The 144,179-nt window shown below is 44.9% G+C and overlaps 1 protein-coding gene across 1 annotated transcript; it reads left to right on the top strand.

The window, feature by feature from the left end:
* The first annotated feature begins 30,979 nt into the window (after positions 1-30,979).
* Positions 30,980-114,503, top strand: PPP1R14C (protein phosphatase 1 regulatory inhibitor subunit 14C). Its single transcript, XM_046005640.1, has 4 exons — positions 30,980-31,461; positions 88,398-88,481; positions 89,902-89,934; positions 112,934-114,503. Exons 1-4 carry the CDS (start codon positions 31,144-31,146, stop codon positions 113,006-113,008), a joined length of 510 nt encoding a protein of 169 aa, XP_045861596.1. The 5' UTR covers positions 30,980-31,143; the 3' UTR covers positions 113,009-114,503.
* Positions 114,504-144,179: the final 29,676 nt, after the last annotated feature.

Raw genomic sequence — 144,179 nt, 5'->3', positions numbered from 1 at the left:
GTTTTTTAAAGTGTTGTTATGTCACCTAGAATTCTTCACAGAAATTTCCAGAAGTCTGGTGGCACCAAACTGGCATCTATGCATCGTAAGGAAAAGATAAAGCTCATCATCTTTTGATTATTCTTCAGCTATTTCTAAATAGTTCTAACTGATATTTTATGAGCCCGCACCATGTAAGGGAGCCCCTCTCACATTATCCCCTAGTCTCATTTTCCTTTCATGATCTATGTTAACCTGTTTGTTTGCTTCTTGGTTGTCTGTCCCTGTAAGCCTCCAGTGAGCAGGAACTTTCCACCTGGCTCACTGCTGTGTTCGTGCCTGGAGCAGTGAGGGACCTACATTTTACTTCGTTCCAGTTGTTGGGTTAGGCTTTCTGCATGCCCCTCCTTGGGGTCTTACCTCCAGATGCAAACACTCTTTATCATCCCCCTCTGTCCTTCAACTTACGTTGAGCCTTACATAGCATAGAAGCTGGAAGGAGAACCTGCTTAAATAGGTCCTCATTAAGGTTGTTGTTCATAAGTAAAAGCGCTTGCTCATTCATTGATACCCTTTGACATTGGTTTATAATGTAATTACAGAGAAGTCAATCTTTAAAGAAGAATTAATCAACTTATAATGAAATATGTTCATCTTGTTTCCTAAATTTGTTATATTTTGCAGTGGTGGAAAAGGCAAGGCAGGTGGATGATGGTGATGATATTGCTCTTTAGCCAAAGACCACCAGGAATTCACCTGTGGTTGAACAGGTTGGGTTTGTTACTCATTGTGGTGGGGAGGACACACTCCATGGCCACCTTAAGGCGTCTCAGTAAGAGAACATGAGAAAGAATTTTAGCGTCTGGTCTTGCATTCATTGATTTTTTGGGGAGGGTTTGAGGAAGGGTAGCTTTGCTTTGCATTGGATACTGTCACTAAGTTAAAACAATTCTGTGATTGGGTATCTTAATAATTCTCATTGGGAAGGCAAAAAGAACAGAGGAGGCTGGAGCTATGACCAGTAAAGGAGCAATAGTCACTGGCATTACCTGGGACAGGGAGACGGTGGTCATTTTTGTCTAAGCAATGTTCTTATTTTTGTCTGTGCTCAGACATGATTATGAAGGGCTCTTGGTTTTTGTTGTGGTCCATCCTGGTCACGCAATGGCTTTGTCTGGTATTGATGTCCTGTGAAATTGTTTATGTCTAATAGAAGAACGTCCAGGCCTAACTGTACGTGTCAGACCAGCTCCTGGAGGTCAAGAGGCTTCTCTCTTTCCCATCAACAAATCACAGAGAGCTGTGGGGAGGCTTCTGTCATGATATGGACAACCTATGGGAGCCATGTGAATGACATTGGAGCAGCACATGGAAAAGTCTCACCTCAAAACTCTCAGTACTAAAGTGTAGGCTCCATTTTTAATACATACTCTTTCATGAAAGATGAAATTTGCATTTAACATCTTAGTTGGTACTGCCTATATGGGAACATGGAATATTTTTTCTCTAATTTTGTACAAGTAAACAGGTTTACTTAAATGTTGGCAAGAGTGTTGCCTTCTCAAATTCTCTGTTGCTTCTGAATGCATCAATATCTTTGTGGTATATCAAGAGGGATTTTTTTTCTTGAGATCCAAACACAAGAGATCTACTAGGTGACAGTTTGTCTACAGGCTGAAGACCTGGAACTCAACAAACAGGCTCGAGATGGGACACCGTTGTGTGCACTTAAGGAAATTGCTTCCTGTTGAAACTTGATAGAAGAACCTGGAGTGTCCTAATAGAGGTACGAGTATTACTGTTTAAATCCGGACTTTGGGGACACCTAGGTGGCTCAGTCAGTTAAGTGTCTGCTTTTTGCTCAGGTCTTGATCCCAGGGTCCTGGGATCCAAGCCCGGTGTCGGCCTATTACTGATCAAGGAGTTTGCTTCTCCCTCTTTGTCCCCATTCCTCCCCGCCTTGTGCATGCTCTCCCTCTCTCACTCTCAAATAAATAAATAAATAAAACCTCTTAAAAAAAAAACCCCAAAACCCAAAACAAAACTTCCTCGTCCTGTTTGGAAAAATGATTCATTTAAACAAACAAACAAAAACAGGAAAACAAAAAAACAATGAAACTCAGACTTTGAAGTCAGGCAGACCCAGAATTGAATCATCCCAGGCCTCCCATTTACCTGCTGTGACCTTGGGCAGGTTACTGAGTCTCTGTCGATCTCAGTTACTGCCATTGTAAAGTGGTGATAAATATACCCATAAGTTTGTTGAGAGGAGTAAACCAACCATGACAATGGGAAACATTATTTGCATGTAATATGTGTGTAACACATGGTAGCTTTATTTATAGTGTCAACCTTAAAAATAAAATAGCCAGTTAATTTGGCAGCAAAATGCATTTATTCAGGAAAAGCAGACGAATTTGCAAACCAGGTTGGCCAAAGTATGATAACCTTTAAGCAAGTCTGTAGAACAAAAGAGGATCTTGCTTTAGGGGCGCCTGGGTGGCTCAGTGGGTTAAAGCCTCTGCTTTCGGCTCAGGTCATGATCCCTGCGTCCCGGGATTGAGCCGCACATCGGGCTCTCTGCTCGGTGGGGAGCCTGCTTCCTTCTCTCTCTCTGCCTGCCTCTCTGCCTACTTGTGATCTCTCTCCGTCAAATAAATAAATAATATCTTTGGAAAAAAAAAAGAGGATCTTGCTTTTATAGAAGAAAGGAGATAGATGGGAGAGGCCGTTTAGAAGGAAAGTCCATTGGAGGAGAGTAAGGGTTTGGGGTCGTGGCTACTTCTCATTGGCTGGGTTGTTGCTGGGTCAGGAGAAACTCTTCTTTCTTCCCGCTAAGAAACGCAAACTAGGCTTGGTCCTGGCTGGTTCTCGGCAAGTGCATGAAAGCTCCCCACTCAGGGCTTGCAGACTCCACTTTAAATGAGGTTTCCTTTACTCATTTTCAGAGCAGTTACCAGATAATTGCCACTTGCCAGTCATTCCTTTAAGTAAGAAAGGGCGGGGGGGGGGGGGGGGGGAGAGTGAGGGGGTGGGGATCAGAAGGAGATGACAATGAGGGTCTTCCTAGGGTTGTCATTGCATTCTTGGGTGAAAGAAAAATGGCTGATAACTGTGGAGAATTGTTTGATTTGGATTCAGGTGATTGAGGTGTAGTTCTGGTTGGTCCTGAGGCATTGTGTCATTTTAAACAAGCCTTCTCATCTTTTTGAGCCTGAATTTGTTTTTATAATTAGACTGAGAATGCCTGACTTTTTGCACCACGCAGAGATAAAGTGAGGATGGAACGAGCCAGTAACAAGCCACGCATATTCATGGGAGGGGACACAGGCAAAGCATGCTGCAAAGGCACGTGGCATTATGAAGCCTGTGATGTCGTTCATGAAACTTAGGAATTGATCATGTACTCACTCCTAAAGAAGTTATCTTTAAAGTGAATTTCTTTAGAGCATATTCCTTGTGCTTTTTAGTTTTTTTGGGGGGGTGCTATAATATACGAAAGTACATAATTTTGTATATGTTTATCTCCATGTAATTGCTACCCAGATTAAAATCAATGTTTCCAGTGCTTGGGAAGTTATTATGCCTCTTCGGAGCCCATAACCCTCCCCTCCAGAGGCAGCCAGTCTGTCAGCACTGATTTATTTCTGTAACTTCCTATAAATAGGATCATACAGTGTGTTCTCATTCACGTCTGGCTTGCTTTGTTACCATGATGATTATGGCTGTGTGTGCCAGTATTTTTATTTGTTTGTTTGTTTGTTTGTTTTTGAAATGGTGAGGATCATCCCTTTGTTTATCACGATTCTTCCATCTGCACCAGTCATTCTAATATTGATGGACATTTGGCCATTTCCAGTTTTCCACTATTAGGAGTAGAACTGACGTGAACTTTCTTATCTTTTAATATTGGCTTCTACTGTACATTTCAGATGTGTCTCCTGGAAGACACTTTGACCTTGACAAGTCATAGGAAACATCAGACATTTAAATGAAGGCTTCCGCACTTCAAGGGCAATGACCATTTCAAATGCCATCATTCTTGTAAGTAAATCACAACGTCGTAAAGTGAGTCCCTGGCATTATTTTTCTCTTTGGCACGCAAGCAGAATAGTTCCCAGCAGCGTTTTGCATACTACAGATTGGGAACTACCAGTGTGTTGTGAAGGAAGAAAAACACTTTTTTTTTTTCTAGGAAAGAGAATATTCAAACATTTTTAGCTTGGTAAGGACAAAAATCGTTATCTTCAGACTTCTGGTTCAGTGATATAGGCAAGCATTTTCTGGGTTGTAACTATAAAGAGAAAATTGTCCTGGATCCCCAAGTGATGGAATCTACAACTTCTTTCTGGGAAGAAACTAGCATTTCTGTTAGAACATTGAAGATTTTCTGAAGTTAATGGGATTAAGACATGATCAAGGACACTGATTACTTACCCACCCAACTGATTGTCAGTGAGTATCAGTTAAGGATCTAGTGACCTTTATCCAAACATTCCTTTTCTTTTAGTTGTTAGTTTAAGAATAATCATTCTCTTTTCCCACAAAGTGTCCCCACCACAAATAAATCTTTGAGTGGCTTGCTAGAGGCCTTTGGTGTTTTGAACAGCAAGACTGTAAAAATAACTCTGAAATGTGTTCATAAGTAGATTGATAAAAAGTTTTAAACACTATGTAAAATATTTTTTCTTTCTGTGCATCAGGATTAAAAAAAAAAGCCTGGAAGTCACTGATTCCAGGGGACGGGGCAGGTTGCAGCCTGGTGGAACAGAATGCGTGGGACTTGGTGGTTTCCCAGATAGGGATCCCAGAGCTCTGCAGTGAATTACAGAGGCTCTTATTCTCAGTAATACCTTCCAGAGAAAAGACCAAGGGATCCCTGAAAACATAATCTGTGCCAGGACATCATTTTGGGCCAAGACTGCTTCTGTGTGAGTGAGCTGATAGAAGGCTGAGGAGTAACGGGGCTGACTGCTACAGGCAGAGGAAGAATGGAAAGTGTATTGAGAATTTCCTGGGGAGTGTGGTCTCTGGGAAAGAAGGAAGGCTGTGTTACTGCGTTGCCTGCAGCAGTGGTCACTGGTCCCTGGATCATTGGGACCCCTCGAGGAGCCATAGGAAATGGATCTCAAGATTGCCCATCTGGGGAAGGAAAGGGAAGGACTGGCCCCCAGTTTCTGTGGGTTTGCCTGTGAGATGTTAACTCTCCCATCTTCCAGGTTTGAGGGCACCAGGTGGGTTCCGAGGCATCCCGCTCTGCGTCCACAGACAGACACTAGTTTGGGCGGTAAGAGCATTGAGGTGTAGGTGGAACTGACTGGAGTCATCAGTGGGTACCCTAGTGGAGGCTGAAACAAAAGACAGGTGAGGTTGAGGGGGTCCAAAGTGGTAAATAAGATGTCCCATGCAGATGGAGAAGCAGTAACACCATACAAGGTTATTGCATGGGACAATGGTTTGGTCATCAAGATAAAGACTGAAAATATTTAGTTAGATATTGGCTTCAGCCTTGTTTTATTTCTTCCTGGTAGTAGTCTTAGTACAGTAAAATCTTCTTAATATGTCTACTCAGAACTAGAAAAACAACACAATGTTCCAATTGAAGATTTACCAAGACATCACACTTCTGAATGCCATCACCTGGTGGTGCCTCACAAGACACATATTGTCCCCGAAAGCCTGTCCGCAGTCCAGATGTCTGTATGATTCCCATCTCAAAATTTTCATCTCAGTCTCTCTTCTGAGCTGAGGGTCCATTTATTTTATTATCCTTAAGAATCTTCCTATAGGAAGGACACCTGGGTGGCTCAGTTGGTTAGTCCTCTGACTCCTGGTTTCAGCTCAGGTCATGATCTCAGTGTTGTGGGATTGAGCTCTACCTTGGGCTCCATGCTCAGTATGGAGTCTGCTCAGGACTTTTTCCTCCCTTCTCTCTGTGTCCCTCCCCCCCACATGCTTGCTCTCTCTCTCTTTCTCAAATAAATAAATCTTAAAAAAAAAAATCTTAAAAAAAATCTTTTAAAAATCTTTAAAAAAAAATAATCTTTCCACTAGAATTTGCCATGCAACTTACTGGAGACAGAAATCAACACCAACAATCTTGCCCTCTTGCCTGGTCAGAAGCATATGATTGGAACACAGGGCTGGAACCCTTTCCCACCGTCAACCGGCTGTGAAGTCCCAAGTCCACCCCTTCCTATCTGTAAGTCTGTTCTCTCTGTTCTCTTCACTGAGGTGGTTTAGTCCAGGCCCTCATATCCTCTGCTCTGGGTTGCAGCCACAAAGGCCTCCTGACTGTTGCTCTGCTTTTAGTCTCTTCTGCCAATCGTCTTGGGAGGACTCTGGGAGGACGTCACTGATTGTCCAGAGACCCAGAGTAGGGGGGTGAGGGTGGGGCATGAAACAGGAGAAGTCACGTGGTCTGGCAGTCCTCAACCAACAGAAAAGAAGTTGCCTGGATGGGACCTGAGGTTTTTTATGACAATTACCAAAATTGGCTCTTGCTTGTTCACCAAGTCTACCGTAATTGTGATGTGATTCCCTCTCCTTCCTACCACGGCTTATCTACTTGTAACCTTCTGAGAGGTGGGCTCTTAGACACTCAGGACTGCTCTTGGTCCCCCATACACAAGTGTTTATGACATGCTGCACTGTGACTATGTGTATGCATTTAGTGGTGTCTGAAAGTGTGGTGGTGATATTTGACTACAACACAGAACATTCTTCATGAACACCACAGGAAGGCACACCCAAAGAAGACAGTCACTGTCCAGCAGGGCTTTCTTGGCTCTTAGCCTGACCTTAATTTCCTGTTTCACTTGCCGGTTGGGAGGAAAAAAAGATGATTTTGGTCAAACTCCCTTGTAGGGGGGGTTTAACTGAGTGGCTGTTGGAAAGCAGTTAACATGTAAGCTATTGCTAATGTTGCAATAACATAGATTTCCCATGGGCCAGCTATGTTCAGCTTGAGCAGAGGCATTGAGAGACATAAAATGTGGAAGATATAGTCCCCTCAAAATGCAGGGGGCAACCGGACTGGAGTTTCATTGAAGGTTCACAGTGCACCTTTTCTTATAACTCTAGTTATCAGCTACTTTTCTGTGATGTCAAAACATGTGAACGAAAGGAAATTCAGTCACCTTTTTTTCTTGGCTTACTTTGTATGATTGAATTTTTTTATTTTTTTATTTTTATTTATTTTATGGAAGGATAATTGACATAGGATGTTATATTAGCTTCAGTTGTGACAACGTATTAGTTAGGCAATTCTGTACATTACTCAGGACTGAATTTGACACTGTTCTTTCAAGTGTGTGCAGCCTGTAGATTGAGAAAGGACAAATCTCTGGGAGAGAGTCCAGTCAGGGGCTAACAAAAGCCATTAAGGAAGTAAGCATGGACGTGTTGCCTTCTGTCAGTATTTACTGTGTGACATGGAGAATAATTTTATTTTAATTAGAATCATCAGTGTGGCCTCAATTTCTTTAATGAATGCCAGGTTAAATCCATTACTTACTTCCCAGCTGTGAATGAGTTCCATTCTTCACTAACACATGTGTATTCCAGAAGTCAGGTTTTTCTCTCTTTACCTAACAGGAAAACTTACTTTTGTTGCATGGTTAGGGTGTTTAACTTGTTGGTTCTTTTAGAAACTGGACAGAAATAGCATTTATGATCACTGATCCTTAGATTGAATGGACTCATTTGATTTAAGGCAAAACTTCCCAACATCTGACAAAAATGATTTATTCTTAAGGCAACCGTGAGATGATTGCTTCTGTTGGGCCAAACTCAGCACATCTGTTATGGGCTGAATTGTGGCCCCCACCTCGATAATTCATATGTCGAAGCCCCAACTCCTCATTTCTCAGACCATGACTATATTTGTAGATAGAACCTTTAAAGAGGTGGCCGAGTTACAGCGAAGCTGTTGGGTGAGCCTTTAATCCAACTGGACTGGTGTTCCTGTAGGAAGAAGAAATTCGGATGCACATAGAGACACTAGGGATGGGCACAGAAGAAAGACACAGCAAGAAGGAGGCCATCTGTAAGCCAAGAAGAGAGGTCTTAGGGATAAATAAAGCTATTGGCACCTTGACCTTGGTCAACTGAGAAAATAAATTTCCATTGTTTAAGCCATCCAAGCTTTGGCATTTTCTTATGGCAGCCCTAGCGGACTAACACACCATCCAAAACCAAATTTATTCTTTCCTTGTTCAAACTCATTCATTCATTCCATGGCCCTCAGAGGCATTTATTCACTGTTCACTGAATATCCATATAATTTCCCCTGCGGTTAGGTGGGACCAGCAGTGATCTGGTTGGTGAGTGACACCAATCTTATTCCCTGTCACAGTGATCAGGGAGGCTACTCTTCCAGAGCTGGAGCTCCAAGATGGTGGGCATTCCCTCTCCCTGGGTGACTGAGTGGATTGAAACCTCCCACAACCCAGTGCAGGGATGTCTCCCAGGTGAGAAATAATTCATTACTGTATTAAGCCTAGGATTTGGAGGCTTTAATTTGTTTCTTTAGCTTAACTGTGTTCATCATGCATGATCAGTGCAATCTTTATCCTCTCAGTTCATCTGGGAATATAAATTTAACCATCCGTTTGCACTCCTCTCACTTCATAATTCCACATCTGATAGGTCATTAGTCCTTTCCATGCTACTTTTGCAACATTCCACAGATCTGCCCTACTTTCTATTCGCAGAACAAATGATAGTGATGATGATGATGATGAAGAAAAAGAAGAGGAAGATGATGATGACAGCGGCTCGTTGCTCCAGGCACTCCTGTGGCGCATTACATATATGACGTCATTGAATTGCATAACCAATAAGGTAGCTACTATTTTCATCCCCTTTTTTTAGGTGAAGAAGTTGAGGTACAGAGAATTTAGGTAACTTGTTCAAATTCATACAGCTGATAAGTGACAGGGCTGGGATTTAATCTTGCCAATCTGGTTTCCATGGCTTTCCCATAAATTCATGGCATTAAGGTCCCTTCTAATCCCAGTGCACACCCTCACTCTCTTCTCCCATCAAGGGCAACCCTCTATCCTGACTACTTCCAATCTCTTACTCTACTGACAGTCTAGATGGTTTCTCCAAACCAGTCCTGCATTTGCCAATCTCTGTTTCATTGTTTAAGCTCTTCCACTGGAATCACTCTATTTCCCAAACCCTCTCCCCTGTGGTCCTCCCTGTCTACTTCCTGTGTATCCTTCAATGCCTCCCTCCTTTGCTACCTCTTCTGGGAAGGCTTCCTCGGTTCATCTTCATTCAATACTCCCCAAATCCCTTGCCTATACTTTCCTTTGGGGACTCACGGTTTGCTTATGTGTGTATCTTGTTTGTTTATCTCTCTCCCTGAAGTATAAAATCCCTGAACATGGGGACCATGTTTTCTTTGTCTTTAGATCTCCTCTATAGATAATAAGCACCAGTGGATTTCACATAATTGTGATTTATAGATGTCACTTGCAATTAATTGAAACTTTCTTTGAACGCATTACTACTTAACAGAAAATAATAATGTTCCCCCTTCTCACTTTGGCCACCATGGCTTAGAATTCCCAATCACACTGAGTGAAAATGACTTTGTTAACATCAGAACATTTTTTTCTTCATTCCTTTATCTCTTCCATTTCTCTGAGTTTGATGCTATCACTTCTTATCTGTGTTATGTCAGCAAATTTCTCTTTGGCTTTTGTATTAGAACTGAGTTTCAGTGGATTTCAATTATTCCTCAGCTTTGATTCATTGATTAAGAGCAGTCTTTTATCCTGGTGGTATTTTCAAGCATGTGGTGATATACTTCCAGCAAATTGAAAGAAAAGAGAAAGCTGGTGTTCCCGCCTTTTTCCCTGCAATGATCTTTGAGTATTTTATGAAGCCTGAGCCCTCATCTCTCATGGGTGGGCAGGGAGCTAAAAGGAATGTAGAATTTGGTCATTCCTGCCACAAGGGTTTCTGGTTCAAATGCAGGATGGAATTGAAACTTGTACGAATTTTCTGAAGATTTCAGGTGATCATTTTCCTTCAAGAATGTGTGTTAAGTGAATTCTTACCCACACATCCATTTCCCATGGTATGGCAGCCATCCTTCCAAGATGGCCTCCAATAGTCCTTGCATCCTGGTATTTCTGGTTCTTCTCCCATGCCCCACTTAATAAGGGAGCAATCCCATGTTAAACAATGGGATATTGTGGTTTTGATGGGGTATAACTTCCAAGGTTAGATTATAAAAGACATTCTGGTTTCCACCTTGCCCTATTAAATCACTTGCTGTGGGAGAAGCCAACCTCCAGGTTGTGAGGACCTGGAGTAACCCTTTGGAGTGGTCCATGTGCCAATGAATGGAGGCCTGCTGCTAACAGCCAGCACCGACTTGACAGCGATGTTAGTGAACCTTCTTGGAAGTAGATGCTCCATCCTTGGCTAGGACTTCAGATGATTACAGCCTCAACCAACATCTTGTCTTTAATTCAGGAAAGATGGGAGCTAGACCATCTCAGCCAAGTTTTTCTGCAAATCCTGACCTACACCATCTGGGTCAGATGATAAATGCTTATATTTGTTTTCAACCACTAAGTTTTGAGGTAATCTGCTGTGTGGCAGTAGACAACAAATACACATGCCTTGTGCAGTTTGATTTTACTTGTTCTTTGTGAATCCATAGTCTTGTGTTTTCAGTCCTATCAATTTTTAGCGATATGTAGCATATGACTATTCATTTGGTAGAAGTAAAACTCAGCGGTATAAAGGAAAAGTCATCATGGTTTGGTCAAATGCTCAGCATAGAGAGATTGCCTCAGTTTCTTGCTTCACTCGTGCCTGGACCCCTGGCACTGCCTTCTGGCTTGCTTGTCCTACCTGCTCCCCTGACAAGACTCTGTTTGCTCCCTCCCCAGGGCCACCTTGACCCCTCCCTCAGATGCATTATTACTGCCATTAGGGCCCACCAGCCCAGGTCAACCTGGACCTCTGTGCCTCTTATGTCTACCAGCGTGCCTGATTGCTTCGCTGGGGATGGCACGACTTTGAAGAACCTTGTGGAAGACATTCTTCATCAAACCCAGAAGGAGAGAAAATGTGCTGAGAAGCCCATACAAGGGTGAAACAAGATGAGACACTGAATCTCCCCACACCTTGTTTTCCCTTTCTCTACCTTCTTCCTTCTCTACGCTCTCGCACACTGGGCACAGTCATAAGCTGGATCTTTGCGATCCTGACCGGTGCATTTGAATCATTCAGTTAATTAGCGGAAATTCTGCATTGCTTTAGAGGCAAGGATTATGGAAAACACTGCATGAGATTCTGTAAGGATTAATTCTCTTACTTTAGAAAGCTAAAAATTGAAACAAATACTTTAAGGGTACGCGCGTTTCCTTTAAAATGTTTGCTAACACACGCCATCTCTAATTTAAACATTTGCCACGGAGCTATACAATTTAGAGAGAAATGAAAGTTAAAGTCTGTATGGTTAATGTAGTCAGTGTTCAAACCATACTGGGTAATTTAGGCAAGAAAATATACCTCATTTGCTTTGAGTGAATCTGCAAAATGCCATATTGGCAAATTTTCACTCGACCCCATATTGCATGGATAGATTTTTTGGAATGATGTCAATAATTCCAGTATAAGAATACAGACAACCCCTATCACTCGCCCACCTCAAATCAGTTAGGGTTTTAATCTACCAATGCTCACTTAGGACGAGCCGGTCAAACGTCGCTAAACATCAGTTAACAGTGGCCTTAGGCAGTCTGATAACTTATCTGAGCCCTAGGGTGTAAGAGGCCACCGAGGGTTCTAAGTCCTTCCAGTCCTCCTTGGAAGCTCAGATCATCTCTGAGGCTCATGCTCCACTCCAGGCCAGCCCGTACGTGGCCCTAACCTCTCTGTCCTAATAATGTCCTAGGCTCCATGGTCTGGGAGAGAAAGCCGCCAGCCTGAGCCTGTGGGGTAGGGTCAGCTGTTTGCCCCTCTAGCTCCTGCCCCATCTTCCCCAGTCCCCCAGGGCTGGCCTGCTCAGACTGGCTCTTGGTGGCACAGCATGCTTCTGGGACAGAATGGGGCCAACTGCCTTTTCCTATTCCTGGCATCAATCAGGTGCCCTCAAAGCTGTCAACCCCCCCCCCCCCAAAATCCACTCCACCCACACCTCCACAAGAGCTATTGTGTTGTTGAAACTGCCACAGGCACTTCCTGGGAATGCAGAATTAATCAAACAGAAACCCACAGTGAAAGTATGAACAAATCCTAAAGTGTTTGCTCCTCCTGGAGCTGCTGGGGTAGGAGAGCGCTCTGTGCCTCTCACCCGCGCCAAGGCCTTGGAGCCTCCAGCTCACAGCTAGCAATCCGAACTCACAGTCAGGAGTCACGTTCTCACTCCTGGGTAGGAACGTCTGGAAGGGAACACTGTTCTCCAGGTGCACAAACCATCTGCGGGGCAGTGGGGGAGGGCAAAAAGGCTTTTATTGTCTGTCCCCAGTTCTCTGAGGTGGCCTGGACATCTGAGGACGGCCTGGGGTGAAACTCGGAAGTGGGTGGGCTTGTCCTGTTGTTATCCCCCACCCCGCCCCCCCTCCCCACGCGCACGGGTCCCACGTGTTCCCATCCTCTCTCTGGAGCTCTTGTTCCAGGCTCCACCTCTTCTCCCCACTGGCCTCTACTACCCACGCCAGCAAGCTTCCTCCCAGGCCAGCCTCCCCTGGGTCTGTTAGGACACCATGGGCTTCACCTTCTTACCTTCTCCTCCGGGTTCCCCTGACTCATGAGCTGAACAGAGAGACCAGAGCGCCCCCAGGGCCCCTTCTGCTTCTTCAGAGGGAGCCCCGGACATCCTAAGATGCTCCGTAGGCAGGGGGAGCGTCTGCACTTTCTGGAGCCCCCAGCAGCAGTGGGGGAGGCCAGTGCAGCCTGAAGGAGGGGTTTGGGTGTGTGGGGTGTGTGTGTGTGTGTGTGTGTGACCAGAAGCGTCTTTAAGGTGGTGTGGGGTCCTCAGACGAGACAAAGTCGGACAGTTGCAATTTCGGGCTCACAGACATCTTCCGTTCTGCTTGCAGTTTTCCTAAACTTTCATTTAGTCATCAACATTTTAGAATTCAGAGATTTCCTATTTAAAAAATCTGCACTTCTGGTTTCTCCTGAAAACCTGAAGATGTGACCATGTGGGGCCCGAATAGATCTTGGAAGATATGAGGAATATTCTCTGGGTTTAAAACGCCAACAGGCTGGCTGTCCTCCCCTTCTTGGGGCCCTGAGGGCTGGAGACTGAGGAAGGCCTTGCTGGCAGGGGTAAGGAGCCACCGGGCCCCTGGGTGGCTGGTGGCTGGGGCCTCTTAGGAGGAAGTCGGAGTCAGGATTCTCGGCTCAGAACTTGCATGTCTGGAACCAAAAGAAAGGGACAGAAGTAAGCGATGAGCTTGGACCTGATGAAACATGGTTCACAGAGAGGCTGATGTCAACGCTTCTAACCAAATCAGAAGCTGTGTTGCTTGGGAAGTTCCTTAGAAGTCATAGAAAATCAGTTCTGGGGAGGCAGCCGTTTGGGGCAATATGGGTGGCGCTCAGGGCTGACCTTATGCGTGTGTGACCTGAGCAGTCACACAGCAACCACGCTTGGAAGGGCCTCATGCAAGGTTTAACGCTCTTGAAATTATTACTAACCTTTGAACAAGGGCCCCACACTAGGCACCTGCCCCAGATGGTAGAGCCGGTCCTGGCAGAGCTTAACCAAAGTGGGACCCCCACCTCATCAAGATGGTATTTTTGAGACTGGATGCTTTAAGGAGATGTAAACTATTGATGGACGCCCAGTAGCTCTGGTGTTCTGAGCAGAGAGTGAATACTGTGCTATTCAGCGAAATCAGAATTCTGTCGATTGGTGGTAGATCTCCTAGGAGAATGTGGGAACAGCCATGCCAGGCCCCTTGCTAATCACTCCATAATACAGAGTCTAACCCCATGATTTCATTTCATCCTTGTAAGACCTCAATGTGACAGTTACTATTCTTGCACCCATTTTATTGAGGCTAAGAAAATTCAATATCTTTCCCAGATCCAGCAGCTACTGAGAAAGCCCAGATTCTAATCCAGGTTTCTCTGATGCCAGGGCCTAATAGGGTTACTGCAATAATGAAGACTTTTGTCAGTTTTTATTTGTCCAGAAAAGGTCTAAAAATAGAACTTGAAAGTAGCAACTAAAACTCTTCCTATAGCTACATTGTTCAGAATGGAACATCTTTATTGCAAGTGAGACTTAAGGTTCAGGGTTTATTCATAATCTCACAGCTCTATGTAGCAAAGACCCTTAGTGGGGGCTCATCAAAGCCTATGTTCCCCATTTCTCCCTGGAAACTTCATGGCTGATCTCTATTTCCCAGGTGTCCAAGGTGTCCTTGCCTTTTAGGTTCCTGGACCCAACTCCAGCGTGTGTGTGTGTGTGTGTGTGTGTGTGTGTGTGTGTGTGTGTGTGTGTTTCCCACAGAACACCAAGCAATTCTCTCTTACCAGCAGGGTGTCCGAGAATTCAGCTCAAGTCAATTCTTTTTTTTTTAAAATATTTTATTTATTTCTCTCGAATAAATAACCTGTGCTCGAGTAAATAAAATGTTTCTCTGAGTTCCGTGAGCCAGTCTGGCAAATATCAAACCCAAGGAGGTGTGGGAACCTCTGGTTTATAGCTGGTCTGTCGGAAGTGCAGGTGACACCCGGAACTTGCAACTGGCCTCTGAAGGTGGGGTGGGGGAGAGGGGACAATTGTATGTGACTGAACCCTTAACCTGTGAGATCTGATACTATATCCGGGTACTGTCAGAATTGGGTTGAGTGGAGGGCATTAGAGAGCACACAAGAAGAGGGGAGGGCTAGAGGGAGAAGCAGACTCCCCGCAGAGTGGGGAACCCAATGTGGGACTCAGTTTCAGGACCCTAGGATCATGACCTGAGCTGAAGGCAGATACTTACCCAACTGAACCACCCTGGTGCCCTCAACTCAACCCAATTCTGATAGTACCTAGATATAGTACCAGATCTCACAGGTTAAGGGTTCAGTCACATACAATTGACACCCCCCTCAACCTTCAGAGGCCAGTTGCAAGTTCCAGGTGTCACCTGTACTTCTGACAGACCAGCTATAAATCAGAGGTTCCCATATATCCTTGGGTTTGATTTATTTGCTAGGCGGGCTCACGGAACTCAGAGAAACATTTTACTTGAGCACGGGTTTAGTGGAAAAGGGTGTACCTCAGAAACAGACAGATGGGAGAGAGGCGTAGGGCGAGGTGTGGGGAAAGGGTGTGGAGCTTCCATGCACTCCCTGGGGCTTCACCCTTTCCAAATCACCAAGCGTTTATCAACCCGGAAGTTCTCCAAACCCTGCCCTTTGGAGTTTCTATGGAGGTTTCCTTAGCTAGGCGTGGTTGATTCAATCACTGGCCATCCGCAGTTGATTCAACCTCCAGTCCTTTGCCTCTCCCCAGAGGTCAGGGAGTGAGACCCGAAGTTCCAACCTTGTATTCACAGGGCGGACTCCAGGGGCCACCAGTCCCCATCCCCAGGTGAGCTTCCAAAGCCATGTTACTAACATAACAGAAGATACCTTTATCATTCTCAACACTTAAGGCATCGCAAGGGTTTGGAGAGCTTTGAGACAGGAACTGTGGAGGAAACCCAAATACATATAAGAAATATACGCCTGCCTCTCTGTCTACTTGTGATCTCTCTCTGTCAAATAAATAAATAAAATCTTTAAAAAAAAAAAAAAAGAAATATACTCTGGTCATCTAAATGACCCAATAAATATTTCTTACACATCAAATTTCACACCTTGCGTTTAGGAGTGGTGCCTGTGACAAAATCCTACCCAACAGAATGTGACGTGTGTAATCTCCTGGTCTGGTCTGTGGAAACCTACCCCACGCTGTCTTCCAGGCTTTCATTTTCTGGAAAGGCTTGCTTTCCACACCCGGGACTCCCTTGAAAGTCAGAGTTGGAGGTGACAGAATTTTCATAGCCTGAGTCTCTTTTAAGTGACTGCATGGAAAGGGGCTGCTGTGGAGGAGGGCTGTTCATCCAACCAGAGTTAATATGGGAGCCCAGCACAGACTTCTGGAAGGGTGGAACCATTATGTATTTTGGGTCTTGGCCATAGCAGTTAGCTCTTCTCATGAACACACACTGCATTACAGATAGTAAGCAGGTGCATAAGCAGAGCATGTGGCTCATGGCCAGATGGGGACAAGTACCATGTAAAATCCATGCAAGGTATTTATTTCCCAGAAAATGAATATATTGATTACAGTACTTCTGAATAGTTTTAAGATATCATTGAATGTCAGTAAAGGCTCAACCGACTAACTCTAACCTAGCAGGTGTCCTGGGAGCCCATTCCAGGAGTCCATAAATAAACACGCTCCACATATTATCATGGCCCCATCAGGTAAAGCATCCCCATTAGCAAAAACCCCCTCCATCCCATTCTAATTTCTCATTTGTACTAAAAAACATTTACTTAAACTTGCAGGAGGTTTGGCAAAAGGAAGTCGTCACTTCATCGTGCAAATAGAACCATCTCTGCTGTGCCCTCACCTGTCTGTTTAAAATTTAGTTGCAATCTGGCCATTCTAACCATGTCCAGGGGCCATGTGACATCTGCAAAGATAGCCACTTAAGCAGACAAACAGTTCAGCTTTTTAAATAAACTAAATTAATTTATTTGTCATCACTGCCTTTTCTCCTGCAGGAAGACCAAGTCACATCTCCAGGTCCTTTCCAATCACACCATGCTTCATACCTTGTTCATGGTGTGTGATACTGGAGAGGCTCCTCTGTGCTTGCCTTACTCAGTGGGGAGAGAGAATTAAGGAAGTGAAAGCTTGCTGAGTTTGAACATCAGCTTTCTGAAGGTCGTCATAGCATGTCCAAATCTGGCGTTTGCAGGAACGTAGGTGTGTTGTGACCAGGAGTAATTTTCCCTGCAGCGACTCCGTGGTGCTTGTCTCGGTGCAATGGCCAGACTTGCATTGAATGAGTACTCCCGGAGGATTTGCTGGAGGAGGAATGACTCTGATCAGAGGCTGCATAGTATTGGGAGCTACCCTGGCAAGTTACATTGGGGTGAGTACTTGACCTCTCTGTGTTTCCGTTGCCTCATCTACAAATAACGAATTGTGACGATTGCATAGTCAGTAGATGTAGAGAAGCAATCAGGAAAGTAGCTGCCATTTAGGAGCGTACATGAGGATCGCTGTTGTTATTACAGTGGTAGTATTAATATTCTCCTTGAGTATTGACTTTCAGAATGTTGACGTGATTCTCAATGTTCCTCTCTTAATAAGCTTGAGTGAAAGAGTATAGCGAGTTACATCTTATCAAGATGGTATTTTTATGTCCAAGTAGCATTTGGTATTTAAATAAAATTTTTTTAATTAACATATGTAGTCATGTAGTCATTATTAAATCTACTACTTGTCAAATACCATGCTAGATAGTAGGGGTACCAAGTAAGCCAAATCATTCTTTGTTTTTCTTCCGAGATTTATCATCTTAACCCTATTGGTTAGAGACGGTGTTTTTCCAGCCTCACAAATTTTAGGGAACCACTTGACTTTGTGTCTTATCTATTTAAACTTTTACAAGCTGGTCCTCTCTTGCCAGATCTTGTTTCCAGTAATTAAGAAATCAGCTGACATTCAGTCCATTTGTATAAGAATGAATAATTCCACCTTTTCTTACGGATTATATTTGAAAAAGTTAACTTCTAGTTTTAAGTGTGTTATGTTGTATTTATTTCCTTTTTTTCCCTATAAAGTGAAAAACAGAAAACTCTGCAACGTGGTAGGACCATGGATGAGGGATCAGGAATGAGTGGGCTTCGCTGACCAGAAAACATGGGCCGTGAGCCTGGGAAGTGCCACCAGCAGGATGGGCGTGAGCTTTCCCTCTCTCTTTGCAGTCCATGGTGGACGATGCTAGTGCCTGATGTCGTTCTTCCTTGTGGAGCATGGACATGGCCTCCTAGCCCAGCTCCAAGCCTCATGCTAAGTGGCCCGCTGAGCTGACATTGGAGAAGAAACTCATCCCCGCCTCGAGTCTGCAGGAGGCTCTGGCCCGCCACCAGGGACACTTTTGCTTTTATCAACTCTGTATTAGTTCTTAGGGCTAGACTCACCAAGTACTACAAATTGGGTGGCTTCAAACCACAGAAAGTTATTCTTTTCCAGTTCTGGAAGCTCACAGTTAAAAAAAAATTAAGTTGTTGGCAGGGCCATGATCTCTCTGAAGATTCTGGGCAAAGAGACTTCCTTGGTTCTTCTAGCTTCTGGGGGCTCCTGGCAATGCTTGGCATTCCTGGCTCAGAGGTGCGTCACTCCGATCTTTGTCTCTGTCACCCACGGTCTTTTCTGTGGGTGTCTGTGTCCCTGGGTCTCTTTTCCTCTTATAAGGTCTCCAGGCATGTTGGATTAAGGGCCCACCCTACTTCAGGATGGCTTCATCCTGGCTAATTATATCTGCATTTGTGCTGAAAGATGAGAAAGAGGACTGGTGGGGGATGGGGGCTGGGAAGCTGGAGGGCAGAGAGGAGGGGAGGAGCAGAAGGCATGTGGCAGGGGAGAGCCTTGTGAAAATCTCTGCAGGTGAAATGCTGTGATGGAGGGACAGGGCACTTGCAATATGCCCCTGGGGGACCCAGAAATTGGGAAGAAGGACACACATCACCCACTCACAGCTTGACTCACAGCCTGGAACCAACCCACCGCTGCATGCCGGGATTAGCCATGGCAGACGGCCCAGCCTGACCGATTGTATAGGATGGAATAGGGGATAAGGCACAACAGGCGAATTAGATCCTCACCCTCATTGGCGGAAAGACTCCACATTTCTTGGTTCGCCAGGAGCATGAATGTACCAGCATTTTTATTTTCTGAAACGATGGCTATGATTATCATCGCAGTTCTGCGATACATACAGTGACAGCTTTGGAAGTTCCTTAAGGCTTATCTCCGTTCATTATGCTCTGCAGCCTTTCTGGGCTTTTCTATATGAAACCTTCAGAAGGGTTCAGACAGCCAAAGGGGATTTATGTAATTTTTAATAATTTTCTCTGTCGGGGCGCCTGGGTGGCTCAGTGGGTTAAAGCCTCTGCCTTCAGCTCAGGTCATGATCCCAGTGTCCTGGGATCAAGCCCCGCATTGGGCTCTCTGCTCAGCAGGGAGCCCGCTTCCCTTCCTCTCTCTCTGCCTGCCACTCTGCCTACTTGTGATCTCTGTCTGTCAGATAAATAAATAAAATCTTAAAAAATAATAATAATAATTTTCTCTGTCTATGGGTTGGGCAGTTGGGGCAGAGGAAGTTAATGACGTTTATTACTTATTCCACAGTTTACTGCTTGACTGTCTACACTGAGGGCATCAGGCACACCTACTGCTTGGCTCATTTTCTGGGTTGTAGTATTATTGCTGTACCATGACATAGAACGTTATAATTTGGTCTGTTTTCCAAACATTACTTATGCAACACAGCACAATGGATTTTTCTGTTATCTTAAATATGAAAGCCAGAAAGACATGCCATTCTCTACTTTTTCAACATGTTATGATTCCTAGGATCAGTTTGATTTTCTTTTCTCTCTCTCCTTTTTCAAGATTTTATTTATTTATTTGAAAGCACAAGGACGCGGAGTGGCAGGCAGAGGGAGAAGCAGGCTCCCCACCAAGTGGGGACCCCGATGTAGGATTCATTCCCAGGACTGGGATCATGATCTGAGTTGAAGGAGCTTAACAGACTTAACAGTTAAGCTCTTAACAGAACTTAACGGACTGAGTCTCCCAGGTGTCCCTCGATACGATTTTCTACACATGGTTCTGATAGACCATACTCTAGAAGGTTTATGTTTTCCCCTCCTAGCTAGGTAATTAGATTTTTTTGGTGATATGAGGGATTTACTTATTTATACCATCATATAACTCTAATCCCTTTATTATTCTATAATCAAGGTGGGTTTTTTTGTTTTTTTTTAAAGATTTTATTTATTTATTTGACAGAGAGAGATCACAAGTAGGCAGAGAGGCAGGCAGAGATAGAGAGAGGGAAGCAGGCTCCCTGCTGAGCAGAGAGCCCGATGCAGGACTGGATCCCACGACCCTGAGATCATGCCCTGAGCGGAAGACAGCAGCTTAACCCACTGAGCCACCCAGGTGCCCCTATAATCAAGGCGTTTTTTCTATCAATAAATATCTTCGCTTTATATATCAAAACAGTGGGCAAATTGCTTCGCTGGTTTCAGATGGAATGGTGAAATTCACACTGTGACTGAATAGTGCAGTTTTTAGAGAAATTGGCATACTTGATTAAGCACTTTGCAGGGTCAATGATGATGATTCCAAAGTTTTGGTGGAGCAAAACTCCAGAGGAGAGTTAAGAGTGGGAAAGAATGGAGGAAGGCTGAGAAAGTTGTCACACATTGGATTGTCCCCAGATGGTCTGCGGCGGTGGTCCTCAGCCCCAGCTGCACGGGGGAATCACCCGGGAATTCCGAGCAGCACCAGCACCCAGTCCCGGCCTCCGAAGGCTTTGACCTAATTTGTGGGGGGTGGGCCTAGCATCGGGTTTGCCTCCCACGTGGCAGGGAACATGGAACTGGACAGCCAGCAGATGCCATATATAATTGCTGATCTTTTCAGAGGTTATCAGTTTTCAAAGAAGAGAAGGGGACAGGAAAAGTGTCTTCATCAATAAAAACAAAACTTGGCTCCTCTAGATTGGAAGTAGACTAGCAATCTTGGGAGGGGTGGGCTTAGGCTCCTCTGAGGCTGATTGTCCCCTGAGGGTCTCTCACAATGACTCCAGGATCCACGGAACCAAGCCAAAATGGAAGGAAAGGGGATGCTGTGTTCCCATAACACAGTGGCCTTGCCCTAAACATAGCCCTGTCCTAACACCCCTGCACAGAACTGAGGGCAGACAGGGGACATTCAAGTCAGATTTTATTATTAACTAGGCCCGCAGATGCAAAATAAGATCCCAGCTCCACTTCCTATAAAACCTTAGGTTGGAGGTAGGAGTTACTTAGGGGCTGGTAGCTCGATTTCCTTATCTTTCAAATGAACATAGTCATCATTGTTGTAGGTACATAATTATGTGGGATTGTAGGAAGTTTAATGAGATAACATTTATAATAAAATGCCTGACACCTAATAGAGGTCAGTGATGAGTATCTTTTGCTATTGTTAGACTCAAAATATTCTCACCCTGGGTCATCTGCTCCAGATAAGACTAGCTCAGGACCTGCTGACCCTGTTGTGGGTCCACTGACCCATGGAGGACACCGTAAGCAGAACAGAATTAGTTTTAGACATCTTCTCCAGTGTAATCACAAGGCCAAGGAAATACATTTTCTCCTATCCCCCTCTGCAGCAACTAGAGTTCGCTTTACAGAAGAAGGACCTTCCAGATCTTGAGACAATTGACACTGGGAATGTCAAGCCCTTCATGAATAACCAGCCCCCTGTCCACTGGGATGGAGCCCATTGTAACACAAAGCAACGTACACTACAACACAATCAACACAACATGATAATCCCCACAGTCTTGAGAGACTCATATGGGAACAGGGATGCTGATTTCTAAAGCAAGGATTCTCACGCCCTTCTCTACAGCAATGTGCAAAAAGGTGTGCAAATAGATCTATGTCCCATTTTCTTTTACTCTTTATCCATCAGTGGCCACTTAGGGTTGTTGTCATATCTTGGTTATTGTAAATAATGCTGCGATAAACACGTGATGCAGGTATTTTTAGTTAGTGTTTTTATTTTCTTCGGATAAATATCTGGAAGTTAAATTGCCGGATCTTATGGTAGCTCCATTTTTAATTTTTTGAGGAACCTCCACACTGTTTTCCAGACTGGCTGCATCAGTTTGCATTCCCACCAACAATGCATCAGGGCTCTTATTTCTCCGCTTCCTCGTCAACACTTAGTATTTCTTGTATTTCCGATATTTTCATTTTAATAGACGGGAGGTGATATCTTGTGGTTTTGTTGGGCGTTCCTCTGTATTAATGATGTTGAACATCTTTTTAAGTACCAGTTGGCTATCTGTATGTCTTCTTTGGAAAAATGTTCAGCTCTCTGCCCATTTTTTAAATTGGACTTTTTTTTTTTTTGCCCTTGAGTTGTATGAGCTCTTTATATATTTTGGATATTAGTCCCTTGTCAGGTACATGATTTACATATATTTTCTCTCACTCAGCAGATTGTTTTTCATTTTTTTTTCATTTTGTTGATGATTTCCTTTGCTGAGCGGAAGCTTTGTAGTTTGATATGGTCCCACTTATTTACTTATGCTTTTGCTGTCAGATGAAAACACACACACACGTGCACACACACACACACACACACACACAAACACACTCATCACCAAGGCTGATATCAAGAAGTTTGCTACCTATGTTTTCTTCTAGGAGTTTAATGGTGTCAGGTCTTACATTCAAGCATTTTGAATTAATTTTTAATCCATTTGAGTTAATTTTTCTGTATATAATAAGATCCTGGTCTAGTTTCATCCTTTTGCATGTGGCTGTCCAGGTTTCCCAGCACCATTTATTGAAGAGAGAATGCTTTCCTCATTGTGTATTCTTGGTTATTTTGTCATAAATGAATTGGCCATATATATGTGGGTTTATTTCTTTTTTTAAGAATTTATTTATTTATTTGACAGAGAGAGAGATCACAAGTAGGCAGAGAGGCAGGCAGAGAGAGAAGGGGAAGCAGGCTTCCCGCTGAACAGAGAGCCTGACGTGGGGCTTGATCCCAGGACCCTGGGATCATGACCTGAACTGAAAGCAAAGGCTTAACCCACTGAGCCACCCAGGTGCCCTGTTCTGGACTCTCTATTCTGTTCCATGGATCTTTGTGTCTGTCTTTATGCCAATACCATTCCACTTAAATTGCTTATAGCTTTGGACTAAGCTTGAATTTATCAAAGATTTCCAGAGGAGAAAATAAAACCAGTGGCTCTTTCTCTCTAACTAGAGGACAATGCCCAATTATTATTGCTATTATAACTATTGAAGTTTATAAGCCGTTTGTAATTACAAAATGGCACGGTGCTTTGCAGGGCGTGGTTCCTGACCTGGTGCCAACTTGCAAACTGTTAGTGTCTGGTCCTTGCTAAGGTAAGTGCAGAACTCAAGAAATGGTGTCTCAAAAGTTCTAGAGACATTTGACGTTGTCATAGGACCAGTGGTACAGCCCGGGGTCAGAGGGCAGGGGTCAGACTCGGTGTGTTGAAGGCAGTTCAAGCTACAGACCAGCTGTGCCCCACAGGAAAGACCACACCTCCTCCCACAATGCCCTGGAAAGAAACAAAAATGGTGCTGCCTCACAGATGGCCTAAGCTGGTGGCCTTCTGACCAGTCCTCCTTTTACAGCTTGAAAACAATAGCTTGGGGAGACTGCGACCAACTGATGGTGGAGTCTTGATTGGAGTAGAGTTGGAATGACAATTTGATTTTACACCTGATGCCTCAGCCATGTCTCATAACAACCTCCAACCAACCAGGTGCTCCAAAGCCAAGACTAATGCTGGAGGAAAAGGGGACTCCAGCTCAAGCATAAGGTCTTGGGAAATTTGGCTGGCCACCGTTTCCTTTGCTTCCTACAGAAACCTAGTAAGAATCTTAGAAGTGTCTCTGTAGAGGGGAGAAGTATAACTTCCTATGATTTATAAGAACACCCAGCACCAGACTGGGCTTGTACTGAGGAGTGATGAGATCTGCATTTTTGCATATTTTTATTGGATAATCAAGAAAAAAAAATGTGTCAAACCAGAAGTGGAGATAGTCTCACTCACGCACTGTTTGGGGTGCCGACCCTGTTGTAAGCACTGCTGTTGGTCCTGAGAACACACACTCCATTTGGCCACATATTTGTCTTCAGGGGTTTATAATCTGGTGGGAGGGACCGATGACCCAATAGACTCCTTCCGTCATCCTATAATATATACTGTTATGTAATACACATGTAATATATAAAATGTAATATCTTCCACAATTACATATATAATTTTCAAGTGGGTGCTTGCTTCGGCAGCACATATAATAATAATTTTCAAGTGGTCATAAGAGCGAGGAAGAGAAAGAAAGAGAGCAAGGGGCCAGAGGTGCAGAGAGAAGGCCTGTCTGAGGAGCTGACATTTGAGCAGAGACTTGATCACAGAAAGCCTTGATGCGCGATGTGATGGGTGGTGGCCAAGGGGCAGACATGAGAGTGAGACCTTGCTAGGAAAGTGGGAAGGGCTTAGTCAGGGAGGTGACTAACCCCAGCTGGGGGCGTGAGGGGTCAGGCTGGCACCATGGGGAACTGGCATGGGAGGTTGTAGGCACAGACAAAAGCAGGCAGGGAGTATTCTGTATTTGGGAACCCCAGGCTACATAAGGTATTGGGTAGAGTGAGGGGTGTGTGTCTGGGGGTGCAGTGGGGAGTATTTGAACAGTGCTGGGAAACAAAGCAAGAAAAGCCTTATGGGCGATGTGAAGTTGTTTGGACTATAGCCTGACGGGAACAGGGAATATGGAGGGAATTTTAAGCATATGATATGATCACATTTGCTTTTAGAAAGCTCTCTGTGGGAGCAATAGAAAGAACGAGTGGAAGGCAAGGTATGGAGGCAAGTGAGGAGACCATAGGAGAGACCCAGGCAGAGTGTGTGGACAGAGAGGAGGGGGCAGATCGGACCCAGACAAGCATGGGATCATTAGGGTTTGCTTACTCGTGGATTGGACATGGTGGATAAGACCAGGAATTTCTAGGTGTAACAAAGTTGTTAGACAGCCCCTCCAGAAGGGAAACTGGAAGTGAAGCAGGTTCAGCTGGGGAAGATGGTGTTTTGGGTTGAATCTGTTAACTGGGGGTGACAACAAGACATCCAGGTGCAGGTCCCAACCGAGTAAGCCGTTGGAGACACACCTTACCTTTCTTTACTGGGATTTGCCAGTGGGGACAACAACTGAATGACCTGTAGAGTAGGTCGCAACAGGATGCCTATGGAGATGATTTCCAACTGCTTGCTTCACATCTCTGAAGTCAAGATGTGCCTGTGGCCATAATTTCTTGGGGGACATTGTTGGAACAACAGTGTGTCCTCTCCACTATATTTACGGCATGTTTTGTTCACGCATAACAGAGGGCACTGTTTTGTGTGTTTTATTTCCTGTGACTCATTTTCACTCAGACCAACGTGTTAGACAAGCACTGTTGTTCATTTTCTAGATGGAGACATGAAGGCACAGAGAGGTGAAGTGACTTGCCAAGGTCACACAGTGCCTAAGTGGCAGAGGCCAGATTCAATCCAGGCATGTCAGAGGCAAGATTCAGGCTGACAACTACCACGACATACCTGTCCTCAAGCCGGAGGCTCTACCAATCCTTAGTGTCCTCCTGATCTTTACCCTCTGGCCTTCCACCATTCCCTGAGTGGGGAGCGTGGAGGTCCGGCAAAAGGTATACCTTTATGTCCAGAATATTTTTCCTCTTTAGTTCTCTTGTGGCACTTTCGAGAGGATCACACACATGCCCTAGGTCAGCCATTTTGGATAACAGTTGTTTACCAAAACACTTGATAACCTAATCATGGCAGAAAGAGAGTGCCAGGAGAATAAATAACCAGCCTGGAGTGTGCTATGAAGACCAAGGAGAGCCAAGACCTGTTCTCGTAGGCACAGTTCTGGCTGACAGCAGCGCTTTCCAAACTCGGGGCTGCAACCCTTCAGTGGGTTGGGAAATCAGTCAGTAGATCATAACCGGCATTCCTTCCAAATAATGAAAAAGGACAGAAGAGACTAGGCTGTGTAGAGGGTGTATTACATGGAATCTGGGTAAGTTATGTGGGTGCATGTATATCTGGGTCATGACATAAATGTGCTTTTTATCGAATGTCTGGAAAATGCTGAGCCAGAGCACCCTTTACTGGGCAGTCCGTGGCCAAACACACACTCGCTGAACTATGTATTGTAACTCCCCTCCCCCTTACCTGTGGTTTCAGTTACCCATGGTCAAGGGCGCTCCAGAAGTGGATGTTCCTCCTTCTGACAAGTCAGAAGGTCAACAGCAGCACAACGAACGCTACGCCATTCCCCTTGCGTCATCTCAGCACGTGGGCCTTTTATCATCTCACATCATCACGAGAGTGATGTACTGAGTACAGTACAAATAAGATATTTTGAGACAGAGACACCACACCCACACAACTTTTATTACAGTATATTGTTATAATTGTTCTATTTTGTCGTTAATTATTTTATTTATTTTTCTAAAATATTTTATTTATTTATTTGACAGAGAGAGACACAGTGAGAGAGGGAACACAAGTAGGGGGAGTGGGAGAGGGAGAAACAGGCTTCCCACTGATCAGGGAGCCAGACGCAGGGCTTGATCCCACGACTCCTGGATCATGACCTTAGTCGAAGGCAGATGCTTAACCAACTAAGCCACCCAGGAGACCCTCATTGTTAGTTATTGTTGCTAATCTCTTACTATGCCTAATTTATAAATTAAACTTTATCATGAGTATATGTGTAGAATAAAAAACGGCATATATAGGGTTTGGTACTGTCTGTGGTTTCTGGTGTGCATGAGGGGGTATCCTGAGAATATACCCCAGTGGAGAAGGGGGGACTAATGAACTGATATAGGCGTACACCTGTGTACTTTAACTACACACATATATGCTCAGTGCATCGGCAGGAAATACGGTATTCCTGCAGATCTGAAGCTTCAACCAGAAACCTGCTCTAGCTCATGATTTGGGGGGGTGGTGGCACATAGATGGTAGCTTGTCCAAATGGAAGCTTTAGCCGGAGACAAAATCATCTGGAGAAAGTGTGTGAATGAGCAAAGAGAAGAGGGTTGAATCTGGGGAACCATTTACCTTAAAGGCAGGGGTATTGGAAAAGGAGTTCACAAGACACAAAGACATGGGAGGGAAACCAGGAGGGTGTTGGCATGGGAGCCAAGAGAGGAGAGAGTTTGAAAAGCCAGGAGAGGTTCAAGATTGTCAAATGTGGCAGGAAGTCAAGTTAGGTAAGAGCTGGAAGGCACACATTGAATTGAGCAACATGGAGTTCCTTGGTGATTTTGGTTGATGCCTTCAGTCTGTGGTGGCCGCTGGACTGTGGGGGACTGAATGGTGACCGGGGAAGACAGACACAAGGGGGGAATGGGCAGCTCTTCCAAAATGTTTGGCAATGAAATGGGGAGGGCAAGAAGGTATCAGCCAGATGGGCCGAGGTGTCTCCTCTGGAGACAAATTTGGCCCTAGTGTTACAGAAAGACAAAATATAAGGTAGGCTTATAAGAAGGTGTAAGACATTTAGCCTCTGTTAGAAGAGATGAGATGAAGCTCTGGATTCGCACCCCCACCCCATCCTCTCTGAACAGTTGGGTAAGAATTTCTGGTAATTGTGGAGACAAAATTGTAGAATGGCGACAGTGACTGCTGTTGCTCCGGTTATTTATACAAGCAGCGGCTAAGTTTACTTGGGAATTATGATTCCAAATGTAATGCACAATACAATCAGAATCCCAGAGTCTGGAGAAGGAAAAGAAAAAGAGGATGAAACGGTAGCCAAAAGAAAAATGACATTGGTAGGCTATCAACATTAGCGCTCTCACTGCATAAGGAATAATGAAATAATGGACTGTATTCTGAAAACAGAAAATGCCGTGGGTAACAGATAGAATCCAACAGGACAGACTGAATCTCTTCTATTTTTACGATGAAAACCAGACTCGAAATTACTTTGATTTGTCTTTTGGCTTTACCGCACTTTTGCGAGAATTCGGATGTAGGAAGCTTATCGCTGACATTGACTAGTCAAGATAAGATTTCTCTGTTCAGGTTCTTGGACACTGTGGACTATCATCATCACAGCCTCAAGGTAGATTACCAGGTGTTGCACAATTATTGCCACATCTAGTCTGTAAGGAGTAAGGAAATTTGCATCTGAGCATAAATACTTGTATTTAATCTTCGCTTCCCTGGGGGAGTGAAGAAAACTGGGACCCCTGATAAAGTCATCTTATTTAACAAACTTTGGGCATAAAGATCATTTTCAGAGATGAAGGAACTATATATAATTCCTAAAAGAAACTTTCTCCAAATCAGAGAGCAATTTAAGGAAATGTGAAGCTATGAAGAAAAGATATCGATGAATCTTCCTTAGGTTGCTTTCACAGTGGTGAGTAACTGCCTTAAGGAAAAAGCTCATCTCTTGGGCTCTAGAACATTCTCAGACCATTCAAGTCACTAAAAACCATTCATTGTTTTTGATTAACCAGCATGTGAAAAATCTTGTCTAAAAGGTTTAGAAATGAAAGTGCTTGCCTTGAACAAAAATGAATAGTCTTGAAGATGAGAAATATTGTTGGTTTTGCTGAATATAGTCATCTATGTCAAGGGTCTCTGGCCTGTGAATAAACCCCTTACTCCCAAATATTTTGAAACATGGAATTAAAGTGTGCATGTATGTGGTTGTGTGCATGTGTGTGTGTGTGTGTGTGTGTGTGTGTATCTGTCTGTCTGTGTGTGTCTGTGTGGTGGGGAATTCCCTTCAAGTGTATATCGTGTCCTGGGTGGGGCAAGTGGATTTACAGGAAAAGGAACTTTCATGTTAGTTCAACTCCTAATTGTAAGTCAAGGTGACTCATTTGGGCCACTGAAGGTCAATGTACATGAGGGAAAACACTAACTGACTCCTCACTGGCTATTTTCCTACAAGTGAAGATGCCGAAAACCCTAAGTTTCTTCTTACATGTCTCTTAGTACCTGTCATTTTTGAAATCATAAGAGAAAGCTGAGTTTTAAGCACAAAGGAAAAAAGGATCCTACACAGTGAAAAAAAAAATTGACACAAGAATTTCTCAGAAAGAACTTAGTGAATTTTTATAAACTCTTTGAAGTTGTTCTTTAATGACTGAAATCATTGTCCAGAGACTCAAAAGAGCTGGAATTGGTTGGAATTTTCCATTCTTTGCCATACTCCTGGATCACAGGCACAATTTTTCAAAATATTGGTAGAGCCGGGTCCTAGTGCCAGAATGAGGGGCATATTTTATGTAGTTTCTCCTTCGCTAACTATAATTTTAGCTGGTTTTGTTTTGATTGAAATTCTCCTGGTTGGTTCGGCTGGTTAATGCTGGTGCTAGCTAACTTGGACCAGGGCCAGATGGCTGAAGACAGAGAAGCTTATTCTGTCATTGATCACCACTGCCTTCCAACCTTTTCCTCCAGGCCAGCAGCGGTGCTCACCCTCTTGGCTACCCACTCAGAATTTAGAACAACCTCTGATGCCCCAGGCAGGTGGGTGTGGAGGTGACGTGGAAAACAGTCATCAGTCTCTAGGGGCCAATCATGGTAGTTGTCTGTGAAAAGTTGGGTGGGGAACCTAACTTGAGGACAGCTGGCTTCTTCCATGGGGCAGAAAGGTTTCAGCCTTGACCCCTTCTAATGGTGATAGGACTCCAGGCCCCCCACGCCAGCCATCCCATTTCACACAATCCCCCACTAGGTCCTTTCTTTTCACTCTTCAGGGCCTGCCTTGTCTTGATGATGAACTTCAGGCATGGAACTTTTTGGGAAAAATCCCTTCTCAGGCTCTTGGTGAAAACCTTAAAGGAACAGAACAAAGGTGATCATAAATCTGGGTAGAGCAGACCTGCATACCAGTTGACTGCAGAGCCAGACAAGCTGGGGAGAAAATTTCTGGTTACTTCTTTTATTTCCCTTTGCAGCTGTTGGTCTAGAATCCCACAGGGGAATACCCTAGAAAATGCTCAGAAGAAATCAACTTTATCTACTTTTCTTATGAGAAACATTTTTGAGTAGCTGCTGGTAAACCTCACCAGCTTTTTCAAAAAGTTCTTGAAAGCTACTTAACTGTGTTGGAGCACCTTTGTGGTTTCTTTCTGTTGCCTGAACAGAAATGCAATGCACGGGAGACACATAGTAGTGTCTCCCTATAATTTAACACACATACACATGCACTTTTCTGTTTATAACTTCCCTCCCCATCTCTTTGCCCTAAACCTTATAATAAGCTCATTCATTTGTAACTCTACTTGGCAGCCTGATGTTTTCAGAGTAAAATTAGTGCAGTGGCTTTCCCCGGTAAAAAGAGGTAGCTTGGCAGGGGGAGTGAGAGAGAGGAAAGCAAACTAGTCAGGGTTAGAAATGTTAAGCCCAGTGAACGGCACTGACTCCTTTAGAGAAATGTTTGCTGTCTGGATGTCCCCAGCCTCTTAGCCAAGCGATGGATCAAGCCTGCAGTCCTTTAGATACAAAGATATAAGAATGCTCTGTCTCCGAATAATCAGACACTTTGTAAGCAGAGAAAAACTGGTCTGAAGAGAATTTCTCAGGCGCTTTGATCGCCTGATTGCACAAACATCGCCTAGTCAATTTTTCTCACAATCTGAGAGAGGAAGTGGCATGAATAGGAATGTGTTTGGAGCTGGAGGGTGGGGCCAGGAGGGAGAGAGAAGCTTCCCCGCCATCCGAAGAGGGAGAGGCAAGAGAAGCTTCGCTTTCTCCGCGCGTCCCTCTCCCGGCGGCACCCTGCCCCCGGGGCAGCGCGGGGCCAACACCGCAGGAGGCGGCGGGTAGCGTGCGCTCCCGCACCGCTGGGGGCGAAAAGCGCAATTCCGCGTCTCTGTCAGGAGAGGACACGGTCATCCGCGCGGCGGACCATCTCTGGCACCAGACCCAAGACAGCCCTCTCCAGTGTCTACGCACAGGCGGCCGCGCGTGCCTGCGCGCACACATTCCCGCCTCCGCGCGCCGCTCCCACGCCCCGGGCCCAGTGCCTGCGACGCGCGGGATTCGCCTCCCCGGGCTGGAGCGAGAGGGTCCTCCGCGGCGTCTTTAAGGCTGCGGTCCCCGCCCCTCCCTCATCCCCGCCCTCCCCCGCCCGTCCTCCTCGCTGTCGCCTTGGCTCCTCCCGACCTCCCCTGGAGCCGGGCTGCCGGGCGTGCGCTGCGCGCGGAGCAGGTGCGGGCGAGCCCCTCGCATGCCGCTGCCCGGCCGGAGGTGGTAGCGGCGCCGGGCGCGCTCCGCCCGCCCCTCCTCCGGGCAGCACTCGGGCTCTGGCGCGCGCGGGGACATGTCGGTGGCGACGGGCAGCAGCGAGGCGGCCGGTGGGGCCGGCGGCGGCGGTGGCGCGCGGGTTTTCTTCCAGAGTCCCCGGGGCGGCGCCGGCGGCAGCCCGGGCTCGAGCAGTGGCTCAGGCTCCTCCCGAGAGGACTCGGCGCCGGTGGCCACGGCGACCGCGGCGGGGCAGGTTCAGCAGCAGCAGCAGCAGCAGCAGCGACGCCACCAGCAGGGAAAAGTGACAGTGAAATACGATCGCAAGGAGCTTCGGAAGCGGCTCGTGCTGGAGGAGTGGATCGTGGAGCAGCTGGGTCAGCTGTATGGCTGCGAGGTACCTGAGCGCGGGGCCGGTGGGTCGGGGGCCTCCCTAGCCGCACGGTGCCCACACAGGAATTCTCTGTCCCTGGGCCCCTGACTCCCTGGGACCCAGCTCTGGGAGCGAGGCGCAGGGCGTGCTCTCTCCGGGGTGCCCTCTGGCGCCGGGGCACAACAGTTGGGACCCCTCTGCCTGGGTCCAGATGCCCGGTGCCCGCAGAGGTGCGGGCCTCTTGGATGGCAGTAGGGAGGGCTGGGTTTTGCTAAGCACATTGCTTTCTTGGAGCCGGGGGGCGCTTCTAGGCTCCAGCGGCAGCTCCACGCAGCGGGGCTCAGAAGGGCTCACGCCAGCTGCGCCTAACCCCACAAGAACAGTTCTTACTGCTGAGATCCTAGCAATCCCGGTTTCTGTGGAGAGGGCGCAGAGAAGGGACCTGAAAGCTGCTTATCGGAGAGGAGAGGTTCTGGGGATCTCAGAGGACCCCTTGGTTCCTGAAATTCTACATCAAAATCAGGAGATGAACGCTTTCCCTTTTGCAATCAGCCCCGACGCGCGTCCCCATAATTTATCCTTGCATTTCCCCAAGCCGCACACGTTGGGCTTTGTTGAAGCAGATTTTTCCCCTTGGTCGAGCTCGGTTACTCCCATTGATGGAAGCCGAGTGAGAGCCTTTGGCAACCTGGAAAGGTGCCTGGATGAAAGGAAGGTAGCTCTGCGGGTGGTTTGCGAGATGCCAGGAATCCACCAGCTTCCCCTCCGCCATGACCCTGTGACTTCCAGGGTTCAGGGGCTAAGGTTCACACCCGAGTCGACGGCTGCAGAGATGCCTGGTGTTAGGAGGAAGATTTAAAATAAGCTGTAGCAGACGTCTGCTAGAAAAATGCCTGAAGCCAAAATGATTGCCCAGGAGAGTCTTTAATAACAGCGATTCTGAATGAAGTATTGTACTTCTCTTAAGGGCGTGGAGTTTGGGAAGGGTGGGAGAATGGAGGGAATTAATAATTAAGGAGATGGCTTCTCAGTTAAAGCAGGTTTGTGTCCATAGGGCTGTTAACGCTGTTCAGCAAAAAAAAAAAAAAAAAAAAAATGAGAGCCAGATGAACTCATTGGCTTTTCTCCTGGTTTGGGGTATTCTGTTTTTCACACATTTTATGGCCTATTGTGAACACATCCTTTCCTTCATGTTCTCATGGCAGGAGGCAACAGCATCCTCATTAGGGACTACTGATGAATGACTAGCATATAATGAAGCTTGACTATATGACTAATGGGCTTATAAAAATATATTTTTTCTCCAGCCTGGCTCTTACAAAAAGCCATCTTAATTACGTAAAGAAAAACTGGCCAACACAGGAAGTGTTCCTGGGATTGATTTTTTTTTTTTTTTTTGGTAAGAAGTTGGCAAAACTCTTGCAAGAAACACTATTTGATTTAGATGGGATGACTGTTGGGTGGATGGATGTGCTCGGTCTTGCCTCTGTAGAATCCAGTTAATTTTCATTTATTTCATACTGACCTTTATACTCCATTTTGGATTTGGAGAAGATTTAGTAGAAACACTGCTGTTGAAATTCACAGTGCTTGAGCAGCGCTCCTTTTAGGGAAGACTAATTAGGGGTAGTTGGGGGGAAGCTAGAGAGTTCCGGCCCCTTAGCAGATTGGCAAATCAAAAATCTTAAAAATTCTTCAGAATAATTGGGGGGAAATGGTGGATTGGATGTTCACTGTATTGAATGTGTAGGTTAAAAATATATTGGAAAGGGGCACCTGGGTGGCTCAGTGGGTTAAAGCCTCTGCCTTCGGCTCAGGTCATGATCCTAGAGTCCTGGGATCAAGCCCCACATCGGGCTCTCTGCTCTGCAGGGAGCCTGCCTCTTCCTCTCTCTCTGCCTGCCTCTCTACCTAGTTGTGATTCCTCTCTGTCAAATAAATAAAATATAAAAAAAAATATATTGGAAGGGGTAAACATGACCTTGAATCTTTTCCTTGTACATTTCATTTACCGTTTTAGACCTTCTGACCTACAGCGAACTAGAGATTTGGGAGAGGGCTCTGTGTTGTCAGCGTGTCATTACAGTGTGGCAAGTGTTCTCTTCAAGTTGTTTGCTCTGTCACTGTAGGTTGAAGGAATATTGGTCATTGAGAAGGTTGTTGGCAGTTTGTAATTAATTACCAAGCTGACAAGACAGCTTCCCTTAATACAAAAAGCATGTGGGCTCCTAAGTAGACATATAAAGAATTGTTTTCTTCCCTCTATTTCTGCACTGGTGGGGCTCTATTTTTAGCTTAGTTTCTCTGGTCTGGTAGCCTTTCCTGGCTGATGACTTCAAGTATGTCAGCCTCTGCTCTTAATCGAGAGGGACCGTCCCTGGCTAATAGCTCTGAATTTCATGAATACAGAGGGTAGGGACTGTCCCTTTTACACTTAAAGTTAGTAATGTTGTCAAATTTTCATTGCATGCAATTGACACAGAAAGCGAATTTGCCAGACTTCAAACTGGCCGGAGGCCTGAGCTTTCTGCCACGCTAGGGGAGATGATGAACCCATATTTAATTTCAGAAGAACGTCTATCAGGCCGGTCAGCAGTTGGAAGACTTGTCCTTTTCGGAATAGAAAATAGTGATCTTTTGGAGAGGCGTAAAGCACGATATTTAAAATCAGGAGTGGGAAGGAAGAAATATAGACCTTCCTGGTTGTGGTCCTAGTTCGAAGTTTGCAGTGACCAGTCAGTTCTGTGTGGAGAATAATCTAAAGACGGCAAGCGTGAAGTGCTTATTAGGCGCTGTTCTCGACACTGTGTGTTGACTAATTGATTTAGTCTTTACAACAACCCTATGAAGAGGGTGCTGTTATCTGTTTTACCGACTAGGAAGCTGAGACACAGAGTGAGCGGCTCTCCCAAGCTCGCAGAGCTGGTGAATGGCAGGGTATGGGGATGGGAGTATGAACCCACAGGCTAAGCACCAGGCCTGCCTCTTAAGTTTGCAGGGGTCCAGGCAAAGAGAACAGACGGAGGCCCTCATAGCAGAGGTCTGCATGTTTAAAGATAATGCAGTTGTAACAAGAATGATATAAAATTTACTCTGTCTGCCTACCTTGACAGTGATATCTCCATAGTGGCCTGGAAGGCTAAGTTTGAATTTTGAATTCTCAGACTTCCCAGGGCTCACAGCTGGCATGCAGCTGGAGAATCCCCAGGCCTTGGGCCTGCTTTCTTTTCTTCCCGCGGTACAGTCTCACCTGGTGAAGAGCATTGTGTCCACTCCCATACCCACTCTCTGTCTACCCTCTGTCCCTCTTCGTCATACCTTCAGCTCAGACCGGTGGTGGCAAAGGCCCCCTTGGGGGGACAGATCCGGGAGGAGCCTATTCATGTCCTGGAAATGGCTATATGGAAATGGTATTGGATCAGGAAACTCTGGGGAGCTGTGTGGGGCCTAGAACGAGAGGGGCAGCGCTTCTGGGTGGGTAGGTCCAGTGGGTCCTGGAAACTCTGCAGGGGGATGGGTGTGGGGGTATTAGGGCCCAAGACCATGGCCCTTCCTACCCAGTGGAAGGGCAGTATTGCGGCACACCGCATCCAACAGGCTTTTGGATATATAGAGAAGTGTTTTTCTAAATTCTGAAATGCTTAGTTATGTTTATAGTTATTTTCCATTTTATCTTCTTGTACAGATAGTTAAATTTTTCAGCCAGGGATTTGGTTATAATGGAACTGTTAGAGGATGGATCTGTGGCCACATTGAAGGATTTCTGTTTTGAGGCATTTTCATATCTCATCCAAACCCAGATAGTTTTTAAGAACATTTGAAATCTGGCACTGCGTCTCCTTTGACAAGTATTGCAAGATGGGTAAGTCATAATCATTTTTTCTCATCTTGCCCAGCATCCAGATAACATCTGTACTTCCAGTGTTGCAGTTTGGTTTGCTTTGGAAATAAGAGCCTGTTGTTAACCTCACATTATTGCAATTCCCGTAGCAGCTCTCTGTAAACAGACTTGCGCACGAGGGCATTTCCTGGGTTACCCTGAGGGCCCACTTAGGCTTTCCCTTTGCTGCAGCTGTCTGCATTTTATTTTTTTATGTTCAAAGATTTTATTTATTCGTTGGAGAGAGAGACAGCCAGAGAGGGAACACAAGCAGGCGGAGTGGGAGAGGGAGAAGCAGGCTTCCTGCCAAGCAGGGGGCCCGAGGCAGGGCTGGATCCCAGGACCCCAGGATCGTGATCTGAGCCAAGGGCAGACGCGGCACGACCGAGCCACCCGGGCGCCCCAGCTGTCTGCATTTTAAAATGTGGTTTCTGTCATGTTATACCTTTGCCTATTCCCTGACTCCCTGTCATTGTTCATGCTGTAAATCAGTGTTTTTCCAAATGTTTTGATGGTGACCCTGGAAAGAAATACCCTTTAGACTGCTGCCAGACACACGGACACATGGACATATGAAAGACACATGGATTCACAAAGCACAGCTCAGTATTACCGTGGATGCTAGAGAAAAAATGACAAGCGTCATGCAAAATAGGACTTTATTCATGTTTGAATACAATATTCTGTTTTATTTCTTTTTTTCAGAATTGCTGGTTGTGACTCTCTAAGTTTATTTTAGGGGCACCTGGGTACCTCAGTCAGTTAAGTGTCTGACGCCTGATTTTGGCTCAGGTCATGATCTCAGGGTTGTGAGATCGAGCCCCACCTCCCACTCTGCGCAGGGCACGGAGCCTGTTTAAGATTCTCTCTCTCCCTCTCCCTCTCTCTGCCAGCTCATGCTCTTTTTCTCTCTAACAAAATAAGTTAATTTAAAGAATAAATAGATTCTATAACATTTTTGGACAGTGGCATGCAGTTTAAAAAATACTCCTTGAGGGGCACCTGGGTGGCTCAGTCAGTTAAGTGTTCGACTCTTGATTTCAGCTCAGGGCATGATCTCAGGATGGTGAGATCGAGCCCCGCATTGGGCTGCATGCTCAGCAGGGAGTCTGCCTGAGATTCTCTCTCTCTGCCCCTTTGTCCCTCTCCCCCTCTGTCTCTCTAGGATAAATAAATAAATCTTAAAAAAAAAAATACTCCTCCAGAAAGAGAAAAACCTGAACATATGTAATAGAATTAGCTGGTGTTTATTAAATGCTCTCGATGCATCAAGTATGGTTCATGTAGTCCTAGTCACAATTTCCGATATTCTCATTTTGTGGATATAGAAACAGTCATGGAGATGCCAGAAAGTTGCCCCAGGGCCCACGGCTGAAATGTGCCCGTGCAGGTCCACGTTTCCCCATCCCTTCCCCATGCACCGACTGCTCCTAAAGGCAGGACAGCGCTGGGCACCTTCCATGAATTTCTGTGTTCTGTCTACTCCCCGGAAGTGGCTGTTGGAGCTCCTGAGTTGACTGGTCTTGCGTGTACAGGGAAATCACACCATTGGGGAGCTGTTCTTATGCCTAGATGAGGCTTCTAGTTTGAAGTTCAGGTCCTTGTTTTGTATATAGAGTCCCACTCTACGACATCACCTTCTCCTGTTTTGCTGTTTTCTTCGTACCTGAGCCAGAAGGTAGAACCTGTTGCTGAGAACTTTGTTTGTGGATTATTTGGTGAAGCATCATGGATTTGGGTATTGGAGAATGAATAGACTTTTTAAAAAACCTGCTCTTTTTTTTTTTTAAACCTCCATAAACGCAATCTGTAAGGAATCAATGAAACATGTCAGAAGTCTACGAATAAAAGAAGTCTCCATTGCCAAGGGAAGAAAAGTACTTCACATGCTTCCTCTCCGAACAGTAGTTAGGGAAATTTGGGGCAAAGGCGGCGGTTAAGAGAGTCAATGCTTCACCGCTCGAGGAGCCTGAAGTCTCATCATGACCCCAGCCTTCAGTGGTCATGAGAGTGTAGGCAATTTCCATAATCTCTCGGAGCCCCATCTTCCCCTTCTATTTAAGGGGATCACCCTGCCCTCTTGGCTGGGTTGTTGTGTGGACCAGATGGGAAAGGCATGGCACATAGATCTGGAACAGAGTAGGTGCACAGTTGCCCTTGTACCTGGACCCATAACCAGCCACTAACTATCACTTATTCTCTGTCATGTGGGCAGAGGACAGAAGGGAAGAGAAAATAAGGCATTCACATCTGTTTGCTGGTAGAATTTGGAGAAGAGGAGTGGATACTTTGGGGTCAGGGATGTTGGTATCTGTTTGAACTTGAACGTGGGCAAATCGTCTGTCATTCCCTTTTCTCCTAGAATCTTCCTTATTCTGGAAGTTCCAGTGCGTTTTCATGTATGTATGGAGAAATTAAACTTCAGTCTGCGTTAATTTTCTGTGCGCCTGTCCTGATGCAGTAGAGCACCGTTCTTCAGTCATTAAGCATTTACTGAAATGAATGAAAAAGAGTCAATCACCAGAAAACATGTTTTAGCATTGAATGAGTTGGTGGCATTTCTTTGTTAAGAGTCACAGCTAGGAAAAGAAAAAACAGATTTATGGTTTTGTTATAGTAATCCATATCCCACTCTTGCATTATTACTGTTTTATTTCAGCGTTGTTGAAAAGTACACCTACCTTCATTGACTTATTTGCTCCAAACAGGAGTTCACAAATTGTGGTTGCAGTGCATTGACTTTTTTCAGCTTAGATCGAGAGAATTCTTTTGAGAATCTGATGTTCCCCGTGTCTCCCGCCCACCCTCTTTCCCTCTGCTTCTGCTGTGCCCCTGACACACCAGTTCTGCCTCGGGTTTTCGCCTGGGATTCACATTTTTTGCTTCCAGGGTCTTTTGCTTTTCTCCCAGCTCCGGAACCACCTGGCCGCACTTGGCCAACCTTGCCTCATTGACAGCGCTCCTCAGAGGAGTCCCTGTTTGGAGAGGAGGGAAGAGCCAGGTCTGCACTGTTTCTTCCCACTGTGGGCACGATCTCATTTTGCGGTTTACTCCCTAGTCTCCCCAGGCCGTGCTTGATTATTTCACGGCTGTTTCAAACCATCATCTGTCTTTTCCAGGCAACTTTTCCCTGCTCTTCCCTTCCCTGCGGCCCAGTCCTCAGCCCCCTCCTGCACCAGCCAGTGCGGATGCCCAGGGGCCTCTTCCCTTCATCCCTCACCTGCCTGGGATGGATTTGCAGCCCAGCTCCCTGCTAGAAACAGGAACAGCCATTGATTGCCTTCCATGAAAAATGCTTCCCTTCCTCAACCCTGTATCCGCTCTGGTTACTACTCTTACTATCTATTTTTCTGGATCCTTCTCCAGACACTGTTGATGCACCATAGCTTCCACGAGGACTGTGCTGTTCCTCAATCCAGGGGGACCTCCTGAGTCTTTATTTTTCCTGGTCTCCTGCCTCTGTAGGCACCCTTTGCCACTTCCTGGGGAAGCCTTTGGCTCCAGGGGCAGCCTCGCCGGGTCTCCCACTCCGCCAGCCCCCTTCTGGGTGTTCTTTCTCTGTCCATCTCTTTGGTCTGATGTTGCACAGCGTCTGTCTTTGGGCCCCTGCTCTGCCTTCTGTGATGTTTCTCCCCCCGCTCTCGCACACTCTTTCTGGGTGGTAGGAATATTCCCGCGGCTTCAGTTGCTGGCCATATGCTGATAGCTCTTCAATCTGTAGTTTTAGCCCAGATCAGTTTTCTGAGGACCAGGCATACTCAGAGAGTTTTGAAATGGACATCTCCAGGGATGCCTAAGTGGCTCAGTCGGTTAAGCATCTGCCTTCAGCTCAGGTCATGATCCTAAGGTCCAGGGATGGAGCACCACATCCGGCTCCCTGCTCAGCAGAGAGCCTGCTTCTCCCTCTCCCTTGCCTGCTGCTCCCTCTGCTTGTGTTCTCTCTCTCTCTCTCTGTCAAATAAATAAATAAAACCATAAAAAAGAAAGAAAGAAAGAAATGGACAACTGTGCTTAGATGCTCCACGGAAACCTCATGGTTCCCTAGCTGGCAGATGATTTTACCTTCCTCTGCAGACCTCCTCCTCTTCCTCTGCAATTGTGGGGCACCAGAAAAGCTGTGACCTGTCCCTGTCTACGATCATGCTGACCCCAGAGGCACGTAGCTGTGATGCTGCCACTGCACCCAGCAGCTCCATTTATTGAGTTCCTACTGGATACCCCATCCTTGTAGTAACTCTGCAAGGAATAGAGCTATGGAGAGCTTGAGCAATAGGCTCCAGTCAGAGGCCACATCCCTCTGGATGGCAGAGTCAGGAACAGAGAGCGGTCTCTGGCTCCCGGGCTGGGACCTCCCCCTCAGAGCCCTCCCCTCTAGCTGCCCCTCACTGTGACCATTCAGACACATTTCAGAGTGTTTTCTGAAATCCAGACTGGATTCTGTTACTGCCCATGGGGCTTCATGGCAAAAGATGAGCCCTTCAGCTGCAGCCAGGGGTCAGGGGCTCACCCTGTCTGCCACCTCTGTAGCCCCATCTCTTGCCCCCGTCCCCTCGCCCGAGATCCTCATGCAGGGCAGACAGGACCCCTTCAGACTTGCTTCTCCTCCTGCCAGACCATCTCTCCCTACCTCTCCTACCTCACTTGTCCACCTCTTACCTGCTCTTCAGGCTCACCCTTGGGGTATTTTCTCTAGAAGCTTCTCTGGTACGTCCCCTCATGGCAGGCTGGCTGACTGGCCTCCGGGAGCTTGTGCTTCCTTCCCCCTTTCTTGGAACATGTCTGTAATCCTGTCTCTTGCAGCTTCATGAGGGTATGTTCTTGGGGGGTCCCTGAGGCCCCAGCGTCTCTCACACACCTGGGTGCCCTGAGGTGTCTAGCACCTGGCCCTCAAGTGAGTGTGACCGAAACTCGCCCTCCAGACATCTTCTGGAGCTGTGCGTTTCAGAAAGACACACCCCAATTAATTGCACTAATGTCATTCGGCTCTGCCTGGGTTATAAGTCTACTTTTTCATTGTTGACTCAAAGTTTCGGCTTGCTCCCCTGGTTGTGAATTATATCTGTGCAGCCCTGTGAACCCGTGAACGGCAAGGAAGTGTCAATGGAATAAAGCACGGCAGGGGCATGAAAGTCTTCCGAGGACGTAATCACAGGTTACTGCCATTCTTCTCTATAATTTTATATTTTCAGTATGTACAAGAATCCTGTTTTATTTGCACGGTCATTGTTCATTTCTCTGAGAGCGGCTGTGCTTGCTGGGCCAAGAAGAGGGAAGCGCTTTTCCATCAGGAGATAAGATTCAGAGCAACAGGCTCACGCAAGTCTTATTCCGACAGGGAATGAGAGCCAAGATTCCTGCGTCTGCTTCAAAGTTTCGGCCAGTAAAGTCTCACCAGGTTTTTCCGAGTCAGGACTGGTGCTCTGGAAATCCGTTTCACTGTGTAAAACCTGAGGGAAAAAGATGACATCAGAGTGCAGGTTCATCTCTAACACGTGACTTATGGTTGAGGAAAAAAACGATCAAAGAAGGGCTTTTCCTTTTTTGAAGACTCCTTAGGGCCAACCGTGGAAGGAACTTTGGAAGATTAACGGATTGGTGGGTTGGTTGATGGGTTCATTCGTTTCCAGCAGATATTTGCAAAGATGAGGAAAGGGGACTAGGAAGCCTTTGTCCTTTAACATTGTGTAAGGGCAAAAGAAAAAGAAAGGAACTCTTTCTGTTACAGAAAAGAATGGACGTGTCCATGTGATCGAAGGCCTTTGAGGGCAGAGCCCATGTCCTGTTCGTGGTTGTCTTGGTTCAGTACCTTCTTTTACTACATAGTGACTCTGTGCTGCTTCTTTCACTCAAAGCCCTTTTGCAGGAAAGGATATGATAAATTTGTTCACTTGAAAATGTAAATGACTAAACACACTTTAATTATCTATAGGAAGCAGGGTTTTAAGTAAGACAAAGTAATCTCTTAACAAGCGAACTTCAGGAGTCAATGAACAGGAATCAATGAGTATATTATTTGTGGGCTCTGGAACCTTCTTGGCATTTATGAAATCCATGGACTCAAAGCATGTCCATTGTTCCCAGGATGTCATGGAAAGGACCCTGGCCTGTGGGACTTGAACTAGTTGGGCTGCTGCTTAATTAGCTTGATGATCTTGGCAAGTCATATTCATGACACACTTCTGTTTTCAGGTTTTCTTTCCTTATCTAAAAAAATGAGGGTGGTCTAGGGTTTTTAGGCTCTATGCTTTAGAGCTTGTATGATAAGGGTGCCCTGCACTGCAGAAAATGGGGTTTATTGAAGACAGGGTGATACTTAAAGCAGTAATTGAAGGGTCTTGCTCTCTTAAGGCAAACGTGAGACAGGCATTAGGCTAGTTCACCAAAGGAACATCTAATTGCAGAGCTAATTCCAGTATGTTAAGTAAGAGTGTATCCATCCTTCCCTTGGTGTGGTCTCTTGGGTGATGCGGCTTGGATAGGAAGAATCAGATTGAGAAGCCCTCTTAAAACACCCTCTTTCCCTCCTCCAGCACATCCCACTATTAACTTCTAGGTTAAATTTGAAATCTTGACACTGCCGATATCATAGGTATCCTATCTGCCTTTTAAAGAAAAATTTAATTAGCTTAACCTTTAAGAAGAGCTGGCATGTTTGACTTAAAAATTTTTGGTGTCTAACTTATAATATTGGCTCTTGGGAGGTTTTTCCTCTTCCTATTATTTGTCCTTTACCTTGGCCGCTCACAATTAACTAATAGTGGTATTTATTTTTAACTTCCGTTGATATAAAATGAGCATCTGAGAGGGAAAATAGTAGCAGCTTTAGGAAATAAAATTTTTTTTAAAAGATGAAGTGTATAAAGTAGCCTAAAAAAGAGGCTGAATAAATCTGTGTAAACAAATTGATTTTCACTGGGGAATTTATTCCTAGAATGTCATTTTATAGTTAGTTTGAGAATGAGCATGACAGGATAGAAAAAAAATAATTTGAGATTTTTCATGCACAGTTCTGGGGGGAAGAATTTTTTGCTCTTAGTAATATTTGTTTGTTTTGTATAATGATGGAATCCATAAGGCACCACCACATAACCCCTTTCAGTCCATACAAAGACTCTGTCATAGAAGTAGATACCTCATTTTTTTTTTTTAATTATTTATTTGAAAGAGAGAGAGCACATGTACGGAAGGGAGGATCAGAGAGAGAGAGAGAGAGAGAGAGCGAGAATCTTAAGCAAACTCCCAGCCTAGTGAGGGCTCAGTTCCACAACCCTGAGATCATGACCTGAGCTGAAATCACGAGTCAGATGCTTAATGGACTGAGCCACCCAGGTGTCCTAGTAGCTACCTCGTTTTTAAAACAACAGAACTGAGGCTCAAGGGCACCTGAGGGGCTCATTCATTTAAGTGTCTGACTTGGGCTCAGGTTATGATCTCAAGGTCCTGGGATGGAGCCCCGAGTGCTCAGCGGGGAGTCTTCTTGTCCCTCTGCCCCTCCCCCCACTTGAGCTCGCGCGCGCGCTCTCTCTCTCTTTCAAATAAATAAAATCTTAAAAAAAAAAAAATAAAACAACAGAACTGAGGCTCAGAGAAGCTCAGTTCCACGCCCGAGTGTAAATTACCAGGAGGAAAAAGAGGAAGATCCGCACTTAGAAACAGTGACCGCAGGGGTCACCTCCCACCACCCTGGTCATTTCCAGCTATTCTAGAATGTCTGCCCCCATGCCCCGAGCAGAGCTCTTCTGCCTAATCACTGGATACATTTTCAAACATGCTTCATTTTAGTCGAACAGTTTACAGGATTCTATTCTATGTTCGAAATTCATTAGATGAACCATCAACAGGATTCAGTGATTTTTTTGGGGGAAAAATTCAAATCTATCAATTCTCAAGTCTATATCATAGGAAGGGTACTGCGTATTTCTTGGATGGCCAAGTCTGCACAAACAGTATACTGGAGCCCTTTTGCTCTTCAGCTGTCCACACAGATGGAGTTTTGAGGTGAATAGTTGGAAACTCACTTTAAATAAAGCATTGGTTGCAGAGGGTATTTTCTCCTACCTGTATGAAAGCGTCAGCTCTTAACCTGTCACGTGATAGAAGTAAAGAAATGAGGCTTTTAAATAAAATGTATAGACGTCTTAGCAGCTTCCTTCGCTTCTGTTAAAGGATATTTCTGCCCTGAGCTGCTTTTTCAATCATCTGTTAATATCTTTTATATTTTATGTGTCAGTCGTACAAGGGATATAGATGCTCCATTCATTTCTACAGACGTTGAAAGAATCTGATCTGTTTCAAGCCAAAGAGGTAAGGTGTTGAGATTTCAGACTGGTAAAGATGATCTTTCTGTTTGGTTCTTAGGGCCAGTGCTTGACCTAACAATTCTAATTAGTCAGCTGGTTTTTCTTCTGTTGGTGATGGGGTGTGGCAGCTCTCTGACAAGTCAAGAGAAGATGAGTCATTGATTTGGTGCTAAAACAGGATTATGCTTGCCACAAGAAAAGAACCTACAAATATTACAACTAAAAAATAAAATAACATGTACTATCTCTGGTAGACAAGTTCCTTTTGTTAAGCTAGAATATCCCATTTCTGCAGCAAACCCCAGATGGTTCAGCATTCAGGAATCTTCTGCCAGAAGCCGTTTATATGGATGGATGTTTAAATAAAAACGTGTGTATTTAGGTAAACAGAACATCTTCTAAACTAGCCTGGGACTTTAAAAACATTTAGCTGCCATTCGTGTCTCAAACCTCTAGGATATTCGCATGTAAAATTCAGAGAAGGAGAGTGGGCTGCACTTTGTTAAGTGAAATATCCCGAGTTTGAATTAACTCGTTGCTCTAAAGAAGAAGAAAATGAGGAACTGGTCTGTTTGTCATTGACACCTTGCATAAAGCAGTTAAAGACACTGAAGGAGGGCAAAGAATGAGGGGCGCCTGGGTGGCTCAGTGGGTTTAAGCCTCTGCCTTCGACTCAGGTCATGATCTCAGAGTCCTGGGATCGAGCCCTGCATCGGGCTCTCTGCTCGGAGGGGGGGCCTGCTTCCCCCCTCTCTCTCTGCCTATCTCTTTGCCTACCTGTGATGTGTCTGCCAAATAAATAAATAAAATCTTAAAAAAAAAAAAGATACAGGGGCGCCTGGGTGGCTCAGTGGGTTAAGCTTCTGCCTTCGGCTCAGGTCATGATCTCAGGGTCCTGGGATCAAGCCCCGCAAGGGGCTCTCTGCTCAGCAGTGAGCCTGCTTCCTCCTCTCTCTCTGCCTGCCTCTCTCCCTACTTGTGATCTGTCTGTCAAATAAATAAATAAAATCTTAAAAAAAAAAAAGATACAGAGAATACATAGAACATTTAGCAAAGTATTGATTCTCAAGTCAGTCATTATGACGAAGCCATTGCCCCCACCCCCCACCCCGCAGGTGCGAGGCTGGAGGCTCTGAGCAGGTCTGGTGCGTGGGGTGTAGACCAGCCTTCTTTTCAAGGAATGCCGGCTGTCTTTTTCTCTCTGGCCCCCTTTACAAAATCACAACAAATGGGAAAGTTCCTACCTATGGCTTCCTGCTGGTGGTAGGAAATAAGTTGTCTCATTTCAGAGATCCCTTATTAGTTTCGACCTTGGGTTTCTTTTAAATGCTTAATGCCTGGCTTGGGTTGCTCAGTGGGTTAAGCCTTTGGCTCAGGTCATGATCCCAGGGTCCTGGGATGGAGCCCCGACTCGGGTTCCCTGCTCACCGGGAAGCTGGCTTCTCTCTCTCCTTCTGCCTGCTGCCCCATGGTTGTGCGCTCTCTCTTTCTGAAAAATAAATAAATAAAATCTTAAAAAAAATAAACAAATGCCTGGATGCCCGGCCTGGTGCGGGGCATCGCATTATAAGGGAGATGGGGCATCTCCCTGGGGCAGAAATGGGCTTGGTCAGCCCAGAAGGATGAGGCAGACTCCCTGCACTTGCCTTTATTCACAGTCTGGTTCTGAGTCGTCATCCTTGGCTTCCTTTAATTTCCCCTTTTAAATGATCTAGCCCTCTCAGGGATGTTTTGAGTATTAATAATGTTAAAAAAATCATCCAAGAAGCACGTGGTATTTATGAAAGTACCATTAGCAACATCTCTGCTCTTTTTGCCATGATCCATTCAGCTTCTTATTACAAATACTCAAGGTAAAGATACATTCTTTGGCCAAAAACAGAACAGAGGCTTTTGAAGTTTTTGTTTTGGAAAACAAAAACAAAAACAAAAAAACATGTTTTTTGAGGGGGCTTAGGCCATGGTTGAAAATTTTGGTCACACACCAGGATTTATGATTATGGAATAACCTTGCCAGTGTCTCAGGATGAAAAATGTTGCCGGGCTGCTTACCTTTTCAGTTCAAGAGAATTATTGCATGTGAGTTAAGTGATAATATATCTATTATCATATAACATTCATTCTGGATCAAATCCTTTTCATAGGTTATTGTCCATATGTGCCTAGAAAAGGGGCTGCCAAGGTGGGTAATAAATATTAATAGTGTTTTTAGTGTCATTATGGGTAATTTTTATTTTGTTTACAATGTATGTAAACCAATGAATGCATTCCTCTGCTGTGAGAAATCTACGGTTCTTTTAAAAAAGTGGTGGGTGTGGGTATGCCTGTTGTCACTTGTGAGGCAAGGGCTCCCCACCTTCAAGGACACCAGCTCCCCTGTCACAGAGCTTTACCATGTTAAGAGCAGCTTTTCTGGGGCTTTGCCTTCTCCCCTTTTTGAGGCAGCCAAGAGGTTTTTATTTTTAATTGCAAATAATTAAGGAAAAAGTAAGCTAACAATTTTGTTCATATTCTTTTCTTTACCTTTGCCGACTAAGCACTGGTAATGCTTTGGGAAATCAGGGTGTCCTTGGTAAGATTGGTTTGTCACATTCTGCATCCCTTCCTGGGATCCCCCAATCCCCTAAATGATTTTTTTTTTGATGTGCATACGAAAGACTTACTCTTTGCACTGTAGAGTTCTCTGGGTTTCAACAAATGCAGAGTGTTACGTGTACTCTCACAATATCACATAGAATAACAATGGAATACTATGCAGCCATCAAAAGAAATGAAATCTTGCCATTTGCAGCGATGTGGACAGAACTAGAGGGTATTATGCTTAGCAAAATAAGTCAATCGGAGAAAGACAACTATCATATGATCTCCCTGATATGAGGAAGTGGAGATGCAATGTGGGGGTTTGGGGGGTAGGAAAGGAATAAATGAAACAAGATGGGATCAGGAGGGAGACAAACCATAAGAAACTCTTAATCTCAAACAAAACAAACTGAGGGTGGCTGGGGGGAGGGGGTATGGAGAGGGGTGGTTGGGTTATGGACATTGGGGAAGGTATGTGCCATGGTGAGTGCTGTGAAGTGTGTAAACCTGATGATTCAGACCTGTACCCCTGGGGCTAATAATACATTATATGTTAATAAAAAATAAAAACTTTAAAAAATTAAAAATTAAAAACAGTATCACATAGAATAATATCATTGCTGTAAAAAAGTCTCCTGTGCTTCACCCATTCAGCTCTTTCTGCTTCTCCCCAGGCCCCTGAAAACCACCGATCTTTTTAGCATTGCCGCAGTTGCGCCTTTTCTGGAAGGGCATAGAATTGGAACCAGACAGTATAAAGCCTTTTAAGCCTGGCTTCTTTCACTTAGCAATAGGCATTTAATGATCATCTATGTCTTTTTGTTACTTGGTAGCTCAGCTCTTTTTATAACTGAATAATGTCCCATTGTATAAATGTACCACATTTTATTTGTCCATTCGTCTGTTGGAGGACATCTTGGTTGCTTCCGGTTTTGGGCAATTACAACACATTTGCATGCAGGCTGTTCTGTGGATATAAGCTTCAGATCAGTTGGGTAACTATGCCAGACGTCAGGGCCCAGGTGCTGGGGACCCTGCAGTGAACCAAAGAGGCCAAGAGTCTGTGCTCCAAACACAAACACAGTGTGCAAACTGAAGCAGGTCCAGCTCAGGAGAAGTGCTGTGAAGGAAACAGAACAGGCCAAGGGGAAAAAGGGTGCCCTGTGGCCTGTTTGGTGGGACCAAGGAAGGGCCTCCCCAGGCAAGCAGTCACACGGGCACCTGGACCTCCATGATGAGAGATGACTGCAGTGGTGCAAAGGCCATGGGGGCACGTGTCACTGAAGTTTGCTCATTTTAGTTGCCATCCCGTATTCCACGTGTGAGTGTGTCACACTTCTTTTTCATCTGTTCTACTTCTGATGGGCATTTGAAAGGTTTCCAGTTTGGGGCCGTTCCGAATCGAGGTGCTGTGAACGTTACCGCACACGTCTTTTGGTGAACATATGCCTGTGTTTCTGCTGGGTTCTATGCATCGTGGTGAGATTGCTGGCTTAGGAGGAGTGCATATGTTCGGCTTTGCAGACTGTGTATTTCCAGAGGATTGTATATATGTCAGCCAAGAGTAATTAGGCTGACTTACACTCCCACCGAGGTATAGGAGACGACCAGTTGTTTCCCATCCTTGCCAACACTTGGTGCTTTCTCTTTTTCACTTTCACTCTTAGGGAGACCATCACATTGTGGTTTTAGTTGGCATTTACCTGAGGACTTAGAAAGTTCAGCCCCTTTTCATATACTTACTGATACTTTGGGGATCCTCTTTGTGAAGTGCCTGTTCAAATCTTTGGCCCACTGAAAAGTAAAACGTTGAGTGGAGTTGTCTGTCTTACTGATTTTTATGAATCCTGGCTACTAATCGTTATACATCCTAGATAAGCATCCTTGGTCAGAGATAACGTGTTGTTTGAGTATTTTCTCCCACCTTGTGAGCTGCCTTTTTTTTTTTCACTCTTGTAATGTTAAGTGTCTTTTGATGAATAGAAGTTTTTAATAGTAATATTGTTCAGTTTACCAGTTTTCTGCATTTTGCATCCTGTTGGAGAAATCTTTGCTCCAAGGTCATGGAGATGTTCTTGTATGTTACCTTTTGGATGCTTTGCTGTTTTACCTTTTACATTTAGATCTGTAATCTATCTGAAATTGATTTTTATGGCATAAGGTAGGGGTCAAGATTCATTTTTTCCCTTCCAGTTGACCCTGTACCGTTCATTAAGTGTCATCCTCTCTCCAGGGCACGACTGTCACAAATCAGGGGACTGCATCTCGGTGGGTCTGTTACAGATTCTGCTGAGTGTGTTTTAATGTTGGCTTAAGCCTTCCCATCTTGCTCACAATACTTCCATTTTCATTTCCTGGCACGGTGACCCGTGTACTGAAATGGTAAATGGTTAGTAAATATCAACTATTCAAGGGGCAGGTCTGAACTTGCCTTTAGACAAGTGCATTTAAAATCTCTAGGCTCAGACTCAAAGAAAAGATACTCAGATTTCATTTTGGAAAAGACTTTACTTGACTAGTTAATTGTATTTCTTCAACATGCCCCAATATGGTTTTGGACTCATCCTGCTGGTGGAAGTCCTAGGGAAAGTCAGTTAACTTCAGAGCATCCAGTTGGTAGTACTGTATCTATTCAGCCATCCAGCCAGCCACCCAATAAATATTTGTTATGGGTCTACTGTGTACCAGGCATAAAGGAGAACTATTAAATAATGGGATTCCTTCCAGAGTTTCCATTTTTTAATTTTAGAAGTTTCTTTCTTTATAAGCTAAATGCTTCTTTCTTTACAAGTTAAATACTCAGTACAGAAGGGCAATTTTGGGAATTTTGTTCTATTGCTAGGATAGCTTATTCTATTGTAGTTATTTAAAATTTTTTGTGTGTGACAGTCTGGGTAAACAGGCAATAGGCCTAAGCATTAGAACTTTTATGTTGCTATCAGAATATTTTAAAACAAATTGAACCCTACAAAAGAAAAGTGATTAATATTTTTTTTAAAAAAGCACATTATTTATTTTTTAAAAAAGCACACTAGGGGGACACCTGGGTGGCTCAGTGGGTTAAGGCCTCTGCCTTCGGCTCAGGTCATGATCTCAGGGTCCTGGGATCGAGCCCCACGTCGGGCTCTCCGCTCAGCGGGGAGTCTGCTTCCCTTCCTCTCTTTCTCTGCCTGCCTCTCTGCCTGCTTGTGATCTCTGTCAAATAAATAAATAAATAAATAAATAAATAAATAAAGCGCACTAGGGGCGCCTGGGTGGCTCAGTGAGTTAAAGCTCTGCCTTCGGCTTAGGTCATGATCCCAGGGTCTTGGGATCGAGCCCCGCATGGGGCTCTCTGCTCAGCGGGAAGCCTGCTTCCCTCTCTTTCTCTGCCTGCCCCTCTGCCTACTTGTGATCTCTGTCTGTCAAATAAATAAATAAAATCTTTAAAAACAATAAAAAATAAATAATAAAAAAATTAAAAAGCGCACTATTAGTGGATTCAATGAGCAGTTAAATGCTTTCCTTATTTTCAGAATTTAGTGCCAGCCCCAAGATCACATCCAGTGTAATGGAGACGTGTGTTTTCTGGAGGCAGGCATTGTGCCCAGAAGGGGCCAGTCAGTTGTCCTTACATCAGATTGCACTACAAATGGGGGGCATGCTGAGGGCCGCTGTTACTCTGTTACCTGTCCATCAGGGGGTCTGTCTGTTGATGGTGTCTCCACAGCCGCCATCTTGCGCTTGTCCCATTAGAGACAAATGGGAAACTGCACTGTGTTGGGCAGGGGTGGGGGAAGGGAGGAAAAGCAGTTGGGTGGGGGAGGGAGGTGGAGGGACTAGGATAAGGAAGAGTGGGGAGAGGAAGGGGAGAGAGTACAGCAGGAAAGAAAGCAAGAAGAGCAAGACAGGTAGAAGGAGGAGAGAGAGGAAGAGAGATGGAAGACAGAGAGACTGTCTCTCTCAGGTTATGGTAGGGCCCTGGTTCACGTCACAGAACCTCTCTGCTCCTTGCCTCCCTCCAGGGGTGTTCATGAGGTGTGGTGGGGTGGGCAGATGGTCTAAGCTGGGGCCAGCCCTCGGCATTAGCTGCTGGAAGGTGGGGCTGCGCCTGTCAGCTCTTTCTCGCCCACTGCTGCCTCTTTTTGATGGTTTCCAGTTCCACCTGTTCGGAGCCCTGTGTGGACGCTGGAAGAGACAGCCGGGAGCCGGGCCATGGCCGGCTCTGCCCTCTGCCTCAGGCAAAACAGACTGGCAAGAGAACAGGGTGTCTGTGCTATCGACTGTCACTTACATGACGAAACTTTTATTTGGTTTCATATTAGTCAACATCGGCTCTGTTTTGTTTTTAGTTTCTCTCCTTGAACGTGTTGTATATTTAGTGAAACCTCAGCTATCCCGAAGCCACTAATTTTGCGACCTCAGCCATTTGGAACACAGCGAAGAACCCGGAAGAAGGCAGAGGGGGACTTCGAGAACCTGAGGAGCTGCCCTGGAGTTTATGTTCTTTTATTTCTTGGGGAGGGTCTTGGGCTGGGGAGAGTACGTCGACTCTTCCTTGAGCCACCATTCTAACAAGCTTGGCCTCCTGACTTCTTAGCTCACCGGGCTCTAGAAGCCACACACCATGCTGCTCGCTTGAAGTACTGGGAGAAAGTCTCCAAGTGACAGCTGACAGCCTGACAGTGAGGGGTTGACAGAGAATCTATAAAAAGCTCAGAAGATTGGAGCCGTCTCACAGAAGACAGAAAGAGCTGCATGCATGCCAGTGGCCTGGAGGGTAATGTAGCACAAAGGAACGTCTACTCACAGGGCTGACCTGAGTCATTAAGAAAATACTAATTCTGTTGGTTGCCTCTGCTTCAGAAGGCAGACACATGAGTAATACGTTAGAGAGATTTTCAGAAAAAGAGGTCCAGTGTTGTTTATCTAAAATAACTTGCTTGTAGAGAACCATTGTTTCCCTCAGGATCGTAAATATTTTCTCTCTCTCTCTCTGTCTTCCATCTTCTCTCTTCCTCTCTCTCCTCCTTCTACCTGTCTTGCTCTTCTTGCTTTCTTTCCTGCTGTGCTCTCTCCCCTTCCTCTCCCCACTCTTCCTTACCCTGGTCCCTCCACCTCCCTCCCCCGCCCAACTGCTTTTCCTCCCTTCCCCCACCCCTGCCCAACACAGTGCAGTTTCCCATTTGTCTCTAAGGACACAGGTATCCAGTGGGTTGCTGGTAAATGTTCAACAGCTGGTTCTCAGGAAACCAACCAACCCACCCACCCTGCTTTATAGCATTTGTGCCTTTTGTTGGTGTGGATTAGGCCCCCCACCCTATCCCTGTTTGATCGTAGGCTTCCATTTGAAGTCACTGAGTGTGGAGCAGGGACGAATATTTCCTCCATACAGACCCAGTAGATGTAAGCAACCTCCAGAGTGTAGACGGGAGTGAAAGGTAATGAAATCATTAAAAAGTGCTAAATTTTGAGCATTTATTAACTTTATTTTACTTGTCACTAACTTACTTGTATGTTTATATAATTTAATTTTCAAGGGCTGTGCTTGGTAGTTGGCTCATAAAATCCCTGGAAGGTTAACAGTTGTCTCTCATCAGCTATGAACCCTCTCCAGCACATACCCAGCCCCTTCCTTGTAGCTGAGGGAGACGACGCCATCTTATCGGAGCATAACCACAGCCTCACCAGCTCACGAAGAGAATCCCAGAAACCTGTAGTTAAGAGAGACCCCTCATCCATTCTGACCTCTTCACCTGCCATTTTAATTCCATCTACAGCCAGTGAAAGGATAGTCCCAGGCTTCCGCCGCTCGGGTTTCTCATGCCCTAGTACAGAATCCACCGCTGACCTTTGCGCTTGAAGGTAGAGGGACACGGGCTCCTCCCGCCCCAAACCAGCCCTGGAATTCGGTGTCTTTCTCCTGTTGCTCCTCAGTTTCATTCTCATGAAGAGAACACAGTTCCTGATTTCATGATTTAGACAAGACGTGCTTTAATTGAGGGAGAGATTCTTTCAAAGACCACCATGTCATTAAGTAAAATCAGCAAATGTTTATTAGTGCTTGTTATGTGGTAGGTGGTTTTTAGTTCTAATTTTTTTTGATGAAGAGTTTATTTTACTGTTTCAACACCCATCTATAAAGGCTATTTATTATACAGGCTTATTATATATTCATAGGTGTGTATATATATAAAACCTATATATATATATATATATATCCATGTATACTCATTATATGGTATTTCTGACATTCAGAACTAATATTTCAATTTCCTATAGATAGGAAATATTTGATTCTCTTGGGCTAATGATACCAGACAGCTTTCTAGATCTTTCTAACCCTGGGGCACTGGTGCCTTTATGACGTGGTGGAGCTCTTCTGTAAAGCTGTATTTTGGTGTGTGTTTGTTAATGCGACAGACCACACTAGACTTCCCGTATGGGGCCCTGTGGTGTGGTGGGAAGGACACGGCCTGCAGAGCAAGGCAGACCTGAATCTGAAACCCAGCTCTGCTCTGCTCACCAGCTTCTGATTCTTCTTCCTTTGGGCTATTGGGAGTTGGTGTTATGGATATTTCTTCTTTCCTTTAGAAGACTTGGTTTATTATGGGCCTCAAAATAGAAGCTCCTTAGGGGTGCCTGGGTGGCTCAGTGGGCTAAGCCTCTGACTACGGCTCAGGTCATGATCCCAGGGTCCTGGGATAGAGCCCCACATCGGGCTCTCTGCTCTGCGGGGAGCCTGCTTCCTCCTCTCTCTCTGCTGCCTCTCTGCCTAGTTGTGATTTCTCTCTGTCAAATAAATAAAATATTAAAAAAAAATAGAAGCTCCTTAGTCTGAAGATAAAATTCTTTGGAAATCCTATCTGACATCTCTTCTGGTGGGCAAAGTTCTGTAACAGGAAAGCAGTGGGTGTGTGGGTGCTGTGCGTAATGGATGCGGAGATGGGCTCCCAGCAAGGAATGTGAGCATGGTAATCTGAGGGGACCGTCAGGCTGCTCCGTGTCCGTAAAAGGCTAGATTCATCCAGCTTCATCGGGTGGCCAGATGTGGGGGGTGAGGTCAGGTTCTCACATCCCATGCTTGAGTATCTCCTTGGTCTAGCGTCAGCCATATTGCTCTTAGTGTCACTCAGTCAAATCATCTTAAGGCCAAACTGGCACTTGCTATGGCTTGCCTCTTTTTATTGATGGTGTGGTGAATCACCCCAACAGACCTGGGTTGTGTTTGTTTTTGAAGTAATTTTAGATTTACAGAAGAGTTGCAGAGACACTGATGAGTTTTCCCGTTCCCCTGTCACCGGGGTACATCCAATGTTAACATCTTTTCATGTACGTTTATGAAAACCAAGAAGTCAACACTGGTATAATACTATTAGCTAAACTACAGTCTTTATTCCTATTTCCCTGTTGTTGTTGTTTTTTCCCACTAATGTCCTTTTTCTCTAGCAGGGCCTAATCCAGGATCTATCAGATCGCATATGGTGGTGGTTGTCGTTTACTCCTCTCATGTCCCACCCATTCTCAGCCACCTAATCTAGTCCCTTATACCCGCCCTTCTTTTCCATTCTCATGAAAGTGCCTGAGTTTAGCCTCAGCTACTTACTACTTACTCACTTGTGAACCCTGGCATATTATTATTAGATTCCTGTCCCCAGATTCCCTGACCTTCTTGGGAACTGCCCAGAACTGGCAGGGAACCATCGGAAAATGGACCCCTATGATGTAGCTCAGACCTTTCCCTGGCTGAAAGCTGAGCTCCTCAAAGCCTCTTTTCTAACCCTTCCAACATGATTTTGTACCACCTCCCAGATTCTACTTTGGCCCTCTTCTGCAGACAGGGGGATCTCTTGGCAGCCTCCCTAACATTGCTTCCTATCTCACAGTTGCCAACCTTGAGTCCTGCTGTGTGCAGGAACTGTGTTCTTTCATTATTTATCTTACTCAGTCTTTAGGGCAGTACCTATGAGGGAGACCAGTTAGAAACTGAGGCACAGAAATGGGAGTAACTGGCCATGGTCACATAGCCAGTATGTAGTTGAACAAGGATTTGGACTGAGAGAGTCTAACTGTGGACCTTAAGTTCTTGAGCACTGCAGTCTCTTGTCTCAAATTCAAGATGGCCCCATGAGTTTTGCTCATGCCATTCCCACGTTCCTTCACCAAACCCTTCCATTTTTTCAGTGAGGATTCTACTCATCCTCCAAAGCCAAACTGAAATCTCATTTCCAAGAGTTATTTTTTTCATTTTAGACTGAAATCATTTTGTTTACCCAGCCTTCTTAATACTTATAAATCAATTAGAATAAAGGCTTTATCTCTCAGCTGGCACTTACCATATGCTTCCTGTGTGTGTGATTTCTTGTGGGTGTGCATCTAGTCATCCCAATTTGACTGTAAGTTCCTAGAGGGTGGGAAGTTGGTTAATTTTTTATTTTGTTATTATTATTTTTTAACTTAAAAAATTAACATATAATATATTATTGGTTTCAGAAGTACAGATCTGTGACTCATCAGTCTTATATAATACCCAGTGCTCATTACATCACATGTCCTCCCTAATGCCCATCACCCAGTTATCCCATCCCTCTACCCACCTCCCCTCCAGCAAACCTGTTTGTTTCCTATGATTAAGAGCCTCTTATGGTTTGTCTCCCTCTCAGGTTTTGTCTTGTTTTATTTTTTCCTCTCTTGCCCTATGATCCTCTATTTCTTAAATTCCACATATCAGTGAGCCATATGATAATTGTCTTTCTCTGATTGACTTATTTTGCTTGGCATAATACCCTCTAGTTCTGTCCATGTCGTTGCAAATGGCAAGATTTCAGTTTTTTGATGGCTGCATAATATTTTGTTGTGTAGTGTGGGTGTGTGTGTATGTGTATATATATGTGTGTATGTATATATACATTATTATATATAATATTATATATAATATTATAATATATATATTATATATAATATATAATATTATATATAATATTATATATAATAACATTATTATATATAATATTATATATACACATATATATACATATATATAATATATATATAAAATGTGTATATATATATGTGTATATATATATATACACATACACATACCATATCTTCTTTATCCATTCACCTGTTGATGGACACCTGGGCTCTTCCATAGTTTGGCTATTGTGGACATTGCTGCCATAAACACTGGGGTGCACGTGTCCCTTTGGATCACTGCATTTGTATCTTTGGGGTAAATCCCCAGTAGTGCAGTGCTGGGTCATAGGGTAGCTCTATTTTCAGCTTTTTGAGGAACCTCCATACTGTTTTCCAGGGAACTTTGGTTTGTAATATATTATGTCATCCAAAAAGTCCAGTGTACAGTCTCTGTTGAATAAATGTGTTTTAAGTAAGTGTGACTTCCTGGAATATCATTTGATAATAAATAGTGAAGAGTGTCTCATTCTATTTGAAAGATATTATTGATGGCTCGAGCTTTGCTTATGGAGCTGCTGTGGCATTGAATCACTCTTGACCAAATAAAACCCAAACCAACAATAATAGTGGGCATTAGTGTTTATTTAGGTTCTGGGCTCAATTCTAAGGCCCTTCCCACATTAACTCTTTTTTTAAAAAAATATTTTATTTATTTATTTGACAGAGAGAGCACAGGCAGCGGGAGCAGCAGGCGGAGGGAGAGGGAGAAGCAGGGAGCCTAACGCAGGACTTGATCCCAGGACCCTAGGGTCATGACCCAAGTCGAAGGCAGTCGCTTAACCGACTGAGGCCCCCAGGCGCCCCCCCACCCCCGCCACATTAACTCTTCATCCGTCTTAACAAACATTTGAGGTGCATGTTTTCATCAGTCCCATTTTAAAAGGTAGGAACAAGGCACAGAGAGATCAGTAACTCACTGAGAGGCACAGAGGAGCTGGTGGGCAGGAAGGACTGTCCCCTGTAGGCTGGATCTCCTGGGTCTCCTTCAGTGGGGTCACAGTGGACTCAGAACTCACCTCTTCTTTTTGTGAGGTCAGAGGTCATTTACAAAGACTACAGAACTTTGATGTGCTGAGTGTCTTTTTTTTTTTTCTTCTAAGTGAGTTCATTACCAGTGTGAGCCTTTATAAATCTTTAACTTCTTGCTCTTTAGGACTGCTTAGTAACTTCCTTTGTAATACAATACTTTACCAATTAAAAGCCCCAATAAAGGCAAGCTCCCAAGTGTGGAGGATTTCTAAATGCAAGGAAGCTGCTCTGGCATTTTCTGGGTGGGGATTTAGTTCCCCCAGGACCAGGAGTGGGGGGTGGTAGGGCATTATCAGAACTACTTTGTGTGTTTTCTCTGTTCTAATGCTTAATCATTTTACAACATCTAACCGTGTGTTATCGGGTCACCGTAGCACATGGCTTCTCACTCTGCTAGGTTTAAGGCTGGTGTTTTTCTTAGAATCAGTTAAAATAAAACCTGGATGTCATACCTGTGGCCTGTTTTGGGTAATACGGTTTAACCACAAGCATACTTCTGGTATTTGTAACTGATGTTTGGTTTGCTGGTCATGATCGCTCAGGTGGGTCCCGAACATTCCAAGGTTCTCGGTCTTTGGCAGCAGGATTCCCAGAGCTGCCACACCTAAGTCATAAGTTCCTCTGCTAAAGAAGAATTCACAACTCCACTGTGGGTTTTTAGAGTACTGGCCCGACATGCCTCTGCCTTTTTCTCTGTTTTTTCCCCTTTCTTGTAGGTTTATCCTTTTGACTGATTACCTGGTTTTTTGGGGAAGGAGTTCTGATAGCAGTGAACAGGAGGGACCCTGTCGGGCTCTAGGAGGTGAGGGGCTGGGACTGGCGGGGGTTGGGGTTGGGGAGCCCAGGCAGTGTTTTCAGCCACCCTGTTAGCTAATCTGGACAGAACAGTGTGGAGGGATGCCCTTTCTGCAGGCATGCCCCACAGCCTCCTTGAGTAACCAAGTCAGCAATTGCCCCTAAAAACTAAGCTTGAGGCAGGTCACCCTTGGTACAATTTCTGTCTGGCTCCCTTGGCAACCACCTCTTGTCTTGTTTCCGGCTTCGCGGCTTATCATTCAGTTTAACTTGGCCTTTCCCTGTGATTGTAAGTCTTGGTGCCAAAGAGATGACAGAAAAACAACATCCTGTTTCTATCTGTGCAATCTTTTTTTTTTTTAAGATTTTATTTATTTATTTGAGAGAGAGAGAGAGCAGGAACAAGGTGTCGGGGAGAGGCAGAGGGAGAAGCAGACACCCTGCTGAGCAGGGAGCCCGAGGTGGGGCTCCATCCCAGGACCCTGAGACCACGACCTGAGCTGAAGGCAGACACTTAACGTGCTGAGCCCCCCAGATGCCCCACTCTGTGCAGTCTTATTTAAAGTGCTGAGTAGGTAATCGGGCTCAGTAATTGTGACAGCTTCCTTAGTTTGTTTGAAGGACTTGTTGGTCAAATGCATAATCTGTTTCTTCCTGTGATGTTTGGGTGGATCAGTGGATTCATGTCTTGGAGCCGGCAGAGTTTTGTGATCATCTTCAACTCGTTCCCATTCAGACACACTCTTTCATTTCATAGAAATGAGATGTTCTTTTAAGCGTTATTGGGAGTGAGACCCATGGAAGGGCAGGCCCCTGTCATTGCCACAGAGGTCTGTCTGTCTAACAGAGGACTGGAAGGAGGGGCTGAATCAGTAGAATCCTGTGCTGTGGAGGACCCTGTGGGTGAGAAGGTGGGCTTCATACTGACCGATGAGGCCACCCTGGGAAGTGGGAAACTGGATCACTAGGAACAGCCAATTATTTAAGGCAGTCCCACCAGGCAAGTAGCCCACGTTTGCCCTGTGTGTCAGCTAGCCTTTGGCTTCTGGCTTCCTCTGTTCCTGACTCCATGTCCTGTTTGCTGCCTTCTCTGTACCAGAAATTCTAATGTCCGTGTTACCCAGCCTACAACTTAGACCTGCTTCCCAAGATCTCTCTCTGGGTGGTTTTGTTCTAGAAGTTTCTGACTCCACATTGCCCTCCAGACACCAGTAAGCCAGCCTTAACACTTAGTGAAAAGGATGCAGGGCTTTCCCGGATGCTGTGTGACAGCCAGAATGGGAATGAGCTTCTGCTTCAAGAGATGCATCTTGAAAATTCTAGAAGAACTAAGATATACTGCTTCTCTCTCTACCTGTTGTTTCTGTGAAGCGATCTGGGAAGAAGAGATGGAAAATGAAATGATAATTTGGGCCTATATATGGGTCTTAGTGGTGCCTTCAGGCCAGGTTTATATTGGGAAGGGAACTATCTTGGTAGATAAGAAGTGAGAATTCTTGCCAGTGTGACGGAGGACTCGCCTCTGTCTGTTGACAACACAGGGTCATGTGTGGAGTGTCCCAGGCAATAGAGCTTTTGTGAACATGGAATGGTTTCATGCCTAGGCTTCCTTTCTCTTCTCCTTTCTCTGCATTCCTGTCCCTCTCTTCCTGGCAGAGGGAGCTAGAGAGTGGGTGGGGGGAGCAACCTTAATGGGGCTGATCAGACCTACATCAGAACCCCAGAGGCCCGCCTGTCCAGTGACTCTCCCAGTGAGAAGATGGGGACAGACCTCACCACCAAGACCCCATTGCGAACCAAGAAGATGGGCTTCTCTTTGCGGTCTACGTCTTCCCTCTTTTCTGGGCAGTTGTCCAGTTGCTCATCAGTCTAATGTTTTACCTCACTCATGAACATGCTTTCTGCCACAACTTGAGTGCTGTGACCATTATCTCCTAGAGGGCTTTGTGTGTGTGTCTCCTGGCCCCCTGGTGGCCCCTCACCACTCCAGTAGATACTGTGGGGCTTTTGTGTGGAGGTTTTGTGCCTTCCTGTCTGTCTGTGCCCTGTGATCAGGGGGAGGCATAATATTGGAAAGGCTTATAGCGACCAGTCTTGGGCCCACTTGAGATCCTTTTGGGGAGACCTAGATGAAGGAAGCCTCCAGATGGCCTGACTGATAACCCAGCTCATGTAGAAAGCCTGGAGGAAACACCACATGTGGGCAGGGGAGTGTGTTGGGGCCACAGGGTCAATGGGAGTCCTTTGTGGGATGGCAGAGAGGGGCAGGACCAGCTCAAGGATCTCTGGAGACTGGGCAATCCCTGGAGGGAAAAGGAGTTACAGCGGTGGAGACTTGTTACTCTCCTAATATGCATGAGCCTCTTTAATTCTCTCCTTCAACTTAAGTAAAGTCAGTGCAATTCATTCACAAACCTACTGGAAATATCTCAACCAAAGAGATGGCTGTGTGTCTGACCCAGCCATGGGAATAGACGCATCACCTTGATTGCTCTGTGTTTCCTCTCTTGTTTTTTTTTGGAATCATTAAAGATAAGATCATGGCAATACAAAATTCTGTGTCCAGAAATACTACAGAGGATCTTTGTGCCATTGGTTCCCGTGTGACTGCACTGAAGCGGTCAGAGGAGAGTGTGGCTCCTAGCGGTTTCTCTCCAACCCAGACCCAGCTCAGGGAGGTCTGGAGGCATCCACATCTGATATGTGGATTTTCAGATCTTACAGGTGACTCATCATTTACGGAGAAGGAGAAAAATGAGATCCTCTTGGAGGTACCTCCTGGAGGATGGGTTCCAAACAGTGGATGCTGCAGGCAGGGCGAGCTCTCCAGGGAAAGCCAGCCAGCTGCACTTTTTAGCTTTCTAGAGTCTGCTTGTTACTATGAGTGCGGTCCTTTTCAAAGTTCTGTTCTGCTTCCTAAAATACCCTCCCGATTCACTTCCTCTTGCGATGAAGAGAGGCCTGTGGGGTCTGCCTGTCCTGACAAGAATGTGGACACTGATGAATTCTCCTAGTGATGATGCAGAGTGTCACTGTCACTCCTGTTTCACCCGGAGCCCCCCTTACACCTGTGGATGTGGTCCAGGATCACTGTTCAGCAGTAAAAACGCACTGCTCCGGACAGGCTTCCTTCAAATTGAAACCTGCAGTCTGCCCACTCCACACGCCCCTCCCCCAGCCACACTGCTGGTGACAGTCCTAAAAACCTCTGCAATCATCCTCATGTCACTCACATCGAGGAGCTTATTACAAAGACTGTGCTCCCTGTATCACCCACCGAAGGCAGAGGCTTTAACCCACTGAGCCACCCAGGCGCCCCCACAAGGGCCTTTTGAAATGGAAACTAACTCTGTAGCTTTAACATTTGTTAGACTCTGAATCTGAGATGTATGTCTCATGTTAAGTCTTGTTGCTTTTCAGACTGATACAAATAATTGGTTCTATCCATGGTGACTCTTACATCCGTGAGATGAAACAAGCTTACTAGTATTTTTAGAATAGGCATGATGAAACCCAAGAATAATGCCAAGCATCGTGTGAGGAAGATGCGGGTTTGAGTCACACACTGACTGTGCAATTGGGGAAATCACTTGGCCTCTCTGTTCTTTGGTTTCTCCACTTGTCAAATAGTGGGTAATGAGATGTTATGAGAGTGAACCGAGGTGTTCTATGTAATAAAGCATTTATCACAGTGTCTCATTGATGGTAAGCGCTCAGGAAATGTCAGCTATTTCTAGAGTTGGAGCAGAGGAGTACCAACGGAGAAAGGTCTGGGCTGCCCCTCTACCTGTGTTACTGTGGACATATGATGGAACCTGGCCAAGTCTCAGTTTCTCCATCTGTCAAAAGGAGTCATTTTAGTTCTCCCTCCATGAAAGTGTAGTCACGAGAGCTACACCAGGTCATGTTTGGGGAGAGTGCTTTAGTGAAATGCAAGCCCTTTGGGGTGTAAGGTGTGGGGTAGTTTTGTATCTTCTCCGGGGCTGCGTACGGTGCTCTACATTTGCAGATAAACCTCACGAGCTCCCAAGTTTGCCTTTGGTTGGTTTCTCTGCTGCAAATGTTGTCCCAGCCACACAAGTCCTTCTTGGAGTGGTTGTTTTGAGTGTGTGTCTTGAGGACCTCCCTGGGGTCCCTTCGGTGGGTGATACAGGGAGCACAGTCTTTGTAATAAGCTCCTCGATGTGAGTGACATGAGGATGATTGCAGAGGTTTTTAGGACTGTCACCAGCAGTGTGGCTGGGGGAGGGGCGTGTGGAGTGGGCAGACTGCAGGTTTCAATTTGAAGGAAGCCTGTCCGGAGCAGTGCGTTTTTACTGCTGAACAGTGATCCTGGACCACATCCACAGGTGTAAGGGGGGCTCCGGGTGAAACAGGAGTGACAGTGACACTCTGCATCATCACTAGGAGAATTCATCAGTGTCCACATTCTTGTCACCGTGCATCTGAAATAAGGACAGAATGTCAAAGTTTAGGTTGATTGGGGTGAAAGGATGGTAGAGAAACCACAGCTTCTCCCTTCGGAAGTAATGGTCAGATTGAAATTTAGAAGATGTGTGTGTGTGTGTGTGTGTGTGTGTGTTTTAGGTGAAATCAAGTGGCTCTTCAGAATCGCAACTCTTTTACTTTTTTTTTTTTTTTTTTTTGAGAGCGAGAGAGAGAAAGAGCTCCTGCAGGATGGGGAGGGGCAGAGGGAGAGAGAGAACATTAAGCAGGTTCCACACCCAGTGCAGACCCGAGACAGGGCTCGATCTCATGACCTTGAGATCATGACTTGTTCCGAAATCAAAAGAGTCTGGCGCTTAACAGACTGAGCCACCCAGGCATCCCCAGAATTGAAATTTTTATTCCCTCTATTTTTATCTATTTGCCAGGAAGTGGCCGGCTGCTTCCAGCAAGGCTGCGTTTTTAGGAGAGATTCTGGGTGTGCATTGCCTAGCCTGCTGTGCACCCAAGCTCCTCCTTGGCACAAGGGTTATTCGTGCTTTTTCGGGGTGCGGGGTGGGGTTGCCAGTGGGCTTTTTCCTTCCTTTCTGCTCTGAGATTCAGGTTGTTCTGAGAGGAGGCATTTTAAAAGTATGGCAGAACATTTGAAAAATCTTGTCTTGAATACTTAACCGTGAATGAACATCGTTCTTTTCCGTCGTCCTAGCTCTTCCCTTTTCGTCCGGTTCCTGTTCCCCCAGGTAGCCCACTTCCCAAGTTACAAAATGGTTTCTGGCACGTAATGGTTTTCTTGCTTATACCTTAATTAGGAAAAATGTCACATATGAACCTCGCTGTCTTGTTTCTGGATATAATACGATGCTCTGTCCTTCGCCTTAGTTGTAGCATGCTGGAGAGCTGAGCCACTGAGGTTGGCTTGGAGTCTGTGTGAGCCATCTTTCTGACAAACAGAGCACACTTGGAGTGTATCTTTGTTAAGATCTTTCATTAATGTGACTTGATTTATTTTGGATTTGGAGCTATGACAGGTTTTCTTTTTCATTGCTTCTCTAATTTAAGACTTGAAATAAAATTGCTCTGTGCAGTAAATGGTTTGCAATATGTTTACCCCTTTCTTCTTCTTCTCCCATAGCAGTTGCTAGATAAAGTGAGAAATACGTTGCTGGGGCAGAATATGAATTAGTTTTTTAGAAGTGCTATGTCTGATCTGGGTTGTACCACTAACTAGCCTGGGTGCAAATGATATTAAAGAAAAAGAAAGCTTGGTTTTGTTACTTGACTGAATTCAGCCACTTTCACCAAATCAGTTGGTATGTATAGATCTTTAGGTTATGGTCAACAACAGAATAATCTTAGAATGGTGGCCGGAGGTGCACACTGTCCTTCCAGACCTGCTGGGTTTGAATCTGGTTCTATCAACTCCAAGCTGGGTACCTTGCTCCAACTATAAAATGGAAATAATACAGGTGTGTACCTACCTTGCAGGGTCACTGTGATGAGTAAATGAGATGATATGGTATGAATATTGTGCAGAGTATAGTACCTTTCACTAAGTAAGCACAATATAATTGTAGAACTCCATAAATACCCACTTAAAGCTTAAATATTTGGCTGGTTTGTGGATTATAGCTTTCCTGATTACTGTGGTACCTTACACTTTTCACTTTTGAAAGGGAGTGATTTTTTTTTTTTTTTAATATGAGTTATCTTGGACTGTTAGCAAGCCACTGTGGCTAATGTTAGTTATAAATTTCAGTTGACTTTTCTAGAGTACAGTTAGCCTGAAAATTATAAAAAGGAAAATGAGTTGGGGAAAATGGGTTTATAAATCCAACTGTAGCTCTCTACCTTGACAGAAAAGAAATTGAATGGAAAATAAAATTTTGTATTTTGTTTTAAGAATTCAGGCAAGTTCAATGTTCAGAAAAGTACTTCCACATGTCGTGATGTAGAGTCGTTACAGACCTAACTGTCTAACTCTCTGAGTGGGGGTTTCTACCTGAATCATCAGACTGGGGAATTTCTTGAAATGAGTAAGTACAGCATAGAAAAGTTTCAGTGGTTTATATCAAATTCATATTGAGGCAGACATTTATAAGCCTCTCAATTTAATTCAATTCAACTTTATTTTTTAAGCCTATTTATTGTCAACATCTTAGCCAAGGTGAAGCGATGTGCCGTGGTGTGATGCTCACCTTTTGACTCGTCACACATTTCTCTCATTTTGGGTGGTCCTTTTTGACGTCAGGGGAGTGATTCTTCGAGCTTTTGAAGAAGAGGAGTTGTCAGAATTTGACAAGCTAAATCGGGTAGGTTAAATATAATTTTCCCTTTTGATCTAGATGGACTCAGAAGTTAATACCTGTGCTCTCCAGGAACTAATTTGCAGGGGTGGTGTCATGTCAGAGTGTTGTGAACGCCGCACCTGGTAAACAGGTGTCCCAGGTAGCATGTGGTATGTGACGCTCATCGTTGGGGCTGTTACGATGTCGAGTTGTGGTGGCTCATACATGGTGTGTGGGAGCTGTCTCACTCACAGACTCCGCCTCTTGCTCAGGGGCAAGTCTGACTTCTGTTGGGGGAGCACTTCCTGTCACCTTCCGGTGAATATGGATGCCTGGCCCTTTGTCCCCTCTCCTGCCTCATTCCCCTTGTGACCACAGGGTGTGATTTACCACATCTTGCATTTGGGTGACGTCCGCTTGACCCGTGTTTTCTTTTTGTTGTTTTTTTTCTTTTTCTTTACTATTTTGAGGAAACCTTTTTTTTTTTAAGATTTTATTTATTTATTTGATATTTATTTATTTGATAGAGACTTATTTGATAGAGATTTATTTATTTATTTGATAGAGACACAGCGAGAGAGGGAACACCAGCAGGGAGAGTGGGAGAGGGAGAAGCAGGCTTCCTACTTCACTAAGTAGGATATAGGGCTCGACCCTAGGACTCTAGGATCATGACCCGAGCCGAAGGCAGATGCTTAACGATTGAGCCACCCAGGCACCTCTTGACCCATGTTTTGAGCTTTTTTTCTGCCCGAGATGTGGCTAAGAGACCCCCGTTTTGTGTGGGACCCCCCACTTCTGGTTTAGGTCTGTTTTCTCCACTGGAAAGAAGGGCCCCTTCAGAGCAGCCACGGCCCTGGTTTCTTCACCGTTGTGTCTTGGAGTGCACACAGTGACTCGCACGTGGCAGGTGCCCCAGAGGATGGGTGACTGAGTTAATGGATGGATGACTTTCTGCCTTTGGCCCAGCTGAGAGACCGGTGAGCAGGAAGTCATGGTCCTGACTCCCCCACCAGAGCTGGAATGGCCGCTTCCGCTTTCATACACTTGATTCCTTGTCTGGGCAGCCAGCAGCTTCTCTCAGCTGACCGTGCCACCTGTGGTTGGGTCTCGGCTGTCACCCCGTGCTGGAGGCCTTTCCCCTTTCCATTCCAGCTTATTATTACCCTTCCTAATTTCTAATGTGTGTGTTTTTCACGCCCCTGCCTCTCAGTGCAGCTGGGGTGTTATTTAATGTAACTGGTTTTTTTTTTTAATGTAGCTTCTTTCTGTGTCACTTTCTTTGTGTAGGAAATGACAGCAGTGATGCCTCCTGTCGCATAGGCTCTGGGAGATGCAGGGAGTGGCTGCCTGGGAAAGGGCCTGCAGTGGTCTGTTCTGATCCCCGAGTCACCCACCCTGTCCCATGCACCTGCGCAGCTACCCCTCCCCCATACTCTTGGCCTTGCCAGCCACCTCATGCTTTCCCGACTTTGTTCAGCTTGCCAGGGGGACCCTCCTCACGCGTCCATTGGAATCTTCTAGCGACAGTCCACTGTCTCCCTAGCACTCAGCTCAGCATCTGACGAAAAACGCACACTTGTGAACACACAAGTGAACGCACCCAGTGAACACTTGTTAGTTGGAAGGTAGTGAGCTGGCCTCGCCCTGTACTGGGGGCTCCAGGCTGCTGCATGGTGGCTTTCCAGTCTCCTGCCTGTGACAGGAACTGAAAGATCTTTTATCATTCTGGCAGCTGGAGATAAGTCAGCTCGCTGTGTCAGTCCACATAGGCTAGGAGTGACCCCAAATTTTCCCGGCTAAAAATACTAACATTATATTTCCCACTCAAGCTGTGTAGCCAGTGTTGACCTGATGTGGGGGTTCTTCTCCTCAGTGTCACTCGGGGACCCAGACCCATGAGGCTGCATCTAGAAACATGCTTCTATAATTAGCAGGCCAGGGCGAGGCCCTGAGAGACACCCACTGGCTCCAAAAGCTTCCACCGGGAAGGGCACCCGTTGCTCCCACCACCTAGTTCATTGGCCAAAGCCAGTCTCACTCCACATCTAACCTTACAGGGACCAGCCAAGCCTGAAGGAGCCACTAGGATACTTGTGACCAAAGAGAGAGATTTTGCTGACAAAGAGAGTGTTTCCTAATTGTTTCTGTCACTCTTCAAAAGGACCGTTCCATGCCACATCTCCATCTTCATTCAAAATAATTTAGTCTGTGAGAAAAGGCATGAATCCCAGGAAGCTTCACAAATGGAGTTTTCCTTCAGGGTTGTCTTCCAAAGCTCTGAGGAACAAGGAACTCGTCCACTTTGAAGGAATTAACTCTCTGTCTGAAGAGAAAATATCCTAAGTAATCTAGAGCTAGGCCTCCAAGGAGAGTGATTTACACGAAAAGCCCCTCAGTTGACTCATTATTTTATTGGTCTTTTGCTAAGACCTTTCATGTGGTCAGGGTTTATATGGCCTTTAATCCACCGTAAGAAGCATAAACAAGCCTCTGGGGACTGGCCCCTCTGGGCTCAGCCCTGAGCTGGGAACTGGGGTTCTAAGGTTATGTGGTAGAACGGCTAATAAAATGACGGCAGCCTGAGGGAAGAAGCAAAGGGAAGCGTGTCAGAGAACAAGCGAAGGAGAGAGCAGGTAGGGGAGAGCCTCCCCCAGAAGAGTCTCCAAGACTGACAAATCAGCTCGCCTGAGGTGAAGAGGAGGGGCGTGGTCCAGAGCTGGTTCCAGGCCATAGGGCAGCAGAAGCGGGAGACAGGGAGGGTTCATACCGTGAGAACTTTGCGGACCAAGTAAGGGAGTCATAATTTTAAGTTTAGTTAGAAGCCACAGACACAGAGGAATGAGGTGGTCAGTTCGGAATTTTATTTTTTTACTATTACCAAAGTGTATGCAACAGAAAAGTTCAATATGAGAATGTGCACAACCTGAGTTTTATATCCTAGAAAAAAAGGTGCTGTGGAGGGGGACACGCAGAAAGAGTGGTTGTCGCTGGGTGAACATGGCTGTCGCCTGTGCTCCCGCCAAGGCTCTTTCCTCCCATCCCCATCATCCCCACATAGTTCCGTCGCCTCATCCGCACAAGGCCATCTGTCAAAAGAATCAGAAAGGGACCAGATCCCCTTGGTACTCCTTGGCCGCATCTGCCACCGTTTAATTGTGACCATAACTTCTGGCCCATAATTTTTTCAACTCAGGAGAGGAGTTTTGCTTACAGTGTCTGCTCAGTGAGCTCAAAGATGCCTCGAAACAAAATGCCTTGAATTTTTAAATTTAACTTATGCTGGATTTGTTCACTACTTTTTACATGCCTTACTTCTTGGTATGATTTACATTTCCACAACTAATTACTTTCTGTTTTAAACCTCAAGTTCTATTTTACACCGAATACCCGCATTTAAATCTGATCATTTCCAGTATTTTTTTTTTCACTCACACAGAAAATTTAGCCATGTGAGAAAACTGAAGTGGAAAGTTCTACTGTAACGTAGACTCAGTCACAGCCGAGAGAGAGAGAGAGAGAGAGAGAGAGAGAGAGAGAGATCTGTTTATTCTCAGGGCTTGTTTGTTTCATTAGGTGATTGCTACAATTCATTATCTTGTCAAAATTTAACTTTGTACGTATGGATTTAAAGCGTGAAGCATTTCTACTTTAGAACAGACCCATCTGCTTCTGCTTTTGTCAGTTTTGTGGTGAGATACTCTATTCTTAACGATTAAATCTTTCTTCTTCTGGTAATAGCTTAATCCGATGGTCACACAAACGTTTATACAACACGTTCGGAAACTTTAAGTTTTGTTCCTAAATGACTTGAGGGCAGATTAGAATTTTGAAAAGCGCCGTGGGGCTGCTGTGTGGGGGATGGCAAGTGGCAGAGGTCGAGAGGAGTGAAGAGCTGGAGGGGGCGGAGGGGGACCTGGAAGATGTAGCGGTGGGGATGGGGCGGGGTGTGCCGATGGGGTGTTCTTTGGAGGTAGGATGGACGGGACTTGCTGGTGGATGGGCGCGATGTCCAGCAGGAAGGCGACAGTGGTCCTTTGTTCAGGACACGCTCTCCAGGTGGGCAGTGCACCTTTGATACGGGAACGGAAATCAGAAGCTTGGCGTTGTTCTGATGAACAGAACAAAGGGAGCCGCCTTCCCTTTGCTCAATACTTAATTTATCCTCTGTTCACCCATGAATTTCCCACTCCTTTGCGTTCGTTTTTCTGGATATAATTGAAAATCAATCCTTGAGGGTCTGTGCAATCCCTTTTCCCCAGAAGTGCCAGGTGCAGAGCGATACATTTCCAGTGTTTTGCGTTCACTCCCCATCCTGCTATATTTCTTTCTGTTGACCCAGCACCCACTCAGACAGTGGACCTAATGCAATAGAGAAGATTTGCAGTGTTCTTTGATGACTTAATTGACATCCTCATGCCATTTTTCATGGTCACAGTTATTGGATTTGAGGGGGACTCTGGTCTCTTGATTGGATAAGGAAGACACCTGGGTGTCCCTGATTGAATCTGGCAACAGTTCTAATCTCCTCGTAGAGGTTTAGGAAAATACCCAAGTCTCATCTGTAATATATTACCATACCATCTTGTATGACAGAAGGATTTCTGGCGATGGCTAAGTTCATCATGTTGATACCGATTGTTTTAACTTCTCTTTTTAAAAAAATTTTTTATTTATTTTTTAAATTTATTTTCAGTGTTACAGAATTCATTGTTTATGCACCACACCCAGTGCTCCATGCAATACGTGCCCTCCTTAATACCCACCACCAGGCTCACCCAACCTCCCACTCACCTCCCCTACAAAACCCTCAGATTGGGGGCACCTGGGTGGCTCAGTGGGTTAAAGCCTCTGCCTTCGGCTCAGGTCATGATCCCAGGGTCCTGGGATCGAGCCCCACATCGGGCTCTCTGCTCAGCAGGGAGCCTGCTTCCTCCTCTCTGCCTGCCTCTCTGCCTACTTGTGATCTCTGTCAAAAAACAAAAACAAAAACAAAAACAAAAACCCTCAGATTGTTTCTCAGAGTCCATAGTCTCTCATGGTTTTCTCCCCCTCCATTTCCCCCCAACTCCCTTCTCTCCATCTCTCCATGTTTTAAATTCTCTTGCAGTGGGACATTTTCTGACTTCACATTCTAGGCTACTCTCATTTGGAACCTTTAAAACTTTCCTTCAGATCAATTTCAAATGTTTCATTTTCCCCGCACAATTCTGGATGGAGTTTGAAAGCCATAGACGCCTTAACATCAACAACCACAGCTTGGAACTGTAATTCTGGCTGGTTCTCTACTGACTCTTTCAGCTACCACCTCCCTAGTGGGGTTGAACTGAATCACACAGATCTGGTCTCGGTTGTCGTCCACTCTGCTCCCAGACGAGAACATGTCCAGGAAGCTACAGGAAGAGGAAGGCCAAGAGGGTCCCTGTTCAGCAAGGCTCTTAGCTGGACCTTAGTTTCCCATTCCACTTGCACATTAAAGAGGGAAGAAAGATGGTTTTGGTTCAAACCACCTGTAGATCAAGCTGCCTGACCCAGGACAAATCTTGTCACCTCTCCAAGTCTTCATGTCCTCATTTGTAATAATAGCACCTGCTGTGAGGGTCGAGATAAGCCGTAATTAAACTCTTGATGGTAAAAGTTATTGGCACAGTGCCCAGCACAGTGGTACTAACAAATAGGAACTATTATTATTTTGAAAAAATAATACCCCCTTTGGTACTTCTTGACCAGCCCTAGGACCGTGCTTTGTGATAATTTGGCTTTTACACAAGTTTCTTGAAGAAAATATACACATTGGTTCTAAGTCACTCATTCATAGATGATTTATGGCTCAAGACTTTGTCTTTTTATTATTAATCAATGGACATAATAGTCTCTGCTCTAGGACTGATTTGCTGAATCTTAGAGGGTATAGACAGGTGGTATTAAGCAGTCATCTGGATGGAGGCCAGGAACCCTGAACAACCACTAATAAAACTTAGATTTTGAGCTCTGCCAACAGAGGCATTGCTCAGGTGTGTTAAGGAATTTGGATCAGGACTCATCTTTCTCTCGCCTGGGTCTGCTCTTGACTTCCTCAGACTGATCATAGCTCTCGCTGGTGCAGCACACAGAATAAGGCAGACACTGTGTGAGGCACAGGACATACTACTTAATCCTCAGGACAGCCCAATGAGGACAGTACTATTCTTACTTAGTTCCATTTTATGGATGAGGAAATAGAGGCACAGAGAGGTTTAGGTCACATGGTGAGTGATGGATGGTGCTGGGACCAATCCCCTGGTCTGCTCGGCTGCAAGTTGGCGTTCTGGAAGTACTATTCCCACTCAAAGGCAAAGTGATGTTGGATTTGCATTTATTGAGAGCAGATATTTCACGAGGGGACAACAATGTGCAACGAGGCCCTGAGGCCTCGGAACGAGGTCCTGAGGCCCACGGAAAAGGACCCATTACATATGGTCCCCAGTGTTGCTGGGACTTCATCTTGGAGGACCAAAGGGAGGCAGCCAGACTTTCTTTTGTGGAGATTCTGGCTTGGGGCTCTCTCCTCACTCTTACCACTCTGCCTGGACACACTGTAAATTCACAACGATGAACTAGAGGCAGGCCCCGCGTGCAGCAGTCAGCCCAGGCTGGCTGCTCTCCTGTTCCCTGAGACGTCAGAGGCAACTACGTTCCACGGGCCTCACCTCGGCCTTCTGCTTTCCCATAGAGAAAACGGGGACAGTTGCAGGGCCCTCCCAGTGCCCCACGGGCTCATGTGCCCACACACATTGCTCACTTCCTAGTGCGGTGGACGAGCTGTCTCCAGCCCAAGAAGGACCCTCCCTTCTGCAGGGGACCCCACCCTTCTGGCGTACTCAGGGATATTGTTCTGGTAACTTTTCCTCACTTTCCTGCTTCGTTCATTCCCCACAGAGCACAAACATGCTATTATTTCTTCATCCCTAAAAAAAAAATCTAGAATCGTTTCTTGACCACACTTCCTCCTGTTAGCTAACAACCCTGTCCTTCTCTTCAAAACAACTTGAGAAGGTTTTTGCGCAGCAGCCCCCCTCTTTTGCAGGGGATACCTGCCAAGACGGCTCGTGGATGCCTCCAGTTATGCCTAGTTCCAAACCCTGCATATACTGTGTGTTTCCCCTCTGTGTTCCTACCCGTGATAAAGTTTAACTAATAAATTAGACACAGTAACAGGTTAGCAACAATAACTAGTAATGAAATAGAATGGTTACAGCAATATATTGAAATTAAAATTTGCGAATGTGCTCTCTCTCTCTCTCTCTCTCACGATATCTTATTGCACTGCACTCAGCCTGCTTCTTGTGTGCTGTGATGGTGTAATGGTGTGAGCCTGCATGATGAGATGAGGGGAATGACCTAAGCTTTGTGATACAGTGCTAGGCTGCTCTTGAACTTCTGCTGCTTGGTCAGGAGGAGGGTCATCTGCTTCCAGACCAACTTTGACCACAGGTATTTGAAACTGGAGATGGTGGGTGGGATGGCTGCTTTCTTGAATACCAAACCCAGTCCCAGTCTCCCACTGTGTCTGGAACTGACTCTGGGATTCCACCCCAGCCCTGCTCCGAAGCTGCTTTGTTGAGTAACCGTGACTTCTGTGTTGCTCATCCCAATGGCCCAGTCTTGGTCCTTCTCTTACTTTCAGAGTTTGGCACAGGTGATCTCATTCCCTCCTCCTTAAGGTATGTTCCTCTTCTGGCTTCCCAGGCACCAGACTCTTTCCAGTCACTTTGCTGGTTCTCACACTTCTAATTTTACCCACTGGAGGCCTCAGGGATTAGCCCTCATCCTTATGACAATAGCCAAGTTAATGGAAGCAGTCCATGCCCATCGATAAGATGAATGGATAAAGAAGATGTATTTATATACAATGGAATAGTACTTGGCCACAAAAAAGAATGAAATCTTGCCATTTGCCATGGACCCAGAGGGTATTATTCTAAGTGAAATAAGTCAGAGAAAGACAAATACCCTGGGATTTCCCTTGTATGTGGAATCTAAAAAACAAGACAAATGAACAATAATGTAAAACAAAAGAGACTCATAGAAACGGAGAACAATCCAGTAGTTGCCAGAACAAGGTGAGGATGGGGAGGGAGCAGATGAACGAAATAAGAGAAGGGGAGCAGAAGCTACAAACTTGTAGTTATAAAATAAATAAATAAGGTACAGGGATACAATGTAGAGCATATAGGAATATAGTTAGTAATATGTAATAACTTTATGGTGAGGGATGATAGCTACATTTACCATGGAGATCACTTTGTAATGAATATACATGTTGAGTCACTGTGTTCTATACCGGAAACTGATATGATATTGTACATCAACTATACTTCGGTTAAAAAAAATTAATCAAGAAAATTGCTTGGTGGTAGATATTTGCTGTTCTTTAGCATCGCAGTGAGTAAAGTGGGGAGTCTGCTCACTGAAGTACTCATGCACATTGAATGTAGTTATTGACAAGAAATTTATGGGTGAGATGGAGCCAGTTCATAAATATAGTAATTGATCCAAGAGGCTGTCTCATTGTCTCTTGATCAATGAAGGCAAGAGTTATAAAAAGAATGTATTTCTATCTTCCCTCGCATTTTCTTTACTAACACAGCTAGAGAAGTTTCTGTTTATAGCACTTTCTTACGTAAACCTGCGTGACCATTTTATCTCCAGTTCTGGGTCAATTTCAAGAAGAAATTAAGTATTCATTCCATTACATGATTTCCTTTTATTCTTAACGTCAGTATTCTAGAAATTGTGTCTAAAGGTAGTTCTAGGCCTGACTATTTTATTTTGGTGAGAGCTTCCATTTATTCACTTGATAAAAATTCACCATGCAGGTACATGGTCCGGATAGGTGTGAGGGTTACAAAATAAGACATAGTCCCTACCCTCGAGGACCTCTTACTGTGGTGGTAGAGACAACAGATATATAAATCTTTTTTTTTTTTTTAAAGATTTTATTTATTTATTTGACAGAGAGAAATCACAAGAGAGGCAGGCAGAGAGAGAGGAAGGGAAGCAGGCTCTCCGCTAAGCAGAGAGCCCGATGTGGGACTCAATCCCAGGACCCTGAGATCATGACCTGAGCCCAGTGACTACACAGCTGTGGGAGGCCAGAAGACAGGAGATCCAGGTCCTAAGAGGACAGGAGATCCAGACCCAGATTGGGTCATGGGCAGTGGTCAGTCCGAATGACCTTCACCCCATCTTCTGATGTGCACTGGGTATCGAGGATGGAAGGCCCGAGATCCTTCAGCCTGGTCCCTGTCTGGGCTGAAGAATCCATCTCCATGAGTGGAGGGATGGGATTCTCTTGGTCATGTTACAGAGGCCGACTAAGAACCGTACTCCTGGTAGACCTTCACTTTCTAAATAAGAGCATCTCCAAGGCCTTCCAAAGGGAATCATCACAATATACTGTCATTATGCCTGCCGAACTACTAGCTGGGCTGCTTGGAACAGCCTAGAGTTTGGCAAGGATTTATGGTCATTTGGGGTAACCGGGTAATCATAAATCTTCTACCCTGCTTGCCTTTATGACAACTGAATTAGCTTGCAAGTGCAAAGAGCCTTTGGGACTTGGGATAAATCATACGATCGGTCACTCAACAGACAATTATGGAGTACCCACCAGGTGTGAGGCCTTCTGTCTCCTCTCTCATTGATGTCAGAAGTTAGCAGGCTAGCAGGGCATCGGATTCTTAAATCTAATTTCTGTTCCAGGGACCTTTTGATTTTGTGTTTTTTGTTTTTTTGGTTTTTTGTTTTTTTTTAATTTGCAAGGTTGTTTTGAAGATGTTGTTTTCAATCCAAATTATTTCCCACCCAGGAGAAACTAAATAAGGATTTGGGGAAAGATTTGACCATGTCACACCTCTTTCTGGGAATAAAAACATAGATCGGAGTAAGGCATTTGCACCTTTGTGATCAGCCACCGCTTCTTTCCTTCGACAAGGAGATCTGTAGTTCAATCAGTCCATTTGTGGAAATTAAAAATAAAGCATGGCATCCCTTTCTTTCTGTGCATTTTCCATGACTCGTGTGCTAAAATGAGTGTCTGTTCCAGTAGCAAAAGTGACAGATGAGGTAACAACGTGCTGTCTTAGTTGAAGCTTACTTTGTGATGAATCAAAATAACAGAATTGGTCTTTTTGGAAGGACTGGAATTGTATTTTGTGCTACTTGACTGGATCGAAGGTGAAACTCTCATAATCAGGGCTGACAGCATTTTGGAAGACAGATGAGAGTTTCTAGGTATAAGGAAGGTCTGGGCGCTCTTTCTTTCTCTCCCCGCCCCTTCACATAAACGTGACCTCCACCCGTCACAGACTGAGGCTCAAACTTCTGCCCCTGGCTTCCCCCTTTTGGTTCCCAGACCCATAACCTCAAGGCGGGGGGCACTCAAATCTCAACCCAATGTCCACAAGGATTATCTCCTGAACTCGCATTCCTCAGGCCTCAGACAGATGGAGGATGGGGGGAGTATTTTCTTGGGGAGGAAAAAGTCCGAAGAGCCCAGTGTAAGAGGCTCAGCTCTGACCTGTTGAGTTCAAGGAAAACCTGCTACAGATCCAGTGCAGGGGAAGGCTGACCTTCTGGTTGCCAGTGTTTGTCTAGGAAGTAATGCTGTGTACCCGCTTCCGTCAGTAGCCACTCCCACCCAGAAGGACCACACCAGTGGATCTCTGGCTCTGGGGGGCTCTGGGCTCATGTGGGGAAGGCACTGAGTTTGAACTGAATTGAATGTTTGCTGCTTGCCCGGGATCTGTATGACTGGGGAGATGGGTACGGGTAGCTCCAGAGTTAAAAACTCATTTTATAGGATTGGCAAATTGCTGATTTCCAGACTGTTATGGGATGTCTGGTGGTGGGTATGCAAGCGGCTGAAGCATTGCTTTCCAGGGTGGAAACAATCTGGTTATGACATCTGTCCCCCTGTCACCACAGGCTGTGAGGAGGAGGACTGGCTTCAGGGTTTTGTGTGTGGCCTGGCTACCCGACGTCTGAAGACCTCTCTCCTCAGGGACAGGAGGGCTGCTCCGTGGTGAGAGGTGTGGAGAGGGCTCAGTTCCCTTGCCAGAGCTTTGTTTTTCCTTGGCATTCCCCCTGATCTCACCTCATCCTGTGTTGAAGACCTGTGCAATGACAAACGCTGCGGAGGCTGGGTTTTTGGACTCACTTTCAAAATGGAGCCCCCGGCAGGAGCTGCGGGACACTCAGGTGAGCCCGGCAGTGCCATCTGCTCATGGAGGGCCTAGGAGACGCAGAGAGGAGCAGTGGCCGAGCAACAGTTGGGCAGGGATCGGTCCTTGTGTGGTCCCTGATTGAGGAGGGCGGAGCGGCCGCTTCTCGCTTGTGTGACTGAGCTTTGCTTCCACAGCCAAACCACGTGCCACAGTGTTCTTCTGTGTAGCTGCCATTCCATTTGCCTTTGTCTTGCTCCCAAACGTCAGGTGCGGGCCTCATGTCTCGTTCGTGGTGGAATCCTCAGCACCCAGCCCATCGTGGTAGAATGAAGGTTCTAGACGGGGAGTGGAGACCCTCTGTGAGGATGGCTCTTTTTTGTTTTTGTTGCCCTTCTCTGGTGTGGAATGTCTTCCCTTTCTGCGAAGACGCTCAACCCCTTCTGAAGCAAACTAATTGGACTGTGAATCCTCTGTGGCTCCTGTTACCTGTGTAGAGACTGGGGTCGAGTGGCTCTTGAGTGGGGGGCAGTGCCCAGGGGTCTGCATTTTCATGTGGGGCTTCTGAGGCAGGTGTTCTGCAGGTCAGGACTTGAGAGGGAGTGCTTCCTGCTTCTCGCCGCAGAGTGCTCTGGAAGTAGGCTCCTCAAGTGGGGAGTCAACAATCCAAGAAGGAACTCTGACTCATTCCCGCTGCTTTGATCACACACCCAGAATTTTCCACACCTTTGATTTCTTGTGTACTGCGCCATCGAGTCCCGTGGGGACCCTTTGCCACGCTCTTCAAGTACACTCTAACTGTTCAGTGGCGTGGCTGAAACCTGTTGACATTTTAAAAATCGAGTACTTTTGTAGAAGAGCAGTCACAAAATAAATTGCTAGACCTACAATTAAAAATTAGTTAAGTTTCCAAAGCACCAGATCTTAAATAAACTCTATTTTAGCCCCAGGAGACTGGCAATATATCACAGCCACTTCCCAAGTAGCTTCCTAATTACTTGCTTCTGTGGAACAACTGGCCTTTTCCCCGCTCCCTTATAATCTTGAACAGAGATCTAGACAGAGAAAGCTCTGTCTAAGACTTAGATTTCTCCTTGGCACCCTAGGTAGCTCGGTCCAGTTCCCATTTCCACTGCTGACCGGTAGGTAGTGTAGACTAGTACAGACACCGGTCCCTTGCCCACACCCCGGCTGCCTGTCCCAATGGATCATATCTTCTGGTGGGGACGTGGGCTTTTCTACCACAGCCCAGGAAAGAGCAGTGCTTACACCGACCATCTCTGCCATGTTTGTAACACGTGAGGCTCAGGTCTCCAACTGGGGGTTTAGCACGTTCTCTGGACATAGTTAGTTATTTCCCAGACTTGCCCTAGAACCCTGAGTCTGTTCGTATGTATTTCACAAAGGGTGTGTTCCATGGAAACTTGGAATCGCTTCCCGGGTTCCAGATTGGTGAGTGCCTGGGCTATTTCTGGTGTGTTGGAGCGTCCAGAAGCCGTGATAGTGAGGCAGTCCCTGGAGGGCCCTCTGGCTGCCGTCCAGCACTCTGGAAAGGGCGTTGCCATTCTCACGCTGCTCCCACAGTCACTGAAATCAGCAGGGACAAATCTCTTGCTCAGCACGCTGCATCCTGAAAGGTGGAGAACACACATGTTGGCATAAAGCCATGCAGATTGGGGTCAGCTTGTCTGAGTTTGAAACTAAGCCCTCAGCCCCTGAGTCAAGATACTCAGACATTTCCGGGAAACCACAGCGAGGATAAGACCTAACTCAGTGAATTTTTCAGACTTTAATTCAAGAAATGATTAGCAAGGGCTTCCCATGTGCTGGGTTCCATGCAAGGCACTGCTCTGGGGACTTACAGTTTAGGGAGGGACACCAACAGATGTAAAACTTGACCTGTATGGTACCTGCAACAAAGAAGTGTGTGGTCTTAGGAATACAGTTTCAGGGGTGGGGAGGTTGACCTTGGCACAAGCGAGACCAAGGAAGTTACCCCTTAGGAAGTGACTGCTGACTTCAGCTAACGAGAAGAGCATCCCATACATGCATGTGCAAAGGTCCTGTGGAGGCCTCAGTGGGGAGCATGTTGAGGGATCAGGGCTGGGCAGGGTTGGGGGTAAGGGGCAGGTACACAGCATGCCATGTAAGCCGTGCTAGGAATTTTGGTTTTAAGACTGATGGAAAGCCACCGAATGGTCTTCAGCAGGGCAGTGCCAGATTCGTGTTCTTAAAGTTGCTACCCTGGCTACTAAGTGGAGATTGGACTGATAGAGAGATGAGACTGGATACGTGGCAGCCATTGGGAGAAAGCGGTAATAATTCAGGCAAGAGATGATTTAGTGTAGATGTGGGGTAGTGGAGGAGGTGAAAGTGCAGGTCCAGGAGCCATTTAAGCCAGAGAACAGAGATAGACTTGGTGATGGATTAGATGAAGGGAATGGAGGGGCAGGTGGGGTCCGGGGCCACGCTTCCTGGAACGGGGACCTCGCCAAGGCAGAGTAGCACTTATTACGGGGAAATGATCATGGCAGTTTGTGAAGCAGCGCTCCATTTGGTCTGTTCGTTTCACACAGAAGTGCGGGTGAGTCACTTTCTTTGGCTGGTCTTTCTGTCTGAGACTAGACTTTGACCAAAGTTGGGTGCGCCCAGTGTGCCCAGGGACTTGCCCTCTGATCCCACCATGGTCCCTGGAGCAAGAGGTCCTCTAGACCCTTCCCTCCCCTGCCGTGTGAGGGAGATAATGGAAGGAACTTCTGGCAAGTTCTCCTCCTCAGGCAGAACGTCCCAGTGGGTGGCCCTGAGCTCTCACCTGTACCCCCATACACTCCTGCGGCATCCCTTCCCCTCCCCTGCTTCCACTGTTGCTAAATCTAGTATTGGCCTGGTGTATTTATTACAACAGATGAGCCAGTATTGATAGATAGATCTATCTATCTGTCTATCTGTATTTATTTATTTATTTTGCAGGGCAGCAAAGCAAGGGTTATTGAGTGATAGCAAAGTGAGAGTACAGAGCTCCCAAGGAGGGAGGGGGCCCAAGGGGGTTGCCACCAGAGTTTCTAAGTCCAGGGGTTTTTATGGGCTTGTTCGTGGGCTGTTTCCCTCTGATTACCACCCCCTGCAGCTGTCATCCAATCAGGGTTTTGTCACCGATCTGTAATATGGGAAAGGGTAGAAGGCTCCTTCCAGGGGTGGTGTCAAATCCTTGTAAAGATGGTTTCCCCTTCGGGCGGGGGTGGGGGAACCCCTTGTCCCTGCCTGCCTGACTGCCTGCCTTCCACTTCAAAAGGATTTTGATACAATTTTCTCAGCCACTCTCCAGAGCTTTCATCGGGGCTCACTCTTTGTTGTACCTTCTATGGGCTTGACCCTAAGGACATTTGTCTACCATTACAATGTCCTACACTCTCACTGCCCTTAACTGTCCTGTGCCCCACCTGTTCATCCCTCCTTTCCCCTCAAGCCTTTGGGCAACCGCTGATCTTTCCACTGTCTCCGTAGTTTTGCCTTTTTCCAGAACGTCATGTGGTTGGAATCCTCTGTCATGGAGCCTTTCCCAGTTGGCTTCTTTCTCTTAGCGATAGGTATATAAGGTTCCTCTGTGTCTTCTCTGTGACCTGAGAGCTCATATCACCCAGTCTGCCACACTGCAAGTGCGCTGTGCCTGCCGGTCTGTACCTGGAAGTCTCCAGATGGGAATCACAATTTCTTTTCAGTGTCTGGCATCTCTTCCACATGGCAGCTCTGTGACTCCTTCTCAGTCTTACTCTTCTGTGTACCTGTCAACCCTGAACACATGTAGCCATAGCAGAGGTAGCAGCTTTCCCAAGACAGGAGATGGGAAAATGTCCACATTCAATATTCTGTGTTACCATAATCCCAACACCCTGGTCACCCGGTTTCCCATTGGAACGATTGAGTCACGAACAGTGGGGTGACAGGTTTGAAAGTGTGGGAGGACTGCCTTCTAAGAACTGAGCTGTAACAGATGTTTGCCTTGGTGACACCCTGGGTCTGAGTGTTTCCAGCCTGAAGAGTTCTGCTGGGCCCTTAAGCACAGGAATGAATCATCATCCATCAGAAGACAGTCTTGGCCATATGACTAAAGGGAGGAGAAGCTGGACATAGCCAAGTGTGACTTGTTAGGGACAGGCTGCATGCCCATTGCCTCTTGTTCCCCATGGGTGATACCTGCCCTCTCTTCTGGGACAGCCCTTTATTCTCTCCCCATGTCCTTAGCTGTTGCCTGCGGCCCCACAGCAACTCGAGCTCATGGCCCCGCTGTCTTGTCCACGTTCTTGACCTGCCGGATCCCTCCTGTCTTCGACTTGACGTGCTTCTGAGTGTGTGTGTCCACCAGCCCCCTCTGCGCTGGCCTGGGAGCTTGCGCGTGGTGCTCCTGTTGATGCAGGTGCTGCTGTGGGGGACTGGGGACCTAGAGGCGTCCCCCTGCTGTGGGTCAGCACAGGGGGCGGTGGCCGTCTTATCAGTGCAGCTGAAACCTTCGGGACATCGATTCTGCCCTGGCTGAGAAGGCCGTCCTTGCCGTCCCTACAAACTGCCTTAGCTCTCCCTTATTGTCAAATACCTGCTTAGGAACACAACTTCTGATTTTTTTCTGGTCACTTTGGCATTGTTCATGACCAGCTGTGCATGTTGAGTGTTCATACGCAGAACGCAGAAATGCAAAGTGTTATTGTTTCCAGAAAGCTCTGCCTCTGGGGATTTTTGCTTACATTTGTCCCTGCCCCCGCCCTTTTAATCCTTGTGGTTTTGAGTAAGCTGGTGATGTGTTAGGTCTTTACACGCAATTTTCAGGTGTAAGGAGCGAAAGATGCACCAGAAGAGACATTTGTATTAAATTTTTAAAAAGAGGGATCTGCGGATCAGACGGGCTCGGAAACCTTAGCTACGTCTGAGGTCGTGTTACTGATCCTTGAGTTTGTGCGGGTTTGGGGAGGGGCAGAGATTGGGGGTGGCAGAGGCCTGCCCCATGTAGCCCATCAGTGGAAGAACAATTGACATGGGGGGCGGGGAACGGGGTTCAGATCTGGGAGAGCACCTCCCTGGCTAGGCTCGGAGCCATCCTGCCGCTTTCCCACACAGCAGCTCCTTTTCTTAGCATCTCAGAGGCCACCCCTGACTTCTCAGCGACCCAAGTGGAAGGAAAGTTACGTACTGCACTTCTCTCACCTGGTCTAAGGCAGCGTTGTCTCTTACCAGGTGATTTCTGCCGCCTCTAACGGGGACTCTGCTCACGCCCATACCTCGCACAGCCCAGCGCCATCCTTTCTAAAAGGTGACTCAGGTCACGACACCACTCTGCTCTAATGCGGAATGGCTTTTCTCTCACGGACAGGACAAGTCAGTCTTCACAGGGGCGCCACCCCAAGCCCACTCTCATGACCCTGTCTCCTGGCAGCTCTCAGATACACCTGAGCACTTGCTAGTCCCTCTTGATGTCTCCCTCCGGACATCCCACCCGGCTTCCCTCGCTTTCTTCGAAGCCTTCTATTTAGATATTTCTCTCACCGGAGGTAAAATTCTAGCCTTGCTGCTCCCTGTCCTTCCCGTCTACCTATTTTTCCTCCAAAGTATTCATCACTGTTTGCTGTGCTGTCTGGGGTGATTACGTGTTCATTGTGTGTCTTCCCCTTCCAGGGTTTGATCTCCACAAGAACGAGTGGGGGACTGGGGACCTAGAGGCGTCCCCCTGCTGTGGGTCAGCACAGGGGGCGGTGGCCGTCTTATCAGTGCAGCTGAAACCTTCGGGACATCCATTCTGCCATGGCTGAGAAGGCCGTCCTTGCCGTCCCTACAAACTGCCTTAGCTCTCCCTTATTGTCAAATACCTGCTTAGGAACACAACTTTTTGTCAGTTGTCTGTTCTTTCTCTCTGGCGTCTAGAAAGTGCTCGGCCGTGGTAGATATGTGGCCAGTAGATGTCGAGTGGGTCTACCTGGTGCTCTTAGCATTTGCCGTAGATGTGCCTTGTTCTAGAATAATCTCACAAGACCAGTAACGCGAATCTTTCTATGAGTCAGTGTTCATCTTCTATTGTTGAATGTTAAGGCGGCAGCTCTCCCCTGGGCTGCTGTGACATGAGGCTGTGTGACAGGTCATTTGCTCAGTGATAACGGTGGGAAGTACCAAATCAAGCACGTGAACTATCAGCAAATTAGAACCGTTTATGGTGTTTATCAAATCACGTCAGTGTTGCTCACCCGTATGGCATCATGTTTTCTTGGCCGAGAGGACGGGGGTGGCGCTCTGTGTGGGGTACTAAGTGGGTGTGGGTATTGACAATGGAGGGTGCTCTCCGTGCTCCGGAGGTGAACTTCAGCTGGGAGGTGTCTGGGCTAAAGGGAGGCACAGACTTGCTTTTCTGGAAGGCAAGAAGAGCATCCTTCGTGGATGTTACCTTAACCGTCCCTTTGCCACAGGATCAAGTTTCGTTAGGCTCTTTCATTTTTTTTTTTTTTGAAGGAAGAGTTTGGGGGGTACTATTCTTTGGCTTGGAGCCAGCTTCAACCCTTGGAGCTTATTTAAATTTTAAAATAAGTGGGTATTAGGGAAAGGCTGGTAACGTGGGATCAGAGCACTTACCAAGGGCATCGGAGCTGGGATGATCTCAATGTGTTTCCCCATTTTGGTTCCACGTGTGGTTGCATCCTCGTCCAGCCCCTCTGAATGCCTGGCCCCAGGCAGGTGTGTGCTGGTCCCCAAGCCCGTGTTGCCCAGTGCACTCAGCTCCGTTCTTTCTGCTCAGCTCCCCAGGTTTGAGGGCCCACGTGCTTTGTTCTTGGCTTCCTGGCCTCCCAGGTACCCTCCTCCAGCTTGACTGGAGTGTGTGCCCTCCGGCCTGTGCCGTCCACCACCATCGCCAACCACAGATCAACCACAGATGCCTTTCCTAGTTCTTTGCTTCACTGGAGCACTTCTTCCTCAGAGGGGAGGCACATCTATTAAGATGTAAAACCTGGGGTGTCTTGAAATGTCTGTGGTGTTTCTCTGACTCTCAGTTGGCAGTTTGTGGGCATGGAGGCATCCCATTTGGAAGTGGTTTTCCCTCAGGATTTTGAAATTACTGCTCCCTTGCTTGATGACACCGATTCTCTGCCTGCCTCTGTGACCTGTTCCCTTTCTGGACGTTTCCAGGATCTCCTCTTGGTCCCCTATATTCTGAAATTCCACAGCAATGTGCCATAGGGCAGGCCAGGTTCCTTTTTAAGTGGAAAGGATTTCTGGCAGTTTCCAGGACTTACTTAAACATGTAATGTAATATTTAAATATGTGCCACTTAAAACCAAGCATAACTCTTGATGCTAATGGTTTTTCCAGTTATAAAATCAAATCAAAATTGCAAATTGGCTGGAAAGCACCCAGCCAATGGAATCCAAGCACACAACATGAATTTAGAGTGATAGCTAATGTCACTCCTTTCAAGGTTAGGAAGGAGGCCCAGCCCTACCCCGTGCATCCCGTGAGAGAAGTCTTCTGGCTTCACCTGGTGGGCGTACTTGCCGGGCTAGGAATCTAACAGGTGTTACATGCATTTAGTGTCAGACCTTTGGCCTTTTACTCCTTAGCCCACGACGGTTATAGTCGTTCCGCTTGATGCCAATGTGTAGACAGAGTCGAGTTGAAGGTTAGAGGGTGGTCGTCCAGACGATTCTTTTTTTTTTTTTTTTTTAAGATTTTATTTATTTATTTATTTGACAGAGAGAGACACAGTGAGAGAGGAAACACAAGCATGGGGTAGTGGGAGAGGAAGAAGCAGGCTTCCAGAAGAGCAGGGAGCCCGATGCGGGGCTCGATCCCAGCACCCCGGGATCATGACCTGAGCGGAAGGCAGAGGCTTAACGACTGAGCCACCCAGGTGCCCCCGTCCAGACGATTCTTAAACAACATATGCTTGCTTACAGAAATTTTGGGGATTGTCGTTAAAATGAGAACCCGAAATGTAAATATTTTCACAGGGAGCTCCCAGCAGCCCTCGGCTTCCACCAGTCTCTCTTCCCTTTATGTTCTTCCGGAGCCAGCTGCCCCGCGCTCACAGCAGGCGGCTGGGAATGCGGCTGTGGGCACGGGCCCTTGCCTAGCCCTGCCCTGCTGCCCTCGTGTCCCACCCTGCGTGCATCCATCCGTGCCCCGCCAGGGTCACAGGCTCCCGCCCCACAGCCCTTCACAGCCCTGTTGGAGCTGGAGGCTTGCTGAGAACTGGGAACCTCTGGCCCTTCCGGGGAGCCGTCAGGCTGTGGGTCACAGAGCTGGAAAACCAGAATCCGTGTACAAGCTGTTTTAGCTCCAGCGCTCCTGGTCCTGTCACTGCCGCGGAGCTGTATTTTTTGAAATACAAGCACACTTGACGCCACGCTGAACAGGGTTCATGGCGTAAATTTGCTGTCAAGTTAGAAGTGTGTGTATATGGTATGTGAGTGTGTGTGCACACGTGAATGTGTGTGCATGAGTGTGTGAGCATGGGACTGTGCATCTGAGTGAATGTGCACATGGGAGAGTGTGTGTGAATGTGTGCATGTGAGAGAGTGTGAGCGTGTGAGTGTGTGCACACGGGAGACTGTGCATGTGCAAGTGTGTGTATGAGTTTATGCACATGAGAGTGAGCATGTGAGTGTGTGCATGTCAGGGTGTGTGCACATGAAAGTGTGTGCATGAGACTGGGTGTGGGTGTATGTGAGTGTGTGTGTGAGTGTATGCATATATGAGAATGAGCATGAGTGTGTACACGTGTGCCTATGAGAGCATATGCATGTGAATGCGCAAGTGCGTGTGTGTGTAATGCACGCGGGAGAGGATGTATGTATGCATGAGAGTATGGGAGAATGTGTGCGTGTGCAAGGGTGTGTGTGTTCCCACAGGCCAGCCGAGCTTCGGGAGCCTGCATGGGTGGCCTGAGTGTGTCCTCATGCCGGGGCCTGTTGTGCGCTCCCAGGGGAGTTGGCGGCCTCCAGGCTGCAGCCTCTGCCCGCTGAGGGCTGGGCCTCTGCCGCCCAGCCCTGCAGCGTGTCCCTTTGCGGTGGCGGTGACATTGAGGAGCAGGGGGCGGGGGTGGGGGGCGGCCCTGGGTCTCTGGCATCTGCTCCTGAGCTGGGAGCTGGGGGGGAGCGGGGATTGCCGATGGCTTACCTCTGAACTGCGTGCTGGTTGTGAACCGCCCCCCAGGTCCCAGATGTGTTCCTTATTATGACATTTTCCCCCAAAACCTCTGGGGCTTGAAACCTGGATCATCTCTTACCCTTTCCTTCTCCCTCACCCGCCACCCAGCTCACTTCCAAATGCCATCCGTTTTCCCTCCCTGTTAATCACGGTTTAAGATCTTTTCGTTCTTGCCACAATCATTCAAGCCCAGTTCGCTCACTCTGGTGCTTCTCGGCGGGTCTCCTCTCCTCTCCTCTCCTCCTCCCTTTTGCCCACGGCCCTGCAAGGTCTCCTCTCCTCTCCTCCTCCCTTTTGCCCACGGCCCTGCAGCCAGGCGGGCTCCCCTCCTTGCAATTTCCAGCCTTGCTCCGGAGCCCTCTGTGGGCCAGTCTCTGCAGGATGAGGGAAAACTGCAGCCTGCAAGGGGATGGATTTTGTTTGTTCTTTACAGGATTTTAAGGGATTGTTAGCCAACTTTTAAAATATTGCGATGTTTTTAGATTAAAAAGCTGTGTTTTCAACTTCTGAGAAGTTAGAAAATCTGGCGGCACTAATTGACAGGAATGGAGTGTTCTTTGCTGTTTTTCTTCAGGGTATGTTTACTCCAGTTTGCCATGCTCCTCGCTACTCCTTATAGTGCCCCAGCTGCCTTAGTGCTCGTTTCTGTAACCCGTTGCTCTCCATAGGCATTCAAATTGACAACACAGAGCTGTCTGACTTTCGGGCCAAGGACCTTCCTACATGCCATGTTTAAACTCACATTATATTTTTGCCTCCTGTGTACCATTTTGTGGTTAAGAGATTATCTTGTGGATAATCTCCCTACCCTCCAGCCCCCTCCAAATCCTGCCACTCCTCAAGGCCAGCTTACATGCTCCTTGGTGAAACCCTCCCAGGCAGCCCTTGGAGGAAGGTTTCCCTCTCTTTAATTACTCAAGCACTTGGGGTTTGTCTTTCTCTTTGGGTGCCATTGTATGTTATTTTGTTTCGAGCTTAGACTGACAGTCCTTCTCAGGCTGAGTCTCACAGGGCCTGGCCCACAATGTCTTGCATATAGTGGGTTCCCAGCAGATGTATGAACAAGAAGATGAGTGGTGATGATCAAGGGGCTTGTTCTGTGGTACCAACAGGAAGGCCTCTGACTAAAAGGGGGATATGTTGGCTGGTGACTTAGCCCAGGGACCCTGAGGAGATGGTTTCACTTAGTGTCACCATAACCCCTGATTTATTTTTAATGTGGGGAAATCCTCAAATCCAGCTAAACGTGAGGACATCAGAGTAAGCTGTGGCTGTGGTTACTCCCTTGTCAACGATGTGATCTGTCACTAAAGTTGTTTATTTGGTGACACTGCTCTATACATTGAATAGCGCCAAAGAGAATTTCCATGAACTGTGGACTATTTCTGCATTCCTCATTAAAAATTTTAAATACCCAATATGCATAGGGTTCTTTTTTTTTTTTTTAAAGATTTCGTTTATTTATTTGACAGAGAGAGATCACAAGTAGGCAGAGCAGCAGAGAGGGGTTGGGGGAAGCAGACTCCCTGTTGAGCAGAGAGCCCGATGCGGGGCTCGATCCCAGGACCCTGGGATCATGACCTGAGTCGAAGACAGAGGCTTCACCCACTGAGCCACCCAGGCACCTCCAAATATACATAGGATTCTCTACTTGATACTAGATCATTTCTTGCTCTCCAGGACTCTCCCATGTTTACTTCCATGGCCCGTGTTTCTATGTCATTGTGCCCCCGGCTTTGGTTTCGCCATCACCGACCTTCAGAACACACCCCTACTCCACCCTCCTGGGGTGTACGCAGAGCTCGGACTCCTCCCAGCCACTGACAGACAGGATGGGGGTAACGAGAAGCATCCTAGGTTGGTAGAAAGTGTCCATGCCCAATGTAATTACTCAGTCGGTGAAGACAGTCTGCTTCAGGAAAGCCAAACCTAGGTTTTCCCTGCCGTATACCCTTGGTAATGGTATTGACCTTGTGATACGGGGCGTTTTCTCTCCTCCTGTCAAGCTCCTTTGAGAGGGTAGGAGGCTTTGCTTCCCAATATCAGGGCCAGGTGGTGAGTGGACTCTAGGGCATTCCTGTCCAATGGAATGAAAGGTTCCACATCTGCGCAGGAGCCACGGGCCACGTGGGCGCTGAAGTGTGGCTAATGAGACAGCAGAACTGAAATTTTAATTGGATTTCATTTAGTGAATTTAAATGAAAATACCACATGTGGTTGCCATATTGGACAGTCCAGATCTCACGGGTTGGGGAAAATGGGTCAAATGTAGTAGCTGAGGGAGAGCCGAGTGTGTTCCTTAATGAGAGTACGGTGGATGCCTCATGCATGGGTGGGAGTCTGCTTTGCTAAGCAAGTAAAGGCCCATTTGGCCGAATTTGGCCGGACATCAGAGCTGAATCATGTTTGCAGGGAAACCCACTGCCGTACTCTTCTGAGGAGAGCCTTATTGACTTACTCTGTCCTTCCCTTTACGAATAGCAGACTTTGAGCTTCCCCTAGCCGTGATTCCTCAAGCAGGTTCTGTATCCTGCTTCCCATGCTCAAGGACGTTGAACCTTGACTTAAATAGAGACTTTGTGTCCTCACCAAATATTAACACCAAATGCAGATGACTGTTTTGGGGGGAGGGGTGGAGAAACTGAAGAGGGTTCTGTGTGGATCGTCAGATAGGAACTTGTGGGTTTGTCTCTTTTGCTTTTCTTGAGTAGAAGCAGCTGAAACTGGCTGTGGGTATTTTGGCCTTATATGGTAGTTTTTAAAGCCACACCGCGCTCTGTGGATGTAACTGAATTAATCTCTAACCACATGTACCAGAACGTAAGCCAGTGTGCGCTGGGCTCGGCTCCGATGGCCATTGGTTCAGCGTTCATGGGCCTGGGGAGGTTCCTGTGGGCTTCGTCCACACTGTGGCTCCCTAGCTGTGGTCTGTGTTTGTGGGCTGCCGGCTGTTTCAGAAACTGGTGATTTTCTCTGTTGGTGTTTCAGTCCCCACGTGTCCTTTCACTGTGGGAAGTCAGGTAGACCCTTGAGAGCTCTACCACCCATCTGTTTGTGGCTTTCTAAATGACTCCTTTCAGACAGGATTTCACATACACACAAAAATAAGAGGTGGGGCATGGGCAGCTCTCAGTGACAGAGCGCTGGCTTGCGGGGGAGGGGACATGGTGGCGGCCAGGGAGGCTTGTAGCCATGGATGGACGGAAGCAGCACGCACATCCAGTGTGGTCTTTCCCAGCATCCTGACCATCCATGGAGTGCAGCCTTGGGATCCGCTCAGCAGCCTCAACCTGGATAGAGGCTATGTTTGTACCTCCCTCCATTTCCAGCACCCCTTCCCCCCACTTCTAGGAGGATGGGTGAGGGGTGTGGTGGAAAGTTCCAAACTTCCCATCATGGTTTGGTCTTTCTTGTGAGTAGCCCCCATCCAGGAGCCCACCAAGAGTTACCTCATTAAAACTCAAGATGTTCCTACCAGCCAGGAATTCTTAAGGGATTTAGGAGCTCTATTTTAGGAACTGGGGTCAGAGACTAAATGTTAGAACAAATGTTGGAACCCCCATTCGTAAGGGTTTTAGGAGCTCTGTGCCAGGAACCAGGGTAGAGACCAATATATACATTTCTTATCATTTCACACCGGTATATCATATTCCTTAGTTTCCTCCAAATGCTTGGGTCCTCTTGTTTGTTGGAATAGGAAAAAAAAAAAAAAAAAAGAATGGTTAGGCACTATTAGTGAACACATCTCACTAGAAAGGAGATACTCAGGAAGTGAGCCTTGCCCCCCAAGACCAAGTGATACAGCCAGTACTGAGCGGCTAAGCCCAGATGTCCCTCATAGAGGTCTCTCTGTAGCTTCTGCAGACCCATCCCTGCGACGGGGAGGAGCTGGGGAGGAGATGACCCCTACCGGGAAGGTGTCACTGTTCTTTCTGTAATCTGCTGACTCCCATCCTCTACTCATAATTGTAGCTTCCTACCATAACTTAGGAAATTGTCATCTTTGAAATACTTTCTACTGCTTTGTGACTCTTAAATCTTTTTTGCCCCCTCTCCCCTGCCCCTTCCTTTCCCCCTCCTTCCTTCCACCTACCCCCTCCCTCCTCTTCCTCCTCTCCATCGCCTCCTTTCCCTCCTCTTCCATCTGGTCTCTCCTCCCACCCCATTGTTGATTCCCGCCCCCGCCCCGCAGCCGCCGGCTTGCCCCATCAGTAATCTAGTTATTTCTTTAAGTCAGCTAAGTTGGTTTGGTGCAATGTAGTTTCTCACTAAACAGAATGCTTTCCCATTTGCCTCCCCCAACCAGGAAGAAGAAATGCCAGAAGTAGAAATTGACATTGATGATCTTCTTGATGCTGACAGTGAAGAAGAGAGAGCTTTAAAGTTACGGGTAAGCAGCTTTCAAAATCTAGAACTTGCCTGTTGTGAGTGCTTGAATCGGCTTGCATCTCCGGAACCTGGTGTGCACTGATCCTGCCCTAGGGCAGCGTTAGCACCAGGACCCAAGCAGGCAGTGGGCCGAGAGGAGAGCAGGGGGGTGGCTCGGTATCCGTTCCCCTGCACTGCGTCTCTGATGGTAAAGCAGTTCTTGACTATGGTCAGTTCTCAAACCGCCTACCGGGTATGAGCTTCATCTTCTTGGAGGAAGAGCTGGTTCTTGCTTCCAGAAATCCATTTGCCAGGACAGGAAGTGATGTTCCACAGTTATGTGAGAGGAGAGGGGCTGGGCTGGATCTGGGGCGCCCAAGCCCAGGACTCTGGTCTCCCGGTTTTGGATCCTTTCACTCATGAAATCAATTTTTAGAGCAGATTGTTTACAACCTAATAAAAGAAATATTGTTAGGGTACACCTGCCTGGTAACCTCCTCGTACAACAGTGGATGTTGAAGCTGTCTCCTGTTTCCTCAGTCCAGAGCAAAACAACACTTCTTTCCCTTCCCACAGGAGGTCAGATCTATCATTTTAATATCTGCATTTGGGAGTGTCTAAAACCAATTAGCTTCTGCCCTGTCATGGCTCTTAGTGTTCACTGATAATTACTGCTAATGGCCGTTGGTCATCACCAATGGCAAGTGATCTCTAAAGGCAACAAAAGGACACATTTTAATGTATTAATGTGTTCCATGTGTTAATAATTACTAGTGTCCCTCCTGCGGTGAACAGTCTCAGCTTAGTGATCACTCCTTGTTGGTAGATTTACTTGGGACGCAACAGCATCTAGTTACGAAAGTTAGAAACAGTAACGCAGGCACCAGGTTCTGCAGAAAATGTAGTGGCCTATAAAACGTTTTTTATAAAATTAAGAACTTTGAAGGGGCTTTAGCTACTCAGGCCACCCGCTTTGGTTTCCAGGCGAGGACACTGAGGCCTGGTGGGTTGTGACATGGCAGTTTGTGGAGGAATCACAGCCAGACCCCTGGCTTTCCATGTCCCGGCTAATCATTACCGTTTCCCACAGGCTGTCTCGACTTAAGCATATACGGTTTACTATTAACCAGTTGGTAGACCGAAGGAAAGGCACGTGTGTGTTCTGAAGAGTGAAAGGCATTCGTGCGTAGGAATGCACAACTCTCGATATCTTCAAGACGACCCAACGGGTGCTGAGTTAAAGTCATATTTGTCAGTATATATATGTCATATATATTGTCATTATGACATATATGTCATAATAAAGTCAGATTGTCAATAGAAAATCTGGATTTACCATGTGTAGAAGAACACCATGAAGAGAAAATAATTTTTAATTTCACTTTTAAAATGATAATGGATTTTAAAATAATCAAACTTACCTTCTGTGTATTTTATTCTAGGAAGCTCTTGTAGACTGCTACAAACCAACAGAGGTAAACAAATCGCTTTTCCTAAATGCTGTGTTTGAATTCATTTTTATTAAGCCAGTTTGCATATTTTTAAAGCCAAACAACAATACATGGTTTGGTTATGTGTACACTAAGGAATTATTCTTACCCGTAGGTCAAGTGCATGCTTGACTAGTATTAACTTCCTTAAATGTATGCCCAGGCATATCTGGTTCAGGAAGATTCAAAACTAATGGAATTGGGTGTGTTGCTTGTCTTTTTAAAAAATTATTTATTTATATCTGATTTCATTAACATATACTCTATTATGAGTTTCAGGGGTAGAATTTAGTGATACATCAGTTGTGCATAACACCCATTACATCAAGTGCCCTCCCTAACACCCATCACCCAGTTATCCCCAAAAGCCAAATTCAAAGGTAATTATGAGAGGGTTTGGAATCGTTTTAGTAAAATGTTAGTGTTTTAGGAAAATGTTAGTAAAGTGTTAGATCTGTAACCGGAGAATGCATTCTTTTATTATATAGATATGCATTTTTAAGAAACATTAAGTGAAGTCTCTCATTCAGAAGAATTGCTTTTATTGGAAGAAGTTTTATGCTGTGTTTGCATATTTACCATCAAGTGGATAAATATTAGTATAAACTGTGGGTATTAATTTGGTTAGACCAAAGTATGTAAGGTATACTCCAAAGAGTAAAAGTATGGTGTAGAAATTAAGGATTTGATCAATCTTGGAAAGATTATAAAGGAAGTCTTTTTCATTTGTTCCTGTGATAAATCAGAGAAATTAGAAATCCATCCGATGTTTTTCGCAACATCGGAGCAGTGGTGTTAGGACTTCCGATTTTCGAAGTGATGTAATTACTAAGTGAGAGGAAAGCATACTTCCACAAGAGTGTATAAGATTTAAATGAATACGGTGTTTTGTGATTGTTTGGCTTGAGGCCAGTTACTTACTTGACCTTTATTCTTATAGTCTCCAGTGTTCCTTTATGCTGATTGCATCTTGCCATCATAGAGATTTTTAATTCTAATTTTAAAATTGTAAAGATATTAAGTATATTTTTAAATCAATGTAGCATAAAGTCATAGTTTTGAAAGCCAAATATACAACTAGGCTTATAAAGGAAATATAACATTGCCTGTCCCTTTCTTCAGTCCCTCTTCCTAAAGGTATATATTTTATATTTATATATTATATTCAAATAGATTTATACATCAACACTTTTGGCTGTTTTCCTACTATTTACTCTTGTATTCCTAAATATGGAAATATGGAAATATGATAGCTCCCTCACTCTCCCTGTAATTCATTTCCCTCCATCCCCTTGATAAAGTTATTGATCAGTATTTTATTGAATCAGTGGTCAAGGTTCATTGTATTATGATTTAAACAGATATTTTTCACTGCTAAGCCAAACAGTAACATATAACCATTGCTCCTTTTTTGTATAGCTCTTTGTTTTTTTCTGGAGTTCATGCTATCTTGTCTTTTATTTTTGTCTAGTACCTATTGCTATTTTTTAAAGAACTCTCCAATATCTTGGTCCAACAGGTAGTATCTTTTGTGTATACTCAAACCTGTCATTACTATGCTCCCACCCCAGGCTTTCCTCGTGGTGCCCCTATGCAACAATCTGGAAAAGTTATTCTCGGGGTCTACTGAGTAGCTACTATAATAAGATTTCTGTTCACTGTTGTCCTGTTTGATGCTTTGTTTCTTAAATCCCAGTCTTCCTCATTTTTGTGGGAGTACATCCTCCAGTAGGTTTTTGGGAAAAGATGCATAGAAGGTAAATGTTTTGAATCGTTGCATGTATAAAAATGTATCTTGATTAATAGTTTGGATGGTATAGAATTCTGGGATAAAATTTATTATTAAAACTCAATTTTAAGGCATTACCCTGTTTTTTAATCATTTCTCATATTAAAAAATCTGATGCCACTTCCATTCTCAGACTTTTGTATGTGACCTATTTCCCCCCCTCAATTACCTTTAGGATTATCCACACTGAAATTTTACGGTGATATGCCTCCGTGTGGGTCCTTTTTTATTCATGTGCTGGGTACTTTGCAAACTCTTTTAGTCTGTAGTTATATGTATTTCAATTATTCAAAAATTAATCAATTGATTATTTATTTATTATCAATTTCTTCCTCAGTATTCTGTAATACTGTCTCTCCCGTTATTTAGATATTACGTCTTTTGAATGAGCCTCTAATTTCTTACCTTTTTCCTTTCATTGTCCATCTCCTTAATTTTTTATTCTACTTTCTGAAAGGTTTCTGACTTTACTATCTAGGCTTTTTACTGATATTATAAAATTTCAGCTGTGTTATTTTTAATATTTAAGAGCACTTTCTTGATCTCTGTTCACTGTTTTGTTTTACTATTTCTTAGTGTTTCATGGACACATTTTATAAATTTTTTCTCTTTGAGGATATTCACAAATGTTTGATTTTTTTTTTTTTAAGATTTTTCTGCTCCCTGTGTGGTCTCTGTTTTCTCTGAATCTCACTTTTTTTCTTTCTGTTTTCATCTGTCTTTGCCTATTTTTGGCAGCGTGTCCATGAGCGTTAGGACCCAGTAAGCTGATTAAATCCGTGTAGCATGAGCACAGCTTGTCTACTGGTGGGTCTCGCCATGGAGTGATTAGGTTACAAACCAACTTTTTTTGGTGATGGTGGTGGTGGTGGTGGTGGTGTGTGTGCGCAGAAGTGGTCCCAACTCAACTCAAAATGTCACTATTTGAACACCTTTTTACTGAAAAGATTCAGGTTTTGTTTTTGTTTTTTTAAGAGTTTGACCATATAAACTCCTTGAGGAGTTGATAGTTGGATTAGAGGCTTTCTGGAAACAAGGACAAGGATAGAGGCAAGAGACCTCACCATCAGCTTTTTTAGGAAAAGAACTTTGTTTATAGTTTTCTGGGGAATTAACGGAAGAATTAAATTAATTAGGGGCACTTGGGTATCTCATTTGGTTAAAGCGTCTGCCTTTAGGTCATGATCTCAGGGTCCTGGGGTGGAGCTCCCAGCTCTGCGTTGGGCTCTCTGCTAAGTGGGGAGTCTGCTTCTCCCTCTCACTCCCTCTGTGCTTTCCGTCTCTTTCTCAAATAAATATATTAAATCTTAAAAAAAGAAATTAATTCGATATTGGGAGAGTTACATTAAATTGTTGTGAAAGGTTAAACAAGAATAGTAGAATCGTCAAGAAAGGTGATAGATTGTGTCACTGATCACGTGTGATGTGGGTGTGGGAGGGTTGCTGTTGAGAGTAGATCCAGACTCGGTGTAGACGTGCCCTTTACTCAGTTAATCGTTCCCTTCTTCACTTCTCCTCCTAGTGGGACAGTTCATGTTCTAGTATTTAGGTAGAAAGATTGGACTTTCACGAGACCTATTCTCTTCCAGTTGTTGCAGTATCTAGGAAACAAAATATTCACACTTGTTAACAGCCAGGCAGTTAAATGAAAATGATGAGTCTTGCTTCCCCCAGAACAAAAGTATTCCTCATCTGGTTTTTATGATGAGGTTTAAGAGATGAAAGATGTAATATTTGAATTCTCTTTGGAGTTCCAAAGGAAGAAAGAAGAAAAAGCATTTACTTGTGAACTTCTCTGTGTCCTTTAGCTCATGGTTTCTAGAAATGGAAATGGTGACAAATGCTAAGGAATTTCAGTCAAGTTCATCCATCCATTAAAGGGGTCATTTCAGAAAAGGTTAGCAGTTGGGTTACGATGATCAAAATTATACCTTATTATTTTCCCAAAGCTCTAGAGTTCACATCGCAGTAACAAACATTATCTTATTTAATCCTCACAATCATGACCTGAAGAAGAAAGTTAAGTTATTTTGTCTCTGACCTCACAGCAGTGAGCAAAGGGAAGACTCAACCCTGAGTTTCAGACACCTGATTTTGTGCTCATTCTTTCCCCCTGCTTGGCTCCCTAAGCTACTTGACTTGGAAAGACATTTAGGACATCAAAGGACTTTGTCCTATCTCAACTAAGTGCCTACCAATTAACAATGTTCTTTTCAAAGTAGTCCATTCTGAAGGTGCTATTTTTTTCATCAAAGGAATTTGCATACAATTTTATTGTCACTTTGAAGTTAACCAATGTAAGGAAAACATCTCTGCTGATTCGGGGACATTTATTTATAGTCTCCTTGCTGAGGTGGGGTGGGTCATGGGAAGACTGGACTTTAAGACAAGAGTCTTTTTTTCAAATTTTTTTTTAATTTTAAGAGAGATTTTAAAATTTTAAATTTTAAAGTGTGACTCTCAACACTCTTTAAAATTAAAGCAAGATTGAGAGAGAGAGACAGTGAGCATGCAAGTGGGGAACGGGGAGAGGGAGGAGTATCTTTAAGCAGACTCCCCGCTGAGCGTGGAACCCCACCCAGGGCTCCACCCCAGGACCCTGAGATCATGACATGAGTCAAAATCAAGAATCAGATGCTCAACCATCTGAGCACCCAGGCACCCTCTAAGACAAGAGTTTTATGTGAGCAACAGCACTACGTATGTGTGACTTTCAGCATTTTCTCAACCTCTCTGAGCCTCCATTTCCTCCCCTGTAAAATGGAGGCAATAACCCCTTCTCTGGGTTTTCATAACCAGTATTTGCACTGATAATTTTAGAGATAGCAATCATAATAATAATAATAATAGCTCAATAATTACTAAGCACATGTCAGGGACTGATCTAAGTACATTACATGTATTAACTTATTTCTTTTCCACAACAAAACTATGAGGTTCACACTATTGTTATCAGGAATTTGAGACATAGAAGGGCTATGTCATTTGCCTGAGGTGGTATAATTAATAGTTGGAGAAGTCAGGATATGTACAAAAGCCCCCAGCATAAAGCTTGACATGTGTTAGTCAAATCTTGTTCTATATAAGGTAATATTTCTCCATTACATATTAAATATGCAAAATGCCCCAGTTCGCCAATAATGACATCTTGAATTATTCAGTTTGAAGAGTGCACTTTAAAGAACTTGCTAATTTCACAGAAGTGGTATTGTTTTTGGCGTGTCATGTGCTTTGGGTCCATGGTTTCATTTTAGGGAGGGCCCTGGTTAATCAAAAAAGAACTTGTATGTTCTCATTTTGATTCATATTCTTAGCTGTGGACTCTCAATGTGCAAATCTTTTCTGACTTGGCCTTTCAAGACACAGCGATGTAATTGTGGTCACCACACTAATGTATTTGTGGTTGATTAGTAAGAATGGTGTTTTAATTTTTTCCCCCCAAATGACATTTCTGATGTAGCTGATACTAAAACAGAGCTGATTTAAATGTAGAAAAATAATGTTTCTATATAATGCAAGAGGAAAAGGAGTCATTTAATTTTGGTTGATATTTGGGTTTGAATGATCAGTAGTGACAGCCTGGTGAACATTATAGAAATCTAAGATGGGTGTTGGGGCCAGCTAGCCAGGCTGGGGAAGAGCTTCTTGTCCTATTTCTCATTCTTACTTTGCATGGTTTTCAAATCTTAGGATCACACAGGAGCATTTCCACTTACTGCTATGGTGGACAGAAAATACATTTAATTTGGGCTTGAGGGCATCTGTCTTACCATCTATTACGGGAGTTGTCAGTCCAGTCAATGGACTCATAGGAATCTCTTTTTATAGTTGATGATGGCTGTGCCATTGTTCTCTGATAAACATCATATTTTTTTTTTTCTGTGCATTTAGCAATCAGAGCCTGTAGGTTGATATGCATCAGGCTTTTACACAGGATGACTACCTATGAGTAGGTGGTGAGAGGCATATCTGGGTCCCAGTTATCTGTCGGGTCACGGAAATGTCACAGACACATGACGGTGCAGGAAATGGATGTCTGATGGTGGTTTGCAGTAGAAATTGACCAGTGGTTTCCAAAAGGCAGGCATGTGTTGTTGTTCTCCCCATGTTGATGGTGGGAAGGTAGGATCTCCTTCTTTCACCATGGCATCTTGGTGACTGCATCTCACTTTTCTGACCGACTTTTGTGGGGCCCATTGTTACTCACCCCGCTCACATTGGTCTTGCTCCATTTAGCATTTTAAGCTGTCCTGCAAAGTATCGTTCAGCTATGTATACGTGGAAGTCATGGTTGTGCTCAGAGCTCCTGTTCTGAGCTCATTGCAGTGGACAGAAGAGAAAAACTGGGTATTTCTAAAACAGAAAGTTTGCATGTGTGACTGGAGGAGACATGGCTTGGCGTTTTGCTATCTTCTCTCTACTCATTTGCTCAGCAAATGTTTATTGAACATCTTTGTGCCTGTAATGAATCTGGGGACTTAGATAACGCCGTGAACCTGGGCATCCATTGAGAAAACAGTCTCTCCTAAGTTCACAGTTGACTATGGTGAGAATTAAGTATTCAAAGGATTTTAAAATAGGAATAAAAGGCCAGAAATGCCAGGATGTCAGCTCATCCCATCGTTCTCCAAGTTAGTTACCAAACTGCCTACTGGAATGTGCTTTGAGTGGCTCCACACTTGCTAGAGAAAGACAAGGAAATAGCCATTTCACTCCATTATAAACAGGTCAGAGTGACTCCATGCAGAGAGACCTTCTTTCTTCTCCGCTCTCATGGGGTTTCCTCAAGAAAGACTGCAGTTTGGGGCTGGGATGAGGAAGAGAGCTTGAATGCTGGATTAATGAGTTGAAATAGACCTGCTGGAAGCTGTTAGCTTTAGAACAATGTTCCCAAAGAGTAAGGACATTGGGAGCCTCCAAGGAAAGCCTGGAATCAATGACTATGACATTCTAGAGGTTGTAGCCATTGGCTAGGAAAGCCTTACTATGTTTTAGTGTAATTAGGTTAGTAATAAAGGACTGGGATTTATTAACCAGAAACAGGAGTAGATTTACCAAGTAGCCAAAAGGATTTTGGCCCACATATGCCCGTTGCTCACACACTTCCCTGAGGTCTCCTTAGGCACCAGGCGTCCTCTGCCCAGGGAGAAAGAGCCAGGAGGTGCTAAAGCTAGCACTTGGACCCATATTTGAGTCCACATCTGTGCTGTCTACCTCTCACTGCCTTTCTCTGAACTCTTGCTAGGTCAGCACCAGCACCCCTTTGGAATACTTATAAACCTGGTTCAGGTTGTCTTCCTTGAGGAAATCAACCCAGAAGGGTTAAGTAAGCTTGCCGAGGACATGCAGACATGGAGCAAAACTCCACATGTCTCTTTCAGTCTTTATTCAGCATGTTTTGCAGAGTTAGGGAACAGTCCACAAGCCCATCCTCATTTCCAGCACCTATTGTAAGCTTAGAGGTCACCAAGACCATGTTCATATTTCACATAGTTCATATAGTTCATATAGTTCACATAGACAATGTGCTAGAAGGACCCATGGCACTCACTGAGTGCTTCTATATGCATCATTTCATTCCATTACAGTCAAAGGCTACAGATGAAAATCAGCCAAGGGAAGGGTACATGGGACAGAGTCCAGGAAAGTTCCAAACACGGGGCCTCCAGCTGTCCTCTCTCGGTGGAGTCCTGGGCAGCACTGATTCTCTCAGCTATGATGTGCGACACTGTGTACAGTCTTGCCAACCAGGGAAGAAGCTCACCGGGGCATTGACGCCCAGAGTTTTTATTGGGACTTGGTTACGTAGACTGCCCATGAGCTTGACTTCAGTCACCACTCCCTTGGTATACTGAGCTGATATCACATCACCCAAAGCCCCTCCCCCAATAAATCACACTGTTGGACTCTCTAGTGTGGGTAAAGGGCCCTGGGGTAAACAAAGATTCTTTTATCAGGCAAGACAGTCCAAGGGCTTATATAGCTCGCTTCCCAGGAACTGAGGGCAAAGACTAGACCTCTTTTGGGGCAAGGTGAAATTCTTTACTGCACACTCTTAGAAGCGGGATGGCCATGAGAAGAGTGATAATGACGATGATGACAATAATTGTGACATAGGGAAAGACGAGGTAGATGCTATTATAGGATGAGCCATATAGGTCTGGTTTTAGATGCCCCCCTCGGTAATTATTATAATTATTTTTGAAGATTTTATATATTTATTTGAAAGAGAGAGAATGAGAGAGTGAGAGAGAGAGCATGAGAAGGGGAGGGTTAGAGGGGAAACAGACTCCCTCCTGAGCAGAGAGTCTGATGCGGAACTCGATCCCAGGACTCCAGGATCATGACCTGAGCTGAAGGCAGTTGCTTAACCAACTGAGCCACCCAGGGAACCCAACCCCCTCCCCCCAGTAATTAACGATGGTTATTTTTTTTTATTTGTTTATTTACAGCATAACAGTGTTCATTGTTTTGGCATCACACCCAGTGCTCCATGTAGTACGTGCCCTCCCTATCACCCACCACCTGGTTCCTCAACCTCCCACCCTCCCGCCCCTTCAAAACCCTCTCGTTGTTTTTCAGAGTCCATAGTCCCTCATGGTTCATCTCCCCTTCCAGTTTCCCTCAACTCCCTCTCCTCTCCATCTTTCCATGTCCTCCATGTTTTTGTTATGCTCCACAAATAAGTGAGACCATATGATACTTGACTCTCTCTGCTTGACTTATTTCGCTCAGCATAATCTCTTCCAGTCCCGTCCATGTTGCTACAAAAGTTGGGTATTCATCCTTTCTGATGGAGGCATAATACTCCATTGTGTATACGGACCACATCTTCCTTATCCATTCATCCGTTGAAGGGCATCTTGGTTCTTTCCACAGTTTGGCGACTGTAGCCATTGCTGCAATAAATATTGGGGTACAGATGGCCCTTCTTTTCACTACATCTGTATCTTTGGGGTAAATACCCAGCAGTGCAATTGCAGGGTCATAGGGAAGCTCTATTCTTAATTTCTTCAGGAATCTCCACACTGTTCTCCAAAGTGGCTGCACTAACTTGCATTCCCACCAACAGTGGAAGAGGGTTCCCCTTTCTCCACATCCTCTCCAACACACGTTGTTTCCTGTCTTGCTAATTTTGGCCATTCTAACTGGTGTCAGGTGGTATCTCAATGTTGTTTTAATTTGAATCTCCCTGATGGATAGTGATGATGAACATTTTTTCATGTGTCTGATAGCCATTTGTATGTCTTCGTTGGAGAAGTGTCTGTTCATATCTTCTGCCCATTTTTTGATATGATTATCTGTTTTGTGTGTGTTGAGTTTGAGGAGTTCTTTATAGATCCTGGATATCAACCTTTTGTCTGTACTGTCATTTGCAAATATCTTTTCCCATTCCGTGGGTTGCCTTTTTGTTTTGTTGACTGTTTCCTTTGCTGTGCAGAAGCTTTTGTTCTTGATGAAGTCCCAAAAGTTCATTTTCGCTTTTTTTCCTTGGTCTTTGGAGACATATCTTGAAAGAAGTTGCTGTGGCTGATATCGAAGAGGTTACTGCCTATGTTCTCCTCTAGGACTCTGATAGATTCCTGTCTCACATTGAGGTCTTTTATCCATTTCGAGTTTATCTTTGTGTACGGTGTAAGAGAATGGTTGAGTTTCATTCTTCTGCATATGGCTGTCCAGTTTTCCCAGCACCATTTATTGAAGAGACTGTCTTTTTTCCATTGTATATTTTTTCCTGTTTTGTCGAAGATTATTTGACCATAGAGTTGAGGGTCCATATCTGGGCTCTCCACTCTGTTCCACTGGTCTATGTGTCTGTTTTTCTGCCAGTACCATGCTGTCTTGGTGATCACAGCTTTGTAGTAAAGTTTGAAATCGGGTAACGTGATGCCGCCAGTTTTGTTTTTGTTTTTCAACATTTCCTTAGCAATTCGGGGTCTCTTCTGATTCCATACAAATTTTAGGATTATTTGCTCCAGCTCTTTGAAAAATACCGGTGGAATTTTGATCGGAATGGCATTAAAAGTATAGATTGCTCTAGGCAGTATAGACATTTTAACAATGTTTATTCTTCCAATCCAAGAGCATGGAACGGTCTTCCATCTTTTTGTGTCTTCTTCAATTTCTTTCATGAGTGTTCTGTAGTTCCTCGAGTATAGGTCCTTTACCTCTTTGGTTAGGTTTATTCCCAGGTATCTTATGGTTTTGGTGCTATAGTAAATGGAATCGGTTCTCTAATTTCCCTTTCTGTATTTTCATTGTTAGTGTATAAGAAAGCCACTGATTTCTGTACATTGACTTTGTATCCTGCCACGTTACTGAATTGCTGTATGAGTTCTAGTAGTTTGGGGGTGGAGTCTTTGGGGTTTTCCATATAAAGAATCATGTCATCTGCGAAGAGAGAGAGTACTTTTAAAAAACACATGATGGAGGTGTGGAACAGGTTTTCAAGGACAGTGGCCTTTAAGTGACTGGCATTTTTGAACGATTGATGGTGATTTTATGGCCTTTTCCTCTTTCATTAAATTCAGAATGAACATCTTTTCAAAGCTGAGCAACCCAAAGTATAAACAGCTCCACATTCTCTTCTTGGGTTTGGACTTAATTTGGACAGAAGAAAGAACGCCAGTTAAAGACAATTTGACAACATGACTTTTGGATTTCTAGATCATTAGCAAAGGGAGTCATAATCAGAAACAAATCTCACCGCTTGTAAATTCAGTAAGATGTCATTTTAACAAGATTTAGGTGTTGGTAACAAGTAATATTCTCTCCCATTGATAATGGGGCCCTTGATAAAATTACTTCAGTTTTTCTTAGTGATTATAAAGTTAGAGATTAAAATTCTGCTGGATTTACTCCACTGATGGTTTATTGTGGTGGGATTGTTGATGTGGATTTTATTTTACATTGTCCGCATAGCAGGCGTACTAGTTCTGAGAAGCCAGTCATTGGTAAGTGAAGGAAGAATTGAATGCTGGAGAGGCTGAGTGTGGGGAGGGCAGGTAAACTGTCATGCCACCTACAAATGACGGTTAGACTCCGGGTACAAAATAGTCTAAGAGCAGTGGCCCAAGTCTCTAAAATAGATTAATGGGACCGCTTTCACCAGCACAACAAATTAATCTCTAAAGGCGGGTAGTCAAGAACAAAAATGTCAAGTGGCTTTAAGTCTGAAGAACAGTGTCAAGTGGCTTTAAGTCTGAAGAAGGAAAGAAGGAAACAACAAAGATGCGCTTACGACCTTCCGGAATTTCCATGGGCAGCAGGGGTTATAATGAGAGCAGGTACAAACTCTTCCCCGTAACAGATTTCACAAACCTCTTTTCAGATCATGAAAATGGGACCGTTCTGCTGTGCACGGTGCGCAGACGGACCTCTCTAAAGATAAACAACACTCTCCCTACCCCTCTAAAAGGAGGGGGACAGTTAAATATTCACCCGGGAGTGATGCTGGCACTTGGGTTCTGCTGAAATGCTTCAGATGGCGGGGAGCAAATCCTGGCTGGGGGGCACAGGGCTGGGGACCCCCCCAAAGCTGTTTGTCAGCGCTGACTCACGGCCTGCCTATGTGTGACCTGCGTACGCAAGCTGATAAAAACTTACACTGTGAGTTTTCTAAATGCCTGGTTGGTTCTTCAGACGGGGAGGTTTTACCATTTAGAACAGTTCTCAGGTGTTGCCATCACTTTTAAAAGAGGCGAGTACTACCTTTCCATCGCCCTCACATATCTAAACTTCAGTGGACTTAGAAATTCTTCTTTCCCTCCCCCTGATCAGGCTTTGCCTGATCCCCACGTCTTCTGATGGATGTCAGGCTTTTGGGAACTGTCAGGTTGCTCTGTAAAAGTTGGGTCGGTTGACTTGGGTTTGCTGTCGTCGGGCAGTGAGACTCAGCAGATGCTCCCTATGAATATGCCTTTTAAGGAAGTGACTGGTGCATTGATTGGGGTGACAAAGAAGGGACAGCACAAGGGGGAGTCACCGAGCCACGCGGATCCCAACCTTCAGAATCTTCACCTGCTCTCTCTCTCTCTCCACTCCATCCTGCACTCTGTATCAAGGGTGGATGATATTTTTTGGAAAAGCGGGTTCAGAGTTCTGCTGGGCGCCTTTTATGGGAGCTCACATTATCTACACAACTATTGTGATTGGTGACACTATGCACCAAGCAACAGTTTTAAGCATATCTTTCAAAAAGTCCTTTTGTGGGGAAAGACTTATAATTCAAGGGCTGCCATATAATATCCATTTGTCTTTTTAAATGACTCTAAATGCTGAAATTATGACAGAAGCTGGTTTAATTATGCACAAAGCAGTGATCTGCAAAGATACTGTGATTTCTCCTTTTCCTACTTTCCGTTGGACCCATCATTGTTACGGCAGTGCAGAACACCAATGAATGGAACATGAATCACTGTGAGTGACAAGGGAAAGGTCCCAGACGCCTGGCCACGGTGATAATTACAGACTGAGTGTCCATCTGCCGCCTAGGGTCTTGGCCGGGGCAGGCGGGAGGGGGTGGAAGCAGAAAGCCACGGGGCCCAGGAGGGATGTGGGGATGAGAGCTCAGAGCAGAACGTGGCACTGGGAAGCCGTGTCCCATGACAGTGCCACCCGGCAGAAACTCCGGAGCGAGGAAAGACCGTCTGTTCTCACGGCTGCTGCCAGATCCCTTCACAAACATGCTTTGGCTCTTTGAAGTCTCTCATCAGTCAGGGGGCTGCGTGTTATGTAGTCAGGTTTATGAGGTCACTGGAACTGTTTCGTTTCTTTCTATTGTTTCCTTAAGCTCTCTGTGCATGTGTGCATGTGCATGTGAACCCATGTGTGCACACACTCTTCCTGGGCTGCACGCTTCCCCGGATACTTCTCATCTTGCCTGACTCCCCCGCATTGGCTAGTTTTCCAGTGCTTAAAGGAGAACCTTTAGAACCTTCCTCCATAGTAGTAGGGGCCAATAGATACTTCATACAACCACCCCCCCCCGACACACACACATGCCCGTGCATGCACACACACGCAGAATTAGTGCTCAGGGATGCTAGTGTCTCCCCTCTCTGCTCCTTCCCCTCACTGCCACTGTGGTGTGATTTAATGAGTCCACACATGTATTCCTTTACTTTGCAAACCTTTGCCCAGGAACTCTTGTATATTACACACCATGCTAGGAAGACAGGAATGGGGCTCTGGCAATGAAGCAGGAGCGACAGAAAGGCATGTGGATTATCTTGCATGCTGTAGAACTATGTAAGTAATGTTTTGCAAATTTTCTTTAGCTTGCTTATTTTGCCCAATATTAGATTTCTGAGATTTGCTCCTGCTGACGTAGGAGGCTCTGGTTCATTCATTTTCACTGCTGTGCGACATTCCGATGTATTAATGTACTTATCCCTTCTTCTGCTGACACTCACTTATGTTGTGTCCGGTTTTTTATTATTATAAATAATGATGTGATTAAAAACTCCTGATCTGTTGACTCGTGTACAATGAGTCTCCAAGGAATATACCAAGAAATGGAGTTGCTCTTAAAGGTTGACCCCGGCTTGCATGCCCACCAGCAGAATCTGAGAATTCTCCTTTAACCTCATCATCCCCATACCTGGGATTGCCAAACAGTAAAATTTTTTGCCAATCTGATGAGATCTCGTTGTTTTTGCACACCTTTTCCTGACTGCTCGTTAGTAAGATTGAACACATGTTTTTCTTCGTGTGCTTATTATTTGTTTATGTTTCCTTTTTGGGGATTTCCATTTCAAATCCTTTGTCTACTTTCAAGTTGTTTGTGTTTTTCTTATTGATTTTTAAGAGTTGTTTATATTTTGTGGATAACAGTCCTTTGACCTTTGTGTAGGTTACAAATATGTTTCACAAACTGTGAAGCTTATTTTGTTGTGTTGTCTTTAGCGTATAGAAGCTTTACATTTTAATTGAAATCAGATTTATCCGTGACATCCTTTATGGCTTATGCTTTTAAAAAGATGTGCACCTAAGAAAGATTTTACTACTCCCGTGTCTTAAAGACAGTCTCCTTCAGGTGCCTGATTGGCTCAGTCGGTTGAGTGAGTGACTCTTGATTTCGGCTCAGGTCATGATCTCAGGGTTGGGCTCTGTGCTGGGCATGGAGCCTGCTTAAGATTCTCTCTCTCTCTCTCTCTGTCTGCCCCTCCCCCCATAGCTTGAACTCTCTCTCTCTTTAAAAAAAAAAAAAAAAGATAATCATCTTGTAATTTTTGCTAAAACTTTTCACTTTTATTTTTCACATCCAGATATTTAAATCATCTTGAACTTACTTTTGTGTATGGCGTGAAATAGAGATCTAACTTTACCTTAGCTGTGTTGTTCTAGTACCATTTATTACGCATCAGTCCATCCTTATGCCCTTACCCCCACTGACAGGTAATCATCTTGTGTTGTATATCAAATTTTTCTGATATGCAGAACTTGCTGTTTGTCTATCACCGAACACTATCACAATTATTGGGGATTTATTTTGTTTTATTTTATTTTAAAGATTTTATTCATTCATTTTAGAGAGAGAGAGGAAGAATATGAGCAGGGGCAGATGGTGGAGGGTCAGAGGGAGAAGCAGATTCCCCACTAAGCAGGGAACCCAACGCTGGGGCTTGATCCCAGGACCCTGAGATCACAACCTGAGTGGACGCCTAACCGACTAAGCTACCCAGGTGCCCCTTGCCAGGGCTTTATAATCAGTTCTTAGCAAGGGCCAGGATTTTCTTATTCAATATGCATAGGATGAAATATCATGCAGCCATCAACCCCCCGCCCCCCCAAATCTTGCCATTTGCAAGAATGTGGATGGAACTAGAGGCTATTATGTTAAGCGAAGTAAGTCAGTCAGAGACAGACAATTATCATATGATCTCTCTGATATGAGGAATTTGAGAGGCAGGATAGGGGTGGGGGAAAGGCAGGGGAAAATGAAACAAGATGGGATCAGGAGGGAGACAAACCATAAGAGACTCTTAATCTCAGGAAACAAACTGAGGGTTGCTGGGGTGAGGGGGTGGCTGGGGAGGGAGAGGGTGGCTGGGTGATGGACATCAGGGAGGGTATGTGCTATGGTGAGCGCCGTGAAATGTGTAAGACTGATGATTCACTGACCTGTACCCCTGAAGCAAATAATGCATTATATGTTAATTTAAAAAATCGTGACTATTCTTAAATATTTATATTTTCATTGGAACTGCATTAAACTTATAGATTAATTGGGAGGTAAGTGAGATCTTTATGATGGTTTGTTCAGGACCCAATAATAAAAACTGTGAATTCCTCAGGGTGAGGGACAGTTAGAAGAAAGGATAGGTAACAGTGAGTTTGTTTTTGGTCGTTTTGAGACTGGTGTGCCCATGGAACTTCCCTGTGGAGACCTCTGGGAGCCACAGGAAATGCAGGCCTGGATCTCAAGGGGGAAGACAGAGAGGAGGCCTGAGAGTATGAGGAAATGGCTGACTGAGAGCCAGTGCCTTGAGAAGGCTGGGAACCAGGCTTTGGAGAATGCCCACATTCCATCAGCAGGTCAGGGGGCAGAAGTAAGTAGGCCAAAAAAGAGGAGTGAGGGGTGGAAGTCAGAGACTTACAAAGAGAATGTAGAGGAGAGGGGGCAAGCTCTAAGAAAGAAAGAAAGAGAGAGAGAAAGAAAGAAAGGGAAGGAGGGAGGGAAGAAGGAAGAAAGGAAGAAAAGAAGGAAAGATGAATGGATGGAAGAGGAAGAGAGAGAGAGTGGCCTTAGCAGGGTCAGATGAAGAGAGCTTGGCAGGGGCACGTGACTGTGGGGAGCCCCGAGGAGTCAGAGCTGGCTGGGCAGAACCTGGGTTTCAATGGGCAGAAGAAAGGTCAATACTCCAGCTTCCCTCTCCTCTTCCTTTTTCCCTTCTCTCATTCTCTCCTTTTTGCTCCATCCTCTTCCTCCTCCTCTTTTTCTTCTTTTCTAATTTTTGAGTTAGCTAGAGTCTAGAAGGCAGCAACTTAGGGCTTCTGAGATATTTATGTGTTGGGAAGAGACTGAGCAGAATGGAGGGAAGGTTCATGCTCTGGAGACAGATTTCCGGAACTTACCTATGAAACAGTCCTCTGCATCTCTGGTCAGCCCTTCCCCATGGGTAATCGCTGAAGGATCACTGTGTTTATCACACACACTTGAAGTCATTTTAGTTTGGTTTGTAATTAGACTAAACTTACCCATCTTGGTTGCTTACTAAAAAAGATGTCCCCCTGGGCATCATGATACAAGATGAGACCATTCCCTGGCGATGAGACCAGGTTTCTAATGGCTTATAGAAAGGTAGGGTTTGCACCTTAGTCTGACCATTCAGTAGCTCTGTGACCTTGGGCAAACCTCTAAACCTCTCTGAGCCTATGTTATAAGACACTTATAAGGATTAAATGAGACAGTACATGAAAATGCCCAGAGTGCTCGTCACATAGAGGGTGCCCAGTAAGTATGAATTGTGTCCGAACCCCAGACAGAAATTCAGTGCTTGTGAGAGCATGGCACTATGCCAGACAAAATAGAAAGGTATGTACTGTGGGAAGGAGTCGTCCTCAGGTAGGTTAATGGGTGAAATGGGCATGCAGAGTGTTCTCAGCTCAGATACGAAAGTAGTACCCAGGACTGAGGTCGGGGATAGGGGCCCAGAGTCATTTAGAAAGGTGTTGTTGTTGTTTTTTTTTTAAGATTTTATTTATTTGAGAGAGAGAGAGTGAGCACAAGCATGGAGAGGGGTGGAGGGAGAGGGAGAAGCAGACTGCCTGCTGAGCACGGAGTCTGACTGGGGACTCGATGCCAGAACCCTGAGATCAGAACCTGAGCTGGAGGCAGACACTTAAAACTGACTGAGCTACCCAGGCGCCCCATGAGGTGTTTAACAAGAGGCAAGTTTTGGGGCCCTGAGCACAGCCTGGCCCTCAGCAGCCCACAGAGACAGTGCAGCTGCGGCGGGGGGCGAGGGGGGGGTGGAGATGGGTTGCAGACCTGGGATCTTGGAGAGCATTTGGACAAAACTGCTCAGGTGGCCTAACAAAACAGATGCCAGTCATTCTGAAATGATGGATCAGGGCAATGTCTGTTTGCCTCTTTAAAATTCCAGCAGTTTGCTAAAATACTGTTTCAGCTAATAAAAAGGGTACCTGTAAGGAGAGAGGGGGAGGGAGAGGAGGAGGAGGAGGGAGAGGAAGCTGGGCCATCACTCCAGGGCAGTAGTTCTAGATTCTAGATTCCTTGTATTGATACAGAACTTCTCATCTTTCAAAGTCTCCTAGAATTATGACCTTCGTTTAGCCTGTCATCCCCTGGGAGAGCAGAGTGGGAGAGGCAGGGATGGTCCCAGGCCTGGGCTGGTCAGGGCCGGTGTGTGCTGTCACCTGCCCGCAGGACTGTCACATACACACTTAGCACTGTGGCTCGTGTCTTAGGTGGACAGAACCTATTTCTCTGTCTTCCTTCCCTGCTGGCCTGGGAGCCCCTGTTAGGCGGGGCCTCTCCCTTCCTCTACATCCCAGCAAGTAGGGTGGAGTCTGGCACATGGTGGGGGCTTGGTACCTATTGATGGAGTTCAACTTGCTTCAGGAGACCTGAACTCAAAATATTTGCTTTGTGACCTTGGACAAGGACTTTTAATGAACTAGAGCATCTATTTTTCTCATCTGTACAATGGACACGATAAAACTGCTTTAGATCCAATACGGTGGTTTGTATAAGTAGGCTACACAGAGAAGACCTTCAGCAAATATGAATTCCCGTTGTTTTCTGTAGACTGAGCTCGACCAGAGCCAGATCCTGATACAGAACCCACATCCACCAGGGAGTTTGCCTCCATCCTTACCTATCCTTTTAGCTGGGGATTAAAAGGTCAAAAAAGAGTGATGCAGGTCATTTTTTGAGTATCACAAAAGATCATGACCTTTGTGGTTAGGCTGTCATTTTCTCGTAGAAATATTGCATCTGGGGGAACCACTTTGCTCATCCCTTCTTTTGGTGTGTTCTCTATGTGTACAAGTCACATAGCAGGCGACCATATGAACACAGTGGTAGAAGGTCTGCTTGAAGTTAGCCTGTTTCTTTATAAATGCACACAGAACATTCACCAAGACAGACATATTCTGGGCCACAGAGCAAGTGTCAAATTTTAAAAGATTCAAATCAAAGTGCATTCTTTGAATAATGGAATTAAGTTAGAAATCGGTAACAGAAAGATGTCTGGAAAATCCCCAAATATTTGGAAACTAAATGACACACTCCTCAATAACTACTGGGCCAAAGAAGGAATCAAATGGGAAATCAGAAATGATTTTGAAATGAATGAAGTCAAAACCCATTATACCAAAATTTGTGAGATGCAGCCAAAGCAGTGCTTAGAGGTGAATATATATATAACACTAGAAATAGGTTTCAAATAAATGGCTTTAAAATACACCTAAGAAACTAGAAGAAGAAGAACAAATTAAAATCAGAGTAAGGTTAAGAAAGGAAATAATGAAGATGAAAGCAGAAATCAGTGAAATATGAAACAGAAATTGAATAAAGAAAATCAGTGAAACAAAAGCTCATTCTCTGAAAAGAGCAATATAATTGATAAACCTCTAGTCCAAATGGAAATAAAGATAGGAGACAAATTATCAATGTCAGGAATGAGAGAGATGACATCAGTACAGTTTCTACCGAGGTTATGAACCTCATACCAATAAATTCAACGACATCTATGAAATAGACAAATGGTTTGAAAGACACAGCCTACCAATACAAAGCAAAACAAAACAAAAAAAAAACCCCTCCAGACCCAAATGGCTTCACAGGGGAATTTTTACCAGACATTTAAGGAAGAAATTATACGAACTCTATACAAGGTCTTCCAGAAACTTGAGAAAGAACGAATACTTCTTAACTCATTCTATGAGGACAACCCTACTCTGATACTAAAACCGAAGACATAAAAAAAGAAATGTAGACAACTATTCCACATGAACATAGCTGAAAAATTTCTAAAGAAAATTTTGTCCAATTGAATGTAACAGTACATATATATACTTAGAAGATATATCAAAATATCAAAAATCAATCAGTGTAAGTCACTGTGTTAAGAAACTAGGAGGAAAAAGCCCTTCCTATAATTATGCAGTTGATACAGAAAAAACATCCGGAAAAAATGCAATCTCTCTATTTGTGGTTAAAAATTCTCAACCAACTAGGAATAGAAGGGAAAGTTCTAAACTCTAGAAGGAACATCTGCAAAAGGTAAATGTCTACAAAAAGCTGCTAGAACAAACAAGGGAGTTCAACAAGCTTGCAGGATGTGAGGTAAATCTATGAAAATCTATGGCTGGCAACAGTTGGAAATTGGAATAAAAATATACTACTTACAATAACAGCAACAATTTAAACACGTAGGAATAAATCTGACAAAAGATGTGTAATCTCTGTACACTGAGATCTAGAAAACGTTGCTGAGAACATTCATTTTTTTTTTCCACCAATTGATTTATGGATTGCAGTCTCAACCAAAAGGAGCTATTTTAATAAATAAACCCAACAGTGTGGCTGAATCTCGAAATAATTATGTTGCATAAAAGAAACCAAAAAAGTAGAAGACTTCTTAACAACACACTGTCTTGGGTTTTTCCCCCTTCTCCTTGGTTTCTCCTTTTCAGTCTCCTTTGCTGGGCCCGTGCTTCTTCCAGACCTTGCTTCCTAGGGCGCTTCTGGCCTTGGTCTTCAGCCTTCTTTTCCCCTCCATTTACACTTTCCTCCAAGCTTATCTCATCGAGCCTTAAGATTCAAAACATTGCTTCCTGCGCTATCCAATAGAATTTTCTGAAATGGTGGAAATATTCTATAGCTCCAATGTCTACTATGGTGGCCACTGGCCACATGTGGCTACTGACCATTTGAAATGTGGCTGGTGTGAATAAGGAGCTGAATTTTAAATTGTTTTTATTTTAACTGATTTGCATTTAAGTAGTCACACTATGTCATTCATATTATAGAATACAGAAATATATATTATATATAAATATGCTATGAAGATGTATCTATATTTATTTAAATTTATACTACTTGTATATGTGGTTGGGGGCTACAGCATCTCTTAGCCTTGGTCTACATGATGTACTTACAAACTATGGGTGGTAACCCATGAACTGGCCTTGACCCATATTACTGCAGAAAGCAAGACCCTGGCAAGCTGTCCCCCAGCATGGCTCCACCCCCAACTCGTCTTGGCCTTTTTTTGCCAGGAATACCCACTTCTTTGCTTGTTTCTCTGCAGGACCTTTGAATGTGTGCGGTGACCCAGACCCCCAAACTTTCTCTGAGCTGGCCTCTCTTTGTTAATGCAGGTCTCACATCAGATGTCATTTCCTCCAAGGGGCAGCCCTTCTCTGACTCAAGTAGTGTCCAAAACCCAAGGCTGCGTGACCTGTTTTGGAAGTAAATGAGCTAGGTTCTTATTTACATAGAGAATTTTTGAGTAATAGGAACAAGAGCCATCAAAGTATTTTTTGATTAGAGATTCTTGGGTCTTCTTTGAGAATTGTTTGTAATCATTAAAATCCTTCTGCATAAGTTTCTATATGGGGAATAAGTCCTGGTCTTGCTATTTTTTTAACTCAGTGGACTACCTCATTATACAAATTTAATGAACGCTTTAAAATATGTGTAATACAGTATATTAACTTAGAGACATAAATTAGTTGATATAAAATTTTAAGAGTTTCATTGATGTTAATTTCTTATAAATACAAGTTATTTATTGAACTTTTTTTTAAGATTTTATTTATTTGACAGACAGAGAATCACAAGTAGGTAAAGAGGCAGGCAGAGAGAGAGAGGGAAGCAGGCTCCCCCCGGAGCAAAAAGCTCAATGTGGGGCTTGACCCCAGGATCCTGGGACAAGACCTGAGCCACCCAGGTGCCCCTATTTATTAAACTTTTTAATCACTGAGATTAATATGCCTCATGATAGATTTTTTGAGATAATTTGAATTTTATTTAAATTACCAAATTACTTTTGTCTTGAAGAAGAAAGGTCTGTAGTTTAGGATATATTATTTCTTACAATCTTTAATCTTTATTTTTATAATGATTTATGAAAAATATGCTATAGAAATAGTGCAGAAGAATTACTAGTTATTAACAAGATAAGTGATGGGATTTGTGATTCTGAACTTTGCTTAAAAGAAAAAAGAAGGAGATCTACACTCAAATGCAGGAACTTTTTACAGAATTCATTTGAGTAGAAGGCTCCAAATCAAAGAAACTGAAAGTATATGTTTCATATTATATTGTCAAAACCATATAGCAAGAGGAGAAACAGGAAATGCACTTAACTTGACACAATGAAAACTGAATGTAAGTGTGAAAAGTTGGCTTTAGTTTATCCTAAGAATTTTTTAAATTAAATAAAATAGTGTTCAGAAAGTTAAAACAGGGCCTCATATGTGTTGCAGTCTGCCCAAGATCAGAAATGATGGTGATGAAAACGCCTTTCTGGATAAGCTCTCCAAAAAGAATATTCAAAACTACAGATTTATACACAGAGATATTAATTGTAACATTGTTTCTACTTCTGAAAAGTCTGGAACCAACCACATATCCAATAATGGAGGAATTAAGCAGATGGTAGAATATCCATATAATAAAAGATCGTATAATCATGGAAATTAATTTTTAGGAAGGCTATTTAGTGTTGTGGGAGAAAGCTTGTGGCATAATGCTATGTTGAAGAAAAGGGCATATTTATTCAGTGTTATCTTAATTAGGTAAAAATCCATTTCCATAGGGGAAAATATATTAGTGTTTGTTCTGAGGGGTAATTGTTGCTGACTTATATTTTCCAAGTTGTCTAGAAAAAGCACATACTACTTTATAAGAGCAAAAACGTTTAAAATTTCGGTGGCTAACAAAATACAGAATGTTTAAGCTTATTGTGTTTTAGAGCTAGAGGGTAGTTGCTGGGATGGATCACTTGGCCTGGGAGCTCATGACTGGCAGGGGAGATTGAGCGTGGCTTCTCAGAAGGCCAAATGGAGAGGAAGATTTCTTAGTGTTTTCACTCTCGCTAAATTTCTGATGTACCCGCGAATGCCACTTATTGATCAGAAAGTCTGGCTTTCCTCTTTGTCTGTGACATACAAAATAGAAAGACAAAGTAATTGTTATCTAACAAACGTGACTGTTTAGATAGCAAATATTTTAAAACAGAAGGCGACAAGGAAAGATTCCTGATGGTATAACATAGGAATTATTCTAGATTGTTCTTTAGTCTTTGGGTGTTCTTCTGTGACTAGGACATGGAATCATTTTAGTGGATCTCCCTCTGCAACCCCTTTAAATGAAATTAGAATAGAAAATAGAGGGTGTATTCTATATATTAAGTATTCATTCTTTAGATTTTTATTGCAGGTATGTGTTTGAATATACTGAATTGTAAATGTAAAATGTTTCTGGCTTTTTTAAAAAACTGATTTGCAGTCAAGAGAAGTCAGAAGACTCTTCTGAGATCTAGATAAGTGGTTCTCGGAACGATCCTAGAGCCAGCAGCCAGCAGCAGGTGTCTGCTGAGAACTTGTCAGCAGTGCACACTCTCAGGAATCCCCGCAACCACCATCCCAAGAACTACTGAATCAGAAATTCTTGGGCCCAGCACTCTGTGATTTCATAAGTTCCCTTGGTGATTTAGATGAGGACTTGCATCTGAGAACCACTGGTCCAGCTTTGCTCTTCCAGGCGTGGTCCAGAGACTAATATGGGCATCACCTTGCAGCCAGTTAGAAATGCAGAATTTCTGGCCCCAGCCTGGGTCTACTGAGTCAGAAGCCACAAGTTTCCTGGGTGACTTGTGTGCTCAGATAAAAGGTTTATTAAAGGTTGAGAAGGCTGGTCTAAACCACAAGTGCCTTCAGAGGCCATGTAGATAATGTCAGTGAGTGAAGGCAGCCTGTGTTTCTCCCCCAAAGAGACCAAAAGGGAGAAGGTATTAATGGTGATATGAGGTTCAAGCACGCTTCATTTGCTTAAAAATGTCCTCTACTGAAGCCCCTGGGCTTGACACCTCCCACCAAACTTATCAACCCAAGATAACTGCCGTTGACCGTTGATCGCAATGACTTCAAGCAGATTTTAATCCCCAATTGTAGTAGAGTGAGCCTGTCATATTAACTCCTTCTGCTCTCTTCTAGGAATTTATCCAGGAGCTGCTGTCTCGGATAAGAGGCATGAGGAAGCTGAGCCCTCCGCAGAAGAAGACCGTGTAATTCCGGCACAGGGTGCAACTCTCCCAGAGACAAAGAAAGGTCCTGGGATTTGGGCTTCATGAAGACATTTATTAAAGCATAGTTGCCCTTATGAGAAACTTTTTTTTTGGGGGGGTGGGTGTCTATTAGACATTTATTCAAGAGTGTTCCTTTTTTGTTTGGGGAGGTTTTGTTAGTGTACTATTTTAATAGCAAGACCAGCAGGTCTTTGGTTTCAGCACGACCAGGGGTTATCAAACCAGGCAGACACGCAGGAATGGGTTGATCCCAGCAGCATATTCTTTGAGAAATCGCAGGTTTAGAACCTAACTATACAGGGATGATGGTTTTCTCACAACTCGTTTGGTAATACTTTTTCTTAAGTTGTACAGTTGTCTCAGATGTCAAATTTCTTGTACTTGTATATATCTACACGCAACTAAGTTAAAATGTAGACGTGGGTTTTATTTCACATTGATGGGATACACTTGTGGTTGTCCTTTAATTGGAGGTCACAGCACATGGGTTTTCAAGAAGCCACTAGCTATTCTTCATGTGACTTCTGCTGACCTCCAGCATTCACTTTCTGCACCAAAGTGAAAGAATTCAGCATATCCGTTATTTTAATGAGCTACGCCACAAAAAGTTGAGTTGGTCAAGGGCTTAATTCATGGACTTCACATTATTTCATTCATTGAGATGCTTTGCCAGGTCATGTACTTCTTGCCTCGTTCGTGGTATTTTAAAATTTTATGAACCCTTCATTTGAAGAACTACTCAGATTTCTAGAGAAATGTCCACGCCGAGGGGTATCTCGCAGTGGAAAAAGGGAGCACTGTGTAGCAATTAACTCTCTGCTTTCAACCAAATACTGTGTATTCTTCTCTGTCCATGAAAGCAGGTCTTAAGGAAGTTAGCAAATCACATATCTTCCTCCTCAGAAATAGCTCTGGTCAAATGCATGCCTGGGCAGCATTAGACCAGAGCGGGTCAACGGAGGGTTGAACACGGTAAGAGGTGAGAAAGCCTCCCCTGCTTTCAAGAAAGTTGATATAGGAGCCTTGGCTGCTTTGGAAGGATGGTGGAGATTGCATTTCTGGCTCCTCTCAATGGCATGTGCTAAGGATTCTGGCTCCTGGCCCTAGTTACGCACCCCAGCCTCCTTGCTTGGAGCTAGGCTTAGGGCTCCTGCCCCCCAGTGATAGATCAGCTCCTTGAAGAAGGGTCAAAATTCAGACAGATGTGGGCTGGGTAAAAGGTCAGAGTAGAAACTCTCCCTTTCCCCCACCCCGGAGGCCCCCACCGCCTCCCCACAGAAACCCCACCTACTGTAAGGCATCTCTAGGCAGCCCTGTCAGAGGACAGGAGTCAGACATTTTATAACAAGGGTGCTCTGAACATATTTTATTTTTTAAAAGAACTATGTTTGTGAATTTTATGTATACTGGCAAGCTTTGGAAAATGTATTTAATTTTGTAATGTTTACCAATGATTTATTTACGAGCTATTTACTCAAATAAATGGAGCTGCTTACAAATCTGCTTCCACCTTTGCCTTGCAAGCCATGTTTGAAGGATAATTGGAGTCTGTGAGATGTTCCGCAGACCGGGGTACCGAGTCCTTACACCTCGCTTTTCATTCCCCAGAAATTTTCAGGCCTTTGATCCTGGTTCTCCCCTGAGGAGAGCAGAGGTGCTGGGACACGTTCCTGGGTTGGGGAGGAATGGGAGAATGAATGCTGTGAATTTGGTCCTGCCTGACCGTGTGCTCTGGGGCCTCTCTCAGGCCATGGGCTTTGCATTTAATTTAAACTCCCTTTTACCATATGATAGAAATTCTCAAAGAAATTTCAAATTAATCAGATACTCCAATTATGCGAGAATGCCATGCACCCTAGAAACACAAAAGTACTGCATGTGCCAGATTTCCACTAGACCTGACCAGCTCAGGTTATGGGCTGACGAAGCAGGAAGCCCTTTGATGCTGCCACACAGCTTACTCTTCTTCCCTCACCGAGGGCCTTGCATCACCTGACTCCCCTGAGTCCTCCTTGATTCCTCATCTCTGCCCTCAACACACCCTCAATCACCAGGCCCTTCTTCCTCTGCTAATACCTCTCATATCCCTAGTTAAATCTTGACTTGATTTCTGCAACCATGTTAGGGACTGGCTTCCCCATGTCCAGTCTTGCCTATCTCTGATCTGCTTTCTACTCAGTAGCCAGAATAATTTTTCTGAAAGACAGCTAGGATCACTCTACCCCCTACTTAAAACCCAAACTCCTCTGCATTTCTTACAAGGCATTAGTCCCTGCGTCTCCCTCTTCATCTTTTGGCCTTCCACTAATATCCAGTCTTACTGAATAACTAGGGTTTCCAGAACACAGATATTTTCTCCCCTGAGGCTTTGCAAAACTGTGGCCTTAGTCTGGAATACCCTGACCATGCACGGGCTCTATCTTCTGGTCTACAGCCCTTCCGAAGTATGACCAGAGCTTCTAGTATTTACCCCCATCACAGCAAGTACCCGCCATATTATTACTGTCTATTCACCTGTTCATCTCTTCTTTTAGATTGTAAGATCCTTGAGATTGGGACTGAGTCTTGTAAATACAGCACCTAGTCCTGAGCCTGGCCCATCCAAGGGATCAATACATGTTTGCAACTGAATAAATATAATAAAAGATTCTTTAAGAAAACTCAACTGTTTCCTTCTTGGCGGGGATAGCAGTTCTTAGGACTGAATATGCATTTGTATCACCTGGGAAGCTTTTAAAAACAAGTCGTAGCCCATTTAATCAGAATTTGAAGGAACAGACCTTGGACATTTTTCTTTTTCAAGTTCCCGGACTGAGTACCAACTGGGCCGTTGGATCATTCTCATGGAGTCTGGCACACGAGTCTGACCTCATTGACCTCAGCTCATCACTTGGATGCTGTCACAGCAGGTGGCATCTGTGGCTTTAACACATTGACTATTTCTCATTTTGTCTTCTATTGGAGAGAAGTTACAGTCCAGCACTAGCGGAATAACTCCAAAGTACCCAATTTCTAGTTCGGTGTTCCACTTGAGTGTGGAGAAATCTAAGTTTAAATTTGATCCATTTATAACAATTATAATAATAGTCCCCACTTATTTATCACTGTCCTGGGTACTTACCTGCCTTATTTCATTTAATCCTGACATGAATCTTATGAGGTAGATTGCAGTATCCTCATTTTATAGAAGAGGAAGTAAACTCAGACATATTGAGCAGGTTCCTGGAGGTCATGTGGTCCCAGAGCTGATACTGAAACCCAGTGCTACGTCTGACTCAAAGCCCCTTGACCGTTAGACTTTCCTGTCCCTTAGAGGGGGATTGCTCTCAGCTCCCCCCATAGGAGTGAAAGCCAGGAGCTGCATGGAAAGTGAGCCGAGCCCCTGAGCTGAGAGGTAGGGAGTGGGAGGCTCTGTGGTTGGAGCAGTTCCTCGGCTCCCTATGGGCTTTCCCTCACTCCTAAGAAGAGGAGCTCCCAGGCTTTGTGCTGTTGTCCCCTGCCCCCTCTCCCCTGACAGAAAGCTCCTGGATTTGGTCTTGGAGGCTAAGCATGGAGTACCTCCCATCAGTTTCCCAAGGAGGCAAAATTGGAAGGAAGAACAGCTCAAGGAAGGTGTTTCTCAATTCCTGTAACACAGATACCTGATTTTCATTTACTACTAAAATCCCCATGAAAGATAGCGTGCTGGGCAGAATCCGTTACCAACAATAGACGAGTCCACGATTATATTGGCTCTTTCCCAGAAGACCCAGTGGTTGGGAACATGAGCTGTTTTGAACCATGGCTACTGTGTCCCCAGGAGACACTGACTGAAGGGGATGCTGCTGAGAGCAGCCAGTCTGGCCCAGGCACTTAGCCCAGCACTCGGAGAAGCAGGTGAGATAGCTTCTGGAAGATGTCCCCTTCCCGTCTCATGGCACCAGTGAGGCTGCCAGTGGGGACCAGAAATGTGCTTCATGGTTTAGCTCTGTGGTAGGCACTGCTCCCACCCAGTGCTGGGATTTTGCCACTTTCTTGCTCTGCAAGACTCCCAGGCCTTGAGCCAGGCTTCTGTGTGACTAACAGCCTGGGGAAAGGCAGGCCGCACAGCTGATGGACACATCTCTATCCTCACATCATTTTTGCTTCTGAGGCAAAGGTCCTCAGGATTCCCTCTACTTCTCAAGAACCTTCTCTGAGAAGCCACTTTGGAGGTGCTCTCTCCCCTCTTCCCGACCCTATTGCCTCCTCCTTTTCCCCTGTCTTTGGTCACTAGACTCAGGGCCCTCTAATGGCACAAAGGGCCCAAGAAGGCCTGGTGGGAAGTACTTTGGGGTTGGAGGGACCCCTGGTCTGCTGTCTTAAAAAACCAAAAGAATTCAATGTATTCAGTAACTGGAACTTTGTAAAAAGCCAGTTTCAAATTGGACACAGACAGGAATACCATAGTGTCCCCATTGCTTTCCTCTTCTCGAATTTTCTTGGGGACTGCAGAGTTTTTACTAAGAACTAGTGCCGTTTCCTTTGGGTTTCAGGATATCCCTTACTGTGTGTTTGTATTTTGTCTGTGAAAAAATGGCTGGTTTCTCAGAGTCTCTCCAGACTTGGTGGGGTTTATTTCCACCCCTATTTGGAAGCACGTGCCAGAAACGTTTCACTTTCTCAGTGTACTAAGCCATCATGGTGTATCTTGACTGGGGATGAATTATTTTTAAAAGACTGGATTGTTCAACCCTTCTCTTGGCTCCATGGGTGTTCTTACTACAACATGGTAGACAGGTATTTTACTAGAACACTGATGTTAAAGCAACTACAAATCTAATCCTGGAAATGTGGTTTTCTAGGGGCTTTCCTTGGATCCATTGGAGAAAGAAGTCCAGATTAATCTCTAGTACAGTTTTCCTTCATCTTCAGGAGTGACTCTGCTGGGTGGCCTTCTTGGGGCTGACCTTGTTCTGGTAGATTCTAGAGGTAGATAGTCCTAGCAAGCACATGAGGGTAAAGAAAAGTACACTTTTACCATCATGGCTATATAGACTTGGTCTCATCTACATACATATGTTTAATTCTGTGTGATCATTGTTGGGAGACAATTCTACACAGGTCTCTTGTGTTTCTGCATGCTTGACCTAATGTCAGTATTGGAAGATAGAAATACATTTCTCCCTCTAAAGCAAAGAGCAGGCAGGGGCTGAATAATACGAGTAGCACATTATCGCTTGTGGTTTTGAAGTGCCCAAATGGAACTCCAACAGCAGGTTTGTGACCATCATATCTTTGTGTATCCCAGTCCACCCAGTTTCTGAAACCAAAAATAGAAAAAGAGATCACGGACTATCTGCTGCTACCAGATTGGTTCCTGTCCGTTCGCAGGATGATTCATAGAAAGTGTAACCCAACACACCCTTCTGGGTCACAAGTGGCTTGAGCCTAATGATTTACTATTTGGTTTTTCTATTGTTAGTAGCAGGAAAATGCTCGCTTGTGGCTGATTATATTCCTAAAAGGGGACAGCACTGACAAAACCCCCTTTCTGATCTCTCATGGACAAGGAGATAAATAAGATAATTTATCTTTAAGAAATATTTTTATAGCCCTTAGCACAGAGCCTTATTCTTTTCAGCTATAATCCCAGCGGGGATGAGTGTGCAGGCTGTGGGGGTGGGGACCAAAATGTACAATCTGTAGTGTGGTTTGCCTCACTTTAACAGAATACCTCAAAGCCCTAGAGACTTCCCTCTTCCTGAAATTAGTGATGAGTGAGAAGTTGGGTTTTTTTTCCCTTCTGAATCTTATTTTCTGTTTGAATAGGTGTGCTGAGAACTCCCTGCCAATATCTTTAAGCTAAATGTTCCTGAAGCCACAGCTCATGGAGGCTTCAGGGAGTCCTCAAAACCTCTGAGACTTTGCAGGAAAGAGAGAGCGAGAGAGAACAGACTGAGACAGAACCATAAACAGAGCAGCAGAGAGAGATCGTGTGTCAAAAAGGAGAAGGACACAAAAAGTGGCAGAGAGGCATGAACAGTTTGGGGAGGAGAGGGTCTGTGCTATCACTGGGTTTTCAAAATGTCCATACCGAAAACTGGAGAAGAACCAGGGCGTGGAACTTTGGAGGCCACAGCTGTGCAGGAAGCCAGGGTTGCCAGGAGACCCCAAAGAGCTGGTGGCAAGGCCAGCCTCTCCTCCTCGGCCTCAGACCTCCCCGAATGCGTTCCCCAAACTCCTTCCTTCCCACCTCATACTCAGATGTTCCACTTTGCCGAATTCCTTCCACGGATGGTGGAATCTCCCAGACACGCTGCCCCAGGAGCAAGTAACAGCCTGCCTGGCAGAGAACAACAGGCTTGTTCTGGAGGCAGATTCCAGGTGTCTTTCCTCTTCTGCCTTCAGTGCTGGGTTCTGTCCAGGGGTTCCCATGATGGTAAGCTTCCAGAGGAGCTTCACCTCCAACACACCCGGCTCCACAGTCTGCTTCAACTGCCAGCGCCGTTGGCTAACAAGACTGCGCTGGGTGCCAGAGGGCACCTGCAGAAAGACCTTTCCTCAGCCTAACCCCTGCCTCCACTCCCTGCTGCCATCTTGTTTAGGTTCTCAAACAAACACATTGAGATGGGCATGTCAATACTGGTATACGGGGCAGAGCAACGGGTGGGAGAAAAGTCCATACCTGGGCATCTTGTCCCTGGGGGAGAAAAAAGAGGAAAAGAAGGTAAGAACAAGCCACTTATTTGGAGCATTCTTTTGTTGTTTTATAGGTGTGCAAAGAAAGAAAGCTATTGTGTTTTATTGGGGCTGGGAATTTAAATCCCATAAAATATTTTATACCTTCTAGGAGGAAGGAAGCTCTTAGCTGTTTGTTTTGCTTGTGTCTTATCATGAGTCTCATTTAATCCAAAGCACGGGTCCATGATTTATGGTCTTTGTATGGCGGAAATACTAAAGATACTTCTTAATGCCATGAGGCACATGTCATGTTAGCAGCAGAAATGGCCCCTGCCTGAGTACTCACTCCCCCTTCCACTCCCTGAGATTCAGAATGACCCATCCACCCCTACTGTGGGCCACACAAAGCCTTATTTCTAATGAACTCCAGACCCTGAAGGCAGAAACTGTGAAAGAACTGGAATTCCCATTTTGTTGCCAATAATATCAAACTTAATGTTCATTCAGTGACGACTATCCAGACACAAACAAGCAGAAAGGAAGGGGCTTCAAAATCCTAACCAATAATCAATTCAATGTCTCCCTCAGATTCTAATTTCATTACCGAGGGGCTCATAATTTCTGTGTTGTCAGTTTTAGTGAGAAGTCCTTGAGGGTTATTCATTGGTCATTGGGAAAGTCAACGTTAATGTCTGCTGTGGTTTAGGAAAGGACATTTTGTGACTAACTTTTCAGATGCTTGTATTGAATTGCCTGAGATTGGAAGTTTCACTGGGTCCCACCCCAGGCTCCATAAAAGCTTTTAAATTACCTGTAGTTGTTAGAGCACGTTGGCTCCTCAAGAAGATGAATGGAGCTTGCCCACTATACTGCCCATCAGGTTTTTAAAGTAATGCCTGGTTCCCTCTGTCCTCCTCCTAAATGGTGGCTCCGAGGCTAAGCTATGTGCCCTGGATTTCAAAAGAAAAAATCTTCTAGGGAACAAGCTTAGGTTAGTAGAATTGGTGGAGTCAGTGGCACCATTCTGAGAGCTTCCAGAAGCCCAGCTCTCCGTCCACTCTAATTCTGTGATCCCCCCACCACGTCAGTGCCAGAGATCCTACAACCAGACACCCATTCTCCTTCAAGTCAACCCGCCCATACCCTGGGTAGGAGCCTTAAACTATAAGCATATTTTCTTTCATCCAATTCCTTATTGTGGGGGAGGGTTAGGTTATGAGGCTGTGAGGGCTAGTTAAAGTGGGGAATGGGGACCTGACCAATGGTTGTTTGAATGTCATTTGAATTTCAATTATCTCCTACAGCAACCCTGTGATGTGAGCAGCTTCATGTTCCATTTACAAGAAGCCAAGCCAAAAGGAGGTCAAAGTCTTTGCCAATAGACTGAGCAGAGGAGGCATATAAACTGATACCATACTTTAGGAGGGCAACTTAGAAATATTTATTAAAACATAAAATGTTAAAATTTTTTGATTCAATAGTTACGCTTTTTAAAATGTACCTAATACTTATACAAATATATGTGTAAAGTTTCTTTATTAGTGTTTTTTTTAAGATTTTATTTATTTATTTGACAGAGAGAGATCACAAGTAGATAGAGAGGCAGGCAGAGAGAGAGAGAGGGAAGCAGGCTCCCCACTGAGCAGAGAGCCCGATGCGGGACTCGATCCCAGGACCCTGAGATCACAACCTGAGCCGAAGGCAGCGGCCCAACCCACTGAGCCACTCAGGCGCCCCCTATTAGTGTTTTTTTAATAGAGAAAAATGGAAACCAACTCATGCCTATCTACAAACATTATATGGGTTTTCTAAGAAAGATACACCAACGTGGTGCTGGTTACCAGGAGAGAAAAGGAAATGACAGGGGAGAATTTAATGTAATCCCACTTTTTAAAAACAGTATATACATATGATTATATACATTTTAAAAAAGTAGAAGACTACTTTGTCATGAGTTGTTATCCTGGGATAACAATATAGGGTCAGGTGTTGGGGAGACCACTTTCTATCGATAACATTTCTGTGGTGTCTGAATATATTCTTTTTTTTTTTTAAAGATTTATTTATTTATTTACTTAATCATTCATTTGTTTATTCCTCTGAGAGAAAGAGAATGGTGGGAAGGAGCAGAGGGAACGGGAGAGAGAGAGAGCCTTAAGCAGACACCAAGCTGAGTGTGGAGCCTGACGAGGGGCTCGATCCCACAACCTGTGAGATCATGACCTGAGCCGAAATCAAGAGTCAGACGTTTGAACAACTAAGCTGGTCAGATGCCCCACGTTTGAGTATTTTTAGTGAGGAGACAATGTTTGAATAAGACATGTTGGTGGAAGGTGCCTCGCCCAGGGCCTCTGTGAGCCTCACACCTGTGTCCGTGGCAGGCTGAGTGTGGTTGGCACTGCCTGGCCTGTGTGCTTGGGCCTGGGTGACTGCTCAGAGAGTCTGGAAGGTTCCAACAGGCCCTGGCAGAAAAGGTTTAGCCAGAGGCATTTTTCCTCTGAGAGAAGAGGCTGAAGATCAATTGGAACCCAGTTTCCTGATCTCCAAAGACACGGTGAAGAATTGGGGACGGGGGAAGGGTTTATGTTTTTCTGCAGAAAAGCAGCAGTAGCTATAGCAGGTGCGAGATGGCCCTTCCACTGTTCATCTTGGATAACTCCATCCAGCCTCTGCATGCCCTCCTGACCAGCTCCTACCACTACGTGCTCGTGGTGCAGAGAAACCCAGTCCAAGCTAAAGCTCTCACTAGGATTCCAAGTGACACGGTTGTCTGAGCTAGGGAAGGAGGGACTGTCTTGTTTTTTGGCTCCCGTCTTGTGATACAGGCCTCCCCAAACAAAGTATGGGCATCCCTCCACGTTGAAAATAAAAAATAGCAAAACCCTGCCTAGGTTAGGTAGGCCCTGGGTGCTAGATTAAGCAGTCTGTGATTCTGGTTTGTTGATCAGCATATTTCGTTCCCACAATGCAACTATCACAGAGAAAGGCCTAGTTCAGGAAAATACCCTAGGAGCTGTGGGACAGAAAATGGCGAGGGAGTAGGTGGGGAAGGGTATGGTCTTTATTGTGATTTTTCTGTGGGCCTCAAGTGGGTCCTGGGAGATTGACAGAGTGAGAAGAATATCCGGATCTGTCACAACCCAGACTGGTATCATAGGGCAAGTGATTCTGCCCAGACATAGAAAGGAGTAAATGAGCGATTAACGCAAAAAGGTCCAGCAGTGGACAGATGCCTGTAGAAATGAGGTCTTATGTTTGTCAGATCGGGAACCTGAGTAGTTGCAACGATGAGACAGCTGTCACTCCCTCACTCCACAACATTGGGCTCGGAATCAGCCCTGCACGCTTCCTCCCTATGTGGTTTTTGGTGCTGCCTTAGGTGCCCACCCCTTGCTTGCTTTATCTATAAATTAGAAAAATAACAAGATTAGATTTTACATGTCTATAAGCCTGTTCTATAAAAAGCACCTGTTATGATTCCATAATTGGGAAAAGACTACATGCAAATACTCAGAATACTTTTCTTGCTCATTTTCAATTTAAAAAATAATAATCACTTCCGTAAAGACTCTAACTCTTCCTCCTCCCTTTTCCCTCTTGGTCAGTTCCCATGATTCTTCTGCTTCTGCTAACCCACAAGAGAGGAAGCCGTAGGGAGTTCAGGGGCATCGTAAGGCACTGGGTCACATGCAGGAGGTGTCTTTAGAAGTAAGTCTGGAGCGCTTGCCTGTGGGGCATCCATACCCCAGAATTCTCAAGCTCTGGAATTCTGTAGTCAGACACTTCAAGGTCCTGAAAAAAACTTGTGTTTTGATCGTTGTTGTCTGTGGGTTAGACTTTCTACTTTTTAGATTTTTTTTTTAGATTTTATTTATTTATTTGTCAGAGAGAGAGAGAGAGAGAGCAAGCACAGGCAGACAGAGTGGCAGGCAGAGGCAGAGGGAGAGGCAGGCTCCCCGCCGAGCAAGGAGCCCGATGTGGGATGTGTATTACTTTTCCCTCTTGGGGGAGTCCTATTTGGCTGGCGTAGGGAGGTGACACTTGAGCAAAAATCCTAAATCCAACAGCCGTCCCAGTGGGCCAAGTTATGGGTGGGAAATGGCCTTCCGGATCCGAGGTTCAGAAAAGGAGGAGATTCGTTTAACGAGGCGTACCTGTTTTCCCTGCATTTCTCCGGGCCAGTGATCTTAAATGAAGGACAAGGTTATGGAAGATCATCTTTAATTAAACCTGCAGTCAGTCCCTCGAGGGCTTTGTGCTGCGTTCACCTCTTAAATTATATACTCTAATTAGCAGAGACCTCCCTCTGGCCTCGAGGTTTTATTCACAGGTCTTGCCTCTCTCTGGCAGCTCCTATCTGGAAGCATCATCTGGAGGATTTCTTCTTGCTGTCTCAGCTTGCATTCTGTTTTCTTCCAGCAGGTCTGGCTGTGAGCCAGTGAAGGGCAGAGCCTGCTCTCTCTTCACTCCCCACCCCCTGCGCGTCACCACCCCAGTGGCCCTCGCTCCTGCTTTCCCCTGCATTGGACTCCACCTGTCCACAGTCTTTTGATGAAGATGTTGACCAGCATTACCTGCTGTTTCCAGAAAGATGCGATATTCCCTTTTTTTCAGCCAGAAACTCTGAGGGGGTAAAAGGATTTCTGGGAGAAGAGGTAGAGAAACCTCCTTAATCAGGCATGGACGCTGCTGAGTTTTCTTCCTAAAATCAGAGAAACCTAGTTGATTTTTAAAATCTTCCTCACTCAATAAATTCATCATTGAAAAAGGAACCAGAAAATGCAGGGTTTCTTTCATGTGACCCGCATTGTAACCCTAAAAGTCTTTGGCTTCCTGGAATATCCATTAGGAAGATCAGCTGTAATTTTTTTTAAAGACTGCTATTATAAAGTATTTCTGGTGTCCAGAAAAATCCAGGCAATGATATTGGAATACCAACCTCTGTTTATAGCAATCTATCATCTGTCCATCTACTTGTGATTCTAGATAAAATCAAAGCCCCTACCCCTTTCCCTCTGTAGGGGCAGCTGTTAACCTGGATTTGACCTTTACCCTTCCCATGTATGTCTTTATATTTTTACTACTTACATAAGTTCCATAAATGATGTTCCACTTCAAATTTCATATAAAGAGTATCATATTTCATTTCTTTATCTGCAATATGCTTTTTACATGTGAGAATTTCCTTTTTGAATACTCATGGCCACTTCATTTATTCTAAGGGAGGTATCTATTTGCTCATGAATGAGACCAGCTCTGACTTCTAGTGATTAAAAGCAATGTTACAGGGCACCTGGGTGGCTCAGTCAGTTAAGCATCAGACTCCTGATTTGGGCTCAGGTCACGATCTCCGGGTCCTGAAATTGAGCAGCAAACTTTTTCTGGAAAGTGCTAGATCCTGTGTATTTTTAAGCTTTGCAGGCCACACAGCTTTTGACAAGTCCTGCCATTTCATCTCTCCCCACCACCCCTCTCTTAACAAACCTATAAAAATGTAAAAACCATTTTCAACTTGAGAGTCATACCTATTACTCCAGCTGGATTTGGCCATCTTATTGACAGAGTGCCGGGCCCCGGTCTGGCGACTGCTGGGAATGAGGCTATCCATACCTCTAAACTTGCCAGGTATCATCAAATGCTCACGGTGATTTTGAAGAAGCACAAAATCTGGCATCTCCGTTTTCTGCCTGGTAGTCCATGATGACTGATTTCCTTCCTTCCTCCCTCCCTTCCTTCCTTCCAACATGCTGTTTGCACACACATCAATCATTTCTTTATACTATGGACCTTCTTGCTTGAGCTCAGATGTTTACCAATTATATTTGAAGAATATTCTAGAACGAGGCTTATCCTACTTCCGGAAACCCAGGTGATGGCCTGGGCAGGGGTGCAGCGTGGGAACAGTCTGCTGCCTCTAGGGGCAGAGCTCCAGAGCAGATGCCGTCATGGGGATAACGGGGTAGATAGTACCCTGGTGCAATACACTGACAGGAGCAAGGAGCAATACACCCACTGGATGCGTAGCCATAAATATGCTTGAACTATTTGGCATACTTGATGGTGCATACTGATTCAGGCTTTTGATTTTTATGAGTATGTAGGGGAAGAACATATGGGGAATGGAGGTAATCCTGGAAGACAAAGCAAATATTAACACAGAACAGTCTTGAAAATATAAAAGTGTGACAAGTCTTGAGGGGGTAAGTATGAAGATCAAAATTTATGATGAACATGTATGGTAAGGAGCTTCAAGAAAATGAGGAAATCCCAGTCTGTGGGCGATGGGGTGTCGAACAAGCTCATGCCGGTCACACTGGACGCTTTTCTTCGAGAGAGAGCAAGTGAGCTCATGTGTATGTGAGCATGTGGGGAAGACCGGAGGAAGATGGAGAGAGAAAATCTTAAGCAGGCTCCACACCCAGCAGGGAGACTGACCCAGGGCTCAATCTCATGACCCTGAGATCATGACCTGAGTCGAAATCAAGAGTCAGCCCAACCAACTGATCCACCCAGGTGGCCCACACTGGATACTTTTTAAATTATAATTACAATATTAGAGGAATATTGGCTCTGTTGGATCTGCGAAGAAAACGTTTCGTTCTCAGAAACAGTCTGTTGGCCTGGATAAAACCTGGAAGACCTGGGAACAGCTAAGTGGTCCTGTAGCCCTACAGGCGCCATGTCATCTGGCTTTGTGAGGGATGTGGGAAGAGAAGGGGGAGGGGTGGAGGCTTGGGGAAGACTCCAGTGATGACCGTTGAGCTCTCTGCAATACACTGACAGCAGCAAGTACCAGTCAACACTGTAGTCTTCAGGCAGAGCTCCTGTTCTCTGGGAAACTTCAGTCTTTGCTCTAACGATCTTGAATGGACAGATGTAATGGATCTGATGGGATGATGTGCACCCCCACTGTCAAGATTAATCTTTATCTACCATCAAGATGGCAGACGTGAACCACATCTACAAAATACCTTCTCAGGGATTCCTAGAGTAGCATTTGTTTAAATACCTGGGTCCATGGTCTAGTCAAGTTGATACATAAAACTAACCATCACAACCATATTATAGAAATCCTCCTAGTAGGTCTCAGTTTTGTGGTGGGCAGAACTAAGACTTAATACAGTGGGATGAAAATGAAACGGATAGATGATGTTTACCCTATAGACAGGGTCTGCATCACATTCAGCTTGAGATCCCGGACACCCAGAATAGTGCCTGGCCACCATAGGCCATCCATAAATATGTATCCACCCGCCTTGGGTCACCCACCCATTATCTCAGGGATGCAGATCGTGGAATTAACCACAACTTGTAAAACCGATGGCTTCAGGTCTTTCTGGCCATAAGAGGTGTGCCCTGGAGCCTGACTGCCAGGGATGGAGGCATGGCATTTTCACTTGATAGCTGTGCCACCTTAGGCAAGTAACTAAACCTCTCTGTGGCCATTCTCTTTTGAAAGATGGGGGTGATCTTTGTATCTATTACATAGGGCTCTTGTGCACATTAAATGAATTAATGTACGTGAAGAGCTTACTCAGTGCCTCCCACATGGAACTACCCAATAAATATTAGCTATCAGTTCTATTATTATGTACATAATAATGCCTAATTCTTTGCTTCGAGCCTCACACTCTTTGTCTGTAGGAAGTCCAGAGATCCACACATTCTTCTTCCTCAAACATTTTCTAGATTCCTACTGTGCAGATCAGAAGCAGTCTGATATTTAAATAATTGATAAAATATTCTCGGGCATTCCTTGGTTTGTAGGTAGCCATCTCCTACCTGTGTCTTCAGATCGTCCTTATCTTTCTATGCGTGTCTATCTCTGTGTCCAAATTTTCCCTTCTTATAAGAAAACCAGTAAGTCTCACCCTAATGACTTTATCCTACATCTTGATCATCTGCAAATCTGCTATTTCAAAATAAGGTCATATTCACAAGGATGGGAGTTAGGATTTCAGTATCTTTTAAGAGGGACACAGTTCAAAACATAATACCCAGCTTTCATACTGGGCTTATTGAATGGTAAGCTGTGTTTATGTTTTGTCCCCGAGGCAGTGCTCTTTAGCCGATAAATAAAGAGCTAATTCTAAGCTATACAGTGGAATATGCCCAGGGGCTCCAGCCAGAGTGAAGCTGGGGGCCACTGTGCAGTTATTTTGAAATTCACTGTGGTTATGTTTTAGCATCTTTTAAATAGCTTATCTTTATATCTTTAGCTCGTTTAGTTGGTGGTGCTAGTGCTGAAGGATGGGTTGGAATGAAAAGTAGAAACAAAAAGCTATGATGAAGGCCAGGCACCGTGGTACATTATGCTATTAGCTTCAGAAGAAAGGGAGCTCGCTGAAATAATTAGAAATGATGCTAGATAATTTTCTAAAGCATTACAACATGGTTGTTGATTTACATGCTGTGAGGAGTTATTTCTCCCACTTTACATTTATTCCCATGTAAGAATTAGTTTTGGTTATTCAAGGCCTTCAGGCTGAATTCCTCCCATGTAGTGTTACTGCTCTGTGTGTGTGTGTGTGTGTGTGTGTGTGTGTGTGTGTGTAACACTGTGTACTCTCCCACCCCTTTCACCAGTATTCCCTGACACAGGTATTGTATCACAAGAGATCACCCTGAAGCATAGAGAAGGGGATTGTCACCACTTTACAGGTGCAGTAACTGAGATACAGAGTAGAGAGAGGCAGGGTCTGGAGGGAGATCTCCCTCCTAGACTCACTCGACAGCTGCAGGTAGAAGGTTGTGGTAGGCGACGGGAACCCACCACTGAGTTCAGACTAACAAGGAACTAAAGTCTCTTTCTTGAGAAAGACACATTCTTACTGATGGAAAAAGATGAAATTGTCCCATGTTGATTCTTTCTCCTGAATACTGTTTCTCCTTCAAGTGGAAATCAAATGCTTGATAATGGACTGTCTGGAGCTCTGCTCCTTTCAAAAGTGATTGGCCAAAAATTAGTTCCCTGATTGAAGTCATTCTTTCTGTGAATGGAAGATCTGACTGGATGGGGCTGGTCACATGCTGGGAGCTCCCCAGTGAGTGACCCTAATGGCCACTATTTTCTGAAGACCTACTGTGTACCCACACAGCACTAAGCAGTTCCCATTTACTACGTCATTTAATCCTCACGGCATTCCTGTGAGGCTGGTAGGAACTGTTACGATCCCTTTTCACAAATAAAACTGAACCTCAGCATTGTTAGAAAACTTGTCCATGTATCCAGCTAAAAGTAGGAGAGCCAACAGATCATGTTCCCAGGGTCCTGGAATAGGATCCCGCCTCCGGCTCCTTGCTCAACGGGGAATCTGTGTCTCCCTCTCCTTCTGTCTGTTGCTCCCCCTGCTTGTGTTCTTTCTCTGTCAATTATATAAATAAAATCTTTAGGAAAAATAAAAAAGAAAGAAGTATAGGAAAGCCAGGACGTTGACCTAGTTGGTGTGACTTCATGGCAAGGTCTTAGCAGCACTGTGGAAACGCTGAGGGGCTTGTAGTCTAGTGGGAAAGACACACAAACCAACAGCTTTATGCTCTGACAAGGGCTGTGATGAGGACTATGGGACAGAGAGAAAAGCCCTGAATGGGGTCTTAGGGGGAAATCGTGGAAGTCCATGATTGGGTTTCTAGCTGTCTGTCCTCATGGCAACCTGTGATGGTTAATTTATGTGTCAACATGATGGGCCAAGGGGTGCTCAGACATTAGGTCAAACATCGTTCTGGGTGTTTCTGCAAAGGTGTTTTTAAAGGGGGCTAACCTTTAAACTGGTAGACTAAGTAAAGCAGACTGCCCTCCCTAGGGTGGCTGGGCCTCACCCAATCAAATGCCAGAACAGGATAAAAAAAGGCTGACTTTCCCCAAGTAAGAGAAAATTCCTCCCAACTGACTGCCTTTGAGCAGAGACTTTGGGTCTTTTTCTGCCTTTGGATGACAACTGGGACTATGGCTCTTCCTGGATCTCTATCCTGCTGGTCTTTGGGCAGGAATTACACCATAGGCTGTGCTGGTCTTGGGCTTTCAGACTTGGACTGGAATGAAGCAGTCAGCTCTCAGGGGCTCTAGCTTGTTGACCCACTCTACGGATCTTAAGACTCGTCCACAATCATAATCATGTGAGCCAATTACTTATAATAAATACCTTTACACACACACCTTTCATTGCCTGTGGGTTCTGTGTCTTTGGATAACCCTGAATCCACACTCTGTCATACCACATATCAGCATCTCACTCTTGGGAGTGTCTAGATGAGTAAGTGATGTCTAGAAAGAGTCCCTGGGGAAGAATCATAAAACAGCACAAGCAATCGTCTCTGTGTTAAAAGCAAGGGCCTATTTGTTCCACGTTAAAAAACCTTGGACCCATTGCAGACCCATGTATCTCCGGGTGCCAGCCAGTATTTACCCACGCTCATGCTATACACAGGTCAGCTGCCGACAAGACATTTTGCTGGTCACATGGACTACTGTGTGTGGGACTATGTGGAGGATGCGTAGATGACATAAATATTGTAAGACCTTCCAAATCCCAGTTTGCTCCCTGGAGAAGTATTCTATTTTTCTGAGCTTACTGGCGGAAAAGAGACAGATTGATTTTCCTCATGGTATAGTGGACAGAAAAGGATGGATAGGGTTTTGTTCTTGGTACTGGGATAATAGAATGATAACCGATGCTTAGAAAATGCCAGTGGCTTGCACAGCCTTTGCTGATGGGGGTTACAAATTGCAGGCTGGGGGGTTTTAATTTTGGGGGACTTCTTGGGAACTTGGACTCTGTTTTTACACTCCTCTGGGCATCATAAGGATCCAGCATGACTCATATATTCTGACTGGGCACTTAGAAAGTCAGACTGGTACCACCTCGGATGGAAATGCCACCAAATGAAGACAGAAAAGTACTGTCTAGACTAAGAGCAAATATTTTTTTTTTTATTTTTACGTGTACTTATTTATTTATTTATTTGGTTTCCTATACATTTATTTATTTATTTATTTTTTCAGCGTAACAGTATTCATTGTTTTTGCACAACACCCAGTGCTCCATGCAGTACGTGCCCTCCCTATTACCCACCACCTGGTTCCCCCAACCTCCCACCCCCGCCCCTTCAAGACCCTCAGGTTGTTTTTCAGAGTCCATAGTCTCTCATGGTTCATCTCCCCTTCCAAATTCCCTCAACTTCCTTCTCCTCTCCATCTCCCCATGTCCTCCATGTCATTTGTTATGCTCCACAAATAAGTGAAACCATATGATACTTGACTCTCTCTGCTGTGAAGTACTTATTTATTTTTTAAAGTAAGCTCGACACCCATTGCGGGATTCAAATTCACAACCCTGAGATCAAGAATCACATGTTCGTGGCACCTGGGTGGCTCAGTGGGTTAAAGCCTCTGCCTTCAGCTCAGGTCATGATCCCAGGGTCCTGGGATCGAACCCTGCATCGGGCTCTCTGCTCCGCAGGGAGCCTGCTTCCTCCTCTCTCTCTGCCTGCCTCTTGTGATTTCTCTCTGTCAAATAAATAAAATATTTTAAAAAAAAAAAGAATCACATGTTCTTCAAACTGAGCCAGCCAGGTGCAAAGTATTTTTTCCTTTTCCCTTTTTCATCTCCTTTCTTGGGCATGACTCCCTTTCTTCCTGCCTTTCTTGTCCTCTCTTCAATTTTAAATTGGTCCCCCCATCTTCCTTGAACTCCAATTGCTGTTGATCTCATTTCAGGACAGCAAGGCTGAGGGCCTGTGCATAAGCAGGTGAATCGTGATATGGTGGCTACTCGCAAACCAAGTGTGTGCACCCGCTTGTGCAGCGACTGTCACATGCTTAATGAATAGTCCCTTGTTTCCAAGGGCTGGGGGAGCTGAATAAGCAGATTGGTGACAGTGACAAACTATCCTGGCCCCACATGACAGAGACTGAGCCCAAAACTGTGAGTGTGACCCCCCAGTAATATCTGAACGCATAGAAAGTAAAGATGAATGAGAAAGCCAATCTTGGTGGGCAGGGAGGCACACTCAAAGTGTTGGGGATTAAAATGAGCAAAGACAGAGAAGTGGGAAATCATGAGAAGACCAAGCCGGCTGGAGCGGAAGGGGGAAAACCCCAGCAGGTGTACAAGCAGAGAATGTAGCAGGTCTAGCAGCAGCTGGTAGTAGTCCTACACGGATGAGTGTGTGCAACCCCACTTCTGAAACCATCTCTTTCTCTGTCTTTTCTGCGCCTCCATAACTGTATTTAGATCTCTTGTTATAACACCAACTGGTTACATCATAATGTACCATCTGTCATTATTTTTACACATCCAAACGTAGTTATCACCAACAAGGTCTTGAAGGAAAGGGATATCAGAGTGATGTGTGGCATGGAAGAGGTGCTCAATACAGATGAACTCATGTCTGTAGTCTCCGGGTGGCACAGAGCCGGCATGTGATGGGCATTCAGCATATCACTACTGAAAGCTGGGGTTCCGTCGTAGGTAACAGGGTCCATAATAGCTATTTTAAGTAGAAAGGGATTTAAACAGAGCATTAGCTGCTTACAAAATTGTCAGAAGGGCTAAAGGAGTGGGATTATAGGCTGGGCCCCCAGAAATGACTCTCAGGAGAACAGGAGTTCAGGATAGAGCCACTAAGGGAATTTGAGGAATCTAGGGGATCGGCAAAGCCACTGTAGCAAATACAAGGCTCCAGGTCCTATCCCTTAGACATACTCCAAGGATCAGGAAGTAGGTATGCCAAATACTGTTTCCAGAAACACACTGGCCCAGCTTTGATCTTAGGATCAAAAGCTACCGTCCACCTGTTAGCTGCAAAACTAAACGATGTCTGTGAGTCCTGCTTCTCCCCACCGCCCCCCAACTTAACTCAGGTCCTTCTTCAAGGCTGCATGAATTCATTTGAGTGGTAGATTCCAATCCCTCCAGAAACACTAGTTGCAAAGGGCCTGGGAAATTCTGCTTATAATCTGTTCAAAAGGACTACAATATATGAAAGTCCTTAGAAAAATGTTGGAGTAAGAAGCTACCAAGTGAGAATTTCTACTTCACTAAGTATCTGAATATGCCTTTGTCCAGTATATGCTATTAAAGCTTAATGTTGGGAGATGGAAAGAGGGAATATTCTCATGAGCTTCCTAACTGAAACCCATATAGATCTACCTAGAAAATCCAAACACTTACTCTGTGCCCTGTACCCAATTTGTGCTCAAGGCAACTACAGTTTGGAGAAATGACTTGCTAAACCAGTGTGAGGCAAGTCCCATGATGATTTCTGACAATGGCCACTATTATGAGCCAGAGACAGAATCATTTGGGCGAAAGGCAGCCCATTCATCTTCCTTTCTTTCTCTTCAAATCTTGTTCCCAGACCCCTCGCCAAGACTGGATGGTTGATGATAGCTCTCATTAAAGCTGAGAGCTCTCAAACTTTAAAAAAAAGTAATTTAAATTCAATTTAGTGAACATAAAGTGTACTATTAGTGTCAGGGGTAGAATTTAGTGATCCATCAGTTGCATATAACACCCAGTGGTCACTATATTCAATGCCCTCCTCAGTGCCCATCACCCAGTTACCCCATCCCTCCCACCTCTCCTCCACTAAACCTCAATTTGTTTCCTATAATTAAGAGTCTCTTATGGTTTATCTTATGTTATTTTTCCTTCCCTTCCCCTATATTCATCTGTTCTGTTTCTTAAATTCCACATATGAGTGAAATCACATGGTATTTGTCTTTCTCTGACTGATGTATTTCACTTAGCATAATACTCTCTAGTTCTATCCACGTCATTGCAAATGGCAAGATGTCATTCTTTTTGACAGCTGAGTAATTTTCCAGTGTGTGTGTGTGTGTGTGTGTGTGCGCGTGCGCACGTGCACGCACACAACACATCTTCTTTATCCAGTCATCTCTTGATGGACATCTAGGTTCTCTCCATAGTTTGGCTATTGTGGACATTGCTGCTATAAACATTGGGGTGCACGTGCCCCTTTGGATCACTACATTTGTATTTTTGGGGTAAATATCCTGTAGTGCATTTGCTGGGTCATAGGGTAGCTCTATTTTCAACTTTTTGAGGAACCCCCATACTGTTTTCCAGAGTGGCTGCACCAGCTTGCATTCCCACCAACAGTGTAAGGGGCTCCACTTTCTCTACATCCTCATCAACATCTGTTGTTTCCCAGCTTGTTCATTTTAGCTCTTCTGACCGATGTGAGGTGGTAGCTCACTGTGGTTTTGATTTGTATTTCCCTGATGCTGAGTGACGTGGAGCATTTTTTCACATGTCTGCTGGCCGTTGGGATGTCTTCTTTGGAGAAAGAGGTTCTTGAACTTTCAAGACAGTTTCTGGAAGCCTGCTTACAATGGGATTTGTAAGTGTGGCTGAATCACACCTCATAGCCTCTGCTTCCCTACCTAACTCCAGGGCTGGGTTGGTTCTGAGTTTAGCCATATTCCTGAGGGAGGGCAGTTCCGCTATTGCGGTGGCAGACTTCTTGACGCTGGATTCCACCTGCAGGATCCACGGAGGTGACGCCTCCATGCCACTGAACAGAGCACCTGCCACGAAGGGACCTCATTTGCATAGCACAGCATAGAGCTGCCCCAGTGCCAAAGAACATGGCTCCTTCTTTCTGAGGATAAAGGTATTAAATGGCTTTTTGTCGGACATTGGAAAATGTGTTTAATGGGAAGTAAGAGAAAACTAATTTATAATTGTCCCACACAGTAACATTTGGGCATTTTTTCCCTCAGAGTCCTGGGATTTTAAAAACAACCCAACAAGACACAGGTACATATAGAGGAGTGGGTTGTTGGGTGAATGCGGATCTTTCTAGAGACATTATGAGGCATACATCACCCCTTACCATTGTAGCAGTCATCAGTCCGAGCAAATTCATTTTTTACAGCTAACTGAGAAAAAAAAAAAACTGGTATAGTTACAGCCCGTATGTTTAGGCTTTTTTGCCCATGCTGATAGATAGCATTTGGCCATCACTCTCTGGAAGGTCTGAAAAGGCCCACAGTCTTCTCCAGTCAACAAAGAAGCCTCTTGGTAGAACCGTCAAGGGGCTGACTGGTGTCTGGCCGGTGGGAGGAAGAGCCTTGAATGAATAAGGGCTTTCGTTCTCCCCAGAGCGTGTGGACAAAGGTGGTGCTAAATGGGGAGTATCTCCATGACTCCTTTAACATCCATTCAGACTCTGTTACAGAAGCCCACAAAAAGTTAGCATATGGTTTCCTTTCTCTTCCCCCAGGGGAAAACAGCAGGCCGGGGCAAGTCTGCTAGCCTGCTGCAGCCTTGCTCTGGAAAAAGCAGTGTCTGCGGCTTTACTACCGATAAATACCCTTCAGCGGGCTCCCAGCCGGTCTGGCCTCGCTTGACCCCGTTGTGGGTGAGAGGGAAGGCCAGTGCTGGCTGATTCCTCACCCTGACCACAGCTGAGGCTTGGGTTTGGGGTGGAGGTTAAATAGAGCCTCCCACATCTTCTGGCGTCACACTTGCAGGATTTGAAAGGACAAATCGGTCCTAAATGGATTCTCTCAGAGGTGAAGCCATATTCATTTTCTCTCCTTGGGCCGTACAGTTTGCAGAGACATAAAAGGTCTGGAATGCATTGGCTTCTCGGACCTTCCGGTGAGACTGCCAGGCAGATGGGCACCAGCTGGGCTGGGCAGGGCTGGTGAGCAGCATCTCAGCACTTCCTGTTCTCCTCTCTGCTCAGATACTCCCCCGGCCCCCACCCTGAGCTTTTCCTTTTTATTGCTGACACCTCACAAGCCTCCAGCAAACGTGGCAGGAGAAGTGAACCCAGAAGGGAAATGGGGAGAAAAGGGAGGCGTACGATGCGAGGTTTTCAGGTCGGATTCGTGTGTGAGCTTCAGCCTCTTCTGAAGAGAAGCTATGGGCAGACATACAACCTTCCCTCTGTTCTGGTGATAAACCAGTCGTGTTGATGGTTGGACTTTGACAAAGAACACGCGGATAAGACAACATTACTTCCCTGCCCCACTCAGTAACAAGCAAACGGAAAGCACTTTCCACCCAAAATCAACCCGTGAAAGAGGAGGTGTGATACTGTGGTTTATAATAAAAATTATATATTTGGTCTTCATCCCTGTGTCTGGCACAGAGCTCCTAAGACCCTTGAAAGTCCCTAAGTAATGAGAGCAATAAAGGCATCGCTTATTTTATTGATGACGTCTCTTTTGGAAAACATTCCTCACCCCTCCCCCAGGTAGCCACAAGGATGGGGGCTGGTGGCCAGAGGAAACAGCTGTGGGATCAGAAGGTCAAAACTTTCAGTCTCACCTCCTAACCTCAGGCATGAGAGAGGGGCTCAAGGTTGAGTCAATCATCAATGACCAATAATTTTTTTAATTTTATATATATATATATAAAAGATTTTATTTATTTATTTATTTGACAGACAGAGATCACAAGTAGGCAGAGGCAGGCAGAGAGAGAGGAGGAAGCAGGCTCCCCACTGAGCAGAGAGCCCGATGCGGGGCTCGATCCCAGGACCCTGGGATCATGACCTGAGCTGAAGGCAGAGGCTTTAACCCACTGAGCCACCCAGGCGCCCCAATGGCCAATAATTTAATCGAACATCTCTGTGTAATGAAGCTTCTATAGAAACCCAAAGAAAGGGGTTTGAAGAGCTTCCAGACTGGTGAACACAGGAAGGTGCCAGGAGAGTGGTGCCCCAGAGAGGGCATGAAATGTCTGCCCTTTTTCCCTTACCTTGCCCTATGCCTCTCTTCCATCTGGCTGTTCCTGAGTTACATACATTCTTTTATAACAAACTATTCTTCTACTATGTGAAATGTTTCTTTGCGTTTTGTGGGCCACTCTAGAAAATCAATTGAATCCAAGGAGAGGGGTCGTTGGAAGCTCTAATCCATAGTTGGGCAGTTAGAAACATGGGTGACTACCTGGGCTTGCGCTTGGCATTTGAAGTTGGGGGTGCTGGGGAGAAGTTTCGTGGACTGAGTCCTTAACCTGTGGGAGAGGATACTATCTCTGGGTAGATAGCGTCAGACTTGAGTTGAATCACATAACATGCAGCCATTGTGGGAGACTTCCTCATCCGTGGGGAGTCCTGCAGCCCTTAGAATTAGGTGCAGAATCTTGGAAGGTTAACAACTGCGTGTGGTGAAATAATTTCAGCACTTTTCCATCTTTTCTGCATCGTGGCATGGAGAGAAAAAGATATTTGATGGTGCCCTGCAGCAAATAGGACGAGCAGAAGGTGAGGCCACGGGGAGATGAGGCCTGCAACCCACCAGGACAATACCAGGGGGAAATATTCTGAATCCCATGAGCCCAGTCAGCTGTGTTATCTGAGGGGGAGGGGCAGTTCACCGTAGACAGCTGGATGTTCATATGATTGATTCTCCCTCCTTTACTTCCCTTTGCCCCTCTTTGATGGATGGATGGATGGATTGATTGATTTTTTCCATCATCAATCAAAATGTGTCTTCAGGGATCTCAGGAAAAAGGCCCATTAAGCAACCACATGGTGGTGTAAAAAAGGCATAAAGAGAATGGTCAGAGTGTGTTGAAACACGTTTCAAAATCAGTTTCTTTCAAGTATGTGTTTTAAATTAGAAGAGCCTGGAGTCTTTATAGATGTAGCTTCTGACCTTGTTCTCAGATTCCTAGACACGGGTCAAGAATCTGTAGTCATCACACTCCCAGGAAGTCCTCAGTTCATGCTTCAGGAAACCTGCTCAGAGCAGCATCACCTGCTGTCTCTCCTCCCCTTATTGTCATCCATTGTCTCTCTTCCTTTTGTGGTCACCCACTCACTGTCTCTCCTCCCTTTGTTGTCACCCAATGTCTCTCCTCCCTTTGTTGAGTTCCAGGATGCTCAGAGTCCCACTGTATTTCTAGGGACCACTTGATGTTGACCTTTAACTCTCTTCTGTCCAGACTTGGGTATTTGTTGTTCAATACCAAGTGTTCTCAACACCAAACATTTCTAACCTTTTCCTTTCTCCAAGAGCACCCAAGGTCAAGCCAGAACTTCAAGGGGGAAAGGGTTTTTGAGCTTTGCTGTCGCTGCTCCCCAGGACTGTTGGAAGGGTCTGGGCTGTTCCATGGGGAGGGGCGGGGCAGATGTGCTGAACAGTGTTGTCTGCACCTCGTCTGGTCTTGCTCCAGAACTGGTTTCTCTGAAAACAAGCCATGAGCTTTGTGTGCATGAAGAATATGGCTGTACAGTGTTAAAAAGAAAAAAAAAGACTCTTTGAACTTAACCAATACTTTGGGAAAGACCTGGATGAAGAAAACAAGCATGATTGGACATAAGCTTCAGGCCATCCCAGGGAGTCTGCAGTCTTCCAGCTGGGTCTGGGGATACCTTCCCTCTTACTTGTCCCGGATGCCTGGCAGGCAATTGCAGGCATGTCCAGAACCTTAAGTTCTTTACCTTCATTAAATAGTAGGATGACCATTTCATTAATGTTCAGCCACATGCTGTTGAGAGTGAAGAGGGAGCTCTTAGCAACCTGGAAAAAAAAATCCATGAGACTCTACTGGACACTTAGCTGGGTGCCCACTTCCGTAAGAGGAGGAACTAGAGATTGTCACTGTAAATTGATGCCAACCCCATGGGTTCAGCCAGTTTGATCATAGAAGTCCAGCCCACCTGTCCTTCCCTCCTAGGAAGAGTGGGTGCAGCTGCCAGCTGTGTGAACTTGGAAGACCCATTGGCATTTGTGGACTTGGCTTCTCTGTCAAAGGGAACAAGCCCTCACTCCGGGCCAGTGCTGATGGAAGGGAGGGCACTCCAGTCCCTCTTCTCCTTTTCTGTCCTCTCCCCTCTTCACCCAGCACCCACACCTCATTCTGCACCAACATGTGAATGCTGCACCCATAGTTATTATGACTCATTTCAAAACACCTTTCAATACAGAAACCAATCCAATGACAGATCAAAAACCATACAACTGTGGGTATGTTGCTTCTATAGCGTATTATATCCTCAGCGCCCTACATGTCACTCTCCCCAAGTACATGCTAAGTCCCTTTCCTAGAGGCTGGGAGCCGAGAACATCCATCTAGCGTCACACCTTGCACAGCAAGGGGATGCTGTAGCAGTGAGTTACAGCAACGAATAGAGCTTATTCTGTTTTGGCAATAGTCACGAGGCTAAAAGCTCTTTCTTAATGTTGGTGGCAGCCTGGGATCCCGTTCCTTTGGAGTGATAAGAATTTTTCTGAGTTTCCCTCTGCTCCTTCTGAGACAGCACCTGCTGTGGAAGGAGGGGCGGGATGCCACAAACGGTACCAGACAGCGCATGAGTCACTTGGAGGGGTTTCCTGAACCCTGGAGACAGAGAGCCCCTCAGCCCTAGAACATGGAGAGAAGAGACTTTAGGTACGTTGTTCGCTAATGAGTTGGTAAGATTCAATGTTTATTTAGGAGCATCCTTTAAAAGAGAAGCAGGCATTATGCGGACTAAAGGCACAGCCCAGGACGGAGTTGCATGGTGACAGGTGGTGAGTACACTTGCAGTGAGCACAGCCTGACGCATCACTCCGTTGTACACCCAAATCTAATGTAACATTGTGTGTCAACTTTATTTCAATAAAGTAATAATAAAGTAAGGTGAATAAAAGTACTTTTTAAAAACCAGGAGTGGGGTGTTCTGGCCAGTGAGCAGAATCCGACCTGATGTCTGTGTCTGTAGGGTCCTGAAGCTGAGCATCATTTTTCCATTTTCAAATGGAAATTCCAATACCCACAAATAAAGTTTTATCAGAACACGGCCCTGCCCATTTGTGCACGTTGGTCTCTGCTGCTTTCTGCTCTGACACTCAGCCGTTGCCCAGAGCCCCCCCTGCAAGGCCTTGCCCCTGGCACTTTATAAATTGGGGTGATGCTGTTACAACTCAGTGGCATTTGGGGTGTCACCCTTCTGCCATTCTAGGATATCTCAATTTATTTTTTATGACCAACTATTCCAAAGGCTTCAGAGTACAGAGCTAAGGAGAGGAGGGGGAGTAAATCTGAATCTCTAAGCTCCAACTCAGTAGTTGCTAGGGATGATTTCACCAACAACTGTAAACCAAAGAATCCCACAATTTACCTTGGCTCTTTTAAATTTTAAATCTGTGCTTCTGGGGGGAGGGTGGCGATTGAGAGGGGGGCCGAATTTGGCTTTATAGCTGCACTGGACTCACCAAATGGTTGTTTTCAAACACCAAATGGTGTTCCAAAATAACTGTTTTTGCTATTTTTCTCAAGATCCACTTTTGTTAATGGATAATTCTCTCTTTTATGTAACTATAATAGATGTAGATATAATATGCATAGCTATCTATATGTATATACACATATTTTTATTTATAGTTATATAACAAGGATACATGATATCCTTGATTTTGTCTCTTGTCCCACAAAACCTAAAGTACTTGCTCCTTGGCCCTTTACAGAAAAAGTCTGCCTACCACAGCTTTAAAAGTTCCTGTCCATCCCTAGAAAAGTTCAGAATCCCGACCTTTGCTGGCTTTTGTGGCTGAGCGCAGCTGTGCTCCAGACTGATCTTGCCCGAGTTCCCATGTGGACCCTGGGCTGCAGCCACACCAATGATGTGACCCATTCCCTTTCTCTTCCCTGCCCATGTAGGTGCTGCTTCCTGGGCCCCCAGTGTCCTGTTCCATGATGACTGCTAGGTCAGGGAGGGCACATTTTCCCTGGCTTTATGTTTCCACAAGAGTAATAAATAATAGCTTATACCCACTGAACACTTACTGGGTACCAGGGACAGGTCCAGCAACTTTGCTTATAGTATCTCATTTAATCTGTCAGCCCTACCATCTCTATCCTACAGATCACAAAACTGAGACTCAGAGAAGGTAAGCAACCGGTCAAGGTCACGCAGGTCAGAAGTGGCAAACCCAAGCTTTGAGTTCAGGGGCTGAGCTCCTGCACCTGTGTTCTGACTGCTTTGCCAAGGGACCTCTCTGGAAACATGTCTGGCCTCTTGCAACCTTTCTCTGACCCTGCATGGAGGCCGCCTTCATATCTGAATGGGAGTCATAGCCAATGGGCCACGGCTGGCTGGGGCCACCCTCTTAAATGTCTTCAGGTCTTGGAGACTCAGTGTCCTCTCCTCATTGTCCTGGGTAGCAGTGTTGTATCAGGGGGCCTGCTCTGCATTTCCCCAACATCCGCCCCACTGTCTACACTTGGATGGAAGGCTGGGGTATACTGGCAACCCACTCCCCCCCCCTTTTTTTTTTCTTTTTGATACTTTATTTTTTAGAACAGGGTTAAATTTAAAGAGAATTTGAGAAGACATTACAGAGAGGTCCAAATATTCTGCACCCCTTTCCCTATTATTAGCATCTTACATTGGTATGTAGATTGGTTACAACTAAGGAGCCAGAATTGATACATTTTATTAACTAAAGTCCATAGTTCACTTAGATTTCCTTAGCATTTACCTAATGTCCCCTTCCTATTCCCCAATCCCACCTAGGATACCACATTGCAGTTTTGGGGGGTTTGTTTTGTTTTTTGTTTTTTATCATTTCTTCTTGGTTTCGTCTTGGCTATGGCAGTTTCTCAGGTTTTCCTTGCTTTGATACAGTTTTGAGGAAGACTGATTAGGTATTTTGTAGAAAGTCTCTCAACTGGAGTTTGTCTGAAGTTTTTCTCATAATTAGACTGGGTTATGGGTTTGGGAAGGAAGGCAATGGAGATAAAGTGTTGTTATCCTATCATATGAAGGGTACTTGCTATCAACATTATTTATGACTGTTGATCCTGAACTTGATCACAGGGCTGAGGTCTCTTTTCAGGTTTCTCCCCACCATAAAGTTACTTTAACCATAGGTCTAGAGCCATGTTCTCCAGTTAGCTTTCTCAGTAATGAAGCTGAGATTTTTACGTCCATTGGTCAATCTATGATGTCTTATTTCCCAAGCGATTCCATACTTGAGAAGGGAAGAAATAAATGAGTGTTATATGTTGTCGAACCCCTAAGATCTAAATAGTATTTATCTGGCAAAATATGGTTCATCTTTTAAGATTTTCCAAGCATCACCTCCTCTTTTCAGCCTTCTCTGGTCTCACCAGATAGAGTTGATGTGTCCTAGTTGTTCCCACAACCTCCACCTACATCTCCTTCATGGGACTTCTCACTTGGCTGTCATGATTCATTCTCCCTGCTCTTTCCTCCACAGGATTATCAGCCTCTCAAGGGCACTGGCCATGTATATAAATCTCTATGTCCTTGCAAACTGACTTAGAATCTGGAATTTAGAAGATACTTAGTAAATGTTTGTAGAATAAAGAATCATTCACTCCAAATCAATGAAAGTAACTTTTCTAGAATGGAGACTTAGTGGGACTCCTTTTGGCCATGGTTGGGGGAAGGAAGCCATGAGGACCAGCTCCATTCTCTTTACAGCTCCTTAGGAAGGAGACAGGGCTGCCTAGGTGGTGGGACTGGCATAACTCATGAGTCCAGGACCCATGTGCAATTAAGACTGACTACTCCATCAATATTTACAGTTGTTACTGAGTGAACAGTAGGAGAAAGGTAGCCTTCTCTGGATCCTAGAGTTCCTGTTTGTTGAGACTTTTGAAAAAGTCTCAAAAAAGGTGTGTAGTCCTAGAAACTGATAAGTAGTAATCATAATAACATTTATCATTGTTGAGCAAATATGATAAGCCCCATGCTAGATGTTTCAGACTTGTAATATTTAATTCTTACAGCTCTACAAGGTAGATCATTATCAAAGATCATATGACTAGAGACCCAGAGAGGTAAAACAACTTGTTCAAGCTCACAAAGCTATGAAGGCCTGGGTCTCAGCTGTGGGTCTAATTCAACTTCATCCTATTTCTACTGATTCTACACTGATTTCCATCTTAACTTTCTGCTTTTCTTCATATTCTGCTTCTGTAATTAGCTGAGTCTAAGAAACTGATGTGAGAAAGGACACAGTATTGGCCAACAGAACACAGCAGATGGACCAAGGTTCTGTTCTTCTTTCAAAAATAAGATTCCATTTTTGTCATCTTGCCCTAAAGAATGCTGACTCTAAACTATTTCTGAACATTTTACCTGAATCTCCCCTGGTAGGACTTACTGTGCTTTCTTGATTTTAATATGCATATTTTCCTACATTTTAACATCCTTTAAAATTAGAAAGTCTCTGACAATTGCATTCAACCTGGATTGAAATCAAGTTTCTTAATAGGGGATCTGTGGATAGGTCTATCTACAGCTATCTCAGTGAGGGTCCTACATGCTTGGGTTCAAATTCTCCAGAGAATATTTTTTCCCTACCTTCACCCAATGCAAGTTGAGACTTGTGAGTCTTCTGCTGCTCATTTTTGTGTCATGGATTTATTTTCATTTACTCCTACACTGAAGGCATTAGCCTTTGGTAGACCAGCTCTATTTGGAGAGTCTCCCAATATTGGCCATTTTTTTTCTTTCTTATTGTTACATAAAACAAAAATGTGTCTTATATAATCAGTGGTATTTTAGATCTAATAAAATACAGTGTTTATTGAGGTCTGATGTTAGTTTCAAGCAGTGTGGTAACCAGTCTTCTAGATACCCCTCCCTGTCCCCTGTGATTCTTGCCTCCTGATAGTCATGTACTTTTGAGTCCCCTTCCACATCTAAGACTGACCTGTGCAACCAGTTGGACCTGATGGACATGAGAGAGTATGACTTTCAGTGCAGGGTCATAAATGACCTGGCTGCTTCTGTCTTGTTTTCTTTTGGATGACTCATTTTGGAAGAAGCCAGCGGCCATGTTGTGAAGACTCAAGCAGTCCCATGGAGAGGTCAATGAGAGCAGTTAGGACATTCTGCCAACAACCAGGTCTAATTCATTAGGTTTGTGAGTGAGCCAACTTGAAAGCAGATCCTCCAGCCCCAGTTGAGCCTTCAGATGACTGCAGCCCTGGCCAACACTTTGACTGCAGCCTTGTGAAAGACACCGAGCCAGAACCACCTAGCCAAGTCACTTAAAGAATTGTGATTCACAGAAGCTGTGAGATTGTAAATATGTATTGTCTTAAGTCACCAAATTTGGGTGTAATTTACTATATAGCAATAACAACTAATACAAAAGCTAGACAAATATTTTGAAACAAAAAGTTTTACTTGTCTTTTCAAAAGCAGTTTTTAGTTTCTTATTTTCTAATGTTTTCTTTCCATATTAGTGAAGGCATTTCTATTATCTTCAGGAAAATAGAGATCTAAAGAAATATGAATATTTGCTACATATGTAATGTAATTCCCTTTACAAGGATGTAAATGTAAATGTAAATGTAATGTAAAGGGAAAGACTTGCAAGTAACATGCTTTATGCATGCTTCAAATTTTATAGTTTTATTGAGAGGTTTTTCTAATAATGGTATAAATAGGAATAGAATATATATTGGGTTTTTTTTTTTAATGGGGAAATTTTAGTTGGATTATTTTTAATCTAGGAGGGATACATTGCTTGTTAAGATGTCCTTAATTATCCTAAAATGCTTTAA

Source organism: Meles meles, chromosome 5 (assembly GCF_922984935.1).
Source record: "Meles meles chromosome 5, mMelMel3.1 paternal haplotype, whole genome shotgun sequence".
In the NCBI taxonomy this organism is placed as follows: domain Eukaryota; kingdom Metazoa; phylum Chordata; class Mammalia; order Carnivora; family Mustelidae; genus Meles; species Meles meles.
This window is presented reverse-complemented; position numbering and strand designations above follow the sequence as displayed.

What these genes read in the sequence shown, in the direction of transcription:
- PPP1R14C (XM_046005640.1), top strand. Translation starts at nt 31,144, where the DNA reads ATGTCGGTGGCGACGGGCAGCAGCGAGGCGGCCGGTGGGGCCGGCGGC. An exon ending in GTCAGCTGTATGGCTGCGAG is followed by an intron (nt 31,462 to 88,397) that starts GTACCTGAGCGC and finishes TCCCCCAACCAG; the next exon opens with GAAGAAGAAATGCCAGAAGT. An exon ending in ACTGCTACAAACCAACAGAG is followed by an intron (nt 89,935 to 112,933) that starts GTAAACAAATCG and finishes GCTCTCTTCTAG; the next exon opens with GAATTTATCCAGGAGCTGCT.